The sequence below is a fragment of the Manis javanica genome, chromosome 7 (assembly GCF_040802235.1).
Source record: "Manis javanica isolate MJ-LG chromosome 7, MJ_LKY, whole genome shotgun sequence".
Lineage (NCBI taxonomy): Eukaryota > Metazoa > Chordata > Mammalia > Pholidota > Manidae > Manis > Manis javanica.
In genome coordinates this window covers 27,195,242-27,309,873 of record NC_133162.1, presented here as the reverse complement: position 1 = coordinate 27,309,873, position 114,632 = coordinate 27,195,242, and the positions used below count along the sequence as shown (strand labels likewise).

The 114,632-nt window shown below is 45.8% G+C and overlaps 1 protein-coding gene and 2 long non-coding RNA genes across 4 annotated transcripts; all 3 read left to right on the top strand.

The window, feature by feature from the left end:
• The first annotated feature begins 3,898 nt into the window (after positions 1-3,898).
• On the top strand, positions 3,899-17,548 carry HIF1AN (hypoxia inducible factor 1 subunit alpha inhibitor). The gene is made up of 8 exons (XM_017680255.3): positions 3,899-4,097; positions 4,351-4,601; positions 7,114-7,262; positions 9,243-9,388; positions 10,235-10,341; positions 10,760-10,823; positions 11,053-11,163; positions 11,996-17,548. Exons 1-8 carry the CDS (start codon positions 3,921-3,923, stop codon positions 12,038-12,040), a joined length of 1,050 nt encoding a protein of 349 aa, XP_017535744.2. The 5' UTR covers positions 3,899-3,920; the 3' UTR covers positions 12,041-17,548.
• A 22,977-nt stretch (positions 17,549-40,525) lies between these two features.
• On the top strand, positions 40,526-79,378 carry LOC108409572 (uncharacterized). Its single transcript, XR_001856264.3, has 4 exons — positions 40,526-41,370; positions 42,178-42,299; positions 78,479-78,524; positions 79,224-79,378. It is a non-coding gene; the product is annotated as an uncharacterized lncRNA (long non-coding RNA).
• A 2,747-nt stretch (positions 79,379-82,125) lies between these two features.
• Positions 82,126-87,602, top strand: LOC118968898 (uncharacterized). 2 transcript variants are annotated; one of them, XR_012133077.1, is made up of 4 exons: positions 82,126-84,003; positions 84,555-84,791; positions 86,161-86,249; positions 87,341-87,602. It is a non-coding gene; the product is annotated as an uncharacterized lncRNA (long non-coding RNA). The 2 variants fall into 2 exon arrangements; XR_005056758.2 differs by having other exon boundaries at positions 82,126-84,791.
• Positions 87,603-114,632: the final 27,030 nt, after the last annotated feature.

Here is a 114,632-nt window from a genome sequence, read left to right as displayed (position 1 = left end):
GAATTAGCTCCTCCTGTTCAATCCGCGTTTACATCTGAATGGCCCAGTCACCTCAGTCCAACAAATGTAGAACTGGTCCCAGCACCAGGAGCAGCTCTCTGGAGACTGCCCAACGCCTCAGATTTGCTAGGATTTGGATAAATATATTTCAAGCTGGGCTGTAATAAACACTAGCTTAGCAGAAGATTGGGGACATTGTTGTGTTTGCATACGAGTATTTTCACAAGAGGGATTTGCACAATTTATGTAATATATGCACAGATATCCATCAACTTTCAGGGTGCTCACTCTTTTGGAGCAGAACCTATCATTCTCGAATACATCCCAGAACAAAAAAAAAAATGATATACACTATTAAGTATATACGTTTTGGGGAAGACTAGTTCACAGCAACCTGCACTCTTGTAAATGAGTGTCACTAGTTGATATTCAGAATAACTGGGCAGTATCTGCATTCATTCAATAACAAGCCCTGATCTAGTTTCGGTTCAGAAACAGAGTTGTCTAATTTACTTCTTTTTATTAAGCTATAATTGACATACCATAAAATTCATCTGAAGTGGGCAATAAAGTGATTTTTGTATATTTACAAAGCTGCGCAGTTATCACCACTATTGAATTCTAAAACATTTTCATCACCCCCCCAAAAGACACCCCATAAGGGGATGGGGGTACAGGAGAAATAGGTGAAGGGGAGAAAGAGATACAAACTTCCAATTATAAAATAAATCAGTCACTGGGATGAAAAGTATGACATAGCGAATGTAGACAATAACATTGTAATATGGTGTAAAAATCTTTGTATGGTGACAGATGGTACCTACACTTACCATGGTGAACATTTTGTAATGTATATAATTGTCAAATCACTATATTATATAGGTGAAACCAATATAATATTGTATATAAACTATATTTCACTTAAAGAAAAGACACCATCTACCTATTAATGTATCCTCCCTACCCTTCAACCCCTGACAACAACTAATTTATTTTCTGCCTTCTAAGGGTTTGCCTATTCTGGACATTTCATATAAATGGAGTCACACAGCATGCGGCCATTTGGGTCTGCTGACTTATTTCACTTAGCATAATGTTTTCATGTCACAGGATATATCAGTTCTTCATTTCTTTTCATGGCCAAATAATATTCCGTTATATGGACATACAACATTTTGTTTATACATTCATCAGTTGATGGACATTTGGGTTATTTCTACTTTGGAGCTATTATGAATAATGCTGCTATGAACATTCTTATACAGGTTTTGTATGGACATATATTTTCATTTTTTTTGGTATACACCTCGTAAAAGAATTGCTGGTTCATAGGGTAACTTTAACTTTCTGCAGAACTACACATGTTTTGCAAAGAAGCTGCACCATTTTATATTCCCACTATCAGTGTATGAGGGGTCCAATGTCTCCAAATTCTCACCAACATTTGTTATTATCTGTCTTTTTTATTATAGCCACCCTACTGGGTGAAAATGGTATCTCATTGTGGTTTTGTTTTGCATTACCCTGATGACTAAAGATGTTGAGCATTTTTCACGAACTTGTTGGCCATGATATATCTTCTATGGAGAAATGGCTATTCAAATCCTTCATCTGTTTCTTAATAGAGTTGTCTTTTTATTGTTGAGTTGTAAGAACTCTATGTATTCTAGAAACAAGTCCCTTATCAGATATATGATTTGTAAATATTTTCTCCCATTCTGTGGGTTGTTTTTTCCCTTTCTTCCCTTTTTTGGTAATTTTCTCTGGGACCCCATTTTTATCCTGAAAGGTGTTGGAGTTGTTCAAAGCTTTCTCTGTATCTATTGAGATGATTATGTTGTTATTTTTTTCTCCTATTAATATGGTAAAATTTCAGATGTTGAACCAACCTTGTAGTCTTAGAATAAATTCTATTTGGTCATAGTGTATAATCCTTTTTATATAGCTCTGGATTTGGTTGGCTAGTATTTTGTTGAGGATTTTTGCATCTGTATTCATAAAGGATATTGGTCTGTACTTCATTTTTCTTGTGATGTCTTTATCTCACTTTGGTGTCAGGGTGATCTTGGCCTCATAGAATGAGTTGGGAAGTGTTCCCCCTTCTTCTGTGTTTTGGAAGATCTTGTGAAGGGTTGGTGTTAATACTTTTCTAAATGTTTCTTATGATACATCAGTGAATCCATTTGGTCCAGGGCTTTTCTTTGTGGAGTGGTTTTTGATTCCTAACTTAATCTCTTTACTCATTATGTCTATTCAGATTTTCTATTTCTTCTTAAATCAGTTATGATAGCTTGTCCCTTTCTAGGAATTTCTGCATTTCATCCAGGTTATCTAATTTTTTTGGCAGGCAATTGTGTATAGTATTCCCTTATACCCCTTTTTATTTTTTCAAAGTCAGTAATAATGTCCCTTCTTCCATTCCTAATTTTAGTAATGTGAATCTTTTTACTGTATTTTTAATTCCCAAGGGTTACATATTAATATATTCTTATAAAAATTCAAACATTGCAAATAAAACTAAAGGCCTGATTGCCTCCCCAATCCCCAAACCCTCTACAGAGGTAACCCCACTATCAGTTTGGTGCAGCATAGTTACTATGTAGCATAATTATACAGTTAAGCCAGTGTATTAATTATCTATTGCTGCATAACAAATTACCATAAACTTAGCAGCCCAAAACAACAACAATTAATTATCTCACATTTCCCATGAGTCATGAGTCCAGGCACAGGTTAGCTGGGTCTCAGCTCATGGTCTCATGAGGCTGAAATCAAGGTATTGGTTGGGGCTGCTGTCTCATTTGAGGCTCTGTGCCCTTTTCCAAGCTTAGTGATTGTTGGCAGAGTTCAGTTCCTTGCAGTTATAGGACTAAGATCCCTGCTTTCTTGATGGCTATCAATCAGGAGCCTCTCTCAGCTCCTATCCACCATTCTCTGTCATAGAAGGTTGCTCCTTCAAGGCCAACAGAACTTCTGTGGCTTACATCTTTTTGACTTCTGTCCCTGACCTTCTAGACCCATATTTAAAGTGCTAAAGTTATTATTTCAGACTCACCTAGGATAAATCTCCCTTTTGATTAACTCAGGTGAACTGATTAGGGACCTTAATTACATTTTCACCACATAACATAACTTCATCACAGGAATGATACCCTTTCATATTCATAAACCCTGCTGCTATTCAAAGGGAAAGATTTATATAGGGCATGTACATCATTAGATGAAAATCGTTGATCCATCTTAGAATTTGACCCCCCACAGCCTGCCATAAGAACTGTTAAAGTAAGCAATAGAGTTAATTGGGCCTTTTATAACCAATATAAGTTGTTTGGAAATGGGGAGTCTTATGGTTGGCCACTAATAACTTTGTTTCCATTGCAAAAATATCTTCAAGTAGGAGAGATGGTGACACAGGCAGAAAAATCAAATGATGCTAAACAAAAGTAAATCATCTTTGATTTTAAAAGAATTCAACTGTCATATATCTTTTGCTTAGACCTTCAGAGCAACGTGAAGCAAGCACCACACCTGTTAATCTGAAATCGTTTTTCCTTCTGATTTCCAGTGGTAGGTCAACAGTTTCCTTACCCTCCCATTCATGAGTGTAAAGTTCAATGCCTCACTTGCCTCCTTCTTTGCCTCTTATGTAGGTCTGAGCACACTGAAGCAGCAATAATATTTCATGGATGGGCTAACCAGGTGATCACCCCTATTCCGTGGAATTAAACGGCAGCCCCAGGTTTTCACGAGCCGAGCCCAGGGTATAGATCTGCATGTCACCATTAGGAGGCGCTCTCTCAGATCGAGTGCTTAGTGTCTCCGGTCCACTTTCTCTCGCTGCTCATCTCTATGGTTCCCGTTGTGTTTCTCCGACTAGGCGGAGCTTCCGGTTCCGGTAGGGGCCGTCCCTAGCGGCGGAGATGGCGGCGACAGCTGCGGAGGCTGCGGCCTCGGGGTCTGAAGAACCCCGGGAAGAGGCTGAAGCCCTTGGCCCTTCTTGGGATGAGTCCCAATTGCGCAGTTATAGCTTCCCGACTCGTCCCATCCCGCGTCTGAGTCAGAGCGACCCCCGGGCGGAGGAGCTTATAGAGAATGAGGTAGGGGGCGGTGCCGCGTTTGAAGGGGGAGGGGGAAGGAACCAGATTGGGAGAAGTCAAAGGCGAATGGCGGTAGAAGTGGGGGTACTGATGGGGCTCTGGAATAGGGCCTGAGAGATGGAGAAGGATGTGAGGAAGAATGGGACTCAAGGGGTATGTGCTGGTTCCCAGGAGGAATTATTATTAAGTTGGAAAGTAATTGGAATCCTTGGGATGACTTCATTTGTTTTTTTCACCTGGTGTTTTCGCTTAGGAGCCTGTGGTGCTGACCGATACAAATCTTGTGTATCCTGCCCTGAAATGGGATCTTGAATACCTGCAAGAGAATATTGGCAACGGAGACTTCTCTGTGTACAGTGCCAGCACCCACAAGTTCTTGTACTATGATGAGAAGAAGATGACTAATTTCCAGAACTTTAAGCCAAGGTCCAACAGGGAAGAAATGAAATTTCACGAGTTTGTTGAGAAACTGCAGAGTATACAGCAGCAAGGAGGAGAAGAGAGGTAAGTTCCCAGTCATGGTTTTCCATTGAATATGGGGCATCCATTTTCTTTTCCTGTGTTTATTTGAGACTATGGAGATAAGAGGATGATTAGACTTGAACTGTCACTGCTTAGTGCCTTATCGTTTTCATTAAGTGAGAGTTACAGTTGCCTACAAGGGTTAGGTAGGTAAACAAAATGAATGCAGTTGTGAAAAACTAGGATGAAGCTGTACGCATATGCCTTGTTCAAAGTGAGAAGTCATTACTTGACTCTTGTTTCCATTTTAGAGTGCAGTTTTCAGGATACTAGATCTGATTTTTGTTGAAGAGAAGCCAGAAATCACGATTTTTACTTAATCTTTTTGACTTTTAAATATGGGAAGTTAATTCAAGCTTTTAAAAATGCTGTGGAGGTTCGTATAAAAATCTGTCATTGGATTTAGCCCTGAGATTGCTAGTTTGCAGCCTCTGTCGTAAAATATCAGGCTGGCTGGGGACAGTTCAAGCTGAAAAGTTATTTAGACTATTATGATTCTGGGGTGAAGGATGTCAGGATTCTCTTGCTTAGGGAAGCTTAGATTTTGGGGAGTGGGAATGAAGATATTTCACGTTGTTCTGGTGATAGCAGACACAAGACACACGGGATTCTTATTTTCTGCTTTTATCCCTATTTATGGAGAACAGCCTCCTCTGTAGGTCCCAGACAGCATTCTGTCCCACATTGTAACATTGCCTCTGGGGAATTGCTTTCTTTGAGTACTTCATGGTGTATGACCACCTACATTTCACATTTGGTACCCAGCCCTGGGCTACTATCTCCTGCCTCAGTTTTCTTCATGACTTTCTTATAGCTGTATATGGTTGAGTGCATAGGTTTGAGATACATTTTTTTTTCGTCTTGACACTTAGCAGTCATAATTTCCTCATATTTAACATAGCATGCACATGGAAGTGCGCACAGACTCCCAACATTGAGACAGATCTATTTAATGGTGCTGGTTAAGTGTAATTCCACTGAGTTAACATATGTGTTGGAATGAGCGTGAAATAAGGCCCATGAATACTTTGGTTCCTCACTCTTAAGTTTCTTCCCATAATGAGAGCATTTTGCCTCACTAAGGAAGAGCTATGAATGTAGTCTGTACTTTATGGGTGATTCAAGGAAAATATCCTGTGTGCAAGTTTTGTCCTACCAGCTGACTTTAGCGCCAAGCAGCTTGTCTTTGTAATTACACGTGTTGTAATTCTGGGGTAAAGGATATCAAGATTCTCTTTGAGCTCTTTTGAACATAACAGGAATTGTTTAGATTCATGTTTGGTGAGTGTTCCTGCTTCTTTCAAAGTAAATTGCAAAATTTTTGTGTTAATGTGTATTATAATTTCTCAGTAGAGTCCAAAGGTTGCATTCAAGTTTTGAGGGTTCTCTGTCCCCAAAAAGATAGCTAGTGTGTCCAGTTGTCAAGATTTCTAGTTAATGGTGCCTTAAACATCATGATTCTGGGTACTGAGATGCCTGCCTTTGGGCCTTTTGAAGTAACTTCTCAGGACTGGACAGGGCTGTTTCTATGTCTTGCCTTCAGGTTTGGTCCTTTAAGAATATCTCTTGTAGGGCTTGATCAGGTGTGTTTGAGTTTTCATATCCTTTAAGTAACTTCTGACCTTCTTCGGGTATGTTAGGAGCCCTGAGCCTGCAGAAATCCAAATGAGGTATCTTCCTTCAACTGTAGAAGGTTGCTACAGAGAGGCAGCTGAATCAAGATAAACTAGGCTGAAGCCAGAGCTCAGCGACTTAAAACAACATAGATTTATTTTTCACTCATGCCACACATCCATCGCAGGCCATGTGGAGGCTCTGCTCTTACATCATTCTTTTCATGTTGGGACCCAGATTGCCCCAAAAGGACTCTCTGAAACTTTGCAGTTGCTGTGGTACAGGGAAAGTGATGTGGTGGTAGTGTGTACTTGTACTTAGAATTACAGTTTGGAAGCAACACAAGTTGTTCTGTGGACATTTCACTGTCTAAAGCAAGTTAAATAAGCCTGGCTTCAAGGGGTACAGAAGAATAATTCTCCCACAGGAAGGGAACTAACTCTTGGTGAACAATAATGCGATCTACCACAATGGCTGTAGAGGGCCTGAGGAGATGTGTCAGGCCCTAAGAGTCTGCTCTGAAGAAGGCTGCTTCATTCTAGGGTCTATGGCTGGGCATCAAGGAATCTCTGAAAATGTATGAAAGTTCTGTGTGGCTGTGCATTCTTATGAGGAACCTTCCTGTGTGTGATTCATGCTATGACCCAGAAAAGATTTAAGTATCCTCCTTTAAAAAGTTTCATGTTGAACAGAGCTCAGAGAAGGATAGGTAAGGATTCAGTTTTGTGAGAATCCATGTTCATTAAGATTCACATAACTTGAGCTGTTCTCTGTGGATGCTCCTGGTGTCAGTTTGGGTTTGAATTTCCAGATGTGGGGCGGCCATACCAAGGGACTATGTGTACATACACTAATGGGATTTTCTTCTTGGGAAACATAGGTTGTATCTGCAGCAAACACTCAATGACACCGTGGGCAGGAAGATTGTCATGGACTTCTTGGGTTTTAACTGGAACTGGATTAATAAGCAACAGGGAAAGCGTGGCTGGGGGCAGCTGACATCCAACCTGCTGCTCATCGGCATGGAAGGTAAAAAATCTCCTGGAGAGCAGCATAGCTTGGAACCGTACAAGCCTGATTTCTAATCCGTCTCCAGCACTTAATTCACTTCATGAGTTGGAAGAAGTCACTTAACTTTCTTAAGCCTCAGCTTCCTCGTCTGTAAAAGGAACGTGATAGTATCTTTCAAATAGCTATAAAGACAAATGAGAAGATGTATATTGTCTTTAAGCTAGTTTCATGCACTCTGAAAAGAAACTTAGTTCCCTTTTCTCTTCTTCAGTTGCCATGCAAGTGTGTATACTCAGATATTAGGAATCTCTGTGAAATACTGGTATTCTCTATTGGATGTCTGTATTCAGGAATTTTTATCCCAATAGAAAAAGGAAACTTATTTTTCTGGTATAAATCGAACCTTTTCTTTTGAGTACATAATAACATTCATGGAATTATATTCAAAGGGTATAGATAGGTATGTATTGATAAATCTCTCTTCCACTCCTATTTCCCAGTCTCCCAGTTTCCCTCCCTGGAGGCACTGCATATTGTTAATTGCTTTTGTATCTTGCTACAGGATTTTATGCATATACAGACAGATAAGGGAATATGTTCTTTTTTTTCCTTTTGAATAAAAGGAGAACTTTAAACTCCAATTGGGAAAGAGAGAGTTATTTACCAGCCAGGGTCATTGTCCATTCTTTTTTTTTTTTTTTTTTTTTTTGGTATCACTAATCTACAATTACATGAAGGACATTATGTTTACTAGGCTCCCCCCCTCACCATGTCCCCCTCATTGTCCATTCTTATTTTTACTTCCAGCACTAGCTCAGTGCCAGGCCCATAGTAGCTAAATAAATTGGGTTGAGCGAGGAAGCCGAGTAATTATTAATTGTCATTCATTATTGGGTTCTGAAGTCTCTTCTCCTTCGATTGTCCTTTCTTCAGACTGGGATATTTTGCTGCCAGCATTAATAAAGGTTTGCTACAATGTAGCTTATGGATTGACCCTTAACCTGCCCTTTGAAATCAACTCTTGGTTGACCTGCCAAGAGCCAGTTCTGGTTACTTGACTTTTTCTGTTGTCTTCCTATCCTGTAGTAGAGTACAGGGAAGCAGATGCCTTGGGCAGAAATGAGAAAGCAAGTCTCCTTTGACAATGCACATGGACTCTCAGCACTTAAGAAGGCAGCTGTCTCAGCCCACCCTGGCAGACCTGGCAAATGTTTTCTGAATTCCATGCCCTGCAGAGGGCCCTTCAGTTCTCAAGGATTATGCAAAGGATAAACACAGCCTGGCCCCAGTTATTTTAAAGAGTAGATGGAGCATACATACACAGGACAGAAGTAATTCAAGATAGCATTTTAAATAATTTGCTTCATTCAAATTACATAACGCTCTTCTGTTATCTGATATGCTCTCCCTACCTCCATGAGAATGAACAGCATCAGTGTTGCTCTAAGAAGTGTTGCATCCCACAAGTGTGTTGAAGTGGGAGCAAAGGTTGAGAATCTGAGCACCTGAAGAGCTACCCAAAGCAAATACACTTTCATACAACTTAAAATGACTGCCTGGTGAACTCTGCCAAAGTTTATCCATACATTATTGATACCAGTCATTACAGTTGTTTCTAACTCTTGTCTTGCTGCCCTTGAATTCTTGGCAGAGTCAAGACTAGTACAGCTGTATATAGTATATTACATTTGCCAGACTTGGAGCATTTTGATATGCTATTGCTTCCAGTAAAGGTGGCAGCCATTATTTAAGAAAGTCTACTTTGTCGTTTGATGGTGAATCCTTAGCCAGTGATGGTTGATAGACTTACTACCCATTAAAAGGGTAACACCTAATTTGCTGAAAGTTGTAATTGTAGTCACCCTGATTCTGCCTGAAATTTTGAATTGGAACCCATAGCTGAGAGGGCAGGCCGGGTTTTTCCAGCACTGGGCCATATGATCTAGCCTGTACAATAGAGCCCCTCCTCTGTTTAAGGAAATATCTTTCTTCCTACAGGAAATGTGACACCTGCTCACTATGATGAGCAGCAGAACTTCTTTGCCCAGATAAAAGGCTACAAGCGATGCATTTTATTCCCTCCGGATCAGTTTGAGTGCCTCTACCCATATCCTGTTCATCATCCATGTGACAGACAGAGCCAGGTGAGCTTGTGTGGCCTTAGGAGGGTATATAATTCCTTTGGGATCCAAGGTTGGCTTGTCTTTTTCCCTCCGCTGTGGTGGTATGCCAGGTTTGAACAAACTCAGAGGATAAGTTAACAGCGTAGCTTACATATTCCAGATTCATGTAGTGGTCCCCAGATGTTTATAAGCAACCCCACAGAGCTAATTCTGGAGGACGGACCCCATGTCTGTTGCTGGAAGACTCTGGTTACCCTGTTTGATTGGATTACAGGTTCATGGAACTAAGTGTGTATGTCTCCATTGGATTTAATAATTGTTTTCTTTTGTCGTGGGTGCCTCTTCTTTCTGATAGGAAGGGCAAATAAATATATCACTTAATGTTTTTTCCTGGACCTAAGTTATATATATGGTTGACTTGGTAGCCAACCAGAGAGGTGCTCTCTTTTCTTGGGGAGAGAGCTGCCTAGTCACCTCCTGTAGGAGTCTTTGCTGGTTAGAATATATGTGTGGGAGAAAAAGTTTCTGAAGGTTTGGGTGAAGGATGAGTTGTAATTCTTCATAATCTGTAGGCCACGAGCAGGTGTTCTGGCCTGCAAATTATGATGATTGGCTTCTGACCTCAGGAACACTGAGGCCTAGCTTTCTTTATCACTTAACATTCAAGCATGGCCTGTCTTACATTGTTCTCTGAGAGAGTGTGTATGTTTAATGTGTGTTGTGCCATCTTCCAGTAGACATAAATTCTAAGGACTTTTTTTGTAAGCCATCTTTTTTTTGACTATCAAAGTAACTGGTACATAGAAGCTACTGATAAAGATTTGGTGATTAACTGATTTTTTTTTTTCTGTCTCTTGAACCTCTCAGGTGGACTTTGACAATCCTGACTACGAGAGGTTCCCTAATTTCCAGAACGTGGTTGGTTACGAAACAGTGGTTGGCCCTGGTGATGTTCTTTACATCCCAATGTACTGGTGAGGAGAGGTCCAAAGTCCAAAAGAAGTCTTGGGAGCTTTCTTTCCCATTCCTGGGAAGCCTTACCTGTGTCCCTTCCGAGTTGTGGCAGGATTGGTCTTATGTGATCTACAGAAAGGTTGGTGTGTCCAGATGTGAGCACACTGAACATGTGGGAAATGACATCCCTATCTCTAGGACAAGATGAAAGTTTCTTAAGTCCAGAGAGATCACAGAGGCTTGAGGCTAGGAAAACTGTTCTGGGCTCTTTGGTATTTGGAGACTGAACACTACTGCCTCCAGTCCCGGGGTGTGTTTGAAAGGATGAGGGTAAACATACTGTCTTGGTTATTTACCTTAGCTGGACTTTACCTTTTTTTTCCATTCCTCTCTTTAGAAAGTATTGGTGGCAAACAGGAGCTGTTTGTTTTCTTGCAGGTGGCATCACATAGAGTCATTACTAAATGGGGGGATTACCATCACTGTGAACTTCTGGTATAAGGTGAATGTGGGTTTTTTTCCCCTAGATGGAACTTGGGTGGTAGATGTAATAAATTATTTGGGGGCAGAGTTGGGAGTGGTCTATGTCTGGAAGTGATTCTCAGGTCTCTGGGAAGATGAAGAGGGGTGGGATTGAACTGGGTTTCTTAGAAGAGAGGATGGTGCTAGGAACAGTGGGTGACAAAAGCCTGCTGCTAAAGGCATTTCCTGAGCTGCTGCTTCCTTTGCAGGGGGCCCCTACCCCAAAGAGAATTGAATATCCTCTTAAAGCCCATCAGAAAGTGGCCATAATGAGAAACATTGAGAAGATGCTTGGAGAGGCCTTGGGGAACCCACAAGAGGTATGTGGCTGCCCCAAGATGGCACTCCTATTGCTCAACCGGCATAGTGACCTTGGAGAGGCAGGATCGGTGTCACATTTTCCATTCCTCCTGTTTCAGTATCTAGTGTCCTCTCTTTCCAAAGAGGTTATGGGTATGTTCAGAAAATCCTTGTTTTCTGGTGAGAGCTGGGCTTAACTGGCAGATCACTTATATAGTCTGTTCCATGCTAGTGGTAATGTTCCCCGTGGGGCTTGTGTGCCAGCTGGGGACCCCTAAGGGGATTCTGGAGTGGGAAGTGAGCAGTAAAGCATCTCCTCACACTCTCCCAGCTGTGCTAAGGCCACTCTAGGTAATGTTGAGATCTGCTTCTGGTCAGGTGTGCCAGTGGCTCATTGGGTACACAGGGGGATTTGTATTTGTAATACTCTTGCCTCCTTCCTGTGGATAGCTTCAATATCCAAAGGACTAGTGGGATTGGGAGATGGCACCAGCCCCAGTTACAGGTGACCTTTTCAGGATATGGAGGTATTTAACATTCTTCAGGCACATTTAGGAAACATGCAGAGACTCTGGGGTGTTAGAGGATTTTTAGCTCTCCCGACCTCTCTGGTGCTGCTTGTAGTAGAGGGTACTGTAAGAGGGAAGATAATAGAAGATGGACCCAGAGGAGAGGCCATACCCCAGAATTCAGGTTGACCTCCAGGAAGGGAGATGGCCAGAGGGTTTACAAGATTGAATGAAAGCCTTGTTCCCTCCCTCGGCTGGACATTGAATGTCTCCACACATAAGATGTCTGGCTCCAGGGTTAAGGGATAGGCACTTCTGACCGGCTCCTCATGTCTCTTCACAGGTGGGGCCCTTGTTGAACACAATGATCAAGGGCCGATACAACTAGCCTGCCAGGAGTCGAGGCCTCCTGCCAGGCGACTGCTAGCCCGTCCACACCGCTTCATTGATGAGGACAGGAGACTCCAAGCGCTAGTACTGCACGCTGCACTTAATGGACTGGACTCTTGCCATGGCCCTGGAGGCAGGTGTTTGGGGCAAGGCACAGTGGTTGGCACTCTGCTCCCATTTGGAGGGACTTCTTCCCCTTGCCTCTGTGCCCCAGCACCTTCCTCCCCTGCCCTCCCTAAAGTCCTGCATTCAGTGTGTGGAGTCCCAGCTTCTGGTTGTCATCACGTCTGTGTGTGTCAAGTCTGTCAGCCTCGGGATGTGTGTGCGTGTGTGTTCAGGCACATGCATATATGTACCAGTTCCTTGCTCCCTCTTCCTGGGTCAGGATGCCGTGCCTGGCTCCCAGTCCTGTCTCCTGCACCCTCAGTGCCTCAGCCTGAGAGAGGGGAGATGCTCTTGGATGCCCATTCTATCTGGGCTGCAGGGCCAGAGCTACACTGACCATTAGGTCAGTCTGCTTCCTCCCAGTTTTCACAGAGTTAGGCTCTAGGGGGGAATGGCTACTGGGACTCCAGTATGAGGAGTGAGAGGGAGGTTTGCCTTTTAGAGCTCAGATAGCCTTCCTGTGAGAGAGCGTTAAACAGGGTTCCAACTTGGACCTGCAAGCTCAAGCCATATACAGAAAGGAGCCTTGGGACATACAAACCAAGGGTTGTGCATAAGTTCCAAATTACAGACACAGCTTCTCTCTTTCATCACCAGCTCTTGCTCCCTGTGCTGGGTACTAAGGTGAGTCCTAGCAGTGGCTCTCCTAGGTTCTAGGGGTACAAGCTCCTGTGATTGTGTGTGTGCATACGTGTGTATGTGTCCACACTGGCCTGCCTCTCTACTTAAGTTTCTTTACTGCTTGACCTTGTCCAGTGGGACATAACAGTGGGAGCCCCAGGGAAGTACTGCCTGACCTTCCCTGAAGCTTTTAAACTCCATTTTAGCTACTGGGTAACAGGTCTCCCTGCCATCTGCCTGAGGCTGACTGGCTAGAGCCTCCAGGTCCTATGACTCTCCCTGCCCAGGCCACATCCTCTACTTCTACAGAATTTCCTGGCTGAGTAGATGAAATGGGGTCAAGCTTAGGCAGCTAACTCACCACCTGCCATCCACCTCAGGGCAAGGGCAAAAATGTATCCTTGCCTCCTAAAGCCAGCGCCTCTACCAGACCCCACTGTAATATTCCACAACCACCCTCAAAAGTCAGGACAACTGATGGAGCGTGGAAGAGGAATTTGCTTTTTTGTTCATAGCTACTCATGGGAAACCCTCTCAGGGCTGCAGCTTACAGCTGGGCAGCTGTGCACTGCACAACTTGAAGGGCTGTTACATTTGTTCAGTGGAAGGGCCCCTGGAATTGGGTAGTGTGGTGGCCCTGTGTCTTCTCACCTCCACTCCCGTCTCCATGCCCCTTCTCTCTTGATGGAAAAAGGAGTTAGAAGTCTCTAATTTTTTTTTTTTGGCCAAAGGTTTACTTCCAGTGTCTGAGGTATGGCTCTTAACCCCCGAAGCTCAGTTTACAGTTAAGCGTACTGATGGACTGGGGAGATGTGTATGTATGTATGTGCACCTGTGTGTGTTGTCGGGAGGGGTGTTTGTTTACCCTATTCTGGGGTTCTCTGATGCAGTGTGGGTGTGCAAACATGGTACCTTCTCAAGTGTAGATCTTTCAAATATAGCCAATGCTGGAAAATGTGATTGCAGTAATCTCCATCCCTCCACCCCTTTTGGGAAAGAGGAGCACAGCAAAGAAAACAAGGCAGACTGCTGATAGCAATCACACTTCGGAAGATAGCAGATTATTTTCATTCTCAGCAGGTCTGCTGCATTCCCCATTCAGTCCTCAAACCTGTGGGTGTTGTGCGACAGGGAGGCATGTGCCACTCAGCTGGTCTTTGCTGGGTGCTGTGCTGACATAGGTCAGACCTAGGGTGACTGAGGGGGAGGGACTTTCAAAGAATTGGTCCCGATCCTTGGGTAATGTAATAGTGACCCCTGATTATGAGACACCTAATATATGTGCCTATTGCTTTTATCTTTGCTCCTTACTACCCTGCAAGGTAGGTATTCTCATTTTACAGCTGAAGAAATGGACTCAGAGAGGTTTAATGGATTAGAGGCAGACAGGATTCTAACGTTGTGCTGCTTGGTTGCAACCCTCCTGTTGTTCCTTTCCCACCAAACTATGTTGATTCTCCTCCCTTACCTTCTCCCTTGTACTACAGGCCATCCTCATCTCACCCCACTGGGCAATGTCTGGTGCAGGCAAACTTAGCCCAGGAGGGTGCAGAAGATACAGCTCAGGTGAAAGCTCTTCTGGGCTCCAACTAAAGAAATCTTGAGAAAATTGCCAGGAGCCATATTCAGAGTTAAGATGGCTGAAAAGAGCTGCGGGGAAACAGTTCTAGATCCCATTGCATTACTCTTGTGTTAAATGGGTCCTATAACTTCTCCCAGCACACTTGAATCTCTAGAATTGAAGATCTAGGCCTAGATGATCACTTAGAACCTCAACTCGTGTTCTGCCTCCTTTTCTCCCAAAGAAGAGATTGAGCCACTTCCCTTAGCTTACCTAGGTTAGAGCTGTTCATGCTCAGACTCTGCATGGCGGAGGAAACTTTATGATCTTTTGCTTACCCCTTTCCTAACAGGCAGTGTGGTGGCAGACACACCAAGGGAAGGTGGGATTTTGGGTCTCTGTAGAGGTTAGCCATATTACAAAATACCATTTGACACCAGCAGGTACAGAGGAAATCCCTTTTTTGTGAAGTCAAATATTTGTTGGGGGGTTGAACTTTGGGGGATGGAGGAGGGGCTGTTCTGGGCATCAGTTGAGCAGATGCCCAGGATGCCTGGGGGAGACCAGCTTCCCCTACAAATCAGAGCTCTAAATTACAAGGTTTTTACCAACGTGAACAGTTGGGGGAAGTCGTCTGCTCTCATTTGCGTAATGGTTTCTGTCACTGGTGATTAGACACAGGATGAAGGAAAAGAAATTTGACAATTAGGAATGAGCGGTCATTAATCTGAATCTGTTAGGCGACAGAGAGGGGAAGGATCCTTATCAATGCACCAGCCTGGTGAGGGAAGACCCTCCCTCTGGCCCTGCACAGAGACTCTTGGACCAGTACCCTTTCATTGTTCCCATGGGCTTAGCTGGTATTTTTTAACAAAGGTTAGGTGGGTGCAGTTCCTAGCCTGAGGTGGGTACAGTATCTACAGGCATGAGCCAAGGGAGAGAGATGGGTGTCAAGTACAAGCGATAGGGCACAGAATAGTTTGATGTGTTTACTGTTTGTGGAAAAATTTTTGTAATCACTTAAGATACCGCACCTGTAACAATTTGTAAGTATTTGTTACATTCCAACACTACAGGGTGTGGAGAAAACCTAGTCTTTACCCTCCAGGAACCTGTGCGTTGTTACAGAGGAAACCAAACCAGGTTGCGAAGGTGTGTGTAATCTGAGGACAGAACTAGAGACCGTTGAGGAAGATCAGTGGGGCAAAGCTCAACTTCCAGGCTCCTCCAGGCCCCTGGGCTCCCCAGGGAAGGACTCTTCACTCTCGGCCTTCCAGCAACGTTTATTTTCCCCCATGTCAGTGCACCTGTTATGTGGAGGACACAGGCCCCTGCCCAGATGTGTGAGCAGGTGATGAGATTAACTAACAGGCTGAATCTTAAAGGTGTGGAGAATCCCAACTTGGATTGTCCCATCTCTGTGTTAACTCACCTCTCATCTCTCCTCTTCAGACCTCAAAGATAGTATTTATACCTGTTGGTGTTGGTTCCTCAGTTTGGTGACTTGTATGTGGTGGGTTCCTTAGATCAGAGGCTCCCTCAAGGATTGGGGGCTGGGGTGGCGGTGTGGTGATACTTTGCCTCCTCTCAGAATATGAGCTGCTCACAGAGGTGTGTCTCTCCTTGGTGAATTTCCCTACCTCTGGGTTTTCTAGCCTTCAGAACACCTGGGGCAGAGTTCAGTAGGACTGCAAGGAGTATCCCTCTGACCAGTTCCACCAAACAGGGTGGATACTGGGATGCACCTAGAAGTGGCTTGTGGGGTTCCAGAGGCCCTGGCCTTTCAGACCATGTCCTTTCCCTTTCTCTGGGCCCTCCAGTGCTGTCCTCCAGTCCCTGCCTACTTCTCGATATCTTCCCCAAATTGCCTGCTCTAAAGAGATGCTTCAGTTTCCCTTTCCAGAGCTCCCCCATTGCCTCTGCTCGGCCTCCCCCTGCACACACTCCAGTAGCCCTTCACCAAGGGCCTTTTTCCTAAACAGTTGCCCTTTCCTTAGAAGCTCTGTAGCTGCAAGTGTTTGGATAGACTTTCTTCAGGCTCCCTCTCCCTGGGGTCATCCCTGTTTATTTTTGAGACATCCTTTTCTGACTTGGGATAGAATGTGTGTCTACCAAGGTTAATCCAGTTCTGTGCTCTGTTGTCTTGCCATTCTTTTGTCAATTCTGTTCATCCTGGTTTGGTTTTTCTAATACTGGAGGCCCTTTCCGCTAGTTTTCAGCCAACCCTGTTTAAACCTCATACATCTTGGGATCCTCAGTGGAACCCTGCTGATCACTTTTGATGCATTTCTGGGGGCACAAAGCCTTAGACACTGGTAGCCTTGAGACCCAGGAGCCTATGACTCATGAGGCCTCCAGAGATGGGTGAAGGGTGGGTACCTAGAAAGTTGTGGACAGTGGAGAACCAGTAAAGGGGAATTGGGCAGGAAACTTCTAGGAGTGGGGCCAGGCAAGCCAGGGTGGAAAAACAAGTTTGTGTTTCCATCTAAATGCGTCTGTGTGCCTTTAAGGTCCAACACTTCAGGTCAGGTAGGCATTTTATGAATGCCTCCTAATTTCTCTCAGGTGCCTCTGATGATGCTCCAAATCACCAAGTTTGGCTGACCCCTGTTTCAGCAATTGCTGGAAGGGAAACAGCATATTGAATAGTCAGGTCAGGAGTGGAAGTCTTAGAAAGGACCTAGAATTTGGGTTGGAAAGGGAGAGGGACCCAGTGGTCAGCTTATACCTCGACTTGGCCTCACTTCTTCCAGTGTTTAAGTACAACAGCTGATTAAAGAAGTCTTAATGGTTTCACCTTCCCCACCTGTAATCTGCGCCTTCAGGTAATATTTTGGGAAGGATCCTTTAGGATCCTTTGGGAAGGATACAATAGTTTGTATCCTTTAACTTCCAGTGAGAATCCAGCATAGTATTTTAAAAGCATGGGTTTTGGAGTCAGATGTCTTTGATTCAGATTTCTAGCTTTGCTACTTACTAGTTGGGTTTGATCTTGTTGATTGACTTAACCTCTCTGAGCCACAGTTTCCTCAACTCTATATGTGTCAGGGGGAAGGAGGGTTGAAAATATCTACCTCAGGGTTGTTGGATTAACTGAAACACTGTTTGTAAAGCTTTAGCACAGTGCCTGGCAAGCACTTAATAAATGGTTGTCGTGGTGGTGGTGGTTACATTTATTATGTGAATTATTCAGAAACTTGATTTCAGTGATTTTTTAAACATTTCAGCGATTCCTCTGTAGAAAAGCATAGGGAGGAACCAGAAAAATACCCTGGAGAAACCCATATTGAGTTGGGGGCAGAAGAGCCTTGGTACCTAAACCTGCTCTAGAGAGAGGGAAATGGGAAGAGTCTGATGTCTTCTGCCTGGAGAGCCAGAGTTTACCACTTTCTATACCAGCCCAGGGCTGCAGTGAGAAGCTTTCAGGTATGAGCTCTCCTTACACTGTAAGGGGTGAGGACAGCTGAATGGAGTCCTCAATGACTGAGTGAATAGGTTTTAAGCAAACTGGATAAAACACAGCAAAATATTCTGGGGCCAAAGGGAAGGCTCAGAGAAGCTGTCAGCAACCTCACACTGAGACACTGGCAGTCAAATCAGGCCCCCTCAGTTCAGTTTTATTCCATGCCCTTCAATGGGTTTCAGTTATATGTGTGTTAAGATTGTTTCAAGACAGAGGGGCATTCAGAAAATAGAAGATGGATTCATTTGTGGAGTGCCCTGGAGCATTTCTGTTCCAGACCTGTGCTAGTCCCCATGCATGTGCTGTCAGTTCTGTTTGGATGACAAGCAGGCAACAGCATTATCGGGTACACAGAGGAGAAGCTTGGGCATTCATAGTGGGCTTCCTGTAGGAATTACCATAGTCTGAACTGGTATCTGGAACACACCCAGGGTTGGGGAGCAGAAAAAGGCGTAAGTTTCTCTGGCTTCTCTCCCAGTCCCCAAACAAATACTCTGCTCCTGCATGTTTAAGGGTTTTGTCAATCACTAATAGGAAGAGTCAGGCAGTGGACCCCCAAAAGAAGAAAACCCTTTAGTCAGCCACCAAAATCTTTGAAGATCATTTTGGTTGCTGGCCAGATTTGCCTGGGAATGCAGATGGGCTGTACTTGCTCATTTGTAACCCCTCCATTGTCTTCTTCCTCAGAAGACTTGGCTGCATTCTAGCCTCTGGAGCCAACATGCTGCCCTGTTTGGAAGAGATGCTGGATTCAGTGAATCAGACATCAGCCCTGAGACACAATCTGGCTGCCTGGAATTCTCAGCCCCTCCACACCAATATGGCACTGATCTCAGGTTTTGCTCCCGCCCACAGCCACTCCCCACTATGAGCCAGACCTCTGCAGTTCCACTCTAGCCACTCACACCTCTTGCTCCTGATGCTGGTTCCCGGCTCCATGGGTGAGGAAGACCCCTCTAGTTTGTGCCAAGCCGTCCCTGGACTGCAGGCCATTCTGTAGTTACCTTGCTTTACCTTTTCGTTCCTAGATTTCTTTGGCACTGGGCCTTGGAAGCCTTCTTTTTGGCCCCAGAATATTTTGCTGTGTTTTACTCAGTTTGCTTAAAACCTATTCACTCAGTCATTGAGGTCAAACCTGCCCCTCAGGGAAGCTCTGCTTCTTAACCCCAAATCTAAGGTACACCTGGACTAGATTTTTATTACATTTTGAATATATAGTGTACAGTGCAATATAGGGTAATGGTTGAGAATGAAGGCTTTGCATACCTGGCTTTGGATCCTAGATCTGTCATTCTGTGTGACCTTGGGCAAAGGACAAACTGCCCCAAACTCAACTGCTTCATGTGTGTGGGGATAACTTACCTACCTGGTCAGGACTATGTGAAATAAGGTATGTGAAGAAAGGCTTGGCAGTGACTTCATAGGAAGGGCACAGTCATAACTGGCTTCCAGCAGTGCCCACACTTACCTCTTTTAAAGCCTTTCTTTCATGACCACGGTTCTGCTTCTAGTCTTGATGAATCTGATTGACAAGAGCAGAGCCGAGGTACAAACAGAAACTTCACTGCTCGTGTTACCAGGCCCCGCCCTTAGTGGCCTCCAATTCACAAGGACCCGTTACACCGCAGTGGCTGGGGAATGATCTTCCAAAGTTTTTCCTCTATAATATTAAAAATACCTGAAATACATTGTCAGTGAAAATGGAAGACATTGGGCCAGCAGCCACCCAAGGGGAAACTGGCACTGAAGGCATGTGGGAGCTGGCAGCACAGTGGGCATGAAGGAGACAGGCAGGGGCCCAGGAGATGAGACTTGGCACAGAGGCTCCCACGCTAGTCTAGAGCAGCATGCACATGGCCTTGACACCATTCCCTCCGGTGAGTTCTTCACTATGTTTGAGCAAAGCCCACCCACTTCACAACCAGTGTGGTCATGGTTCTCCCAGGGGTTTGTGTGATGTCTGGATAAGAACACAGGTGCTGGGTGTGACTCCTGGGTATGAATCCCTATTTGCTGCTTCCTGACTCTAACCTCAGGTAAGTTAAGGTCTCTGTGTCTGGGCCACTTCACCTGTGAAGGATGAGAAATAGCACATTGCAGCATTTTCATGAGGCTTTGTGATAATGTTTTTTAAAACACCAGTTTAGTGTACACCTGAGAAAACAAGTTTATTATGAAAACCAAGTGTTTGTGAACAGTAGTTAGTGCTTGGAGAGAAAGTTACAGAAGCAGGGCTTTCCTGATCCTATTCTGACTCAAGATACAATGCTTAAAGTGGAATCAGAGGAGATGACATAGGGTGGGGAGAAGCAAGATAGAAAACAAAGTTGTAGAGGAGACTGAGTCCGGAGAGGCAGGGCTGGGGGGAAAGACAGTTTTGCTAGGGTGGGGCCTTGAACAAAAGCAGAGACCTAGGCTCCAGGCAACTACCCATTCCTCAGAAGAACAAAGAGTGAGGCAGGAGGGTATCTGTGGAGGAGGCACTGGGGCTAAGTGGGAAGAACACAAGTCTTGGGGGCAGTGAACCTGTGTGTGAATCATGAGATGCCCCTTTCACAGGCTGGGTGACAGGCTTATTTGTTTCTAAGCTCCAGTCCCTTGGTCTTCAAAGTTAGTAATACTGCCCTGCTTACAAGCTTGATGGGACAATACATGTGAAAATGCTGTCTAAACTGAGTGCTGTATGTTAGTTGCTGGGTTGTTGGGGTGAGGGTGTAGGAGAGCTTTTCCAGAGTGAGTGGGTCACAGAATTGCAGGAGTTCACAGATTAGAGCCTCCCACATTTCCAGCAGGAAATAGTAAAGCATTTCCCACCAAAACACTATTTTTTCACTCTTCCAACATTTGACTAGTAATGATTTTGTTTTGACTTAAGAAGGAATAGCAGTGTGGTGAAAGGGGGCATACGTTTTGGAGTTACATGGAGTAGGTTGATTCACTATTCCCAACATGGAGATGGTCAGATTACTTACCATCTCTGAGCTTTGATTTCTTAACAGGTCCCCTGTTAATTTGACTATTGGGAATAAGACACCTCAAGTGAAATAGCTCAGTGCCTAGTGCCTACCTGGCAAGTGCCCAGTAGATGTTACTTCCCTTTATTTCACTTATTTTCCCCTTAGGAAGCACCCAGTTTACCTAGAATAATTGGTACCCAGTTGTTTGTGCCTTGATGTGCACAAGTAATAGCAGATTTCCCGTCTCTTCTGAGTGAGATCAGTTGACCTAAAGGAGTGTGAGTGGGGGGCAGGGAGCAGAACCTGACAGTACTGGAGATGGAATAGGGGTCTTTTGGTCAACTAGTCGGCACGGGGATGGGCAAAGCAAGGGTGGTGCTGAGACGTGAGAGCTCCAAGAAGAAAGTGGGTGCCGAGTGCTATAGGGAAAGCCAGTCAAGGAGGGGCAGTGTGGAGTGTGAGGCAGGACAGTGAACTAAGGGAGAGCAGACCAGAGGTCTGCCAGAGGAACCTTAGGAATTGTGACTACAGGTCAAAGTTATGAAAGTTTTGCATCCAACCAGCTGTCCTCTTAATTCCTGTAAGAGGTGTGGTCCTCCCAGGAAGGAAAAACAAATCATCAAGATGGAAAGACTTTTTAAGTATTTTCATAGTCAAAAGAAATACACCACCAGTCAAGGTATATAGCAGCCTAAGTGGGGTTTCACACTTCTGTGAGAAAACACAAATATGTATTGAAGAGCATCAAGCCCAGGGATTTGAGCCTGGTGACCACTGCTTTAAGTAATGGAGATCCTATAGGACTTTCCGAGGCTACAAATAGGACTTTCAGGATCCCTTAGAAAACATTCATTGGTCCCACCAATGTTTCTTGTTTTACAACTTCAGCCATCTGAGAAGGCAGCCTCCACAATACATGGGGCAGCATCAATCGTTTCCTTGTTAGGTAAGCATCTTTTAAAGCTAGAAGCCTTAGAATGAAGGATAGACATGTTTAGAACATCAAACCCACAGCATTACTGTTTGCTCTAAGGAGTCTATGCAGTTTGTATTTTAAATCCTTGACATGTGGAAAGAGAATCTACCTCTCAGTTTAACCAGTTTACCTTGTACCAACAAAAGAGTGTTGAGTAATTTATTTAGACTTGAATTTTAAGCTGAAATCTTGCTATGTTTCTGTGTAATTTTGGAACATTTTAAATGACGTAAGATTTGCCCTTTTTATAAATTAATTTATTGGAGATAGTGAAGTTCTTGGGAAGGTTTGTTTAGTCAGATAAGTGAAATACTTAAGGAAATCAAATATATTAACCTTACATTAAATCAGACTCCTTTGTTTTATAAGCAAAATAGTAAGGTTTGTAAGCCGAACTTGAAAACTTATACCTACGAATTAGGATTTTGAATATGTACCCTTGAGAAATGAATATAACTTTTAAAGCCAATGTAACTTCTGGATAATTATTGCTGTGTACAAAAAAGTTACCCCTCATGGATATCAAGAAATGGAAGCCGTGGATGTGCTGTGAGCACAAACCCAAGTCACTTAGCCTCTCCAAGTACCAGGCAACTTGCAGCAGGTAAGACGGCTGCTGTGGGTCAAATCAGAGCTATAGACATGGTCTTGAAAGTTTTTAGAAATTAGTTGTCAGCGTCTAAGATAAATTTCTATCTAAAAAGCCATATTTTGGCTTCTCTAAAAAACTGGAAGATCTGGTAACAAAATCACATTTCCCATGTAGCAACTGGCTGGAGCTGAATAGCTACCCCTCCTTTGGGCATGTTCCTTCCAATTTGCCAGCATTTAGTGCCTTACATCTGATTTATCTCACTTCTGTGACCTGTCTGGCCCACATAGATTTTTGAGTGTGAGACCCCTGAACTAGAGGTTCTCTGAAGTTCCTAACGTGATGCATCATGGTCTGGGCTAAAGGCTCAGGAAAAATGCTGGCCTCACCCTCCTCTGTTCTCATGGTCCCCACTGTAGCTGACCTGGTCCCAGAACTGGTTTCAGCCCCTGCAGGAAATATGTTAAGAAGTGCCCAGGCTTAGACTTCTCCATGCTTGCTGCTCTTGTCTGTGACCACACCACTCCAGGTCTTCTCTTGCCCAATTTGTGTAGCCTCTAACACCATGTCTCGTTCCTGTGAATTTCCCCATCACCTTCATAATTTGACCACCGCCTCATTTTGGTGTGTGAGGGCTCCCAGGCTCTCTGCTTTATGAAGCTCTCATACCTGCTCTCTCATGCTTTGTCGTGAATCTTCCGACTCAGACTTGCAAACCCTGACCCATCTCCATCATACTGCTCACTGTCTGTGGTTACTCAGCTGAGGAATGGAAGATGGCTCAAGTGTTAGAAGACGGAGATGAGGTTGCAAATGTTTGGATTTTCCAAAGAAGGATGGAGACAGAAGCAACCACAGTTAAGGCAGCAAGTAGGCTTTTTAGATGAGGGAGGCTACTGCACATGTTGTAAGCAGAGGAGGAGGCACTAGGGGACAGAAGGTAAGTGAGAATCAGGTCATGGGGTGATAGGATAGGAAATGGTAGTAATTAGTTACACCCAGGGAGATCCTGAGGCTCAGAAACATCTTAGCACCTTGAGAGATGCAGGAGAGGGCACTAATGGAAGTCTGTAATCTCCTAAAGTTTATGGTTAAATGATTCTAGAGGCTTGGAGAGAAAAAAGATGGCATGACCATGACGTTGGGCCACAGCCCGGGGCAGGAAAAATTTCCAGCAATGCAGCCCATTGCCTCTCACAGTATCTGTAGACACAGAATAAACATCTGAACCAAATGGTCATGAAGCTTGGTGAAGAGCCAGACCCAGTGAGGGTTGATTAATGGATCCATCCATGTCAACCTAGACTAGAGGGAAGTCTCCAGCACCATGCCTTAGGGCTCAGTCTGGGCCTGTGTCCTGTCTTGACATTTTTATTGACAACTGACTGAGGCAGCAGGCTCATCAAGTTTGCCGGTGATAGAGCTAGGAGGGGCAGCTAATACTTTGCATGAAAGAGTCAGGATTCAAAACGATTTCAACAGGCTGGGACACTGGGCTGGAACCAACAAGATTAAATTTAACAGGGATAAATGTAGAGTCCTGCACTTAGGTTGAAACAAAATCAATGACATAAGTACCAGGTGGGGGGCAGGTCCAGCTTGACAGCAGTTCATGAAGAAAAGACCTGGGGGTTTAGTTGACTGCAAGCTCAATATGAGTCAACCATGTGATGTAACTGCTAAGACCTCTAATACAATCATAAATTGCATTAACCAAAAAGGAGCAGCCAGATCAAGGGAGGCGCTTACGCCACTGCTTTCTGAGACTGTTGGGCCATCTCTGGAATACTGGGTCCAAATTTGAGGTCTTTTTTTTTTTTTTTTTTTTAAGGAGTTCACTAACAAGTGAGAATATTTTGGACAAGCAGCCAGCATGGCAATGGGCTTGAGTACTGCCAGAAACTTGCCAGAAATTCTGTTGAGCTGAGGTTCTGGAATGAAGGGCAGGGGTGTATAGTTTGACCTCGGCAAATACAGTTCTATCTAGACCACTTGGATGGGGTTTGGGGTAAATATGGGGGTCCGTTTTTCCTCATTTCCTGTGGATGCCCAGAAGCATTGGCCTGTGAATCTTACTGAAGCTGTGGGACTAGGGATAACTTACCAGGAGTCTAGGATAAGATCTAGCGTGGGCATGGGTAGGAAACCGGGCAGTGAAGTAGGAAGGAACCGACAAATTTGGACCTCAAGCACCACCTTTCCGGCTCTCTACCTGCAGACGTGCAGTCCCCACTTTGGTCACAGCGTGGCGATCTCGCTCCACACGGGAATCCTGAGCCAATGGTGGAGCGGAGTGGCCAGCAAAAGTCGCAGCCACGCTTCCCTCACCCACCACGGCGGGGAGCCCACCTGGCCGCTCGGCGTAGGCGCGGCTGGCCCGGGACTCTGGCGTGGCAAGAAAATGACCGCGGTGTGGAAAAGCTCCGCCGGTGGCAAACACAGGGAATCCACCTGTGGCTCCTGTTAGGGTCATCCATACTCCACACGTGGTCTCTGCGTGCCCTGGCACGGAGCGCCGATCACATGGTGCAGAGGGTTGCTCCCGTGGCAGAAGGATTCGCGGGCACCAAGGCCTCTATCGCTTCGTGGTGGGGTCAGGAATCTCCTGCTACTGACTGGTTGTGTGGCTGTCACCAACTCACCTAAGCCTCATATGTCTTGGGATCTTCAAGAGGTAGAAAAACACTGCCAAGTTCATGGAGTTGTAAGGACTAAGTCAGGCACTTAGGACAAAAATTCTAAACTTAGAATCACTAGAGGAGTTTGTTGAAAATGCAGACTTCTGGGCCCACCACCAGTTACTTAGTAGTTCTGGATGGAGCTCAGGAACCTGTCTTTTTAACCACCTCCACAGGTGATTCTGATGTCCATGGTCTTCTGAGCACATTTTGAGAAACTGTCCACAGGACAAGGATGCATAGTGTGTTTTAGTTCGCTCTCAAAGCCTGTAGGAGGGACAGTGTGGTGACCATGGGGAGGGCTGACAGGAGTGCACATGCTTGCTCCCCGGATGACTGTAGCCAAAACCATGGGAGGAAGGGGATGGGTCTGGAGAGGGGGACAGTATTTAAGCTCAAAAGGTATATTTGAGACCTGGGGAGATTGGATGTACTGAGGGCCATAGAGGAGCCAGGGTGCTGGTGCCAGGCACGGGGGAACACTTGGTGGTGGGTGATGAGTTGTGTCGGCCGATCAGAGTGTGGAGTATGATGTGCTGTGAAGGAAATAGAGTCAGAGTGTGCAGGGAAGGGAAGGAGTGGAGCGGGTGGGGTGTAGTCCATTGGCATATTCTTGGGGACAGGAGATAGACATTTGTTATGATGGAGCCAAGAAGACAGTGATGGAGACTGTGATGCTCAGTGAAGCCCCACGGGGGCAGCCATGCTTTGTGATTTGTGGTGAGGCTTTGCGCCCAGGCTTCTGACTTTTTTGGAGTAAGAGGGGAGGGGGATGTTCCTTAAGAGCTCCTGAGGGAACTTTCCTGCCCCCAAGGGATATAGGTGAAGTGTGTGTGTGTGTGTGTAGAGAAACATTAGCTCAAGCAGTGAGATTTTCAAAAGTCTCTTTCTGGATTTCCTGATTGACTTAAGGAGAGGAAGTCAGTCTCCAGTCACCCTTTCCCCTGCCTCTGCAAACAGAATAACCTTTCACCTGCTTGGTTTTTCTTGGAGCTCAACACCCAAGAAAGGGGACACTCTTATTGGTGGCTCGTGAATATGTGGATGTCTGCTAACTGAAAGCAGTTACTTAGTAGTTCTGGATGGAGCTCAGGAACCTGTCTCAGACTATAGGTACCTTCAAGAAACTATGAAGACCCTCCCAGAGGAACATTCTAGAAATTCCAAATCCTTGAACACTGGAGATGGAAGAGAACTTAGATACCATCTGATGCAGCCTCCCTCAACTTGGTCCTGGGAAATAGATACTCACTTGTGTGGTCACCCTACTTCCTAAGCCCCTGGGGATCCTAGAGCCTTGTGTAGAAGAAAACACATTGCCTAGAGAAAAGGGAGACTCAATAGAGTCAGGTAGTGGGTTGTAGATTCTTCTGGAAACACCTAGGAGGTGGGTAAGCCTATAGAGAAGGCTCCCTAGAGCAGGACAGCTGCACCTGAAAATGGGTAGGATTTACTTTTGTTTATTTTTTTTTTACTTCGGTTTTACTAAAAATATTGGAATGAGAGGGTAAGGCATGTTGGTGTGAACAGGGAAACAAAGCTGCAGGAACCTGAGTCCATCTGAGGTTTGGAGAACAGTAAAGAGGCCAGCTTGGTTAGAGGGCTGGGACCACTGTTGGGGTGGGGAGGTCTGGCTGCAGCAGGAGGTACAAGGCCGGAAGCCAGAGGAAAGAGACTCTTGGTAGGGACAGTGAAGACTGAGGCTAGAGAAGCAGATGGGAGCGTCTAAGGAGACAGAGAAGAAAAGAAGGCTTCAGGGACAGACGTGAACCTACCACAGGAGCACTTTCCAGGCAAGAAAGAGTGGAACCAAGGGAGTGGAGCCATTGAGCTGGAGGGAGACACAGGTGGGGTGGTCACAGGCTTAAAATCTGAAGAGCTAGATGGAAGAGGTGCAGTGAAGGTCATTAGAATTGGTAATTAAGAGGTCAGCAGAAGGTTAGGGGTTAAAGAGTGAGTGAGTGGAGAAGCAATGGGGGCAGCAAGTGTGGAGAACTGTAGATATCCTTCAAGAAATCTGCAGAGGACTAGAGACAGGTCAATATCTTGAAACATAAGCTGCAGCAAAGATTTGTTAATCTAGGGTAGAGGAGCAAATTTTTGGATGGAGTACAGACAGGGAACCACTGGAGAGGAAGAAACTGAAGCTACTAGAAAGGGCAGACACCAAGAAGGGCCAAGTTCTAGAAGGGAAAGGAAGGACAGGGAGCCAGGCTCAGGAAGAGGTCAAAGCCTCAAAAGGAAGACAGGGCTGAAGTCATGGGGCTCTAATTGGACCCAGGCTTTGATCTCCTAAAAGGAGTCAAGGTTGAGGCTGGCCCCTTCAAGTAAGGGTGGCCAAGGTGGGGCTGAGCTGGAAGGGCGCTGAGGAAGGGTGAAATCAAGGGAGCAGTCTGAACAACTGATGCATTGCCCAGTGGGGACGGGTCGCAGTGGGGTGGGGCTGGGGTTGGTCTTGAACCGGGTATGATGCTCTGCTTCGGGGTGCAGGATGGAGCAGATTACAGTCTCCGGGGCCTAGAAGCAAGGACACTCTGACAGCAGTGAGGGGCTTTGCTGGGAGAAGGGCGGGAACAGCTGACAGAGCCTGGTCTGCATGGCCTTGTTGGAGTAGTGTGGCCAGCCATGCAGTGTGGGGTCAAGAGCCTGAGTTTAAATGTGAGGCATTATCATTTTGACTATTTTTAAGTATCTGAGATGGGCTGTGAGTGGAGAGAACATAAGGAGATGCAGAAAAAGAGCATTACTTTGTGCCAAGCTCTGTTCTATATTAACTAGTTTAATCCTCACAAAAGTCCCCCAAATTTGGTGTTATTATTATTATTTTACAAATGAGAAAATTGAGGTTCAGAAAGGGGAAGCAACTTGGCTGAGGTCACACAGCCAGTTGGTGGCAGAGCGGGGATTTGGACAGTTTTTCTGACTCCAAAGTCTATGCTTTCTGCTATGCCTTTTTGTCAGTACTTACTACGCAAGTGACCTTGAGCAAGTTGCTTAATTTCTCCCTCTCTTTCCTCAGCTGAAAAGTGGGGATAGTAGTAATACCATATCAGAGATTTTTTTGTGAGGATTAAATGAATTAATATATGTAAAGGACTTAAAACAATGTCTAATACATAGTACTACTTAAAGGAGGCCATTACTATTATTGGTATCATTGTTGTTATTATCCTTACTCCTCACAGCCTCCAGCCAGACGTTCTGAAAGTTAAGGATTTTGAGGAAAGTGAAAGAAGGTTCTGGAGCATATTGGCAAATTAGAGATTGTCAGGTAGTCAGGGGAAAGAGGGGTAGGTGAGAGAACAGCCTCCAGTTAGTGGTTGTCAACCAGGGTCCCCTTCCTTGTCACAGTGGTCTGGAACAGCTACTGGGCTTTGGCAGACAGGAGCATTAACAGTGGTCAGTGACATCTCAGCTGGGAATGTGCAGGGCAAACTCAGCTGGAAAGAAGGCTTGGGATTTAACTGTCCAGGAGAGTAGTAGTTCCAGAGTTTGGAGCAGCTCGAGCAAGGGTCGGCTATTTGGAATGAGCCTGGCGTTTTACAGGGGCTGGGAAGACCAAGGCCCTACGGGAGGCAAGACTCCCTGGAGGAGAGGGAGGGCTGCCAAGGAAGGCTGGGGCCAGACCCTAGGAGCAGGCTGAGGGGTGTGGACACTGAGCAGGAGAGACAGAGAGCCGTGCGTTGTGGATGAGGGGCATGGTATACTTAGGAAGATCACTTGTGCAGCCAGGGAGGAGGTTGGGTAAGAGGGGGAGAACGTGGGGACCCATTAGAGGAGCGGGGCCAAACCCTGGAAGGAAAGGCCCGTGAGCCAGGCTGGGCTTGGGGGTGGGAAGGTACAGATAAGTGGGAACACAGGGACATTTAAAGGACAACTCCCAGTGTGAAGATGCACGCAGGGAGAGCGGATCTGATAGGCCCATGACCTGGGAGGTAATTCTGGGATTGGTGGGCTGGTTTGGGACCCACAGTGATCACAATGAATTTTAAGGTGATGCTGCAGAATCTGGGAGGAGATGTCTGGTGAGGAACTGGAGATGCCAGGTGGAAGTCAGGACTGAAGTACCGATTTGGGACATTAATTCATGCCTATTAAGCACCCCTTATGCTCAATACACATATAAAACAGGGCCCCTTTGAAGGTCATTCCTGTGGGGTTGCTAGTTGAACTTGAAGTCCTCCTTGTAGATGAGTTGGTCATGGGAGAGAACATGCAGGGATAAGCACTGAAAACCTTCAGACTGAGTCTGGGCTCCTTCTGCAGAAAAGGCTGCTGGGAGAGAATCAGAGAGGTGGGAGAACTAGGAGAGGGCATAGCACTTCCCAGAGGGCACCACCAGTGCCAGGTACTGGAGAGAAGAGAGCCAGGGATGTCAAGACAGCATCAGGTAAGGCAGAAGACCGGCAGCAGAGCGCTGCAGGATGGAGGCGGTGGGTGGACAGGACTGGCAGGCTGGACACATTTGGGGACTGGGGCGTGATGCGCAGACCTATGGTTCTGAAGGCAGGTTGAAGGGGGCATGTATGAGAAAGAGGAAACAATGAGGCTGATGGAGAGGAAGAAGCAGAAAGGAGATTCTTCTCTGAGTGAAGGGATTCCCAAGGAGCACCCCCACCTTAGTATAAAGTGATGGCATTCTCCAAACTCGATTCCAGGCCCTTCTCTGCCCCACACCCTCACTGAACTGCCCGCTTAGGTTCTTTTCTCTGCCTGGCTTCGGGAGCACAGGAAAAAACAGATAATCTATGTCCTGTAACTATCTTGATGTATCTGGCTCTCCTATGCTGCCCTCCAGCCTGTGAATCCAACCTCTCTGCCTTCAGCTTCCCTTCCCCAGGATAAAGATCTGTCCCCGGAGGTGACATGTCCGGAGTTTTTCCTGTTTGCCATCCTCAGTGCATGTGGGCTTTCCAGAAAGCTTGTGGATCACCCTGCGCTCCCCTCGTCCTCATCCCACCATCGTATCTTGCTCCTCCATTCAGGCTGGCCTTGCCTTTCCTGGGCCCTTGCTTTGAACACAGTCCCTCCTGGAAAGTGGTGTCCTGATCCCTCCCTCACCAGCTCCCTGGTTTCCTTGAGTCTGTCGCCAAAGTCAGGAATCAGCAGAGGATGCTGAATCCTTCTGTAGTTGGGCTCATTGAAATCTTATTGCTCCTTCGTCTGCCAATTCTGCAGATGGGGGTCCACTTAGATAACTTCGCAGATAAAGAGCAGTATGTGCTTTAGTATCTAACTGTTTTGGAGCCATTTTGCTTCTGTTGCATTGTAATATTCTGGAAGGGAACTTGAGATTACCTAGTCCAGAGATTTCCCATATTTAGACTTTAGAACCTTCTATTCAATTTTAAAAGACAGATAAAAACAGAGATATTGTGGCTGAAGCTTTCTCACCCTTGCTCCAACCCTTGCCCATAGCAGCCTTGGATGCTTCCGAGAACCCTTAGGGCTCTGCGGATCATGTTCTGAAAGTCTGATGCCTTCATTTACAGGTGAGAAAACTGAGGCCCAGAGAGGTAAAGGGTCTTGCCCAAGGTCACAAAGCAAGAGCAAAAACTCAGGATTTCCCCAAATTCCTCCCAGTTCTAGCACTTTAGGATATATTAACTTCCAGCTTAAGTGTCCCTCTGGAGTCCTTTTGTGTTCTTTGTGTTTGCCATTCATTTACTTAGCAGATGTATATTGAGCACCTGCTATTCGCGGGGCACCCAATAGGCCCTCAGACTGTAGGTACCAGTCCTGGGACTCAATAGAAGCAAAATCAGGCTCTGTCTGCCCTTGTGGGGCTTTTATTCTAGTGGTGGGGGCAGGAAAATGACATCCATGAGAAATGCCATGAAGGAGATCAACAGTGTGATAAGGAGGGCTTGTAAATGGGTATCAGTCCCTTTGGGCTGCTACAACAAAAATACCACAACAGAAATTTATTTCTCACTGTTCTGGAGGCTGGGAAGTTCAACATCAAGTCACTGGTAGATTTGGTGTCTGGTGAAGGCCTGCTTCCTGGTTTATAGATGATGTCTTCACATGGTGGAAGGAGTGAGGGAACTCTCTGGAGTCCCTTTTATAAGGGCATGAATCCCATTTATGAGGGCTCTGCCCTCATGACCTAATCACTTCCCAAAGACCTCACCTCTAAATACTATCACAGTAGGGATTAGGTTTCCACATGTGAGTTCTGAGGGGATGCAAACATGCAGCATATAGCATGGGGGATTTAACCCAGGAAGTGACATGGAGCCTAGAGTTAAAGGTAAACTAGGAGAATAGAGGAGAGAAAAGTGTTCCAGATGGAGGAAACAGCATGTGCAAAGCCCTGTGGCAGGAGGGAGTGAGGTGAGATGAGGGAATGAGGAGGCCGAGGTGTGCAGGAGTAAGGGAGGTGCGGAGCACTGGCCAGACAGGCGGGCAAGGGCCATATACCAGGCAGGGCTGCCCAGACTGCTACAGTGTGCTGGGGCTTTATTCTAGAATTAGATTTGTGTTTTGAAAAGATGCCTCCAGTTGCAAAAGGTAACTGTATATCCTTTCCCCAACCATGTTTCTGCTGGGTTCCTTTCAATCCATCTCCTTCTTCTGTCTGCTTTCTGACTTCAGTCACATCATCTTGGGGTGTTCTTAGCAGGGCTTGTTTACACTTTTTGTGGTATATGCTTTTTGGCACTAAGGTATATGTGTGCATTGTGTGTGAATGTGTTGCTATTATATCATTTATTCAGTCAATAAAAAGTTATTAAGCATCACTATGAGCCAGATATTGTTTGGATATTGTTGTGGGCAAGCAGCATGATAGGTGATAGTGAGTCTTAGGTGTAATGTTGGTGCACTGTGTCATTAGGCGTGAGCACTTGTGTGTAAATGTTTTGACCATGTGCTCTAAGTGACAGCCACTGTGCATACTATTATCATATGGCTGTTGGTGTAAGCTTTCTCTGGGCATCATTATGTATGGCTGTCACTGTGGGTGTTGTGTCAAACTTGGTGTAACACCTGTGAGTGTGGCTGATGTTGTGGGTAGTGGTGTGTGTTGCTGTGCAGTGTAAATGTAGGACTGTCTGTGTGGCATGTGTGTCCCTCCTGGGTGAGGCTCAGTTGATGTCATGTGTCTGTGTGTCTGTGGGGGACACAAGAGAACGAGCTTCCCGAGACTGCTGGAGGCGCTCTCTACAGCCACTGGGATGATGGGTGCAGGGAGTGGAGCCTCGGCCTGGCGCCTGTCTAGGCCCTGGGATGTTGGGGAGCGAGGGCCTCCCCGACTGGTGCTGGAGGGGAGAGGGGAGAAGGGTGGGTCAGGGCTGGCAGCCGGGCCAGATTCATGAAGAGGGGCCTGGGGGAGGGAGGGCAGCGCTGGTAGCTTTAGCAGGAGGCGGCTGAGATGAAAGTGGCCTGACTGGCGGGCAGGCAGGTGGCCTCTCCCCTGCCCTGTCAGCACATTTTAATGTCCCCTTGGTTAGAATGTGTGGGAGGAGTGGGCGAGGGAAGCTGGAGCTCACCTTTCCCAGGCCCTGGAGGAGGGGGGCTGGGGCAGCCTCAAGGAGAGGCTGGAAGGGAGGAATGCGGCTCGAGGTGTAACTGAGCTGCGGAGTGGCTCATGCACCCTCTCTGTTTACTAAAAATTACCTTTGCTCTATCTGTCCAGGGGAGGCAGGACTAGGAAGCAACTGGGAAACAGAAAGCAGAAGGGGAGGTAGAAGGGATGAGTGTGTGTGAGGTCGTGTGTGTGCTGCACGCAGGGCGCTGTCGGGGGTGTGAAGGGAACCTGTGCAAACAAATGAGCAAGAGGCTGAGCTCATGAGAATGCGTGAGCAAGACCATGTGTGTTTGTGTTTGCTCAGCGCTCTGCGTGTAGGAATTTAAATTTCAAAACGGGGCTTCCGTGCTGGCGTGGCCTATTGCTGGTGTACCTTTGGGCAGGTCATTTAGCCCCCCGGAGCTTTGTTGCTTCATCTATGAAGTAGGGATAAGGGTATCTGTTTCACAGAATGGTTGTGGGGCTTAAATAGACTGAAATAAATGCTCAACTGTAAATCTCCCGATAAACGCACGGTATCATTGTTAATAACTGCACATGGGGCGTGTTGGGTGACTGTGTGTGATGGTGTGGGTGTGTCTGGGGCCTGAGTGTCTTTGTGTATCAGTCAGAGTGGGTGTCTGGGGGAGAGAACAAGTAGGTTAGTAAGTGTGAACTCCATTCATGATGAGTTTGTCATAGGAGTGAGTATACCGGTGTTAGATGTGTTTGGTAGTTGTAGTAAAATGTATGAATTTCTGTGAATCCAAGAGCAGTGAGTGTGTCTCTGTGTGGCCGTGGATGTGTGTATTTGTGGGTGCCCATGCCATGGTATGTATCTGTTCACAATAGGTGCTTTTGTGTCTCGGGGTGTGTCTGAGTGTCCCCAGCACCTGAGGCAGACGTGGTCACCTCAGAGTGTGCACTGGCCGTGTGGGGAGGTGTTCGGTGTATCTGTGTGTCTCGGGGTGTGTGCCCCAGTGAGTGTGGGTGAATGTGCCTTTGTCTCGGTCGTGTGAGTGTGATGGCGGTATGCAGTGCCTCAGTGTGGCTGTGTGTGACAGTGTGTGTGTGTGCATGCGTGCGTGCGAGCGTGTTTGGTGAGCGGCTCTGCTGCCTTAAGCACCTTTCGAATACATTGGCCACAGCTCATTGAATCCTTTAACAATCTCACTCTGCTCTTCCTTCCCCGTTTTTTCTAATTCAGTTCCTCTTATTACAAAAATAAAAAATAAAGCGCTGCCCCTTTCCAGTGGCTGGCCCCGCGGAGCCCCTGCCTCGGGACCAGCCTCGTTTCACTCCATTTCGGAGAAAACGGGAAGTCAGTAATTTTAAAAAATATTTTCTACTTTATTTGGGATTTAATGTTCTTACAGAATCCTGCTGCCTTCCTCTGTTCCCCCTCCCCATTCACCCCCAACCTCACATGCAAGAGACGTAATGGCCCGTTCAGCATATTAGGGGAGCTAAGCGTGTGCGCGTGTGCATGCGCGCGCGCGCGTGTGTGTGTGTGTGTGTGTGTGCGTGTGTGTGAGGGAAAGAGAGAGAGTGAATGTGTGTAAAAAACACAGAGACCCAGAGCAGACACACACAGGAATACACCACAGGTCAAACACATCCTCAGCCATGCACTTAAACACGCCTTAATGCTGAAACACCGTACAAGGACAGAGACCCATCTCTGGAGAAGCAGTTCCCCTCTGAAGGGAACCCAAACTGGGAGCACTGTCAGGGGAGCCCCGCCAGAGACAGGAAGGGAGCCATTCAGGCAGAGAGGGGAGGAAGGAGAGACTGTTCCCGGCAGAGACAGACTGGAAGCAACTTTTACACTGTAAAGGAATTTGAATAGAGTAGTTCAAGGAAATGAGAGGGGGTTGATCATCGCTGGGCCAGGTGCTGCCCCTTCATACAAGAGGACCCTGCGTGGTTGGGGAGTGGTAACTCGAGGTGATGCAGGGAGTCAAAACTAGATGCGAAACAGAAGGAAGAATCCTGTGCCACTTTCTTGTGCCCTGCTCTTGGGTTCCAGGATAGTAAACTGTATAACATGTACACGTGTGTGTGTGTGTGTGTCAGATGTGCTTTTAAACAGCACTAACTTAAGTACAATACATGTATTAGGCTCAACAAATGCTTGCAGAAGCTGTCAGAGCCTAAGTGTGGCTGTTTATGCCTGGAAACATATGTCTGAGAACCTGTGTGTGCACACATGGGAGCATCCATCATGGTGTATAAGCCTGTGTCCATGTGCCTATGAGTGGACATGTCTATGCATAGCCTGTAAACCCCACGGGCAGGAATCATGTATCCCCTCTGTTTCCCCATTTACCTAAGAAAGGGCTTGGCACATAGTAAATACTCAATAAATATTCATTTGTGAACAAAATCAGTCTAGGAGCTCACAGAGCTTAGGGAGGGCCTGACCGCTGCTGGCAGAGCAGCCCAGCCTCGGGGCCAGACCTGAGAAGGAGATGGTACCCTATGGGCTGGGCTGGCCATCTTTCCCTGATGCCACCCCTCTTGCTAGGAGATGTGGGCCCTGTGGTCTGTGCTTTGTCCAGAGTAATGAGTTTCAAGAGTTATTTCAGACTATTCTGTGGTGAAAAAAGGAAATGAGCTAGCCATTTGTTAAATATGTGATAGGCGAGAGAAGGGCAGTAGTAGACAGAAACTCAAGATGAATGAATGGACAGAGGCAGATAGATATACTGACTAAACACACAAACTGATGAAGAGATATATAGACAGACCAGAAGACAAATAGAGACACAAATAAATAGACATACAGATAGACACACAGACTGACATGAATAGTCAGGCAGGCAGACAATCTCCAGGCATGACTGACAGACCAACAGACAAGCAGACCAATCAATACACAGATAGATAAATGGACAGCTGACTGCACAGAGAAGATGGATGTATAGTCCAGCATACCAAATGAGTCTACCCAGCAGCCATGCCCCATGTCCCATCCTCCTTCCTTGCCAATGGAACCCATTCTTTTGTTTGGTGTTTGGAGATCAAGTGCTTTCAGTTGAACCTCTCTCTTGCCCCAGAGGTTAATCTTAGCTGGTCCAGAAAAATGATGATTCCATTCCCCTTGTTGGGCTTTGATTTAGGAATGGGCATATGATACATTTCTGGCCACTGAAATGTGGGAGGAAGTCTGTTAAGGAGACTTTGGGGAAAATATACCTCTTATGTATAAAAGGACCCATGGAAGAGATGTGTCCCCTTCCCTCCTTCTGGATTTTGGACTTTGCTGTATGACGATGTAATGCGCTGAGCTGTCACAGCCTTTTTGAAACCCCAAAGTTCCTCCTGAATCAAGTGCTGACATGCCAAAGATGCCAGGGGAGAGATGTGAAAATAATCTGGATGCTGAATGATGCCACTGGGTCACATTAACCAATTTGGGAATCTCCCTATCCTCAAACTTCTTGTATGTGAGATAATATTTTTCTTACCATCTAAGCCAGTTCTGGTAGGGTCATCTGTTACTTGCAGCCAAAAGCATCCTAACTGCTACACAAATCAGCTAGCAAATTGGCAGATAAACAATGGAGACTTGGAGAGATATACGAGTGGGGAAACCAACCAATGGACAGAAAGACATACAGATAGCTGACCAAAAGACCAACAGTTAGACAATAAACAGATTCTTCAACTGGCAAAGAGATAGGCAGATGGTTTGGAGATGGATGCTAGGTAGATGGACACAGGTGCGTTAGACAAGTGGGGTATGGATGGGAGCATGGAGGCATAAATGGAAAGGCTGGCAGATAGAGGACATATGCAAACAAACAGGCCACTGACACCTTCTCTGCAGAAACCTTCCCTGACCCCAGTCTGCGATAGATTCTTTTTCTCAGTGTTCCCATGGCCACCTGTACAGGACACCACATCAGCCCTCATCCACCGAGTGGCAAAAGTTGGTTTCCTTACCACTCTTCATCAAGGTAAGTTCCAGGTCACAGGTTCCTTGAAGATAGGAATCACATCTTATCCACCTTTTTTTGTGTATGTGATATGAGTCTTTTTTTTTTTTATTAAAGTATCACTGATATACAATCTTATGATGGTTTCACATAAACCACACAATGGTTTCAACATTTCCCCATATTATCAAGTCCTCACCCCCTCTATTGCGGTTAGTGTCTATCAGTGTATTAAGATGTTATAGAGTCATTAATCTTCTCTGTACTGTACTGCCTTCCCCATGACCTACCTATATTGTGATTGCAAATTATAGTGCCCCTTAATCCCCTTCTCCCTGCGCATCCACCCTCCCCAACCCCTCCCCTTTGGTAACCACTTGTCCCTTCTCAGTGTCTTGTGAGTCTACTGCTTTTTTGTTCTCTCTGTTTTGCTTATTTATTTATTTATTTATTTACTCATTAATACAATCTTAGGAAGTTTTCACATGAGCAACATTGTGGTTTCAACATTCACCCATATTATCAAGTCTCCCCCACACCTGACTGAAGCCACTATACATCAGCATAGTAAGATGCTATAGAGTCATTACTTGTCTTCTCTGTGCTATACTGCATTCCCTGTGATCTACCTATATTATGTGTGCTAATCATAATGCCTCTTAATTCCCTTCTCCCTCCCTTCCTACCTACCCTCCCCAACCCTTTCCCTTTGGTAACTACTAGTCCCTTCTTGGAGTCTGTCAGTCTGCTACTGTTTTGTTCCTTCAGTTTTGCTTTGTTGTTATACTCCACAAATGAGTGAAATCATTTGGTACTTGTCTTTCTCCACCTGGCTTATTTCACTGAGCATAATTCCCTCTAGCTCCATCCATGTTGTTGCAAATGGTAGGATTTATTTTCTTTTTATGGCTGAATAGTATTCCATTGTGCATATGTACCACATCTTCTTGATCTATTCATCTACTGATGGACCCTTAGGTTGCTTCCATTTCTTGGCTATTGTAAATAGTGCTGCAATAAACATAGGGGTGCATATGTCTCTTCAAATCAGGGATCTTGTTTTCTTTAGGTAAATTCCTAGGAGTGGATTTCCTTCCTGGGTCAAATGGTATTTCTATTTTCAGTTTTTTGAGGAACCTCCATATTGGTTTCCACAATGGCTGAACCAATTTACATTCCCACCAACAGTGTAGGAGGCATCTTACCCACTTTTAATATCCCCAGACTAGCACAGAACTGAGCACAAAGGAAGTGCTCAATAAATACTTATTTATCAAATGACTGAATGAACAACCGTAGATGGATGATGGATGGAAGGAAGGAAGGAAAAATTGGAAGACAGACAAAAAGTTGTGCAGGTAGGTGGAAACGTACAGACCATTTGGCCAGTAGGTTGACAGACAAACCATCAGGGAGACAGACAGATAATATGTTCATGTATATACCAAGAGCAGACAGACAGACAGAAACAGAATGCTCAGTAAATGGACAAATGGATGTGTATGTGTGTGAAACAGAAAAAATGTGGAGGGGAGGGGAGGAAGGAGGAAGAGGTAAGTATGGATGAGTAGATCACTAACAGATAGGCAGGTATATTATGGATGAATGGTCATCCAGATGGTTCGATAGATCAAAAACATGTATAAAAACAAATAAATGAGCAGGTGGACAAAGACCAACAGACAAGGAATCAGACCTGGGACGTGTACATATCTGGCTAGTTAGACAAATTAAAAAGCAGAAAGAGAAATGGTTACATGAATGGGCAGGTAGAGAGATGGACAGAGATATAAACAGATAAACTGGGGAGCAGACAGTTGGAAAGGCAATCAAACTCAGGGCCCCAATGTTTATGTTATCACCTGTTAGATACTTGTTTCCATCAACTATGCAATTTTCTTGTTTGGGAAGAAAAGTTCTGTCTCTCTTGTCACCCCCATCTTCCCTCTTCCTCTCCATCCTCCATCCCTGCTCCATACTCTATCCTACCTCCTCTCTCTCTCTCTCTCTATCTGTTTCCCTCTTTCCTCTCTCCTCCTTCTCTCACAGTCTTCCTCACCTGCTTCTGTCTTTGAGTCCTGGTACTCACAGCTGGCTCTCTGCATCCATAATAAGACATATCACCTGTGTGAGAGGGAATGCCTCTGAGCAGACCTGGATATGGGATAGGGAGGGAGTGTGGGAACCACGGAAAGGCAGAGAACCTCCTCTCACCCCAGCCCTGATCCTTGGCAACCTCAGGCAGTCTTTCTCCAAAATCCAGCAACCAAGTCCTGGCCTAAGGTTCTTTTCTGACCACCTCTCTCCTCATCTTCCAGGCCAAGCAATCCATGAACCTGGGGTTAGGTCTTTGAGGCCTTCTATGAGATCTGTTTACTTTTCAGGCTTGAGGGAAGGGAGCAGACTCAGACTGGCTTTTTTGTTAAGGGGCAAATCTAGATGGCAGGAAGGGAAGGGAGGTCTACCAAGCTCTTCGACCCAAAACCTGGGTTCTCTCCATATTTTGTATCCATATCAGTTATTGGTCACTTCCTGAGTCTCCTCTGCATCTCTCAATTCAAAAAATAATTCTTCAGCTCCTATAGTGTATGAGGTACTATCTGGTGACAATGGAGACAAATGGGAAGGAAGACAAACCCCTCTCCCAGAGGCCTCTTCTCTTTTCTTCTTCCCTTTGTGTGTATCTCTTTGGGCATCTCTGTCTTTCTCTGAGTCAATGGATCAAGGATTAGTCATAAAGCATCCACTGTAGGCCATGCCTTTGGTCTCTCTCTCCTCTGTAGCTCTGCCCTCTTTACATACCACTCCCCACCCCACAGTTTCCAGTTCCCACTTAGGCTGCAGCAAGCATGGCAGGCTCTTTCCAAGAGCAGAAACCCCAGGGGATTCAGGACTCTGGGGAGGTCCCCTTCTCCTTTCCCTCAGGATAAGCAGTCTGTCAGAGGACCAGGGATGTGGAGGGATGCCTTCACAAGGACATAGGCGTGGGTGGCCCCAGGGTAGTCCTCCTGGTGGTTAGAGACCCTCCTCCTCATCCTGCCCTTCCTCTCCTGCTGCCTGCTTATTCTTCCTGAAGCACAACTCCCAGCAAGTGTCCCATTGACAAAGATGACTCAGCATGGCACTCAGAGGTCTCCACCCAGGCCCCAGCTTACTCCCCCACCCACCCACTCCTACCCCCCACAGAACCTTCAGGACTGGCCACCTTCCTTGACAGGCCTGCAGTTTCATGCTTCTCCACTAATCAAATTCCACATCTTTTAAAGCCACACTCAGATGTCACCTGCTCCAGGACACCTTCCCTGATCCCCCTTACAAGAGTCTCCATCTCAGACCCACTGGCACCAAATACACCCTATATACATGCACGATGACCTCCAACTACTAATGTTGACACCAACACCAAGAAGTTCACCATCATCAAGGCTTGTGCTTTCTAGGCAGCTCTGGCCAGAGTACAGGCTCCTCCAGACTTCTGGACAGCTCATCCCCAAGACCTTTCATATTCTTGGTTACCACCTCTCCAAGCAGGCCCTGGTATGTCCACTGGGTCATCCCTCTTGACCTCTTCCATCCACCTTCCTCATTACAGTGACCTTTCCTTCCTCCCCATCACTGCCCTCCTCTCTCTCTTCCTCCTCAATATCGATAAGCTTCCTTGAGAGCCTACTGTGTGCAGAGTGTGCCTCTCCCACCCTCAGGGTACAGATCTGGAGCCAGACTGCCTGTGTTCTAATTCTGGCTCTACTTCCTCCTAGTTGTGTGACCTCAGGCAAATTACTTAATTTCTCTGTGCCTATTTCCTCATCTGCAAGATGAAGTTAATCGTGGTACCTACCTCCCAGAACTGTTGAGAGGATTGAGTTGGTAGAAGTATGGTGTTAGGACAGTGCCTGGCACATAGTCAGTCCTATAGAAATGAGAGTTATTCTATCATGCTTCTGGCCCTGGGGATTCAGGACTCTCAAGTTTAGAGGAAGAGAACTATCAGGTACCAAGTGGCCCCTGTGTGCTCAGAGTCTTGCTTGTTGTGTCTTGATTAAAAACAAACAAACAAACAAAACAAAAAATGCTCTTGTGAGAGGGGATTGTCACCATATTTGTTTCATGGATAAGGAAATGAGGCTTTAAGTAGCCAAAGGGACTTGCCCAAGGTCTCACAACCAACACAGAGAAGATACAAGAATTGAACTCAGATTTACTTGACCCCAACGCTGTGCCTTCCCCAAGACACCATGCTGTTCCTTTGACTTGAGGATCAGGAATATAGGATTTGGAGTTTGTAATTCCAGGATGTGAGGTCTGAGAGTGCTGGTGCTTTGAGAGTCCACATTGTCTTGGCTGGGAGCAGTCTGAGTGAGTAACTTGTTTTCAGAGTGGTTACAGTGTTGACAGGGATTGCAACCTCAGTGTCATACACCCCCATTTTCTGCCTTCTGAAATCAGTGCTCTAGCCTCACAGTATGATTTTTGGGGTTTCCAGGAGTGGGGTCTGGTGAGTACTGGAGGACAGCAAGAGTCATCACATTAATGACCCACTGAAAGTCAGGAAATCCAGGATCACCTAGAGATGAACTTCCTGGTTAGGAAGCCATGACCAGGTGGACCAATGGAGACAGAGGCTTTTGCCAGTTAGGGCCCCGTATGTAAAGAGCTGTACCCCTGGGGCTGGGTCTCATGGGGACTGCTTCCTTTTTTGCAGGAGTGTTCCAGGACTGGATCACTGGCTCTTCAAGGAGCTCAGAGCTGCTCTGGGGAGACCTAAATATTTGGGGACTTACCCAGGATGCAGATATATAAAGGATCAACCACGACACAGCAGTAGAAGTAGAAAAGAAGAGACCCGTTCAAGAGCTTTTAAGAGGTAAAATTCACAGGACTTAGTGATCGCTTGGGTGAGAGAGGTGATGAAAAAGATGGCACTGCCAATGACTCCCAGGTCTCTGGTTTGGATGACTAGTTCTGGGAACCCACAAATGTATTTGGTGCAGGGGGAAGTAATAAATTCATTGTGGATGCATCGGAATTGAGCTTTTTGAGGAATCAGCTGGAGTACTAGTCAGTTCAGAGCTGAGCTCTAAGAAAGGCTGGATGGAAAGAAAAAGTGTGGGGATTGTTTGTGTAAAGGTGATCAGTGGAGCTGTGGGCCCAGATGATGTCACCTCACCGCAGTGAGTGTGGACAGGGAAGAGTGTGGGCTGCAGACGAAATGGTGGTGGATGCCATAATCAAGGACAGCTTGAGAGGGAGGTGGAAGAGACCCCAGCAAAGCAGGAGGGAATGAGGAGATACTGCCATCACGGAAACCAGGCAAGGAGACCCACAAAGGCACCAGCCAGCACAGCTCAGGGTCACAGTGAGAGCAACAAAAATAAAAGTGGCAGTCTGTTAAAGGAGGCAAGGGGTTCCTGGTGGTTGACCTCAAGGAGGGAATTTCATCAAAGTGGTGAGTGGAAGGCAAGTTGTGATGGTTTGAAGATTAAGATGAAGCTGAGGGTTGTACATCTCTGAATGGACAGACATTTGGAAAGAGAGATTCCAGGGGTCAGTGCTGAGCCAGTCCAAATGCACTTTCCAGATGACCTTTGCTTCCATTTCTTCTGTCATGTTCCCCATCACAGACTGCATGTATCTGTCATAATTATTGCTGTCTGCCCTCTTCCTCTGCCAGACTGTAAGCTCCTTCAAGGTGAGCTCCTCATCCACATTCGGGTCCTTCTCTGTACCAGAGACGGTGCTGACCAGATCTGCTGGTGACCAGGAGCTGCTTGTGGAGTGAATGAAAGATTCAAGGTGAGCCCGTGAAGCAAGTTTCCTGGTCTGTGGACTGCTCAGGCAGCGGAGTAGGGAGACTGTGCTCTAGACGAAGGTGGGTGATGGGGAGATTGAAGGCTGAGAATATGGGGAGGTGGGAATCAAGGCACTTAGGGAAGAAGAAATACAGCTGACCTTTCAGCAGAAGTTATTACCCTTTTTAGATTCTGGACTCCTTGGAGATTGCCGGTGTAAATAATGAATACTTCCTCCAGCAGAAAACATATCACACACTCCTATCCAATCTGCATATGCTTTAAGGGCTTCATAGACTCCTGAGGCCCGCCTATGGACCTGCCCAGTAACCCATAGGTTCCAAGTCAAAGGTGCTTCTAAATGGACTATTTACCAGTCTTGTGACTGGTAAAATAGGCATATCACTTACTCACTCTGGACCTCAGTTTCTTTATCTGTAAGATGAGGGATTATGAGGTAGAGGTGGAGAACATAAAGAAATGAACAACTTTGTGAGTCATCTGGTGCGGGTATTTTATATAACAGATATTCCACCCTGTTAACGGGTAGAATTATCCTCATGGAATTAAGGACATGGAGACTCAGTTCAAGAAGCCTGACCAGACATGTATATGAGTAAGTGAAGGAGTTAGAGTCCACCTGGGTCTGTCGGACTCTAAATTCTGGGCTGTCTCTGTAGATAATGCTACATACCACTATGTAATATTATCAAAGTCTGTGCATCCCTGGCATGGTTAACGTACTAATATTCTTGAAAATGCAAACATAAGGCACCACATTGGTATCAGCACTTGAAGTCCCTTCCTTGACATCTGTTCCTCCCCATGAATTCAGGCTGCTTCGTCCTTGCTTCTGTCACCTGCTCCTCCTTTTATTCTTGTCTCTTGATAGTAGGTTTTCTCTAGTCTCCACCTCTTGCTTTCTGTTCTCCCACCTCTTGTTTTCTGTTCTCTCCTCTTTAAATCCTCTCATCCAATAACTTCAGCTATGACCTCCAAGCAGGTGACTCTCAAAGCTATACTCCAGTCCTGAGCCTTATTTCAACCACCTGCTGGGAGTTTATCACCTTAAACCAATGGTCTCAGACTTTGGTGTGCATCAGAATTACCTGGAGCATTTGTGAAGACACAAGTTGCTAGGCTCCACCCCAGCCTTGGGCATCCTTTAACCTACTTGTATCACTATAGGTTAGTTTCCATTTCTAGCTTTTAACATAAATGGAATCATAAAATATGTCCTGTTTATTTTGTTTCTTACTTATTTCACTCAGTATAATTATTTTGAGATTCATCCATGTTGTTGCATGTAGCAATGGCTAATTCCTTTTTATTACTGAGTAGTAATCCATTGCATGAATACAGTTGTTCGTTTCCCCTCTCACCAGCTGATGGACATTTGGGTTTCCATTTTGAAGCTATTACAAATAAAGCTGCCAAGAACATTTGTATAAAAATCTTTATGTTTTTAAATGACAACAACAACACAAAGCCCCAACTTCTGTGGGATGCAGCGAAAGCAGTCTTAAGAGGAAGGTATATAGCGATCCAGGCACACTTGAAGAAGGAAGAACAATCCCAAATGAATAGTCTAACATCACAATTATCAAAACTGGAAAAAGAAGAACAAATGAGGCCTAAAGTCAGCAGAAGGAGGGACATAATAAAGATCAGAGAAGAAATAAACAAAATTGAGAAGAATAAAACAATAGCAAAAATCAACGAAACCAAGAGCTGGTTCTTTGAGAAAATAAACAAAATAGATAAGCCTCTAGCCAAACTTATTAAGAGAAAAAGATAATCAACACAAATCAACAGAATCAGAAATGAGAATGGAAAAATCACGAAAGACTCCACAGAAATACAAAGAATTATTAAAGACTACTATGAAAACCTATATGCCAACAAGCTGGAAAACCTAGAAGAAATGGACAAGTTCCTAGAAAAGTACAACCTCCCAAGACTGACCAAGGAAGAAACACAAAAGTTAAACAAACCAATTACGAGCAAAGAAATTGAAACGGTAATCAAAAAACTACCCAAGAACAAAACCCCTGGGCTGGATGGATTTACCTCAGAATTTTATCAGACACACAGAGAAGACATAATACCCATTCTCCTTAAAGTTTTCCAAAAAATAGAAGAGGAGGGAATACTCCCAAACTCATTCTATGAAGCCAACATCACCCTAATACCAAAACCAGGCAAAGACCCCACCAAAAAAGAAAATTACAGACCAATATCCCTGATGAATGTAGATGCAAAAATACTCAATAAAATATTAGCAAACAGAATTCAACAGCATATCAAAAGGATCATACACCATGACCAAGTGGGATTCATCCCAGGGAAGCAAGGATGGTACAACATTCGAAAATCCATCAACATCATCCACCACATCAACAAAAAGAAAGACAAAAACCACATGATCATCTCCATAGATGCTGAAAAAGCATTTGACAAAATTCAACATCCATTCATGATAAAAACTCTCAGCAAAATGGGAATAGAGGGCAAGTACCTCAACATAATAAAGGCCATATATGACAAACCCACAGCCAACATTATACTGAACAGTGAGAGGCTGAAAGCTTTTCCTTTGAGATAGGGAACTAGACAGGGATGCCCACTCTCCCCACTGTTATTTAACATAGTACTAGAGGTCCTAGCCACGGCAATCAGACAAAACAAAGAAATACAAGGAATCCAGATTGGTAAAGAAGAAGTTAAACTGTCACTATTTGCAGATGATATGATATTGTACATAAAAAACCCTAAAGACTCCACTCCAAAACTACTAAAACTGATAACAGAATACAGCAAAGTTGCAGGATACAAAATTAACACTCAGAAATCTGTAGCTTTCCTATACACTAACAATGAACCAATAGAAAGAGAAATCAGGAAAACAATTCCATTCACAATTGCATCAAAAAGAATAAAATACCTAGGAATAAACCTAACCAAAGAAGTGAAAGACCTATACCCTGAAAACTACAAGTCACTCTTAAGAGAAATTAAAGGGGACACTAACAAATGGAAACTCATCCTATGCTCATGGCTAGGAAGAATTAATATCATCAAAATGGCCATTCTGTCCAAAACAATATACAGATTTGATGCAATCCCTATCAAATTACCAGCAACATTCTTCAATGAACTGGAACAAATAATTCAAAAATTCATATGGAAACACCAAAGACCCCAAATAGCCAAAGCAATCCTGAGAAAGAAGAATAAAGTAGGGGGGATCTCACTCCCCAACTTCAAGCTCTACTACAAAGCCATAGTAATCAAGACAATTTGGTACTGGCACAAGAACAGAGCCACAGACCAGTGGAACAGATTAGAGACTCCAGACATTAACCTAAACATTAACCTAAACATATATGGTCAATTAATATTTGATAAAGGAGCCATGGACATACAATGGCGAAATGACAGTCTCTTCAACAGATGGTGCTGGCAAAACTGGACAGCTACATGTAGGAGAATGAAACTGGACCATTGTCTAACCCCATACACAAAAGTAAATTCAAAATGGATCAAAGACCTGAATGTCAGTCATGAAACCATAAAACTCTTAGAAAAAAACATAGGCAAAAACCTTTTAGACATAAACATGAGTGACCTCTTCTTGAACATATCTCCCCAGGCAAGGAAAACAACAGCAAAAATGAACACGTGGGACTATATTAAGCCAAAAAGCTTCTGTACAGAAAAAGACACCATCAATAGAACAAAAAGGAACCCTACAGTATGGGAGAATTATTTGTAAATGACAGATCCGATAAAGGCTTGATGTCCAAAATATATATATAAAGAGCTCACACGCCTCAACAAACAAAAAACAAATAATACAATTAAAAAATGGGCAGAGGAACTGAACAGACAGTTCTCCAAAAAAGAAATACAGATGGCCAACAGACACATGAAAAGATGCTCCACATCGCTAATTATCAGAGAAACGCAAATTAAAACTACAATGAGATATCACCTCACACCAGTGTAGATGGCTGCCATCGAAAAGACAAACAACAACAAATGTTGGCGAGGTTGTGGAGAAAGGGGAACCCTCCTACACTGCTGGTGGGAATGTAAATTAGTTCAACCATTGTGGAAAGCAGTATGGAGGTTCATCAAAATGCTCAAAACAGACCTACCATTTGACCCAGGAATTCCACTCCTAGGAATTTATCCTAAGAACGCAGCAATCAAGTTTGAGAAAGACAGATGCACCCCTATGTTTATTGCAGTACTATTTACAATAGCCAAGAATTGGAAGCAACCTAAATGTCCATTGGTAGATGAATGGATAAAGAAGATGTGGTACATATACACAATGGAATACTACTCAGCCATAAGAAGGGGGAAAATCCTACCATTTGCAGCAACATGGATGGAGCTGGAGGGTATTATGCTCAGTGAAATAAGCCAAGCGGAGAAAGAGAAATACCAAATGATTTCACTCATCTGTGGAGTATAAGCACAAAGGAAAAACTGAAGGAACAAAACAGCAGTGGAATTACAGAACCCAAAAATGGACTAACAGGTACCAAAGGGAAAGGGACTGGGGAGGATGGGTGGGTAGGGAGGGATAAGTGGGGGGAAGAAGAAAGGGGGTATTAAGATTAGCATGCATAGGGGGGAGGGAGAAAGGGGAGGGTTGTACAACACAGAGAAGACAAGTAGTGATTCTACAACATTTTGCTATGTTGATGGACAGTGACTGTAAAGTGGTTTATAGGGGGGACCTGGTATAGGGGAGAGCCTAGTAAACATAATATTCTTCATGTAAGTGTAGATTAAAGATAAAAAAAAAGCAGTTCCTGCGCAGTGACCTCCAATGAGTTCTACACAATGGTATAAAGGGCATATCAAAGTGTGGGCAAAGGGTCTGTTTGTGTTTATACAGAGGATCAAAGCCTAATTTGGCTACCCAGAAAATGAACTAAGATATGATATGAAGAAGAATTTCCAACATCAGCACTCTCTGGAAGAGTCATACCAGAAGATGATCATCAAAAAACCTCAACAAAGATCCAGGCGATGCTGCAGTTGTAGCTGCATCCATCCCACCGGTTCCTGGACTTGCCATTGGAATGAAGAAGGAGATATCTAAGCTGGCCTGTGCTTTCAGTAAAACAACAAATTTGACTGGATCTATACTGTTGGAACTCAACCAAGAATTAGGAGAAGTGCAAGTTGTAGTGCTCCAAAATCTTACAACTACAGACTATCTACTGTTAAAAGAATATATGGGATGTGAACAGTTCCCAGGAATGGGTTGTTTTAATTTGTCTGATTTCTCTCAGACTGTTCAAGTACAGTTGGACAATATCCATCATATCATAGACAAATTTTCACAAATGCCTAGGGTGCCTAACTGGTTTTCTTGGCTTCACTGGAGATGGCTGGTAATTATAGATCTGCTTTGGTTATGTAACTGTATTCCTATTATGTTAATGTGTGTGCACAATTTAATTAGTAGTTTAAAACCTATACATGCTTAAGTTACTCTACAAGAAGATATGTCAAAGAAATAATCAATCCTCCCATGTTTTCTTCCATCTGCTACCTCTATAGCTTTTCTTCTTCCTTCCTAATTACAACCCTTAAATAGAATTCGTGCCTCATATCGAATTTACCGAGTATCATAATTCCTCCAAGTGGTAAAGATACCTCAAGGCAAATGCTGGGCATAGAAGCCACAGGGCATAAATCTGCAAAGAAGTAAAAATCTAACCTTTTCAAACAATATGGCTTCTCTCTCACTTACCAACTTTACATCTCTCTGTATGGCCCCGGAAGATGACTGGTTAGCCAGAGACGGGTAAGATTCCTCAAGGGAGGAACAACCTAAGACAGGCACAGTCGCAGGGGGGCCATCAGGTGAGAAATTGGGGATCAACAGTGGTGAGGCTTAGAACCTCACCCGCCCTGTTTTGAGAGAAATCTTCTGCATCCGTGGATGTTTTAATGCCCTTGTCTAGCTTGGATTAACACATAGTCTACAGGCACACACCTGATCATCTACATATGCTCTCTTACAACACTAAAGTATGTTTTCTACCTTTATCTTGCATCTACCTACCACTTCAGCATTTTATTAAAAATAAAAAAAATAATAATAATAAAGGGAGAAATGTGGGATCCACATATAAATCAAGTATAAAAATCAAACGAATATTCATATTTGACCTGATTGTTTATAGTTCATAATGCGTGATCAAAACTGAAAGTTTCTGTGATGACTGCCCTTGTACTGTTCACCATGTAAGAACTTATTCACTATGTAAGAATTTGTTTACCATGTAAGAACTTGTTCGTTATGCTTCAGAAGATTGGAGACTGACGAGAATTAGGCTTGTGATGGAATAATAATTGTGCATTGAGCATGAGCATGGATTCCCCTATACAGAATTTTATTGTTGTTAAAAAAAAATCTTTATGTTTTTATTTCTCTTGGAAGTGCAATGGCTGGGTCATATGGTAAGTGTATGTTTAACTTTTAAAGGAATTTTTTAAGGAGCTGAGAGACTGTTTTTCAAATTGCTTACACCATGTTACATAGCCACCAGCAATATATGACCCAGTTTGCTCCACATCTTTGCCAGTATCTGGTACAATCCATCTTTGCATCTTAGCCATTCCAGTGGGCCTGTAGTGGTATCTCAGTGGTTTTAATTAATGATGTTTAGCAGCTTTTCAGCTGCTTATTTGCCATCCATACATCTTCTTGGGTTAAGTGTCTGTTCAAATCTTTGCTTATTTTAAAATTGGATTATTGTCTTCTTACTTTTTAACTGTGAGTGTCCTTCATGTATTCTGGAGCACACCTGCTTTGTTGGATATATGTTTTGCAAAGAAGTATATGGCTTATTATTTCACTTTTTAAAAACAGTACCTTTTGAAGAGCAAACATTTTTAATTTGATAAAGTCCGATTTATTGATTTTTTAATAGTTTGCATTTTTTGAGGGTCATATTTAAGAAATCTTTGCCAAATCCAAGGTTAATAAGATTTTCTGCTGTGTTTTTTCATAGAATTTTTATGGTTCTAGCTCTTCTATTAGGCCTGCAATCCTTTAAAAGTTAACTTTTGTGTGTGGTGTGAGGTAAGGGTTGAGGTCCATTTATTTTTGCATAGGGCTATCCAATTATTTCAGCATCATTTGTTGAAAAGATTCTTCTTTCCCCATTGAATTGGCTTGGTACTTATGTCAAAAATCAATTGACCATTTATGTGTAGGTTTATTTCTGGACTCTAGTATGCTCCATTGATCTGTTTGTCTATCTTTATAATAGTACCACACTGTATTGTTGTATCTTTATACGTCTTGAAACCAGGTAGTATAGACCTTCCAACTTTGTTCTTCTTCAAAGTTATTTTAGCTATTTCCATATGCCTCTGTATTTCCGTATGCATTTTAGAATCCCTTTGCCAATGTCTACAAATAAAAAGTTTGCTGGAATTTTGAGATTGCATTGAATCTATAGATTTGTGGTGTATTGACTTCTTAACAATATTGAGTCTTCCAATGCATTGATACAATATTTCTCCCTTTATTTGGGTTTTCCTTAATTTCTCTCTGCATTGTTTTGTTGTTTTCAGAGTACAGGTCTTGCATATCTTTGGTCAAAATAATGCCTCAATATTTAATATTTTTTATGTTATTTATATGGTATGTTTAAAAATTTTCTATTTCCTATTGTTTATTGCTAGTACATAGAAATATAATATGTATTTGTTAAAACAGATTGTTGGCCCCAACCCAACAGTTCTTTATTCAGTAGGTGTGGCATGTAGTCCCAGAATTTGCATTTCTAACAAGGTCCCAGGTACTGCTGATGCTGTTTGGGGGCCACACTTTGAGAACCATTGACATAAGTGTTTTGCCTGAATCTCCTGTTCCAAACCAAATCACCTGGCCCCAATTAAACTCTTCTTCCGATTTTTCTCTTTCCAGAGGAGGCCCAATTATCCAATTCCACGTCTATTGGTCAACTGAGTTTCCTATTGCAAAACCAATCTGTGGTTTATTTTAACAACCTCAAATCAGTTACCAAACTAATAATACACTCTTGAAATATGTCTGTCCTCTGTCCCCTTCACCTTCCATCTCTTACCTTCATCACTTTCTTCCTTGACCAAGGAAATCACCTCCTAACTGATCTCTCTGTTCCTAGTCTCTGTCTACGACAATCTGTTCTCCACACTCCTAGACTAATCTTTCTAGTGAGCAACTTGGATTGTGCCAGTCTCCTGCTAAGCAATCCCCCACAGGGTTCCCACTGCCAGATGAATTAAGTCTAAACCCCTTACTCTGCCTAGCTGGTATCCATTCCCCTTTCATCTTTAGTAATAGAATTCATGTCTAATCCAAGCTTAGAGTTTTAAAAATTATATTTTTGGTATCCCTTGCAGATAAATGGCCATGTGACTAAGTTCTGGCCAATAAGATATAAGTAAATACAAGTTTCTGGGTGCCACTTCCTGGAAGGTTCCATAAAAGTTCCATAAAGAGGCAGATAGCTGGACACATTACCGTGTTCCCTTTCCTTTTTCTCCATGTCTGGAACGCTGGGGCTCAAGCAGCCATCTTGGACTCTGAGATAACTTTAAAGATGGAAGCACTCGTTGAGGATATAAGGAGCCTGGATCCCTGTTGATCACCAGGACCAATCCCAGGCCACCAAACTAAAGTTATTTTACTTAACAGAAAAAGAAACCTTTATGTGTTTAAGCTGCTGTCATTTGGCTGCTTGCAGTCAACCCTAATCCTGATACACCTGATATAGAAAGCTGTCCAAATATTAATCCCAACATACTTTCCAGTAATCTCTGATTTTACCCTTCCTACAAAGCTTGAACACACCATGTTCTAGCCAAACCATATTATTTTCTGTTTTCTAAGGACAATTTGTGGCCCCTTTCTCTTTTTCTTAGCTCATCTCTTGCTCTTCCTCCATATCTCCCTATTGAACTCATGCTCCGATGGACCTTCTTCCATGAATCCTTCCCTGATTCTTTTATCTAAATGTGATTTCTTTCTGTTCTGAATTCTCAGGGTATTCTAATTATGTCCTTCTTGGCACTCAGAGTCTGCCCTGAATTATCATTATTTAAATGCCTATCCTTCTAGATTATAAATTCCCTGCATGGTGCCAAGCACAGTGTTACAGTTCAACAAAGATTTGCTGAAAGAATTCATGAATAAATGAAGGAATGAAAACAAATAGTAAACATCTGCTCCCTTCTCATCCTGTGCAACATCCATCCTAACCCCTTCAAAGGGACTGAATGAGGTTGGAAATGTTCCCGCAATTGATAAGAGAAAGAGACAATGGGTACAAGGCCAAAAGACCTCCTCTCTCTGGAGAGAACAAGGCTAAGGGAGAATTATTATGCTGGGCCCAGCCTACCTTGTAACAACAACAGCTGCTACTACTACTATTACTTCTACTATGTACTAAGCACTTGCTATGTGTTGGCCCCATGCAAAGTGATTTACATGTACTATTTGTATAAGCCACTAGAAGCCTATGAGATTGGAATTAATCTTTCCCCTATTTTACAAGTGAGGAGACTGAGGGTCAGAGAGGTTAACTCCCTTATCCAGGGTCCCAGAGCATAGAAGAGATAAAACTGGATTTGGGACTCAGTCTTATCTGATTCCAAGCCATTTTCTTAACCATGTGCCAGACTATATAAAATATGGCTATCTGTCCCACTAAGTGGTGAGGTCCTAGCATACAGGAGCTGTATATTATACCTACCCTACAGTGCCTACACAGTGCCTGCTATGTCCTGAAGGCTCAGCAAATTGATTGATATCAAAATGATCAAGAAGAGGTTTCTATCCTAAGAAAATAGAATAGACATTCTTTTGCCTATTCCTCCCATTAAGTATAACTAAAATCCCTGGACATCATACATAAAGCAAATATCAGAAGACTCTGAAAGGTGGAGAGAGGAAGGCAGACCAGCCAGGGACCTTGGAACCCAAGGAACAACATGGTGGTGAGTTCCCTGAGTTTTCTTTTTGTCTTACCTCATGTATCTCAGCCCTGGAGCTGAAGAAGCCAGAAACCCAGAAACAATAAATGCAGACAAAAAAAAAAGAGTCTTATTGAAAGGCTCTCTCTCTAGGCAAAGAACTAGGAAATGGGCAGACTTAGCAAGATAGGTTTTAGACAATAACGGCTCTACTCCAGTCAAATACCACAGAAAAACTTGGGGCCCCATTCCCACCCATGCCAGTACAGGCTAGCATTGAGCCTAGATTTCAACCCACACCAGGCATAACAGGGCATCTCGACCCCCTGCAAGATAGTGGTCAAAGAAGGCAGAGTAGGGAGGCTGGATGTTTGTCCTGCCATTGGTAACAAGCCCCCCGACCCTAACCCACAGTGTCAGTGGAGACCACATGGGGAGCCTGGACTTCCACCCCCACCCAACACTAATGAGGCATCCCTTCTCCTACACGTTGGAATGGTATCAAAGGAGGCTTATTGGAGAGTAAGGACTTTCATCCCCACCCCTCCCCCCAACAATGTCAATGGAAGCTATGTGGGTAGCAGTAACAAAGCACTCCTACCCCCTTGCAGCCAGGGAGGCACCAGAGAAGGCTGAGTAGAGAACTGGCACTTTTACCTCCATCCAGCAGGAATGAGGAGAGAGGCCAAATGGGGTAGCTGAACTTTGACCCCACCTTGTAGTAGCAAAGCAGTCCTCTCCCTATTTCTCTGCTAGAGGAATGTCAGAGGAAGCCAGCTAAAACAGATGTTTTAAATGAAATCAACAGTCATATAATACCCAAAATGTCCAAGTTTCAACAACAACAAAATACTCATCATACCAAAAACCAGGAAGATCTCAAACTGAATGAAAGAAAAATACAATAAATAAGTGCCAACACTGAGATGACCAAAATGTTACAAATTATCTGACAGATTGTATAGCAACCATCAACAAAAATACCTCAACAAACAATTATGAGCCTACCTGAAACAAATGAAAAAATAGAAAGCCTCAGCAAAGATATGAAAGTCTTAGCCAATAAGTAGGAAATACAAAGAAGAACCAAATGGAAATTTTAGAATTCAAAAATACAATAAAAGAACTAAAAGCATCAATGGGCAGGCTCAAAAGCAGAATGGAAAGAACAGAGAAAAAAAATCAATGACCTGGAAGATAGAACAGTAGAAATTATGCAATCTGAGTAAGGAGAAAAAAACACTGAAAATAGACTGCAGGTCTATAACAAAAGACCTAACGTTTTTGTCACTAGAGTCCCACAAGGAGAAGAGAAAGAGAGCAGGGCTGAAAAAGTACTCCAAAATGGCAGAAACTGCCCCAAACTGGCAAAAGATATAAACCTAGAGATTCAAGAAGTTGAGTCATTCCCAAACTGGATAAACCCAAAGAAATCCACATCTGGATACATCATAGTGAAATTTCTAAGCCATTAAGACAAAACAAAGTAGTGAGAGAGAAATGACACCTATAGGAAAAAATCAATTTGAAAATGCAGTGGATTTCTCCTTGAAAACCATAAAGGCAGGAAGGAAGTAGCACGTTTTTCAGGTGCTGTAAGAAAAGAACTATCAACCCAGAGTGCACAGTGAAAATATCCTTCATAAATGGAGGGAAAAATCGAGACATTTTTGGATGAAGGAGAATTAAGGATGTGTCACTAGCAGACCTACCCTAAAAGAATGGCTGAAGGAAATTCTCAAAGAGAAAGCAATTAATAAAAGAAGGAACCCTGGAACATCAGGAAGGAAGGAAGAACATGGTAAGCAAAAATATGTGTAAATACGATAGACTTACCCTCTCCATTTGAGTTTTCTAAATTATGTTTGACGATTGAAGCAAAAATTATAACACTGATGATGTAAAGGAAATATTTGAGACAATTATATTATAAATGAATTGTAGTGAAAATACCAAATACTGGCAAGGGTGCAGTAAAATGATCACTAATACATTGCTGGTAGGAATGTATAGTCACTCTGGAAAATAGTTTGGCAGTTTCTTTTAGAAAATTAAATATATTCTTCTCTTATGACCCAGCAATTGTACTCCTAGGCATTTATCCCAGAGAAACTATAACTTATGTCCACAAAACCTGTACACAATTGTCCATAGTAGCTTTATTCATAATAACTAAAAACTGGAAATAACTCAGTTGTCCTTCAGTGGGGGAATGTTCTTCAAAAAGAACTGTGAGGAAATAAATTGTGTACACCCATTCCATAGAATACTACTCAGCAGTAAAAAAAGGAATGGACTATTGATACAAATCACAACTTGGATGACTCTCCAGAGAATTATAAAGTGTTTTTTTAAAATGTGCCAATCCTCAAGGGTTATATACTGTACGATTCCATTAATATAATATTCTTGAAATGACAAATTTTAAAATTGGAGAACATATTAGTGGTTGCCAGGAGTTAAGGAGGGAATGGGAGCTGGAGGGAAGTGGGTATGGCTATAAAAGGGTCATAAGAGATCCTTGTGGTGATGGGAATGCTCTGTACCTTGCCTGTATCAATGTCAATATCCTGGTTGTGATATTGTGATATTGTGCTATAGTTTTATAAGATAGTAGCCCTGGGTAAAACTGGGTAAAGAATAGTATATGTGAATTACCCAAAAATAAGTTTCATTTTTAAAAATCATCAAAGAAAATTTGTACTGCTTTATACAAGTCCTTCATAGACCCCACCCTGGGAAATGGGGCACAGCTGAAAATATATATGCAGAATCACAGAAGGTCTAAGTAAATACATGTATGATAGGTCTCTAAGGTATTCTGTAGTTTGGGGGCTCCCCCTTAAAGTCAGGGAGGGCAGCCATGTCCCCTCTAACAGTCTTTGGGATTTTGTCAATACTGGGACCTGAAGTTAAGGAAATGATACAACAAAGCTGGAGGGCACGTTTCAGGTTTTCATGTTGCAGGAAGATATGCAAGGAAAGGGGCAGATGTAAGGGAGGCCGGAGCCAGCTCAGGAGCCACGTTCTCCCAGAATCCTCTGCACAGTTACTCAAGTTAAGTATCTCCCCCCCTGTACTTCATTTACTTGTACTGCAATCTACTGTGATCAGTAACTTGCTTTTATATCTCTCTCTCTAGACTATACATTTCTTGAGGGCTGGGATTACCTCTCAGTTTGTGTCTGCATACCTTAAATGTTTTATTTTTGGGGTGAAACAAATACAAGACTATTAACTCTCCAGTGTTAAGATGCAGGACCAAGACCTTTCTTTGTGTATGGGAGTACTGGTTGGCATTCCACCATTGTCTTTCTTGCATGAGCTACATCCAGAATGCATTGACTACCATTTTCAGTTTTGATTTCTTTAACATGGGTTGAAAACTGAAAAGCATTTGAGAAACAATCTGAATGAGGAATCCCAGATTTGTTATGATTTTTCCCTTCTTTTTCAGTTTCTCCAATACATAATTTGATAACAAGTTTTTTTTAGCATTTGCTGTTATGGAATTTTTCCAAACAGCAACATAGTTTTGCACTCATATTTTATTGGTTTATATAACATTTAGTTAAATTATATAATAAGAATAATATGCACAGCTGGCATAAACAGGCTGAGTTAAAAACAAACGACTCTTGGTAAGCATGCAATTCAACCAAATGGGCAAGCGCAAGTGCACAACATCCTAGCCATGAAGGTTTGATGAGCCATGAGTGTAAGTTGGAATGTTTTACAAAAGAATTGATGGTGTCACTGAAGCCAGTGAGCCAGATAAGAGCAGGTTGCTTAAAGGTCTATTTTAATAATATCAGTAATAATAACTAACACTTACTGAGTGTTTTGCGCCAGGCAACATGTTAAATGCTTCCTATACATATCTTAATCATTATCAGAAGAAAGTATTATCATCCCCATTTTATAGATAAGGAAACTGAAGCTCAGTGAAGTTCAGTAATTCTCCCAAGTTCTCATAGCTGTTAGGTGGCAGAGCTGAATTTCTGCCCAATTCCAAAATCTGTGCTTTTATGCACTACACTGTAACTTACAGTATTTGTCCTGTGGATGATTGAATGAATGAAGGCAAGTATACAGTGGATAGAGAAAGGCTGCAGATTGGGAGACATTTTCCTTAGTCAGGGAAGTGTCCCTTAAAGACCAACTGGCTCATCCTTGGCAGCTTCCTGGGGTGGAAGGGGTTCTCAAGGAGGGGGTTGGATGTTCTTAGAGGGGCTGGGAATTGGGGAGGCCCACTGAAAGTGATGGAGGAAGCCCACACCTGGTACTAGAACATTTTGGTCCTGTCTCCTTTACCTATCCCAGACTTCTGACCACCATCAGCTTTGGCCTCCCTTTAGTTCAATCCTGACTTCTTTTATTAATGGTTATTTAACACATTTATCATTAAAGTATAGTTGACATATATAATATTATATTGTTTTTGGGTATACAACATAGAGATTCAACAATTATGCACATTACCAAATGCTCACCAAGATAAGTGTAGTTACTGTGTCATCATACAAAGATATTACATATTACTATTTTCCCTATGCTGTACTTTCATCCCTGTGACTATTTTACAATTGGAAATTTGTGCCTCTTTATCCCTTTTATCCCTTTCACCTATTTCTCCCATCCTCCACACTGCTCCCCTATGGCAACCACTAGTCTGTTCTCTGTGTTTATATGTCTATTTCTGTTTGTTTGTTCATTTGTTTTATTTTCTTAGAGTCCACATGTAAGTGAAATCATATGGTATTTGTCTTTCTCTATCTCACTTATTTCACTTACTATAATACCTTCTAGGTCCATTCATGTTATTGCAAATGGCAAGATTTCATTCTTTTTTATGGCTGAGTAAAATTCCATTACATATATGTACCACATCTTGTTTATCCATTCATCTATTGATGGAAAGTTAGGTTGCTTCCATTATAAATAATGCTGTAATAAACACAGGAGTACATACATTTTTTTTGCAGTGGTTTTGTTTTCTTCAGATATATTCCCCAACATAGAATTACTAGGTTGTATGGTATTTCTATTTTTAGTTTTTTGAGAAACCTCCATACTGTTTTCCATAGCTACACCAATTTACATTTCCACCAACAGTATAGGAGGGTTCCCTTTTCTCCACATGCTCACCAACATTTGTTGTTTTTGTCTTTTGGATAGTTCTTTCTTGTGTTTTGGCCATTCTGACTGATGTGAGGTGGTATCTCATTGTGGTTTTGATTTGCATTTCCCTGATGATTAGTCATGTTGAGCTGAATATCTTTTCATGTGTCTGTTGGCCATCTGTACGTCTTCTTTGGAGAAATGTCTATTGAGGTCTTCTGCCCATTTTTTAATTAGATTATTTTAGAGGGGGTTGTGGGGCATTTGTTTTTGTTTTTTTGGTGTTGAGTTGTATGAGGCTATATATATATATATATATATATATGATATTAGTCCCTTATTGGATATATCATTTACAAATTTCTTCTCCCACTCATAGGATGCCTTTTCATTTTGTTGATAGTTTCCTTTACTGTGAAGAAGCTTTTTAGTTGATGTAGTCTTACTTGTTTATTTTTGCTTTTAATTTCCCTTGCCTGGGGAGATATATCTAGAAAAAATGACTAATGACTAATGTTGATGTTCAAGAGTTTACTGCACTTTTATCTTTTAGGTGTAGAAAGTGAATCTGGTTGGTATTTTACATTTTTTAACTACAAAATAAAAGGGAAACAACAAAGCCATACTCTCAGTCTGGACCCAAACATACAAGCAACTGAATCACAGACCAGCTTGGCTGCCAAGCCTTCCTAACACCTTCCCATATTAATTTCTCACTTCAGCCCCGGGTGGATCAATAATAATGGATTCAGGCTGGCACTGTGGCTGGACCTGTGGGGCCTCAGTTCTTCCCTAGATCTTTTCCTTAGCTTCCCTCTGAGCATCTGTCCTCTGGCCAGTTGGATACCTCTGCACCTCAGAGCTGACCAACCCTGGTATACAGGGGTCCTGGCATCCTAGTGAGGAAGAACAGCCAAGATCTGGCTCATCCTATGTTGGATTTCAGTCCCTCTCCCCGCACCCTCTCATCTGTCCCCATTTCTCCTGCTGCCTGGGTGACTCTTATCCTTAGAGGAAGAGGTCCTGCTCTCACTTTCGGGCCCATTTCTTCCTGCCCTGTTACAGGCTGTTATCTGGAGCACACCTCCTGGCTGAGATTTAAGCCAGTTTTCTTCCTTACTCAGGTTCTTGGCTGGCCTTTGGGTCTGGTCTGTCCTCTGCCTTGTGCATTGGAGACGGTACTATGCTCCTGGCACCTCAGTGTCTCCTCCTGGATCCCTCCCATGGCCTAGAGCATCAAATCCTTACCTCCTGAAAATTGTTTCTTCTGCTTGAAATGCCCTTCCCTCCTTTCTTACCTGGCTACTTTTTTTAAAAGGATCATTGATATACAATCTTATGAAGGTTTCACATAGACAACACAGTGGTTCAACAGTCATCCATATTATCAAGACCTCACCCCCTCCATTGCGGTCACTGTCTATCAATTTAGTAAGATGTTATAGAGTCATTAATTGTATTCTCCGTGCTGTACTACTGTCCCAGTGACCTACCTATGTGGTGATTGCAAATTACAGTGCCCCTTAATCCCCTTATCCCTCCTCACCCGCCCTCCCCACCCCCTCCTCTTTGGTAATCACTAGTCCCTTCTTGGTGTCTATGAATCTACTGCTTTTTTGATCCTTTTGTTTTGCTTTGTTTTTATACTCCACAAATGAGTGAAATCATTTGGTACTTGTCTTTCTCTGCCTGACTTTTTTCACTGAGCATAATACCCTCTAGCTCCATCCATGTTGTTGCAAATGGTAGGATTTCTTTTCTTTTTATGGATGAATAATATTCCATTGTGCATATGTACCACATCTTCTTTATCCATTCATCTACTGATGGACATTTAGGTTGCTTCCATATCTTGGTTATTGTAAATAGTGCAGCAATAAACATAGGAGTGCACATATCTTTTCAAATCAGGGATCTTGTTTTCTTCAGGTAAATCCTAGGAGTGGAATTCCTGGGTTGAATGGTATTTCTATTTTAGTTTTTTGAGGAACCTCCATATTGCTTTCCACAATGGGTGAACCAAATTACATTCCCACCAACAGTGTAGGAGGTTTCCCTTTTCTCTGCATCTTCACCAGCATTTATTATTTATCCTGGCTACTTTTTAATTATCTTCTCAATCACAACTCAGATGTCACCTCCTCCAAGAAGCTCCTCCAATCCCACACTTGTCTTTTCTCTGCTTTAGGTGCCTTTTGTAGTTCTTGAACACCATACTGAAATTGACTCATTACTTGTATGTCTCCCTCTCTGGGCTCTGAACCCTGAGAACCTATGTTTTGTTCACTAGAGTGTCCCAGCACCTGACAGTGTTTGTCATGTGGTAGGTGCTGAATGAGTGTTGTTTATTTAATGTATTAATCAGTGATTGAACCCCTTCTGATTTGAAAGTCTAACCTACTACCTATCTACTTTCAATTATTGTATAAGGATGGTTCTGTCTTCCCGGCCAGGTGTGGAGCAGAATGACTCTCACCCCTTGACCCTCGTAAATGGGCAAGTGTAGTCACCCAGCCACCCACCTCCTCAATGAACTCATTCTTCATAGCTTCCCAAAACCTTCTGGCTTCCTATTTCTAGGGACTTTCCAATATAAAAAATACTGTATTTGGACAATGTATTAACTAAGGTAGACTTGGTTATGTAGCTGTAACAACCCCCGGCCCTACTGGTTTAAAACAAAGAAGGTTCATTTCTCACTCACCCCATGTGTGTACCATGATCGGGCTGAGGACTCTGCTTTGTACTGTTATCTCTCAGGGATGCAATCATGGCTCTAAGAAATCCTGTAGTTAAAAAAAATGTCAAGATCCTGTTCATGTTTGTTTAACCTTCTGATTCCCAAATTGTTTGACTAATAAATGCATTTTCTTACATAACATCTATTTCTATCCTATGGGCCTCATGCTCAGAAATGCCAGTCTAAAGGGATTATAGAATAACAATAGGTATTGTGGCATATCTAATAGATGATAAAATATGAGTAAAGCAGTCTCTGCTCACATTTAATGATTTTTTTAATGTGTTCAACAAATACCTTCTGAGATCTAACTTCATGCCAGGTGCTAGGGACTAAAATATATATGATCCTTGCTCTCATCAAGCTCGCCTTCCAATGTAGGAGACACATATTAAACCACAAACATCCACCCTCACTATGCATACAAAGTAAATAGATTCCACAGGCACAGGGTATGTTATGACAGTGTGTGATGGGGTGACCTTACCTAACCATGTAAGACTGCCCTAAGGAAATGAATCTGCTCTTTAAAAGATATGCAGTTATTCAAGCAAAATGGGCATAGAGAGTAGAGGGTGCAGATAGAGGTGGGAAATGGTCCAAGCAGAGAAAACAGCATGTGCAAAGGCCCTGAGGTAGGAACAGAGGGGCCAGTAAAGTTGGAACACATTGAGAAGGGGGCAGTGAGCAAAAGACCATATCATGCAGGCCCCACAGGTCAGGTTGGCATTTTGAGTGTTATTCTAAGAGCAGTGGGAGCCAATGAAAGGGCTCCCAGGCCAACAGGGAAAATGCAGACACATTCAGCTAACTAGCTACATGGATTTTTATAAAATATTTTATTGGCATAACACTTTTACTTTGTGTATTTATCCTATCTCTTCACAAAATATTTTATATAATTATCTTATCTCTCCTACAGCAGCCCTCTAAGAGAGATGGTCCAAGTATTAGTATAGATGGGGAATATAAGGCTCAGAGAGGTGAATAGCTCACTGAAGGACACACAATCACCTAGACAGGGAACAGACTTCCACATTTCACTTCTTAGGCCAGACATGTAGACAAAGCACTGGCTCAGTAAGAGTCTGCCTTGCAACCATGTCCTTACAGGCAGAGAAACCCCCTTATTGAAGGACTGTATGGAATAGTTGTTAAGTGCTCAGGCCAAACAGAAGTTCAAATCCTAGCTCAGAAACTATTTATTATCTGGGTGACCTCTAGCCAGCTGCTTAACCTCTCTGATCCTCACACTCCTTTTTTGTATAATGGGTATAACTATAGTAACCTCATAGGGTTGCTGTAAAACATAAAAGAGATAATTCATATGAAAGTGTCTGACACGTAGTAGGAGCTCAACAAATATCATTTTTTATCTTTTGTAGCAATAGCTGGCTCTTTCTTTTATTTTGGAATCTTGAGATATACTGAATGTAAAAGTTAAATGAGGCCCAAATCCCTTCATACCAGGGTTCATTGTATATGAAATGGGTTGAATCCTTGTGTGATTTGCAGACATTCAAGATAGTACAGAGGAGGAACAAGTGCTGGGGCCTTTCTTGATAACCATGCTGAGCTCCAAGTAGTCTTTAGCACTGACACTTCTACTTTTTAGACTGGGAAGGGGAGTTCTTCAGATGATAATTTCCCTGAGAGCTGAGTGCAGAGGAGTAATTTCCTAGGCATTTTCCCAGGTATATATTACATGTTGGCTTTGAGAGCCACTTCAAGGGGCTGTCTAGGGGTCTAGATCCTTGAGAAGCAGCATTTAAGTGTCTCAAAGTCCTGTTAACTATCAGCTGAAAGGCCTGCCCAGAGAGCTCATAGAGGTTTTGGGGTGACATATAGGGGTGTGAAACAAAGGGAATATTTGTAATTCACAGGACTCACTGGGTATCCTTGACTACTTGTGAGATTTCCAATCCAGGGCAGTGTGGACCTTGGTGGAACCGGAAATCCTCCCTGGGGCATGAGGTCATACACTTAAGAATTTCATACAGAAAACATAGACCTTGAGTTTTCCTGGCTTTGCAATTAACCTTTGCTCTTGAAGACTGGCCTACTAGAAGTGAGTGGTAGGTTAAGTGGGGCCTCAGGGAAAAGTCTAATCAGTGACTCCCAAATATTTCACCCTGACTTCCAGCCTAAAGTACATTTTACATGGTGACCCAGCATACACACCCACAGACACCCCTAAAACAGTTTCAGTAAGCAGTACCTATACTTACATATGGGATGCACCTTATTATTTTATTTTCTATTTTATTCTATTTCATTAAATTTATTTCATGACCTGTTAATGGATTTCAACCTGCACTTTGAGAACATCGGTCTAATAGATGATGACTTGTCCTTGAAGGTGATTGAGGAAGGTGTTGTTCATGAATAATGTAATTCAGATGAGCAATGCCAAAGTCTGAACAGACGGACTGTATACTTTAAATACTCACAGCAGATTTAGAATCTGGTTTTATGTCACCTCTGAACATTGAGGTTGAAGATAGTAAAAATAATAACAATAAGAAAAATAACAACAACATGTACTGAGAACCTACTCAGTACAGAGAACTGGGCTAGGTACTTGAGCAGGCTAAAAACATAAATAGTAAATACTCTCAGCCCTTAAAAGAGTTCATAACCTAATAGAAGAGATAGATTAGATCATAAGCACAAGACTATAAGGGGATTTCAGGTCAATGTGGTAGACTGAGCTGATGTAGGAAAATATTCCTCACTAAAAACACAGACTTTATAATTATATATATGGTAAATTAAAATATATATAAAATATAACAATTGAAAAGTATATAATCACATTTTAAAGCAATAAATGGGAGTCCCTAAGTGCCAGGAATATAAAGAAAACTCAGAGCTATTTGTTTTCTTTTCCATTGTGTCTTATTCTTTGGCCAGTCGTTGCTCACAGTAGTTACTGGCCTAAGAGGCAGTAACATGTCATAACAGCTAGAATTTAATACTAATGTGGATAGACAAGTGAGCCCTAGTCCTTTGCATTTTGGGGAGCTGTAACTGAGCTTCCTTCCTAAAGTTAGGAGCCATGAAGCATTACTTATCCATGTAACAGGAACCAGAAAACTCCACTCACTGATGAGGATTCAGTAGAGAAGCTTGCCATCTATCTGGGACTGAAGATGGAAAAAGAGTTGTCTGTGAGAAATTAGAACCCCAAGCCTGTGCCAGACATGGATGTGTGGCACAAATTTGCACTACCCAGAAGGTGTGGGAAATTCAATTCAAGAAAATAATAATCTGGCCCAGACATGGTGAAATCTGTAGAATCCCCGCAGAGTCAAAACTGCTTGACATGATGCCTTCTCCATGGCCAAGGACATGTAATCCTCCCAGAGAAACCAAGTCCTCCTGGAGGTGAGTTCACAGTAAAAAACTACAAACTACAAGAACAAATGAACCACTACAAGAAAGAGAATCAGCAAAGACAATACATTGGAAAATTCAAATAACTATATAGGTAACAAAATAATATGGAAAATACTTCAAAGTATATTTATTTAAATTTTACCCCCAAAAAAGAAAGAATAAAATCCAAAAGGCAAGAATAAAACACAATGGAAAAGAAAAATAGAGCTGAAAAAGAACTAAACAGAATTTCTAGAAATAAAATAATATTTAAATAAAACAACTCAGTGGAGGGGTTAAAGAGTTGATAACACTGCTGAAGAGAGAATTAGTGAACTGGAAGACAAATTGGAAAGTACCCAAAATGCAGCTCACCAAGTTACAGTCATGGAAAATATAAAGGCAAAGTTAAGAGACATGACGAATGAAATGAGGTTAGAAATTCCAGAAGAGGAGAACAGAGAGAAAAGGGAGAGAAGCAATATATGAAGATACAATGGTAGGAAATTGACCAGTATTGAATGCAAAAATGAATTCTCAGTAAGACGGAACACAGCTGGATTGCTGAGCAGAATTTAAAAAAAAAAACAACTTTACACCTAACACATTGTAATAATACTGCGGAACATCAAAGACAAAAGTCTTAAAAGCTACCAGCATAATGACAATCAGGCAGCAAGATTCTCATTAGGAGCAGTAGAAACCAGAAGATAAATAATTGCAGCCTCAAAGTGCTGAAGGAAAACTACTGTCAATTTAGAATAGTATAACTCAGATAATCATCATTCAATGTAAGAAAGGGTGAAATACAGACAATTTCAGATACAGGTGAAAGAGTTTACTCTTTACTCCTCACAAATCTTTGCTAATGGAATTTCTAAAAGACTTCAGAGAGAAGGCAGTTGAATCCAAAAGAAAGAACTAGGCTAGTAGAAGTAATAGTGAGCAAAGAAATTGGTAAATACATAGATAATAATAATGATGATGATTGTTTTGAAAAAGTATAAAAATATGATGGAACTAAAATACTTATCAGTGAATGACATGAAAAATGGAAGAGGTTGGTTTGCATTCTAGGATCTTCTGTTGTTTAAGAGGAGAACAGGATATAGATTAATTTTAGTCTTTGTTAAGTAAAATATACATGTTAAAAAATTATGAGTATGTCTCCTTAAAGTCTTCCAAAAAATAGAAGAGGAGGGAATACTTCCAAACTCATTCTATGAAGCCAGCATCTCTCTAATACCAAAACAAGGCAAGGACACCACAAGAAAAGAAAACTATAGGCCAATATCCCTGATGAACATAGATGTAAAAATACTCAACAAAATATTAGCAAACAGAATTCAACAGCATATCAAAAGGATCATACACCATGATAAAGTGGGATTCATCTCAGGGATGCAAGGATGGTACAACATTCGAAAATCCATCAACATCATTCACCACATCAACAAAAAGAAGGACAAAAACCACATAATCATCTCCACAGATGCTGAAAAGCATTTGATAAAATTCAACATCCATTCATGATAAAAACTCTCAACAAAATGGGTATAGACGGCAAGTACCTCAACATAATAAAGGCCATATATGACAAACCCACAGCCAACATCATACTGAACAGCGAGAAGCTGAAAGCTTTCCCTTTAAGATCAGGAACAAGACAAGGATGCCCACTCTCCCCACTTTTATTCAACATAGTTCTGGAGGTCCTAGCCATGGCAATCAGACAACACAAAGAAATAAAAGGCATCCGGATTAGCAAGGAAGAAGTCAAACTGTCCCTGTTTGCAGATGACATGATATTGTACATAAAAAAACCCTAAAGAATCCACTCCAAAACTACTAGAACTGATATCGGAATTCAGTAAAGTTGCAGGATACAAAATTAATACACAGAAATCTGTGGCATTCCTATACACTAATGATTAACTAGCAGAAAGAGAAATCAGGAAAATAATTCCATTCACAATTGCATCAAAAAGAATAAAATACCTAGGAATAAACCTAACCAAGGAAGTGAAAGACCTATACCCTGAAAACTACAAGACACTCTTAAGAGAAATTAAAGAGGACACTAATAAATGGAAATTCATCCCATGCTCTTGGGTAGGAAGAATTAATATTGTCAGAATGGCCATCCTGCCTAAAGCGATCTACAGATTCAATGCAATCTGTATCAAAATACTGACAGCATTCTTCAACAAACTGGAACAAATAGTTCTAAAATTCATATGGAACCACAAAAGACCCCAAATAGCCAAAGCAATCCTGAGAAGAAAGAATAGAGTAGGGGGGGATCTTGCTTCCCAACTTCAAGCTCTACTACAAAGCTACAGTAATCAAGACAATTTGGTACTGGCACAAGAACAGACCCATAAATCAGTGGAACAGAATAGAGAGTCTGGATATTAACCTAAGCATGTATGGTCAATTAATATATGATAAAGGAGCCATGGATATACAATGGGGAAATGACAGCCTCTTCAACAACTGGTGTTGGCAAAACTGGACAGCTACATGTAAGAGAATGAAACTGGATTACTGTTGAACTCCATACACAAAAATAAACTCAAAATGGATCAAAGAACTGAATGTAAGTCATGAAACCATAAAACTCTTAGAAGAAAACATAGGCAAAACTCTCTTGAATATAAACATGAACAACTTCTTCATCAGCATATCTTCACAGGCAAGGGAAACAAAAGCAAAAATGAACAAGTGGGACCATATCAAACTAAAAAGCTTCTGTACAGCAAAGGACACCATCAGTAGAACAAAAAGGCATCCAACAGTATGACTATATTCATAAATGGCATATCCGATAAGGGGTTGACATCTAAAATATATGAAGAGCTCATGCACCTCAACAAACAAAAAACAAATAATCCAATTAAAAAATGGGCAGAGGATCTGAACAGACACTTCTCCAATGAAGAAATTCAGATGACCAACAGGTATATGAAAAGATGATCCACATCGCTAATCATCAGAGAAATGCAAATTAAAACCACAATGAGATATCTCCTTACACCAGTTAGGATAGCCACCCTCCAAAAGATAAACAACAACAAATGTCGGTGAGGATGTGGAGAAAGGGGAACCTTCCTACACTGCTGGTGGGAATGTCAGTCAGTTCAACCATTGTGGAAAGCATTATGGAGGTTCCTCAAAAAACTAAAATTAGAAATACCATTTGACCCAGGAATTCCACTCCTAAGAATTTACCCTAAGAATGCAGGATCCTAGATTCAAAAATACATAGGCACCCATATGTTTATCACAGCACTATTTAGAATAGCCAAGAAATGGAAGCAACCTAAGTGTCCATTAGTAGATGAATGGATAAAGAAGATGTGGTACATATACACAATGGAATATTATTCAGCCATAAGAAGAAAATAAATCCTACCATTTGCAACAACATGGTTGGAGCTAGAGGGTATTATGCTCAGTGAAATAAGCCAGATGGAGAAAGACAAATATCAAATGATTTCACTCATCTGTGGAGTAGAAGAACAAAGAAAACTGAAGGAACAAAACAGCAGCAGACTTACAGAACCCAAGAATGGACTAACAGTTACCAAACAGAAAGGGACTGGGGAGGATGGGTGGGAAGGGAGGGATAAGGGGGAAAGGGGACATTACGATTAGCACACATAATGTAGGAGGGGACACGGGGAAGGCAGTACAACACAGAGAAGACAAGTAGTGATTCTGCAGCATCTTGCTATGCTGATGGACAGTGACTGTAATGGGGTATGTGGTGGTGACTTGATAATGGGGGGAATCTAGTAACCATAATGTTGCTCATGTAATTGTGTATTAATGATACCACATTAATTAAAAAATAAAAAATAAATAAAATTATGAGTAATTCTGTTTGTCTAGAAATAGAATGTATAACTTACAAACCAGTAGAAAAGGAAATAAAAGACAGAAAGTAAATAAAACTTTATTGATGTTATGGAAGATAAGAAAGAGGGATAAGCAAAGATGGAGAAGAGGAAAGCAAAGAAAAATCATGGAAAATAGGAAACACAAAGTAAGATGATAGAATTAAGTCCAAATGCATCAATCATAATTAAAGTAGATGTATCAAATTTCCCCATTAAAAGAGACTTTCAATTTGAATTTTTTAAAAATCTAGACATAGGCTGTTCACAAAAGGCTTGACTAAAACATAAAGTCACAGAAAGACTAAAAATGAAAATATAGAACAAGATAGGCTAAGCAAATATTAACCAAAAGGAAGCTGGGCTAGCAATATGGATATCTGACAATAATTTAAGAGCAAAAGCAGTAGTAGGGTGAAACAGTAAAACAGGATGTTACTTAGTGATAGAGGGAACAATCCAACAAGACTTGCTTGTTATCGGGCTGGGGAGGTCCTGCCTGAGCAGCTGGAATCAACTTCCGCGGGCCCCTCTGCTGTGGCTGGGAGCTGAGCGACAGCTCCCTGCTCTGACTACATTTACTTTGACTTGCACCTGCCTAGGCTAGGGGGACAGGGTACTTCTGGGAACATGCTCTTTTCTCAGGTATAGCTTATAGTTGTTGCATGATTTAGTTACTTGCAGATTATAAACTTTAAGTGTTTGGATTTTCCAAAGTCTAGGAGTAAGAAGAAATCACTAGTTAGAATTTGTCCGAAGTGGGCAGGGGTAACAACCCAGGCAAGGAAAGAACTGACTCCTCCATGAGGCTAAAAAATGCCAAATACCACTGACGTGTCCTTGGTGTTTCTCTCAGGCTCACTTCTGTGAGTGGGAGGAACCTAAGAGGCTCTAGGATCTGAGACCAAAGTAGAGGGTTTGGTGTACAGCTTTTAGTGGATCAGGTGACAGGAAAGCAAGGTGGCAGGAAGCTGGATGAGGCTCACCATCTGGAGACCCAGAGTCTGTCCCTACTTCTGAAGCTGTATCAGCATCTGGGGTTCCAGCCTCAACCTGACCAGACATCTACAGACACTCAGAACCACACCTTCTGGACATTACTCCCCTCATATACCATGTCCCCCCAGACCTATTACAGTGTTATTGGGACTTGGCACTGCAGCCTTATTGACTCCATCTTGCAACCCTGGCCAGCACAAACTAGGGACAAGGTCTTGTCCTTTATGATTGAGTTATTCTCCTCAGGAGTTTGTATTTGCCCATCCTTTGGAGAGTTCATGTGTTTATTTCTGTGATATACTTCTGAAAGTATCTTCCCAGCATCTTTAGGAACTACTCTCTCCACCCCAGGGTGGATTCCTAGGAGCCACATCTGGCCACAGTTCACTGAGGAAAGGTCAGATGTCTCACACAGAGTAAACCAGTCATTCCTGCTCTTGGGAGTTGGGAATTTATGATGGAACCAGAGTCTGCGATGCTTACAAGGAGAGTCACAGTAATGGCAGTAGGAAGGAGGCCAATGGGCTTCAACTTCCAGGACACAGAGCTGCTTTGGCGTCTGCCCTTCCCAAGCCAGTATGTGTAATATTCCTGGATATTCACAGCAAACATCTCTTTGTGCTTAAGCTAGATCAGGTTTCTTTCTGCCATTTGCAGGCTTTTAAATTTTGTTTTGTTTTGTTTTTATTGTCATTTGCAGCCTGATTAACATGGCTTAAAGAAGGGACTTCCTCTTCAGTAGGAAGGGTCTTCTCCTAGCAGTTCATACAACTGCCAGTTCAGAAGCTCTGGCTCATTATGGCCTAAAGGCTCTAAGACGGTGGCAGGTGAGCCCTCTCCAGAACAGGTCCTGGGTCTGCCTTTCATCCATTGAGTAGGACTGTTTTGTTTCATTCCACAAGCAAAGCTGGAAGGCTCTGACCTGGGTTTTCCCTGCCCAGCAGGCAGCTTGGCCTTCCACTACACCAGAGGCTGTAGGTACACCAAAGTGTCCCATTTAACAGCATTGGGACAAGCAACCAATAAACTACTCAAGGATTAAAAGTGTATTGAAAGAACCAAGCAGGGAATCAGGGCAAGAAACCATAACAGTTATTGTGCATTCTGGAGCTGCATCCGAGGGCAGGGTTCTTTACGACACTGGCTATATACTTAATCCTATGCAGTGGTGTTCCTTATAAACTTTTGGTGTACATGACCCTGCATTCTACCTGTATCCTCTACATACCATGGCTTACCTGTTCCTGTATGTGATTTTCTCAGAGACCATTGATATATGTGATCCTGCGGGTAGTTTTCCAGAGACCATGGCTGTGTCTGGTTGTTATGCGGTGGGGTCCCTTATAGAGCATAAGGATACCTGGTCCTATGGGAAGGTGTCCCTCAGCCACAGGTATCCCCAGGCTGTTGGTTAATGGCGCTTCTGCGGGCATGTTATCTCCAGAGACCGTGATCATACCTGGCCCTGACCAGCACAACTTCCCTATTTTTAACAAGACTTCCTACGTGGGAACAGCCTCCCTTATTAAAAATAAACACCACTATAGAAGAGTGCCAACTAACTAATAAAGGTAGAATGAATCATAGAATTAGAAACTTCACCATTTTGTAACCACTGTAGTCATAATTGATTCAGGCAAAATCATCAAGAAATGATGCTAAAATCACTAGATAAAAGATGCTTAGAGAACAGGATATTTCCAATCTTAAATCCTGAATGTCACACACAGATAATATATTATTCATAAAGAGCAAAGGGTACCTTTACAATGGAGAAATTTGGATGATGCCACCTAAAAATGATCAAACTTATCACTACCAATAATGGGAGAAACTGGTGTGTGCCTCCTGATATGATACACTGAGACGGAAACATCACCTATGTGGTATCCCTGCCCCAAATGTTTAGCCTGAATATAATCATGAACAAACAGTCCATTAAATTCTAGGGAGGAATATTCTGCTGCCAAACTGCCAAATTCATGTAAAACAAACAAACAAAAAGTTTCAGAATAAAGGAGATTAAAAAGACAAAATGGAAGACCTTGGATCGGAATGGGGGTGGGGGCAGTTATAAAGAACATCATTGGTACCACTAAGGGGTCTTGAATATGAACTCATATATTAGGCAAATTTTTAATTCCCTAGAAGTGATCATTGCACTGTGCAGTACAGATGAATGTCCTTGCTCTTAAAAGATAACTGCTGACATATTTAGGGGTGAAGTGTCAGTTATGTCAGCAACTAACATACAAGTGTTTCAGAACAAGAAAGGGGGAACAAAATGTAGGAAATAGATACAAATTGGTCGTCAGTGTCAGGGTATATGAGTGTTTATTGCCACAGTGAACTTTTCTGTAGGTTTAAAATTGTTCAAAATAAAAAGCTGGAGAAAAGAAACTAAGACAAATATAACTCCTAATGAAATAATAGATCTAGTCAATGATAGTAAATGGGTGTTAATACTATTAAGCATAAAGCTGATAGAGGGAAAAAAGCTGAAGGGGAGCTTTATAATGGATAGATATGGCTGTCAGCAACTGAACCCATTGATTAATCTTAATTTTATTTAAAAAAAGATGACGAGAAATTACATGGTCCTGATGTGATGCAATAGAAAGTTCTCACCATGTGTAAAGTATTCTTGCCAAGTCTATCCTGAAGCCAAGCAACTCTAGACTCTACTAATTTAAAGGGACAGAGAAACATGCTACATGATACCACACGGATGCTGTCAGCAAAATCCAGAATGAAGGCAGTTCCACAGGACAAGTGGCCCACAGTTTTTTCAATAAATAAATTGCAAGAGAAAAAAGGAAGAAAGTGCAACTTCTGGGATGAAAGAAATTAAAGAGCCACATCAACCACAAACAGTGTGTGGACTTGGATGAGAAACTGGTTCAGGGAAATTTCAATACTGAATGGATATTTGATGAGAGTAAGGAATTACAATTAATTTTTATTTAGGTGAGATAATGGTGTTGTAGTTATGTTAAAAGAGTCCTTAACTTTTAGAAATGCATATTAAAATATTTATGAGTGAACTGATTTATGTCTGTGATTTGCTTCCAAATAATCCTGGGGAAGGAAGTAAAGGTTATATAAGACCTAAGATTGGCTATGTGTTGATAGTTGTTGAAACTAGGTGATAGGTACATGGATTTTTTTTAAATGTATTTAAATCTCTAGAATAAGGTTTAACAAATAATTAAATCCAAACCACTCCAATATTTTCTCATTATAGGCTCTTCAGTGTTAGAAAAAAAAAGGTATCCCCTCACAAGTAGGGCACAGATATAGCCAGAGAGAGAAGTCCAAGCTTAAGACTCAGGGCGCTCCTGGGGGTCCACACCTTCTCTCAAATGGAGCACTGTTTACTCTGGGTGGCTCTGCCTTGTGTATTTTTAAAGCAGGCTGTTCCCTGTTGGGTGGGAGAAACAAAATATTACATCTGGGAAGCTCCCTGCCCCAACCTAGGCTAAGGAATGAGGTTTGCAAAGGCTAGTGGGTTGGACCCAGGGCAAAGGAAGGAGGTGAAATGAGATGTCTCTTTTTGTGAGCCTTTGTTGAGGTCTAAGATCAGAGGTCAGGGACAGGGCTGGAGGGCTGGAGGCATCCCTCAAGCAGGCGTGCTCTGCTGACACATATTCGGCCTCAAGAGCGGGCTCTCCTGGCCTCCTTCCCTCTCAGTGCTCCAGGTCTTGTCTGGGATGGAGACACAGGTCCTGAACACTCATCTCTCCCCACTCATCCCTTGGTCCGTCTCCGTCCCACCCATTCTTCTTTCCTTTCCATATAATTCTCAGGCCCATTTTCCTTCCCTCCCTCCTCAAGCCCCCTCCTCATCTCTGTTCTCCATTCCCTGTCCTCCACCCTACCAGATACCTCAGCTCAGGGTCCAAGAGAAGGACAGCTTTTATGTGGCTTGTAAAATTCTATTATATCTGTATTCAAAACCTAGCAGCTGAGAAACACTGGTAATAAGCATAATATTAAGCGTGTAAATACACTTCCACTCCAGGGCCTCCAAGGGGCAGGAGCCAGATTCTCAGCCTGGGTGTCTCCCCTGCATGTAAGTCTCTTCCCACCTGGCCCCACCCCAGGCTTGGCCTTCATACCAAGGCCTAAGCCTCCTCCAGTCTCCAACCACCAGCGTCCTGCAAAACCCAGACTCTTGGAGAAAGGGGGCGGAGGAGAGGACCGAAGAAAAAAAACATTAGGAAAAAAACTCCCACCCAGAGAGCATTCTTTCTGCAGCACTCAGGAAAAAGGATGTCTCACAGGGGACGGGAAGGCGAAATTTTTTCACATCCAAATGGATTGCAATTTCCCTCCATTTAGCACCTGAAGGTAATTAGCTCGAAGAGACTGCCGAGTGCGAAACACATTCACGGAACATTAACTCTCACACATTCTCCAGTTGCAGGGAATTAATAGGAAAGATTAAAGTTTAAAGAGAGCAAAATGCCATTACCTCGCCAGCCACCTCTCTCCGCGGCAGTATCCAGCCCCCGAAAACCTTCGGCCAGTGCTTGGGCCGGGGCTCAGGTCTCAGCCTCCAGTCCTACTGGCTGGGGCATCTGGGTGTGCCCCATGAAGAGAGCTAGCATGAGCTGCTGTGCACGCACGTGTGCAAAACAGGGCAGCTCTGACCCTTCACAAGGCCAAAGCAGCCCCCTTCCCATCACTGTGCAGTTTGGGATGGACAGGGACAGGTACGTTCTCTTGCAGGCTGACACCTGGCATTGGTGTGTGTCGAGGCCCTGGGTATGCGGGTAGGGGGCAAAGTAGGAAGGGTACTTAGCATGGGTGTGCCCTCCAGTTTGGGCCTACAGGGCAAGATCTACCATTTGGCTGGCAATAGAGAGATGGAGGGTATCCCTCCCTACCCTGGGTGTGTGTAGAGCCACGGGGGTGAGGTGATGGAGGGCGTTGTCTCCACTTGTGTGAGGCCGGTGGGACCCACAAACATACACACGCACACACAAAGTCTCCCACTGTCACACACAGCCAACACTTATCACTCTGTTTTTTTCAAAGTTTACATAGTCTTCAAATTCTAAAGCTTTTTGTGTTGCTTCAGTATTTTAGGAAAAGATGAAAGACAGAGAGAGGGAGACAGAGAAAGAGAGAGAGTGGGGGAGAGAGAGAGAGTGAGGGAGAGAGAGGGGCAGAGGCAGGCAGGAGAGAGAGAGAGCGAGATGAAATTGAGACATGGAAGAATTTATTGCCCAGAAAATTCCATTCTGCTATCTGATTCAAAAAGTCCAGTCCCCCCAGCTTCGGAAAATCTATTTTCCACATTTTAATACCCTGCAGAACAGTCCTCATAACTCATCCGAGTGTGTTAAGCACAGTTTTATTAGATCTGAAACAAATTTTGGTGGGGAGATACTATAGGTCATTAACCATGGAGTAATTTTATCCTTGTTTCCCTAATGATGCCATAATGGCGAGCGAATTTCTTAACTAAAGACCAAAGAACATTTTGAAGGTCAGTTTCATCTGTGAGCTCCTTCAAGCGCTTCTCAGAGAAGATTGGAAAACTCGCCGATTTTTTGAAGAGTCATTAATAATGTGAAAGCTGAAAGCACCCTCCATTTGCGTTCCTGCTTTTTACCTTTTAATTTTATATCGTCCCCGCTCAGAGCCCTGCTCCCACTCCCTCACCCTCCTCTGGACCTCCCGCCCATCTACCCACCCCACGCAGGGAACAAGGCTGCCCAGTTCCAGGTACCAGGCTAGCTGTGAGGGGCAACAGCGGCTGCAGTCGGGGAGGCCAAGGAGCTGGAGAGACCAGAGATGCCCCTGTAGCCAGGGCACCGCACTAAGATAAGGGGCCTTTCCTACAGACCCAGAGGGTGGTGCACTGTGTGAGGGTATTGTTATAGGCATGGTATACATGTGCGTGTGTGCATGTGTACAGATATGTGACATTGGGGACTAAGGTCTCTGGATTGCATGTTGGCTGTGCACACATGCTGGGGACCAATGGGGGCTTAGTAGTTTCTCCAAGAGGGTGCCCCTATTGGAAGTAGGCTGGGAAAGGGGACAGAAAACCAACACTGGGTCCAGTGGCCTGGCCAGTAGGTTAGTCAGGGGCTGGTGGTCAGTTGGCTGGGAGAGGGGCATCCCCCAGCAGAGATGGACAACGCGTGGAGTGCATGGGACAAATATAGCACTTTGTGAGTCCTGCCTGCATGTGTGTGAACATGAGCATGTATGTCCTGGGGGTGGTGAGGTCATCAAGGCAAGAGGCCCAAGGCCCCTCCTCACTAGTGTGTATCTAATCACTAGAGACTGACTGTTGTCTGCCCAGCCCTCACTCCCCAGTCCACTCACCCTCTCTTGTTCCCCAGGCCTGGAGCTCCTCACTTGTCCACTTTACTTGCCTCCCATTCCCCAACCCCTGAGAGCTCCTTGGACCCCCCTAATCCCAACCCTGCCCCCCTGAACTCCCACCCCCCACCTCCTGATGGCTGTTATTGCAGGGTGCCCGGCCAGGAGCCAAGGTGGGACAGCGTTTCCGTGTGTGTGCAGGTTTGGGGAGGAGGGGGCAGTGTGGTGACACTCCGTGCTCCCAGATGTGGTGGCAGCGATAATTCCAATTTTATGCCTTTGTTATGGCTTTAATCACTTTCTTTATGCGTTTTGTTCCAGCGATCAGGGAGAGACACCTGATAGGCAAAGAGGATACCAGGGGAACCATTTTTATTTGGAATGTGGTGAGAAGTCTAATTAGAATCTGAATTCTGCTGAGCCTTGAAATGGCCAGCACTTTATCCTGATCGCCTTAGATATTGTTTCGAGTCAATCATCTGTCATGGTGCGGCAGGAGAGCCTCTCCCTTCACACCACACTCCCTCCCACTGCAGGCCCAGGCAGGGCACACTGAGGGGAGGGGAGGCTCAGGGCTTCCACCCTCAAGGGGTGTGTGCCCCCTCCTTAGGGGGGCCCTCCCTTGGTGAGGTCTATTTTTGCTGGGATGTTGAGTTTTAGCTCTTGGGAGAATAGGAGCTGTGAAAAGAGGGTGCTGAGGGGCCTGAATTAGACTTAGGATATATTGGGGTGAAGCCAAGCTAGTCTGGGGCACCTCTAAGAGCTCCCTGCACACTGACCACCCCACCACCTCTCCATCAGTGGCCCACAAGGACTGCCAGCTCTTCATTGTCCCCTGGACGTGTTGTATCTTCCCACCTGCTCACAGTGCCTCACACTCCCATTGCTAACCCCTCCCTGACCCAGCCTTGGCCCTCATAGCTGCATTTCTCTGGACTCTCCTCCCCGCAGTCCTGCCACTGGAATGCTGCTCCTGTTTGTTTTTCCTGTTCAGGACTTCTGCTACCTGTCAGACCCCAGATTGGCTCCACCTCCTTCCAAAGCCTTCCCTGGCTACCTGAACCCATAGAGAGTGAGCCCCTGAGAGGTGGACAAATACAGCACGGGCCCCTCCTGCCATGGCCATGCTAACCATAGGTATTCATTCAGACCAGATCTCCTGTCCATTTATCCTTCTCCTGCCTTAAATGGTTTCCAATTGTCCTCTCTCTTTTTCTTTAACTTCTTTGGTCCCTGTGCTTGTGTGTGTGTGTGTGTCCTAAATCTGCTCAAACCCCTTTAAAGCAGGCAAAATTTAAGTAGAAATAAATATTATTCTTAATGACAATTTCATCTCCCCAACCACATGGTGAGCTCCCCAAAGTCTGACCACTTCCTCCCCATCTCCTGCCTCTTGTGCTGTGAGCACACAGGACCTGGCACAGAACGGGACACTGCCCATCACCTCCAGAAGTCAGACTCACTGAGCCTCCAGCTCCTGCTTCCCCTCCTGCCTCCCCCCGCACCCCTGCCTCCTGTGTGGTACATGTGGGCTTTGTTGGGGGGTGACTAGTATCCCAAGGAAGAACTGCTTTCTGGCAGGGAGGAGAATGTGCTCTGTAAGGAATGGCTCTGTGGGAGACAGCCTAGATGGTCGGTGACTCATTGGAGGGTCAGGGATCCACATGTGGTCGATGTGAGTCCTCTTCAGATGGATGGGGCACTTTGTGCCCCCCTGGCCAGTTAGTGTGCTCCATAAAGAAGAGTGTCTTCATTGATGGTCAGTGTCCCTGAGCCTCCTGGGTGGTTACTGCCCTCTAGACATTGTCCATGTGATGGGGATACCTTAAGGATGGTCCAAAGAGCAGTGTGGTCAGATGTCGCTATAAAAAGATACAGATGCAAATGATCCCCAGAATACCCTTCTCAATGTGCTCACCTCCCCATCCCTATCTGGACCTAACTTCAAAAGCAGTCCGGACCTCCTTTGTTTTGAATGGCCTCTTTCCCTGCCCGCACCTTGGATCTCCCCAGTCCCTGAGCTCTGGGCAGGGAGTGGGGACGTCACTAACCACAGTCCAGCAAATAGTGGGGCTTGTGGCCAGGAACTGGGGGGGACTCTCTGGAGCGCATTGCCAGCACTCCAGTCCTTTCTCCCTCCCAGGAGCCCTCAGGCAGAAGGCACAGCTGTATTGGTACCACACTGATGGATGGAGAGTGAAAAGATGTAGAGAGATGGCGGAAGAGGGTCCAGAACCAGGAGGGGTCCCTATTTACAGAAGAAGACAGGACAGTGGCTGGAGGGACTTAAGAGCAAACTTTCCACAGGGAAATTATAATCTGCTATTAACCTCTAGGGATAAGTTAGCATATCAGGTGGGGAGTGTGTGTGTTTGCAGGTGCACATGTACCTATGATGAGGCTCCGTGGGTGAGGGGCTCAGGCCCCTGCAGGGAAGCAGGACCCTGGCACTCTGGGTCTGCCCATGCAAAAGGGTGGCTCATTCTCCAGCTGCTGGTCCCCCAGCTACACGAGCTGGGGTAGATGGAGCTCTCAGCCCAGGGAGCACATGTGCTGGGTGGGGGTGGGGGGTGGGAGGACAGAGATGCCAGAGCTGGTAAAGGCCTGGCCTCTTCCCATCTCATACACCCTCAAGGCACTGTCCTCTCTCTACATCCCGAGCTTGGCTGCAGCGGGGGTAGATGAAAAGGAGGAGAAACTGTTGGATAAAAAGAAATCTGAAAAAAAAAGTAAGTGAAATATTCAAACTGGAAAGTGATATTATAGAAACTGCAGCCCACGGCTCAGTGCATTCAAATTTATTCAAACTCGGCGCCTGACAGTGATGGATGCGACAGCTTTTCCCACAATATGGAGAAGGCACGGGGGCATTTAGGACTGTGGGTCCCCTCTGGGAGGGTGGAGGCCCACACCACCTCCCCTGCCTTTCTCCTCCTAAATGGAAAGCAAGGTTCTGGGTCCTGCCCCCTCTGCTGTCCCAAGTCCCAGCCACTTCCTGTGTCCCACGGTTCTGGGGATCCTGGGGGGCCTGGGCATCACCAGCCCAAGAGCTTGGAATATGGCCCAGGACCGAGGAGCAGGCTGTGGACCAGGGAGCTCTCCAATGCTGAGGTAGAGGATGGCCAAGCCTGTCGGCCGGACGACCAGACAAAGGTGTCACCTACATCAGAGGGAGAAAAGCACAGTTGTATGGTTTGCAGGCAAATAATACAGCAGGAACCGAACAAGCCTTAAGTGTGTTGTCTGAGGGTCTCAGGGATCCCGAGTCAGCCTCATTGATTCCCCCTTCCCTCTCCACTGATTCCCACTTTTGCTCTATCTAGGAGTAGGACAAGAGGTCCTCTGGGGGAACCTCAAGTCTGGGAGCTGGTCTGAGCCATGGGTAGGCGATAGAGTGCCCCTGAATGCTATGTCCTGGAGTATTCCCTGCTCCCAGGAACACCTGCTCGCCTCCACTCCACCAACACCTCCCAAAAGGTTGCACAGGGCCTCCTGTCCAGCCTCCTGACCAACAGACCCCACTTCTGATTCTCAGGCCCCATCCCATGGAAACCTTTGGAATACTGGTCACTCCAGAAACTTCCCTGTCCATTGCACTTGTCTGCTTTACGCATGTCCCTAACACTCCTCTGTCTCTTTCACTTCCTGCATACTCCCCTAAATGCAACTACAAGCTTCAGCTCTTCATTATTCTTCCTTATTGTGTCTTAGGAGAGCTCAACCAACTGAGGAACTTCCAGCTCTCACCTCCCTGCAGGTAATGGACATGTTGAACTCTCTAATTCTAAGCTTCTCTTGAGATCCAAGCCCACTGTCCAGGCAGATCAAGGATGATTAGTAAAAAACAAGCTTGCATGTCTCTCCTAAAGTCAGCAATGTGTGACTCCCTCCTTTGTTAATAGATCTGTCACCCACACATTTACCCTCTAGTCCTTCTCCCACCCTCATCTCTACCTTCAATCTGTTTATAAAATCAGATACTTCCTGCTGTCTTTTGCACACCTTTGACTCATTTTCACCGCTGTCCCCAGGAAGGCCCTTATTACAGCTCTCCTGAGTCTCTTCAGACAAACTCTTATTGAGCACTGACCATGCACCAGTCACCAGGTGCGGCATCTTCCTCTGAGTGGGGCTTTCTGCCTTTAAGTTTCACATCTCCAATTGTTCTGCACTCTGCTGCCAGATTAATTTTCCTAAAGCACAGCTCTGATCATGTCACTCCCCTGCTCAAAAACCCTCAATGGTTCCCCATTGCCTACTAAATAAAGTACAAACTCCTTACTCTGATGTTCATGGCCCTTTGTGATCTGGCCCCTACCTACCCCTCTCTCCAAGCCTTCCCATTCCTCTCCTTCATGCTCACATTTGCCAAACAAATTGGATGCTCAGTGGTTCTCCTGCACACTCTCCACCTAACAATTTCCCACCTCTGTGTACTGTTGGTGCTCTTCCTCAGCTTGGATGCCATCCTCCTGGAGTGCCATCCTCCTGGAATGGCATCAGGTCTGCTGCGGCAACTCATCTCTGCCTATCCTCTGAAGACACCATTCAAGTAAAGCCATCTTCTGAATGGTCCCTGAAAAATGCTTAGCAAGGTGCCTCAGGCATGTCTAAGCACAGGGACGGGCACACTGGGCATGGGGATGGGCATACTGGGCACAGGGACGGGCATGCTGGACACGGGGTTGGGCATGCTGGGCATGGAGATAGACATGCTTGGGCACAGGGATGGGCATGCTGGACATGGGGTTGGGCATGCTTGGGCACAAGGATGGGCATGCTGGGTATGGGGATGGGCATGCTGGGCATGGGGATGGGCATGCTGATTGGGGGGGGTGAGCCCTTCCTCCAATAATTTTTATTATTATCATTATTCCCCACCACCACCTGCAGAAGTAGGTTCTCTTCCTTATGAACCTTTTAGTCCTCTCTACAGCTTTCCTGGCTCCTATCGTAGCTTTCCTGATTCTCTTCTTACTAGTATGCTTGCCCTACAGCTGTCCTGGACTATAAACTCTTTAAGAGTCAGGACTAAGTAATGTTCATTTGTGTCCCCCTAAGCCCCTAGCCCAGGAGACTCAGCAAACACTTGTTGAAGAAATGAATGAATGAGTGAATGAATGAACAAATGAACCAATACAGCAAAACTGGACATGACTGTGTGACAGAGATGTGGCTCTTCTGAGACTCCCGTTCTGGTTAGTGACCACCTAGGAATTTTTTGTCAGTACTCTTGACATGTGTCTGGGTGATCTGGGACATGTGTGTGCAGGATATATGACAGATGTGGCATCCCTCCAGAGTGAGGGGGGAGTGTGGTAGAGTTCGGCCCTCCCAACTCATCAGTCAAAGGGCACTTGCTGACAGCTCCTGAGAACCAGCTCTGGGCTCTCCTGGGGTTGGGGGTCAAGTGGGGGATGAGACCTGCTCTCTGGGGGTTCACAGTCTAGTTGCTCCTTCACTCCTCCTGTGACTCTCAGACCCAGGGAACTCCAAGGGCACCTTCAGACCAGGACTGCAGACCAGGAAGGGCACACTGATGGGTGGGGCAAGCCCTGTCCTCCAAGTTGCCCTGAAACACTACTTGATCCAGAAGTGGCCCTTTACGCTTTTGGTGTAGTGCTTAATGCTCCATCCAGAATGGAGCTACCCTGGGAGGTCCACTACCCTCTGCAGAATTCCAGGCTACACAGTCCAGAAAGCTTAAGGCTGCTGAGTGGATGGGTGGGTGGAGGCAGTGAATAGTTGATGAAATAAGCCAGTAAATGAGCAACTAACTAAACATATGGATGAACAAAGTGCTGGACAGATTGGCATAAATCATACTAGTCAGCATTTATTGAGCATCTACTGTGTACCAGGCCCTGTGCTAAATCCTTCACCTGCCCTGACTCATTAAATCTTCCCTCCAGCCCTGGGAGTTGGAACTGTTATGATACCACTGCAGGTCCTCAGGGGAACTAGTTGAGATCACCCAGTTTATCAGTGACAGCCTCGATTCCCTGGCCTAAACTCCCCGCTGTCCCTGAGCAGCCTGCTGCAGAGGTATCTCCTCCCCCAGCAAACACCAGCCCCCTGGGGATTGGGGGTAGGATAAGCGGACTCGTGGGGAGGAGGGTCACAGATGGGCGGGGCGAATTGCAAGTCCCTATCCCTTCACATGCACTGACGGGAGAACCTCTGGGCTCTGGGGTTTTCACTCCTTTTCTTTCAGTCCCCCTTGAGGACAAGAGGAAGTTCAGAAGAGGCACAGCTGAGGAACCTCTGTTTTCCAAAAGGAGTCTTCCCAGTCCCCATCCACTTCTCCCTTTGAGAAGGGAGTGACAGCCTCTCTGGAAGGGTCCCAGGGCTGGGGGGCGCCCGTCCCGCCCGCCCCGTGCCCCCTCCCGGCCGGATACAAACAAGCGCGCTAAACTCCGGGAGATTTACAGCGGGCGGCTGGGCGGCGCGGGCCCCCGGCCGCCGGTGAGATATCTCCAAACAGCGCACTAACCACTTTCCATTTTATACCTCACCAGCTTTATAGCATCTTAAGGATTTCTGTGCACGGCTGGCTTCCCGCCCAGGGAAAAAACCCAGCCTTGTAAATAAATACTAAATATATATGAACAGAGACGACAGCGAGAGACGCGGAGGAGGGGACGGGGTGGGGGTACCGCGGGGTGGGAGTGGGGAGCAGCCCAGCCCCGGCGACTGCAGGGGAGGAGGGCAGGGATATATCGGGGTGTCCGAGACAAAGGCGACAGGGGAAAAGCAGTTTACAGGCAAAGTGAGGGAAACTGAGACAGCACCAGAGATGGAGGCAGAGAGGCAGAGATGGAAGCTGGATGGAAATGGAAGGGAAGTGCCCCACCCAGGACGTGTGTGTGTGTGTGTGTGTGTGTGTGTGTGTGTGTGTGTGTGTGCAGGGAGAACTCCCTTAAAGTTTGGGGAGAAAGAGAAGCATTTTCCACCCCTACCTCCACTCCTCCTCATGATTTCTGGAGAACTGGGACCCAAGGATGGGCTACCCTTCTGTGTGCGCATGTGTGTGTGTTGTGGTCTGTTTGCTGGGTGTGTGTCACGGGTATGTCATGATGTGCTCCAAGGGAAGAGTTTGTGGGTGTGTGAAAGCATATGTGTGTGCAGGGGTGTGTTTAGGGTGTTGCTGTGGGTGGCACTGTGCCAGCTGAGTGCTGGGGTGTTGGTTGGCATTGGGCAGAATGTGTGTGGCGGGCCCAGGGTGTGTGTATGAAGTAGGATACATCGGGGGTGAGGAGGCAGGTGAGTTCTGAGAGCACATGCAGCTTTGGGATGGAGTTGTGGACGCTGAGCAAGGCATATGTGATCAGGTGTGTCTGGGTATGTTGGGTGGATGAGGGCCTGGGGGGAGATGAATAGGGGGCTGAGGTAGGCCAGGATGGGCCTTCAAAAGAACGTGTGCTGTATCTGAAAGCAAGTGTCTGTTTGTGTATTAGGGCCTGTCAGGGGTGGGTTTTGAGGTGCTACCAGGTGGTCACGCCACCTCTTCCCCATCCTCCTACCTTGAGTCTTTCTAGAAGCTCTGGGACCTCCCTGCCATGGCACTGGGGAGACGGTCCCCTGTGCTAACTGCAGCCCACATACCACCCAGGCCCCCAGCTCTGAGGGCTCCAGACAGAAGCTAGAGTCCAACCCGGGGGCAGGAGGGAGCATCCTCTCCCCTCTCAGGGCATCCAGGGATCCCTTTTTGTTCCCCCCTTGTCTTTGATATTAAGTATTCAAACCTCATTTACATCCTTATTTTTCAATTTGCTGCCACAGTAGTTTAATTTATTCGATATAATTTCTTTTTCTGAGGGGACATTAATCATTGCCCTGTGCTTTTGGGAGCCTGTGGGATTTCGGTGTGTATATATGTATGTGTGTGCATGCATCTGTGGGGGGGGGTGCTGTGCGTGTCTGTGAGTGTGCACTGTGCATACGCATGCTTGTGTCTGTATGTGAGGGAGGTGCAAGTTCATCAGGCATATGAGTGTGTGCATGAGAGAGAAAGAGGGTTCTCTGTGAGAGGCTTTATGAGTGTGAGAGAGCTGGTGGGGGAGCAGTTGTGGGACTGTGTGCTAAACTGATCAGGCCCTCTGCTTCAGAGCCCTCCTGGCCCTGCCCGGATGTCAACAAGGAGGAAAGTGGGCAGTGTAATTGGGAGATGGGATACCTGGGACATGCCAACTCTGGGCTTCCTTAAGCTGAATAGCTGGGTTCAAGGCCTCCCCCACCCCCACTGGGGGGCCCCTTCAAGGTGGGGTCCTTCCACTACCCCTTGCCAGTTTGCCTTTCTTGAGAGGGTGCCCTGATCAGTTGTAGCTAGAAATGTTCTAGAATCCGTGGTCTCTTAAGAAAGAGAGTGACCAAAGGAGGTGGGACAGACTCAGAGAAAGGCAGGTAGAGAAGAACACAGCAGGTCCCGGCTGGGGAGGATAAAAAGAGGGGGAAAGAAACATGGAGAATCCCGGGGAAAGGCACAGGAGAGAGGGAGAAGTGAGCAAGCCAGCAGCGTCTCAGCCCATAAAGCCCTTGGAATGGGAGGAAGGGGTGAAAGACTCCCGCCTCAGCCCTGCCCAGTCATGGCTCAGTGCAGAGTGATTGGGCGGGGGGAGTGGAGGCCGGTTTTTGTCCAGGAGCTGAGATGAGTGGAGTGACCTGGGGAGGCTTGGTTGGAGAGAAGAGGCAAGAGCAAGGTGTGAGGGGCTGAGAGAAAAGCCCTCCTGGGAATATAATTCAAGGGAATGACTCCAAGGAAAAGTTCTGAGGTTGTTCAAGGAACAAGAGGGAGGAAGCTCCTCAAGGACAGTTCACCTCCCCACTCGAGCACATCTGGGCAAATCCTTGATTTGCTGACACCCTCTTTTGGCCCCTAGCTCTAGAAGCCCGTTTTCCTTCTCTGGCACATTCTCCCAGTCTCTTCTTCTCACTGAAGGGACTTAGAGGGAACGGGCCAGGAGCTGAGGGCAAGGCCCCTGCACACAGGCACTGTGCTGGGGTCATGCCTGTGACATCCCATTTAATCTTCATACCAACTCCTTGAGGTAAGAATCATCTTTCTGCTTCAGAGAGGAGGGAAGGAGAGGTCAGGGCTTGCCCAAAGGCACGCGGACGCACACAGCCGGGATTTAAGTCACATCTGCTTGAAGCCAGGAGCTGAGACTGCCCCACTCCCCTCTGCTGCCTTCTAGGGTCACGTCCACCCCACCTCTCCTGTCCTTGCCGCTGCACAGGTACAATACACACTCCCACCCAAAACAAGATCTGGGACCCATGGCCAAAGTGGGGAGGAGTCAAGAGAATGAGGGTGACCTGCTGAAGCTGTTCTCCCGGCTACCCCCGGCCGTGAGGACATTGAGACCCAGGGCCTGAGTGTCCCCTAGGGTCCTTTGGACCTTGAGCTCCTCACCCAGGGCGTAGGGTTTGTTTAAGGACTCCTGGAGGATGGAGGCTGAACCCATTCAGGCTCAAGGGCAGGCTGGCTCTGCCCTGGGGCCCGCCTGGCTTCTGCTCCAAGGACCTGGATCAGTTTCAAGCCCAGTCTCAAACAGCTATGACCTGCGGGTTTTAGCCTCAACCAAATAGTAGCCTGAGGCCCAGGGTTTAAGGGGAAGGAGTTCTTTCTCTGAAATTCTGGAAAATAGACTGAAATTGATCATGGGAACGACCGCAGCGTCTGAGGCTCCAAACACCCGACTATCTTGAAGACTACAGATTTTAACATTCTAATACAAATACCTGTGAATCCGAATGTCCCCTGACATCCAAGCATTTGTGTGCATAGGTCACAGGACACCAAGGAGCTGATGGCTGAGTGTCGAGGGTTGGAAGTCTGGGATGGAAGGGAGCAGGCGCCAGTCCAGCAGGCCAGCATCAGCCCTTCCCAGCTCCCTCCTGAGTCCTTGCAGTCCTCCCCGCCCGGGGAGGCCGCCGCTCATCCCTCACCCTCCAGGAGCTTGGCCTGCTCATCGCACCCCGGCCCCCAACTCAGAGTCGTCACATAGAGACCGCCGCCCACTCGGTCAGTGGTAACTTGGTGGTGGAGACAGGAGGTCTCTGGGCATGTGGGGAGGGAACAAGGGGACAGGCCTGGGGCCGAGGAGAAGGTAGCGCGTTCATTTGAATAATGGGCAAAATCAAATTAATTCTACATTAAATAGTTGTGAATAAAGGGTTGAAGTCAGCAGTTTCAAACTTGTTTTCCTTAATTACTTTCCGTGTTTAATGTCATTAAGAAGATTAAAAATTCATTAACAAGAGTACTAAAGTGGCAAATCAGGAAAGTGATCACTCCAGGTTAGAAACTCCGCTGAGGCCGCACAGTGAGTCTTCTGCAGGGGGGCATGGGTGGGGGTGGAGCCTGAGAGGACTGGGGACAGACACACTCACACACTTGTACACTGATACGCAGCAACAACATAAACACACATCCTTAACGACAGTGGGCATCCACAGGGCCCACACATGCTCAGACATTTTCCACTCATCCATACCCAGCACTTTATGCGGAGACAGTGTATTCGGGTCTGTAGCTAATTGGGCTCCAACTTCAAAACCACCTCTTCTAAGAAAGAGAATCAAAGATCAAACTTTTGTGACAGGCAATATATGGCCACAGGAATCCGTGTCAGCCCGGTGGTCTCCAGAGCTCACTTTCCTGTCTGCTGGTCCCCTCTCTGTCTCTCCCTGTCTCCTCTCCCCTCGGCTCCCACACTAAAGGGCTCTCTCAGGGCAAACCCGATCAGTTTCCTGGGAGGAGCTGCTGTCTTTGAGGCTTAATTATCCTGGAAAAGGATCCCTTTTGTCTCCTTGGCTGGTTGGGGGTGGAGGAGGGGCTGAAGGGTGGGGAGGAGTCGTGTTTCCTCTGGGGGCAGGGAGACCAAGGGGAGCCTGGCCAGGGGGAGGTAGGGCAGAAACCCCTGGGGGAGCAGGGCCCAAGTGTCCGGTGTTCACACCAAACCCTGGCCCAGCCACCCACCCCTGACACCTCACCCTCTCACCACGCCTTAGTGGGCAGATCTCCTTCCTCACAAACCCCAAGCCTTCCCACCTTTCACCATGAAAGACCCTCCCTGAATCAGGTGGTTCTTCCCTATGGCTGTCACAGTCTCTCTGACTGCATTTCTATCTTTTTCTCCAGGCCCCAAGTTCAGTAACAGGTCCCTGAGGGGGGTTTAGGCCACTTGGGATGCATCTGTGCCGCTGTGTCTATGGTATGTGCCCCGGGGGGCTGTGTTGGAGATTGTGTGTATGAATGTGTGTGTCCCTGGCTGTGTGAAGAGAACCATAATCTCAGCTGGGAAGCACCACGTTAATCATAAACAAATGCAACTGGACAAGCCCTCAGAGTCCTTTAGAATGAATGAAATGAATTCCCTCTCATTTTATAGGTGGGAGAACCAAACTCTGAAAAGATAAAGTTCCACTCCTGGAAATAAACTCAAGAGCAATGAAGACATAGGCCCCCACACAAACATGGGTAAGCCACGATCACACCAGTATTATTCATAATGGCCCCAAAGTGGAAGTAACCCAAATGTCCATCACCTGGTGAAATCATAATAAAATGTGGTATATCCACACAACTGAATATTATTTGGCCATATAAAGGAACAAAGTACTGATTGATGTGACAACAGGGATGCATATTGAAACCACTGAGTTAAGTGAAAGAAACCAGTCACACAAAAGAGCGTGCAATCTTTGGGTCCCTTTATACAAAATGTCCAGTATAAGCAAAATGCAGAGAAACGAAATAGGTTCGAAGTTGCTTAGGTCTGAGGCAGGGGTGAGAGTGTTGAGGGAAAACAGGAGTGACGCTAATGGGTGTGGGGTTTGAGGGGAGATGACTTATATGTTTTATGGTGATGGTTATACACTTTAAATAGATGGATTGTGTGGTAAATGAAATATATCTTGAAAAAGCTGTTATTAAAAAAAAGGGACAAGACTCACTCAGAATCTCCCAGCAAGCAGGAGTTGGCGCTGCTCCTAGAACTTGGTCCCTTGACTCTAAGCTCAGTGCTCCTTCTACAGGCTCAAAATGCCTCAGAAATCTTACCATGAAGACTTCAAAGCCAAATGCTATGAGCATGTGGGTGTCCACACAGCATCCTGGCTTTTCTGAAGAGCTATTAAGTTTCTGTATGTGGAGGTGCCTGCTGTTATCTGTGTGTGCATATAGAATTGTAGTCTCACACTCTGTGTGTCTCTGCACATCTGAATCTAAGCTCATAAATCTCTGTATTGTGTCTTGTTTCTGCCTAGACACCTCTGCTCACTGGCTGGGCTCTGGGTGTTTGCATTGTAGGCATATGTGGGCAGGCCCATGTCTCACAATGTCAGTGCATGTGAGGCTGTGGGACTTCATGGAAGTGTGTGTTCATGTGTTGATGCGTGCCAGTGTTTCTGCCTGTGTGATGTGTCTTCGTGGGAGCCCATGGATTTCTTAATGTGTCAGCTAATAGGTCTGGGTTCATGTGCCTTCCCCTCTAGGTCTCTGCCTGTGGTATGCACTTGGGCGTCTCTGTACATGTCGGTCTGTATGTCAACACTCTGGTGTCCACACAGGTCTATCTATGAACAGTTGCATCTATGTAGCAGGGCCCATGGGCCTGTCCATCTGAATCTGGGTGTCTGGACCCCTCCTCCAGGCACCAGCCCCAGAAGGCGCCTGCCTCCCCACCCCCGCCTCTGACAGCCGTGGAGAGAGCGTCACAGTAAATTCATGGCCGCCTGGCTGGGAAACAGGCGGCTGCAATGGAAAGGAAGCATGGATTTGCATATTGAATTAAAATTAAGAGCTAATTATGCAAATAAATTATGACATTTGGCAGGAGAATTTGCTTCAAGATCATTTATTACGTTCTTTTTATAACAGTGTGAGCATTTAACGGTCAAAGACAATATTTTAAGGGAAAATTAACGCAAGATTATTAACCTAAAAACAATTCCACATTAATGAAATGGTGAGCTGGTCCCCCCCACACACACCTGGGCAGGTCTATGCCTGGACTGGGAAGGCCTTTTTCTCCTCCTCTTCTTCTTTCCCTGAGTCTCAGAGGGGTGGGCTGGGAAGAGGCCTGAGAAGGGAGAGGGAGCGTGGGGTTCACATCTTCTTGGATGGGAGGTCCTGCTGAGCTGAAGCTCCCACCTGCCATTATAGCCCTGGGCTGAGTTTAAGAGGCCACACAGAGGATGAGCTAAGCCCCACTCCCAGAGGCCCCTGGTCTGATTAAAAACATGGTCCCAACCTTGGGGAGCCCCTGTTCTAAGGAGAAAAACAGGCCCCACAGTAGAAATGACTCTGTAAATGCCAATTTGATGGACCTGGAAAGTAGGGTTTAAACAGCCTGGTTGTACCTCACCTCTAACAGCTTCCAGCCCCTCTTGCTTCCAGGCCACAGAGCCCCAGACTCCTTGGGGTCCCCTGGGAGGTCAGTGCTTCAAAGCTGTGAGCTCTACATTCTCTGGGTCCCCTTGCCTTGATTTTCCCTATGACCATAATCTGTCAGCCTCCCTTTCCTTTTGGGGGGGTTTTAATCTGGATGGGGAATAACCCCAAAGGAAGTGCATGATGTCCTCTGTGGGTCCTGTGTGTTGGGGGAGATTGGAGCTGACGGGTGGCATCTGCCCTACCTCTCCTCTGCTAGCACTGTGCTGTGCAGGCTCATTTAGGTCAGACCTTTGTCCGCAGGGTGGGCCCCAGGGGAAAGGAACCCAATGTCTTCCCATGGCCCCCTCTGCTGGATGAAAGCCTTGGGTTTCCAGAGGCTTGGATGTAAGCATGTTCCTTTGGAGGTGAGATGCTATTACCTGTCACCACTCAACGCCAGTTATTGGGTTCCTCCTGGAGTGGCCATAGGGAGGGATGTCATTCCTCCTGCTAAGTTACATCCCAGGCCCAGCATTTCACTTGAGTTGTGCAAAACTGCTGTGGGACAGGGGCCAGGTATCACTGGGGCAGAGCAGGGTGGCAGAAAAGGCTATGTATGGCTTTAGATCCTTTGACTCTGGGGTCCTGAGGTTATACCCTCTCTCTGCCATGTACTGGAAAGCTCCTTCCCCGCCATGCTGGGTGTCTGCCCTCCAAACCTCCTCCCACCCTTCTCCATTCTGCTCTGTGCCTGGGAAGCTGGCTCCTTGGGTTTGACCAACAGGCCACCAGCAAGAGATAAGAGGGGGTCAGGGCATTTACTTCCACGGCTCCCTCCCGTCTAGGTTGCTGCCAATTGGCTGCATCTCCCCACTGAAGGCCACAGCTCTCCACACAGATCTCCCTCCTGGTTCTGTCACTTTTCACTGTCCATCTTTGTTCCCTTTTAGCCCTGGGTTGGCCATGGCGTCCCACTGTCCCTAGCCCAGGGACTGCATCACCACTTCTACTTTCCCTAATCCTTGCCCATACCTTTGAAAAGAGTTGTTTTACTAAGCTCACCTCACGTGACCCAAGAGAATATGTCATATGTTTCGTGTCAGAACTCTGGCTGGTACATTCCCAGAGCACCTTGATTTCCTCACCTGTGAAACAGGGATGATAATATACAGGTGACAAGCTATTAGCACACATCCTGTGAGTACATGTGTATCAAGGTGCATTGTAATTTGTAGATCACAGATCCAAATGCACGTTTCCAGGTAGAAGCACAACCAGGAATTAGGCTGATGTCCAAACCATCTCTGCTATGCAGATTTTGTGTGACCTTGGATAAATCCCTTGCCCTAGATGAGCCAGGTTTCCCACTGATAATGTGCAAGGGATGCACTCCTACCTTTAAGGTCAGGTTGTAAAAAGTCGTGATTCTATGTTTATTTTGCTGTTGAGGAAAGAGAGGTCAGGTGACTTTCCCAAGGCAACCTGCCCCACATCAGGTTTTCAGCCACCTGCCTGAGAGTCTACCTGGGGCACAGGAGTCTCGGTGCAGCCACACTGTTGGACCTTGAGACCTGGTGGAGCAGACAGGCCTGGCCAGAGGTTCCCTGGGGGTGGGGGTCTGTCCCCAAGTCCGAGTGGCTCACTGCCTCCCAGGAGAGGCTGGACCATCCTCTAGAAAGAGGGTGGGATTATTAATAACAACACTAATAAGGAAGAGAAAACAAAGCCAGCAGGGCCTGAGCATTTTTTAAATAAAGAAATTTCCCTCATCTCGTGGTTAATTTAAAAGGTTTATTTCTTGAAATGAATCCTCTTCATCAAATCCCCGATCCTTGAAGATCGGAGGCGACTCCGAGCGCCGGTAATGAATTGATTTGTAACGTGAGCGACATGGCGCCCTCCCGCCTCTGCCCACTGTGGGCCCTTAGTCTGCGGTGTTTAAGGGGAAATGAGCTTCTCCATCTTTCGGCCTGAAACCCAGCACCAGGCTCAGGAACCAGCCAGCAAGGCCCAAGCCTGGGCACAGTGGAGGCCCCCACCCAGAAAGGTCTGTCCCGCAGACTGCCCACTCCCAGCACCTCTCTCCCTTCCTTTACAGGGGAGTCAGAAGAGCCCCTCAAACCAATACAACCACCAGCATGAGCCATCCAAGCCACACAGACCCTCAGTCATCTGAGCAGACATACCCTCAACCCACACACAGAGTCCCACTGACCTTGGTCAGACCATGGCTGCACTGAGCCGCACGATCCTACAATGTCACACAGACAGTCCCTTTCAGGCGTAAGATGCAGAGGCGTAATTGCAAAGATCCCTTATACTTATTAATGAAGGCATCCAGTCTTAGAAATACATGCAGGCTCAGACATCCAGTCGCACAGGAGCACATACCCTGGACATGAGACCCACATGTCTATAGGTATGACAATTAATTCATGAATATTTGACAATGTGCCGGTAGTGGCATGTCATGGTAGAAATTGCATGAGCTCTGAGCCACAGAGCGGGATCTGAATCTAAGTCTCATTGTTTCCAATCTGTTGGACCTTTCTCAGTCTCAATTTCCTCATCTGTGGAGCTGGAGCAACATCTCCTTCATGGAGTTCTTGGAAGGACAACATTAGATAACGTACGTAAAGCTCTTTTCAACCGTGAGCTTCATGAAGGCCAGGACCTTCGTGAATGGGGTAATGTGTGGGGAGTATTAAGTAGAGCTTTGACATAAAATAGGTGCTTAACAAATGCTGGATAATGTCATAAAAGTCATCCACTACTGTATCCTCAACACCTACCATAGTCCTTGACATATATTTTAAAGTAAATGTATGTTAAATTGTGCCTAGCATATAGTTGATATTAATGGAATGGTAATTATGAAAAAGAGAAGAACGAAAAAGAGAAACAATGACCACTTAGTGTTTACACTGTGCTAAATGATACAGTAGTTTATTGACTTCTCTCTGCAAACCTGTGAGATTGTTCTACTATATACCCATTTGCAATTGAGGAAACTGGGCACAGAGAGGTTAAGTGGCTTGCCCAAGATAACATAGTTGCTAAGTGGAGGAGAAGGGACTTGAACTCAGGTCATCAGATTCCAGAGTCTGGGGTGTGGGTAATGCTGAAGGGAAAAAAAAAGCAGAAACAGCCTGCCTCTTCAGGGGGAACCATGTATGCCTGGGGCAGAGCCAGTTACACCTTGAGGCCGCCTCCTTGAAAGTCAGCCTGAAGGCCTTACTAATCCCTTCAAAGTCGTAGGCCAGAGGCTTGGAGACATTTCTGGCGGCAGGTCTGTACGGAATACATGGGCAGTGCTAGCCCTGGGTTGCCCTCAGACCTGTCACTTGCCCCAGTGTTGGCAAAGTCTCCCAACCTGGCTGAGGCCTTTCCAGGCTTCCAACTTCCCCAGCTCATCAGCCTTTAACTGCTCTTTGGCACCACTCTGGACTTCTCTACTTTGAAATAGCCTTAAAGAGGATGGACCCAAACCCCAAGTGCTCCTGGACTTGTCACATGCACATGGCGAAGTACTGCCTCCTCCTCGCCACCTTCCTGCATTGGTCACTTGTCATTTTCGCTGCCACCACTTGAGGGGTAGAAGCACCACAGCCCTTCTCCTTATCTTCAGGGTCCCCTTCTCGCCAAGGGAGTGGGTCAGTTGAGACAGTGTCTTAGTAATAGGCTGGGTCTGGGATGGAGGAGCCACATTCAGCCCAAATGCTCTACATGGCCTCAAGGCCGGTCTTTGCCCAGGTCTGATTTTCCTGGGCTTCTGATGGGCTTATTTCCTCTTCCTCATGTCCACAGTCCCCTCCTTTTCCCAGCCATAGAGATAGTGAAGGGTCATGGACATTTCTGAATGGTGCTGTGGGCCTCAGTTCAGCCAGAGTCCCAAGGCAGCCCCTGAGAAGTGACACCCGTGTCCAACCCAGGAAGACTCTGGGGCACCTGGGGGCTTTCCATGCCAGTCCTGCTCTGCACTTCCACATCTTCCCTCACTCAGAGGGGCAGCGCCAAGTGGGCCCAAGGCAGGGGTGAGGGGTACACGCTCCCCTCCTGTAACTTCCTTTGAAGAAAATCGTCCTTTGTAACTGTTGCAATCCGGATAGAGCTGTCAAAGGTACATGAAACCAGCTACATGAATGGTAAACTATCCATCAGTCACAGGCCTATTTGTTCTGAGACAATATAAACCACACATTTTTCTTCAAGATAGAAAATAATTCTCACCCCATCACATCCAGGTGATTTGGCACCTACCCCAGAAAACAAGTTATTAGTCACACTGGTCTGTCCCCTTCTTGTCTCCCAAAGCTTTTTATTCGTTTGTCCACCAGTCCCACTTTCCTTGAGGCATCAACTCAGTTCTGCCTTTCAGCTTTCCCATTATCTGTTTAAAACCAGATTTACTACTACCACCCCCAAATTAATAAGTTTTAAGGAAAAACATGAAGGAAATCACTCTTAAAGATACAAACTGATTTGGATCCCAATGTACAGATACTGGTCTCTGGATGAGCACTGACGTAGACAGGTGTATGATCAGCTCCCAATTTGCCTTTGAGGAGTGTGATGAGGTGCCCCTGTGCCCATCTGGTACCTTGTCTGCCCATTGGTGGGGGTTGGTTAAGGGAATGAGAACCTTTTGGGTAAGACCTCTGCCCCCTACACACTTGTACAGGGCTTTGTCCCTCACAAGCACTCTAGACTCAAGGAACACATGAAAAGAACTCGGGTCTTTCATAGACCAATGGAACAGACTAAAGAGCCCTGATATAAACCCAACCATATATGGTCAATTAATATATGATAAAGGAGCCATGGACATGCAACGGGGAAATGACAGCCTCTTCAACAGCTGGTGTTGGCAAAACTGGACAGGTACATGCAAGATAATGAAACTGGATTATTGTCTAACCCCATACACAAAAGTAAACTCAAAATGGATTAAAGACTTGAATATAAGTCATGAAACCATAAAACTCTTACAAGACAACATAGGCAAACATCTCCTGAATATAAGCATGAGCAACTTCTTCCTGAATCCATCTCCTCGAGAAAGGGAAACAAAAGCAAAAATGAACTCATGGGACTACATCAAACTAAAAAGTTTTGTACGGCAAAGGACACCATCAACAAAACAAAAAGGTATCCTACAGTGTGGGAGAATATATTTGTAAATGACATATCTGACAAGGGGTTAACATTCAAAATATATAAAGAATTTACACACCTCAGCACCCAAAGAGCAAATAACCCTATTAACAAATGGGTAGAGGATATGAAGAGACAACTCTCCAAAGAAGAAATTCAGATGACCAACAGACACATGAAAAGATGCTTCACATCACTTATCATCAGGGAAATGCAAATTAAAACCACAATGAGATATCACCTCACACCAGTAAGGATGGCCAACATCGAAAAGACTAAGAACAACAAATGTTGGTGAGGATGCCAAGAAGGGGGAACCCTCCTACACTGCTGGTGGGAATGTAAGCTAGCTCAACCATTGTGGAAAGCAATATGGAGGTTCCTCAAAAAACTAAAAACAGAAATACCATTTGACCCCGGAATCCCACTCCTTGGACTATACCCAAAGAATACAGCTTCTCAGATTAAAAAAGACAGATGCACCCCTATGTTCATCACAGCACTTTTTACAATAGCCAAGATATGGAAGCAACCTAAGTGTCCATCTGTAGATGAATGGATAAAGAAGATGTGGTACATATATACAATGGAATACTATTCAGCCATAAGAAAGAAACAAATCCTACCATTTGCAACAACATGGATGGAGCTGGAGGACATTATGCTCAGTGAAATAAGCCAGGAGGAGAAAGACAAATGCCAAATGATTTCCCTCATTTGTGGAGCATAATAACAAAGCAAAACTGAAGGAACAAAATGGCAACAGACTCAGAAACTCCAAGAATGAACTAGTGGTTACCAAAGGGGAGGGGTGTGGGAGGGCGGGTGGGGAGAGAGGGAGAAGGGGACTGAGGGGTATTATGTTTAGTACACATGGTGTGGAGGATCACAGAGAAGGGACATAGTGAATCTGTGGCCTCTTGCTGCACTAATGGACAGTGACTGCATTGGGGTGTGGGCGGGGACTTGATAATATGGGTAAATGTAGTAACCACATTGTTTTTTCATGTGAAACCTTCATAAGAGTGTATATCAATCATACCTTAATAAAAATTTTTTTTTAAAAAGTACTCAGGTCTTTTTTGAGCCAGCTAAAATAGGGCCAGTGTGTAGAGGTGGGAGAGTTGTGGTTAGGAATACACTCAGGAGCCGGTTCAAACCCAAGCTTTGCCATTTACTAGTTATGTGATTTGGGGCAAGTTACTTAACCTCAGTTTTCCCATCTATAAGGTGAGGATCATAATGTTTCCTCCTTTATCAGATTATATGAAGGTTAAATGAATTAATGCTTATAAAGCACTTAAAACACTATGTGACACATAGTAAACAGTCTGTTTGATAAACACAAATAAATCTGACAACACTGTAAGCTAATACTTGTCTAGCTCCTAGAATTTGCAAAGTACTTCACATGTATAATCTTATTAGATCTTCTCAACAAACTCTCAGTTAGGATCATTATCATCTCCATTTATAGAAACTGAGGCTACAAGAGATGAGTGTTTGTATAAAGCCTGCCCTCAAGTGAGCAAGGGAGTGGTAGATAATTCAAGGCTCTTGGCTTTTAGTTCCAACTTGTTTATACTAAGCGACATATACCCTGAGTGCATGTGTAAGTATGTTTACCAAAGAGGCTTTCTCTGCCTTTTTATCAACCCTCCTTCACCCCTCCCATCTTCCCTTAGGAGTCTCCACCCCTAGGGAACGGCCCAAACCAGCAGTTCTCAAAGTGTGGTCTTGGACCTGCAGCACCAGCATCATCTCTAGCTGCCTTCAATAACTGAATCAGAAATGGTTGCAGGGTAGGGTGGGCTCAACAACAAGTGCTATGGAAGTTCAGGAAGATAAGGTGGGCTAGGGGGAAGCTTCTGGAAGAAGAGAGGTGAGACATGGGCCTTGAGTGATTAGAGGAGAGAACTGTGAAGAGGTTGGAATGAACACCATCTGGTGAGAAAGGGAGGAGCGTGGCTTGTTGAAGTGTGGGTTCCAGGTAGAGAATGTGTGGGAGCTGAGGCCAAAGCCATGTGCTGTGTGCCTTTTGGTCTTTCCTGGACACCGTACCCAGCTAAGTGCTTGACCTTCATTACCTGGCAAGCTGCTCTGTGGGTATTTATCCTCTGTAGACAAATCCCAATGGACCCTCTCCTGCAGGTCAGAGCGTTGCCAGACTTAGGGATGTCCTTCTCCCACTGTACACCCTCAGCCCTGAATGACCACAGGGGACCCCAGCCTCATTCCCATCAGTTTCCCAGAATCATAAAGTGAAGGGGTGTTTTACAAGGGGAATGGAGGGAAACTGTGGCCTTCCTCTCTCCACTCCTCCTCTGGAGGCTGAGCCAAGCCCAGCAGACTCTCAAGTGCTGTGCAGGCCCTGCCCAGCAAGGCGCTCCCTCCACACACACCCCATGTGTGCGCCTGAGGCTGAGACTCTGCGCTGGGGAGAGACCAGGGTGAGCTAGCCAGGGGCTCTAAGGCTAGAGAGGAGCAGGCTGAATCCCAGCCCCCTTCACAGCCCCCTGTGTCCTGCCCCGGGCTGCCACTAGGAGGCTAATGAAAAAGGAAGAGGCAGGCTGGGGTTTGGGCCAGCAGGAGACAGCAAGGGGACAATGTGAGGCAGGAGGGGGGCGGCCCTCAGGCAGGGACAGACAAAGTCCCCATATGGGAAGCAGACGGAGCCACCCCACCCTCCCTCCCCTCCCTTGGTCCTGGGGCCTCTGTGTCGACAAGCAGCACTCTCAGCTAAATGTCTAAACGTCTGGGCCTGGAGACTTTGTGTCTGCAGAGTTGCATCAGGAAAAGGAGCAGAAGAAGGAGACCTATCAGTTCAGCAAGTGCCTCGTGGAAGACTCCGCAGGAGGCCATGAAGCCAGGAGTGCACCCACACACTCACATGTACACAGTAACCACTTCTAGGTTTTTCAAAATATGTTAACATTATGCCATAATACATGCCCAAAGTAACAGAGTAAACAATACGGAAGCATGGAGAGTAAAACATGGAAATTCCCCTATAACCAGCAACCCCACCAACTTCCTTTTTCAGAAGCAATTATTTTGAATACTTGCTTTTAGGCAAAGGTCACTTTCTATTGTAAGTTCATGTGGATCTGCCACCTGTCACATTCTCATCAACGCCAGGCTTTCCTTGGAGGGGAGCCCTGTGGAGGATGGATGGGACAAAACTCACACAAAACTCCTCTGCCTGGGATCCGAGGTTGTAAAGCATCTGGAATGGTTCTGTTTCTACCCAACTTAACCTTCTTTAAGTAATTTTAAAATCTTCCATTTTTATCTGTGAATTCTAAGCCCTGTTTTGAGTTTCATAAATTTCTCCCTCTTTAAAATTTAGTTCAGCTTGTCTGTCTTTGGTCACAATTTACTAGTAAGTTATTTTTAGTAGTAACCAAAAGGTATGAATGAAATTTTTAGAATTCCCAGTAACATGAGGGTGGGAGCCTTCTGAGCATCAGGCCCCAGCCAGGCTATCCCCTTGTGGTCCAGATGTGAAAATCTGAAAGTTGAGTAGAGATTCTGTTCCCTCGGAACAGCCCAAAAGGACCCTCTCTGAACTCAGGATTACACCGGCCTTTTCCCTGGGGAAGGAAACTAGCAATTATTGGGCCCCTTACTATCTGTCAGACCCTTTATATGCTGTGTCAATCAGGACTTATTGGGTTGCAAGAGGCAGGAACCCAATTTTAACCAGTTTAGGGAGAGGAGGGAATATACTGGAAGGGATGTAGACATCTCAGGTAATCAAGTCAAGGAACAAAAAATCAAAGAGCAGGAAGGGCAGAGTTGGTACAGAGCTTCAGGAACGTCCAGAACAGGACCTACGTGGACACCAAGATGCTCTGTTGTTGGGGTTTCCCCTGTAGCTCCCACCACCAGGGAAGGATCAACTCTTCTCTCCATTCCAGTGTGAAGGATCCCAGAAAAGAACTCTGATTGGTCTCCACAGGCCAGGTGTTCAGTCTAGGCCCTGGTGACTCTGGCCAAGGGTGGGATGGGACAGGAGACTCTCTTCTGAGACTACATGTTGGTTTCCTAAAGAAGAGACCACCATTCCCAGTGGGGTGTGGCCAACAATAGCAGATATCTACTATAATATACCAGTGCTTCACAAGGCTGTGTAGTAAGGATTGTTATCGTCCCCATTTTAGAGGTGAGTAAACTAGACTCAGGATACAAACTAGTTGGCTAGAGCCTGGATCCGAAGCCAGGCCTGTTTGACCCCAAAGCCCATGCCCTTGACATAATATAATGCTGCCTTCCTTAAGGGAAGGAACACCAAGACAATGCGAAACGTATTTCTAGTAGACTAGTGGCGTGCCAGGCACTCTGCTAAACTGTGTGGGGCAGTCAGAGAAGGGCCAGACAGGGGTTACAGGCAGAGAGAAAGGAATCACAAATGGGTCTCATTAGATGATCAGCAAAAGGGGTAGCATTTGACCTGCTCCTTGAAGGGTGAGCGATATTTCATCAGATGGAGATATTGGGGTTCAGGGAGGTATTTCCAGCCAAAGGGACCAGTGTGAGCAAAGAGACAAGATAGGCTCAAGTGTGAGATAAATTTGAGGAGCAGCAAATAAACCGATTTGGCTAAAGCTGAGCATCTGAACAGGAAAGGAAGTGGGAATGAAGCTAAAATGATAGTTTTATGGTCTGTCTTGATTGGACACAAAATTGTCAGGAAGATTAAAGATATATGATCCTGGCAACTTATTTAGGCTCATTGTATCTCAGTTTCCTCATCTGTAGGATAGGGTGAAATGAAAACAGCTACTTTTTAGGAAGGTGGTGAAAATTGAGTGAAATAATATATGAAAGTAATGCTTTGAAGCGAGAAGTATTATCCTAATGTAAGTTAGATTTTAATACATATTGGGAGCCATTGAAGATTTCCAAGTGGGGCTGTGACATTGCATTCATTTCCCTGGGCTGCCATAACAAAGCACCACAAAATGGGTGGCTTCAAACAACAGAAGTGTATTCTCTTACAGTTCTGGCACCTCAAAGTCCAGAATCAGGGTATCAGCAGGGCTGTGCTTACTCTGAAGCCTCCTTCCTTGCCTCCTCCAGCGTCTGGCAGCCCCAGGTGTTCCTTGGCTTGTGGAAGCATAACTCAGATCTCCGCCTCCTTCTTCACCCATCTTCCCTCTGTGTCTCTGTGTCTCTGTATCTTTTGTCTTCACACGGAATTCTCTTCTTATAAGGAAACTAGCCGTATTGGACTCAGGGCCCACCCGACTCCAGGATGACTTCATCTTCACTTACTTCTAAATTACATCTGCAAAGGCTATTTCTAAATAAGGTCCCATTCACAGGTACCAGGGGTTAGGGCTTATTTGGACAAAACTTTTTTTTTTTTTTTGGTTTGGGGAGGTACAATTCAACCATAACAGACATGGTCAGAGCTATGCTTTGGATAGATTGATTGAGTAGAGGGGAATGGGACAAACTATCCCAGAGAGGGAGATGGCAAGGAGACTGCTCAGGAAGCAAGAAATGAGGTGACCTGATTTGGGCCAGTGGCAATGGGAATGAAGATTGTATGGGTCTTTTTGCTAGGATGGGGACAGGATGCTAGGATGGGGAAGGATGAGGAAGTAGGGAGAAGGGAGTGTCCAGATGATCCAGAGCCTTTACAATTGGAAGGATGGAGGCGTGAGGAAGGAGGTCAATAGGAGGAGGGCCTATTAGACCCTAGGCTCTTGGAGGGCAGGGGCTGGGTCCTTCACTTGGGAGCCTCAGTGCCTGGCACAGCATTTGAACATTGTAAGTGCTTGAAATCAAGCTTTGCTAAATGTTTGCTAAAGAAAAATAAACATGTTGTTTTGCACATGGTGAATTTGAAATGCCAGTTGAAACAAGCAGGTGGAAATTCAAGCCTGCCATTTGGTAGATGGAGTTTAGAGTTTGAAATCTCAATTGGATATTCATTTCCAGAGAGATTACAGTCAAGTTGGAATTGACAGAGCTTAAGAAAATGCAGTGAGGGGAGCGAAGAGGTTTGGGGGCAGAATCTTGGGGCACAGTTACATTTAGGGACTGCAAGAAAGCAGAGTAGCTGGTAGGAGACCAGAAAAGGAACTCAAGAGATGGAAGAGGGGGAAGTAAGAGGGTGCAATGTCATGGAAGTCAAGAACGAGACCGTCTCAAGGAGGAGGGGTGGAGCTGCTGCCAAATGCTGCAGAGGTCAGAGAGAAGAAATACGGAGAGGAGCCTGTGGATTTGCTAATTAGGAGACCAGCAGCAGTGTCCCCACCTGGTTAGGGCAGCAGGAGGTGAGGGGTGCCCACTTGGGGCAAAGAACCTAAGAAAAGGAGTATGTGTACATATGCCTGTGTGCATGTGTGCACACACCCTCTTGCACTCCACATCTGCGTGGACTGAGTCAGCCTATGAGGCACAGAGCAAAACCAAAAGCAAAAAACATGGTGGGGGTGTGTGTGCACATGTCAGGACTGGAGAGTCTATAAGCGGGGAGATGACTGGAAGTGGGGGGAGCAAAGAGACTGCTCAGGAAAAGGGAGAGTAATTCTCATTGCAAGAGGAATCTGGGAGGTAGAAGGTGGAGGGCAGCGAAGCCCCAGGCTGACGAGAAAACAGCACCCAGCCCCACCCTCAGATCCCTAGGTGGTAGGTCCAGTGGGGTTTCTGCAGTGCCCACCTGCCCCTCCGTGTGTGGGGAGGGGAGCAGGGCCTTGTGCCATCCCTTTAGTCTATATAGAGTCCCCAGTACCATTAGTCTTGTTTAGCACTGTGTCCCTGAGCCCCAAATCACAAAGATGATGCACGGTAAGTACTTGTGATTGGAAGTAACAGTGACAGCATCACCACCACCAAGATCAGTTAAGCACCCACTATATGCTGGGCACTTTACATTTATTTTTTCATCGAATACTCACAGCTCCACAAATACGTACTATTATTGTCCCCATTTGACAGATGAAGAAATAGGAGTTTTCGATGAGTTAGTACATTTCCAAAGGCCACTGAGCTAGGAAATGATAGCAGCAGGACTTGAACCCAGTTCTGAGTGACCTTGGGACTCTCAGTCTTGACCGCGGTCATCATACTGCAGGAATATATGAATCTGGGTTGGGGGAGCCTGTGTGTGTTCTGTGCTATTCTGTGCGTGTTTGTGGGTGTCCACAGGTGTGGATCCTTTGCATTTGTAGGGGTGTGTGTGTGTTCCTGTGTGAGGGGTGTGCCTGTGGTTTTGTGAGTACAGGTACGATTCCACATCCCACCCCCAGGTTTGTTACTGCTTGAGGCAGCGATGGTTGAATTCAGCTCTCAGGTGTGTTCAGAGCTCAGCCCTGAGCCCACCTCCCCCTCAGAGGGCCTAAGGAGGGGTCCCTCCCCGCCATGGTTCTGCCCATAATTCTCCTTCTGTTTAAACCAGTGGGTTTAATGATTAGTTACTGCCTTGTCGATATTCTCACCAGGGAGAGGGTGAGTGTCGTGGTGCTGCGCCTGCCCCTGGCACACACACATTCTGTGGCAGATTAAGGGGAAGTGAAGGGACCCTTCAGCAAGGGGCTTTGGGGGACCAAAGCTCTGCAGGGACCAGGAAGGGCCTTTCCTTATGGTTCTCTAATGGCTCTCACAAAAACGGTGGCCTGCAGGCAGAATGGGCCCCCTCCAACCACACCTTCCACCAAATCCTCTCCTCCCCAACGCCTCCAGGTTCTGGGAGACAGTGGGAAGACCCCCTGAAGAGGGAGGCCCTCCTCGATGGGGGAGGGCACGCCTGTCCAAGTTCTCATTGACATTACTTGGAAGTGCTCATGTTGGTGTTTCTATGCCTTTGTGAGTCTCTGTTTTCATGTGCTTTGGTGACTGACCACCCTGCATCCAAATGTGTAACACAGTCCATAAACATTTTGGGGTCCTCTGTCCCTCCATGATCGTATGTGGCTGTATACATCCACGCCTGTGTGTGTACTCACAAACACCCACGGGGGCACTTCCGTGTCTGAGTGCGTATGGGTGTGCAGATGCAGATGTGTGTGTCTGAGATCTGCTCTTGTACTTCCTTGTCCTTGTCCTTCACAGTTGTTAAGAGAGGTTCTCTTCCCATCCTACTCTGGGGCCTAAATGCCCTTCCTGCCATCCTGGGAAGGAGCTGGGCCCTCCTGATGAGGGGATAGTGAGTGAAGCTTTCATCCCCACCCCCACCTTTTCTTTGAACCTCAAAATGAGGTTGTGGTGACTCAGGCACCAGGTTGTGGATCCCTGGTGCCATCTCCAGTCTTTACTCACTGGGACCCTCCCTGCTGGGCTCCTGAGTCCTCATGGCCTTGAACCTGGGTCTCATTGTTATTCAGAAGGTGTGTCCACACAATCTGCAGTGGGTCCTCACTGCCTGTGCCCAGAACCTTTTAAGTTCTGCCCTCCGACCTCTGCTGCGTCTCCCCAGTCCCACTCAGATCAGAAGTCATTCCACATCCTTTGGTGACTTGCCCTGTGGCATAAATGTGTTTGGGGGGAAATTCCAAAGCACCCCCACACTTTACAGCTTCTAATCCCTAACCACCCTAACCATTAACCCCATAACTCTTGACCCTCTCCCCTTTGACTTAGAGCATTTGCTCCTCAACTAACTTCACTGGATTTAGTCCTGGAAGAAAGGAGAAGAAAAGGGGGACTGTGCAACCAGTTGTTCCTCTGAGTCAGGACTCAGAACTGACAGAGGGGAGGCTTGGGGACTGTGGCAGCTGAGGGGAGGGACAGGAAGGAGTAGGCAGGGAGGGGCTGAGCCTAGCAGAAAAGAAATGCTAGGACTCAGGGCCATCCTCCTGCAATCCCCCTGCCCCTGCCACACACACACTCACACACACACTCACCCTGTTGGAAGGTGACATTTGCTATTAACCTTATATTGGGCCATTTTGTAAATCAATGTCACTTACATTTAATAACAAGTGTAATCAAAGGAATTATGCAAATTTAATTTGATGCTTCTTGAATTATGCAAATCCGCCGTGCACATAATGTTCTCTGACATGTGCCTGTTGGAGAGAGAGAGAGAGAGCAAGGGAGAAAGTGGGGACGGGCTGCTGGAGGGAGGCTAGGACTGGGACTGAGGGAGGGAGAAAGATGGGGGTGGCCTGGGACTTGCGCCTGGGGAGAGGAAGGCAGGGTGTGGAAGGCAGCAGGGCAGCTGTGGTCCAGGAGCTCTCCATGGTGGGTGGGAGGAGGCAGACAGATCTAGGACATCCACCTTCTCCTTGTTCCCCTTTCTGGCTCCAGTGCTCCCTCTCCCCTGCTCACTTTGCACGACCTTGCTGCTCACCATCTTCAACGTCTCCTTCTGTGAAATGGGAGTGGCCAAAAAGTGCTATTCGCTTCTGGGACCGAGACTCCTGGCATAGCTTGGTCCTCTAAAAGGTTAGTTTCTCAGTCCCCTACCCCATGGCAAGGTGACCTATTGTGGCACTAGGCAATATGGTTGTCTTTTTTGTCTTAGTGGTGTTGAGGTCCTGGCAGAAGGAATTGCACCATCTACCATGTGACTATAAAAACCTGCTGACCCACTCCCAGGCACATAGTATGACAACCTTAATATGGTGGTGCTCATGCACTCATGCTGACACATGCATTGATGTGTGAGATGACATAGTCACAAACATATTGTTAAAATCCTGCAAATATACATGGTGATAACCAAACTTGGACCCAGTTATTCCCAGGAACTGGCAAAAAGGCTACGTAGGTGCAAACACTCAGATGCACACTCCAATACATTAATATTTAAAGTGTCACCCGGACACACCTAGGCCCAAGGGACATTGATTCAATGCGTGCTGATGCTCATGGCCAAACATACACCAGCCCTCACATGTGAGCAGACAAGGTGCGCTCCCTAGTGATGACACACCCTCACTGACTCCCGGAGTAAACTCAGTGGGCCAGGAAACCCCCAGCTGAAACAATGCCCCTCTTTACTGTCAGGCTCTGTCTGGTGTTTACTTAGCCTTGACCTCAGTGTTGTCTAGGGTAGGGCAAAGATCATAACACCCTAAACAGAAGTGCCACTACAGTGAGATGCACCAAAGTGAGGGGGAAAGACCACCCTGGCCATGAAATTGTTCCCCAAACTCTGGATGCTGGTGAGAGCCATGAAGGGACATTTCAGGATGTTCCATCTGGGTCTGGACCAGCTCCCCACAAATCCTCACCTCCTGCACAGTCCCCACCTACCACTCCGGCCATCACAGACTGGCCCAGGGCCCTGTCTGTGTGGGTGAGGCAGAGCAATGGTGGGCCCCTCTTCCCTGAGCAGTGGAAGTAGAGAAAAGGTCTGTCTGGGGTGGCAACATGAATCCTCAAGGGTTTTTGTGAAGCATTTGGGACAAGCACCCTGTACGTAATAGCCATCATCATCATGAAGCTTATTGTTTTCCGTTCCCATGTAAGTTCTGTCTTGGGCTTACAGACAATGTCTCATTCTCTAACTTTTTAAGCCCTGCCCTCAAGCCTAGAGTCTGAGGCCAGATCCTACCAAGACAGCCTCTGTACTGTTCTTTGGGTAGAGGGACCTGGGGTTTGATGGAGTGGAGAAAGTTAGGGATCAGGGTGTATTCAACAATGAGTGTGTGGCAGTGGCAGTGGCAGTGGCAGTGTACTTGTGTGTAGGTATTACTGTGTGTCTGTTATGAGTAGCATTATGTCTCTGAGTGTTTTTCCTTGTCATTCATCTGTCATTGTGTTATTTGCATGTCCATGGGTTATTTTTGTGTTAGCCATTTCAGTTTATCATTTCTGTATCAACACATCAGAATATTTAACAGTCTCTCTGTGTGTCATATTCTGTGAACATGCCTCACCCTCTCCTGTGAGTTACCATGTTTGAATTGTCACAGAATGTGTGTCCTTATGCTTAATTTCATAAAACAGGTGAATAAGTGAATCCTGGATATGTTACAATGTGAATACCATTGTGTTAGAATCTTTACAATGTGTTCTGTGTGTGTTACCATGTTTGAGCTGTCAGAATGTGTACTGGAGCTATCACAGTGTCTGAGCAGATATAATGTGTACCTACATCTGTCTTACCTTGTTCAAATATCCCCAATGTGTGTTGCCATGCTTGAATTGTCACAGAATGTGTGTCCTTATGCTCTATTTCATGTAACATGTGAATAAATGAACACTTGATATGTCACCATGTGAGTATCATGTTGGGATTTTCAGTGTTGAGTTGTCAAAATGTGGGTGTCGCCACACTGCAGGTATCATGGTGTCTGAGATTATATAAAGTGTGCCTAAATCTATTTCACTATGTTTGAATAGGCCTAGTGTGTGTTTCCATGCTTAAATTGTCATTCTGTGTTCTTGTGAGCAAACATATTTTAGCAGGCAGTCAATATATTTAAATTGTCATCACAAGTATATCATTGTATTTGAATTGTCACACTGTAAGGATGTGTGTGTGTTGCCAGCATTATCAGGGGGTATCATTGTATCCCCTGTATCACTGCATATAATCAGTTTGGGGTTGATATGTGTTAATTACATCACCTTTCCTTTAGTTGTCAAATTGTGAGGTATCACCAGGTTTGAATGATCACAGTGTATCTCTGCATGTGACTCAGAGTTTGAGTTGTTGCAGTTTATCTTTGCATGACAATGTATTTGCATGTTAACAACATGGTATGTATCTCTCTGTTTGAATTGGCACAATGTATATACCAGCATATTATCAAATGTCAATGTTATAATGTGTGTCTATTTGAATCATTGTGTTTCAGTTGTCACAGTGTCTGATTGTTTATCACCATCTATGAGTTATGCATCAGAATTTGTATCACGGTGTCATAATACGTGTCTATGAATATCATGATTAAGTTGTCACAATGTGTATTGCCATGTTTGAGGTGTTACAAAGCCTGTTTGTCACAATTGTTGAGTGTATTAACATGTTTAGGTTGTCAGAATGTATCTGTGTGTTACCTTATTGAGGCTTCACAGTATTTCAAGTTTGCTCACTTGTGTCTATGTGTATCTGAATATGTTTGAGGTGTTACAGTACCTGTGTTTCAGCATGTTTGAGGTGTCTTAAAATGTGTGTGCCAACCTGCTTCTCAGCGTGGATTCAAAAGTGAAAGACTGCAAATTGAAGGGAAAGAGGGGAAGCTGGAAGAAGAAGGAGGCTGAGCCATAATCAAGATGGGGTGGGATGGGGACTGGTGGGGGTTAGGGACAGAGTGAGCTCTAATTGGCCTGCGGTGAATTATTCACATGTATAATCCTTGCAGAATTTCAGCGCGGGCAGTGCCAGTAAATGCTGTGCATGTTTAAAAGTCATTTCCATAAGTAAGTGCAATTTCTCTACTGTTTGCCCCTGTTTAATGAAGTGAAATCTTGTTTGCATTCCTCCCAATTTCCCAACGAAAGGCGCCCAACCGTTTGCACCAAAATTACACCACCCAAATTAAAACTCAGGCTCTGAGGGAGGTGAGGGGACAGCAGCATTGGGCCCTTTGGGGAGGGCCTATGCAGGGGGTGGGGGAAGGCAGGAGCCGGGCCTGGGCTTTTCAGCTCATTGCTTTCCTGTAGTTCTTGCAATTTCAAGAGCTTCCCCCACTGTGTTCCCTATCCCACTTGCTCCCATCATGTTCTTGCACTCCTTTGCCTCCCCCTTCTTTAAATGAATCCCTGGGGTACAGGAACTGGGCATGATGTATTTGTTCATGTATATGTAAATGCACCTCTATATGCATTTACAATCATGGTCATGTGTATTTGTGAAATTGTGATATACAATTATGCATTGTGACAACTGAAGCACAATCATTCAAACAAACACACAGTGTAACAACAAAAACACAAATCAGTATGTTTGTTTACATGTAAACAATGCCTATATATGTATGTGGATTTGCATATGTATGCAGCTTTATGTGTTGGGTGTATCGTGTGTATCTAAGATGGATGGTTATATAGCGAATACAGATAGAGAGGACAGGAGAGGAGATGGTGGTATTTGTGTAGTTTCTCTAGTTGCTCAGAATGGACTACTTAGATCTATTGTTAAGCCCTACTCATTTCTGAAAGGTATACAGTCATCTACCCAAGAGCTGACTGCACTAGGACCACAAGCCCAGAGGAACTTCCTCCTTCCACTCCACATCTAATAGCCCTTTGGCCTTTGATGAGGCCAGTGAGGACCAGCTTCAGCTCCCATATGTCACCTGAACAAAGGTACTCCTGAGTGGACTGGCAGGCTCCACTCCATCAATGCTCCACCCCTTCCCAGTACCAAATGGCCACAGTCACTATGACATGGAGCCTGCAACAAATTGCAGATTACCCTTATTTGGCTCAACTAGAAGAGTGATGGGAATGGGGTGAAATGGGGTTGAGGAGAGAGCAGGAAAAGACGTTCCTATCCACAAGAGTCTCCTAGTGACCCCTGGAATCCCCACTAAGGGCTGAATTCTGAGACCGCAGGCTCTGGAGGTGAAAGAATGATACTATGTCCCTGTGTGAGGTTGTGTGTCTTCAGTCTGTGGATATAACCACCTTGACCAGTCTAAGCATCTTCTGCTGCCCACCTTCTTCCAGTTTACCACTCAGCCCGAATAGGACAGAACAAATAAGTCACATGACCATAATGACATGATCACCCTCATATTCACAGATATTAAGACCACCACCTTCTCCTGGACATTTCACTAAAGGAAACTGATGAAATGATTGGAAGAGGTTCAGGTTGTTTGCTGAAGGTCTGGTGGAGAATATCATTCAGCGGTGAAATCCTGAGGCAAAGGAATTCGGGAAGGTTGAGAGAGGGATCAACTGATTAGGAGCTGCCCTCCACGGAGAGGCCTTCTTCTCCCACACTCCTTTGATGTCCTTGGGGAGGTGGGACATCAGGCACAGGGACAAAGTGTCATTCTGGCTATGACCTCCCCACTTCTCTTTTCCCCTTATGCATCCTGCTATCAATGAAAGCAACCCAAAGCACAGTTCTGACTTTTGCTTCCACAGCTCAGAAAACATCCGTGGCTCCCTATTGCCCAAAGAATAAAGCCCATATTCCTTCTGTCATCAGGCAAAGCAAACCCTTCACAGTAGGTCACTCCCTTCCCCTTCAAACTGCTTTTCTAGCCTTGGCTCCCAGTGATGCTCCCCTATCTCCTCAATACACCTCCTAAGCACCATCTAGGCAAGTAAGGAAACTAGATATTTTCCCAACCTTTTCCATGTTTCCCTTCTTCTCCACTTTTGTCCGTGCTCTCCTTCTGCTTCAAATGCCAATTAGTCTCATTCTCATCTCAGTTTCTGACTGGTGGGATCCTGAGGATCATCAAGGCTAGATTTGCTCAATTTCTCCAAGCAAACTTTCATGCTATTCCTCGTCATGACTACAGTCAGTGATTTCTGGAGTATGGTCTCTCCGTCTCCGTGGTAATGGACTTCTTATCCTTTCTCCTTGCCTGCTGGGCACCAGATCTGCTGGACTACAGTCTCTTTGAGAGCCAGGCTTTGAACACCCCTGAGCAAGGGTAGGAAGCCCCTTACAAAGACTTTGTGGATGAGCTAACGGTTGACTACAGAGCATGTGTGGAGAGTTAGGGTGGGTCTGTGTGCATGTGTCAGAGGTAGAGGTCATGTTTGGAGCTCTTTGCCCTATTGCAACTCAGCAGAATTAGACCCCACCCAAGTTCTCCATGGTCTCCATCTTTATTCTGTTTTTCTTTCTTTGGCAGCAGGAACTGTCCACTCCCTGCCCTTGGTAAAGAGGCTGGGGGCTTTCTGCCAGCTGAGAAGTTCCCATTCCCAGGAGGGAGACCCTGGATGGAACTGACTCTCTTCCATGCTGCCATGGGAGAGGGGGAATCCTGCCCTCAGGGAGCCTGTCAGGCTGCTACTTTCATTAGTGAGGTCCTTCCTAAAAGATAGGGGAACACTGTAGTTAATGTGATGACAGCCCCACTTTTCTTCTCCTGGCCTGCCTTCCATATTAGCTTTCCATACCATTCCTCCCACCCGGGATTCCCCAAGCCCTGCACCAGCCCCACCACTGCATCCTTTTAACCCTCAACATCCTCTCCAGTGAAGGGTTCATTAACCATCCTGGCCCTTCTGTACCCCCTCCATTTAACTCCCTCTTTCTTTCACTGAAAAGCCACCACCAAATCTCTTCAACCCTTACCCCCTCTTCCCTCTAATTCTCTCAGGGAACCCCCTTCCCTCAGACCTTTTCCCCCCATCCCCACAGCCATCCCCCGGCCAGCACAGAGCACCATGTAGTCAAAATCCACAGGAAGAGGTCTCCAGCCCCATAGGTACACCTTCAGGCCCCGCTACCTTCCCAAGCAGACCTCGCTAGGTGCCTGGGGCAGGGGTTGGGGCTCGGGGTGGGTTCCAGACAGGAAGGAGGCGTGGACTTCAATCTGGAAGGTCTCTGTGGGCCCTTCCCCCCCGTCCCCTTAGCAAGTCTGGGAACTCAGCCCGAGCCTGGTCCTTGCTACCCCGCCCTCGCCTCTCCGTGCTTTCATCAGAATTCAATTTCCGCCGGTAAGTGACTCCGCGGGCCCCTGATCCTTCCCTTGATGAATGAGCCGCCTGGCCCGGCCCCGTCCGTCACCGTCACCCCGCCTCGGCCCGGGCCACTGGCGCCCCCAGCCTGGGCCCCTGCACCCCACGCCGGCTCCGACCCCCCACAGCTCCCACCCAGACCCCCCACCCCCACCGCCGCCTCCACCTTTCGGGTTCCTCCCCCACATCCAGCAGTCCGCCCCACCCTCACGCCCGCTTGGCTGTCTCGGTCCCGGTCTCTGTTTCTGTTACTCTGTCTCTCGGTCTCTGCGCGCGCTCTCTTTCCCTCCCTCTTCCCTCCTTCCTCCTCTCCCTCTCTCCCTCTAACACCTCTATTCATCTCTGGGAGCAACATCATTTATTTTGCACTTCCCAGATAATTTACTTTTTTTCCCTTCTACAGGAATTCTCCATTTCCCTATAAAATGAAAATTCATCTAGAATTACATCTTATGTCATCATTATGTTTATTAAGCGTGGATGATGTATATGAACAGGACGGGCTTGCTGCTGAGTGCTTAATGGTGCATAAGATTAAGCCGAGGCTCTCAGCTGCGCAGCGACTCCCCTCCGGTTCCCATGTTGTCGAGGCATGCTGGGAGTACAAGTTCCGAGCGCACGGCCAGGTGAACGCGCCGCCGCCGCGCGCCCCCCGACACCCCTCCCCCGGGTCCCGCCAGGCCCGGCCGGACCCGGCTGGGGGCGCCCGCGCGGCCTGCGCCTCCTGGAAGCTCAAACGCGCCCGCCGGGGGAGGGTGGCCTGGCCCTGGGACCATCCTCGTCCTCCCCGCCTAGCAGGGCTCGGCAGGATCGCACGCCCCCGGGAGCCCGTCCCCCTCCTGGGTCAGCCTCTCCGCCCTGGGAGCTGGGAGCACCTTCCCGCCTCTCAGTCCTTCCCGTCTCGCTGGGCTTCTGGCCCTGTTTCTCTTTGCAACCCTCCTCTCTATCTGCCGTATTTCTTGGGGCTCTTCTCTTTCTGTCTGTCACTGCATCTCCTTCTTTCTCGAGTCCTTCCCTGCCTCTCTCACTCTCCCCGCTTCCTTGTGTCCCTGTGTGTGCCCCTCCCTCTCTGGCTCTCCCCGGCTGCGTCTGTCTGTCCGTCCGTCTCTCGCGGTCCCCCTGGCTCCCCTGGCTCCCCCTCTCCCCTCTCCCTTCTCCCGGCGCTGGCGGCCACCGCACTGCAGCGCGGCACCAGCAGTCTATGACAAAAACATTATCCTTCTGCTGCTAAACAATCCAATAAACCTCTCCACAGGGAGAAAGTTAACCTCTTGTCTCTTCGGCTGATGCCTTCCCGCCCACGTGACTGCTGCCACAGTAAATTCAAATCATTAGTCTCCTCACCCCATCAAAAAACTTCTATTAGTAATGGAGACCTCGCCGGAGACCTTCCGCGGAGAGCGCTGCCTTCCCAATTCCCAGTGGAAAAATTCTGCGCGAAAAACTAATTCTACTTTTAATAATCTGTCATCAGGACCAGAGGCAGTCATAAATTATATGGGAGCGCGTGCGAGAGCGCGCCACAAGAGGGAAATCAGGGCGAAAAATCAAAGCCCAAGTTTGACAAACTTTCCTGAAGATAAATAATAACTTACAAACAGGATTAGTTGTAAAGTCACGCTCCGGCGCGCAGCCACGGCGGCAATCACGTCTGCCGAGGGCCGCCACCGCGAGGCACCTGTCACCGGCCGCCACCGCCTGAGCCTTCCTCCCCGTCCTCCTCCTCCCCCTTCCTCACCCTCTGAGCTTCCCCTTCCCTCCGCCTCACCTTCCTCCTGCTCTTTTTCACCCCACTCATCCTCGTCGTCCCACACCTTCCCTCCCCCCTCCTCCTTCTCCTCCCTGCTCCCAGCCGTCTCTCCCCTCCTCCCCCGGCCTGCGGTAGGGCCACGGTCCCTGCTTCCCACCCTCCCCCATCCCACCATGGAGGGTCCCCAGCTGCCAGGACCGAGGTCAGAGGAGTGAGAGGCCTTGAGGGAGCACCATGCATTGGGGCTGTGACCTACAGGCCGGGCTCGGTGTGCAAACCGGAGTGGGTGCTGAGGTCCTCACGTCTGTTCCTGCGGCCTCCCCTATCTCAAAGCCCCATCCTAAAGCCCCCTATTCCCCACCCCCACCAACCCGAGCGGTGGTAGACGGCGCGGGCCGCGTGAGGGTAGGGGTGCAGTCCGACCCCTTAGTTTGTGTTAGTGTAGGGTGGCAGCGGGTCGCTCGGCTGCCTAAGGGCCGCCCCTCGACCCAGGGTGCCCTCCCCTACCCCACCCCGCCTTCGCCCCGCACAATCTCGGCGCTGACAGCCGAGCGGGTGATAAATGCCGGCGACGCGGGGAAGGAATTGCACAAAATAAAGAAGCATGTTCCAACAAGTCCTGTCAGGATTGTATTGATTTAATCATCTGCAGAAATACACATTCTGGATTACTGTAGCGTGCCGGGCCGGGGGAAGGGGCGGGCCGGCCTGCGAGGGCCATGAAGGGCGGGGTGGAGCGTGGAGAGGGGCGGGCAGAGTCGGGATGGTTCCACCCCTCGGCCCAGGCCCCGCCCCTGTGGCCTCTGGACTAGGCCAGAAACTTCCCAGGGCTGGGGGGCTGGTTCTTATCCAGGAGGTTCCACTGGGGGTCGTTTTGCAGCACAGGGCACCTCCTTATGCATCAGCACTCCTAAGGTGGGCCTGCCATCTTCCGTCCCTGGGAACGGCTGCATTAGGCGGTCAAGGACTCCTGTAACTGGACATACCCCAGGACAGGGACTATGGGTGAGGGGTAAGAGGAGGTGAGGAGGGGAAAGGACAGTAAAGGTAGCGGATGGGGTCTCTCCTGCCTTGAGAATGTTTTAGGGTGGTTCCTTGCCCAGTCATTCTCTTACCGAGGCAAGGCCTCAGTTGCTAACTTTGGGGGTACATGGAGGGATGCAGGGCACTGCAGTACCACTTCCTCCCCAGGCAGGGGTAAATGAGAGCCTCTTCAGACAATACTCAGGGAGCTGAGCTCAACTTGGACGTCATAGGTGCTCATTACAGGTTTAAAATACCAACAAACATTATAGCTTCTGACTTCTGCTCTGTAATTAATCCAGGCTCAGAGCCCCGGGTGAGGGTTTGGGGCAGGACTGGATTTTTAGTTGGCCCTTTGGAAGGAACACACCCCGAATGGGGGCTGGGATGGCAAAGGAATGTAGAAATTGAGCAGCCCTTGTAAGTGAGGGGACCCAAAAGGAATGGAGGAGAAAAGAAAACCATCTATTTAATAACTAACTTTGCATATTTTATCTCAAAGAATCCATCTGACAATCTAAGGAGGTTATTATGACTAATGGCCACCATTTTGCAGATGAGAAAATCAAGGTTCCAGAGGTTAAGTGATTAATTCAAGGTCACAGGGTTGGTCTGTTGGGAAGCCTAACTTTGATGCCAGGGGTGTCATACTACAAACCTCTCCCATATTTGTGGGCCTTGGGGGAGACTGCTGTGGGTTCGAGAACTGGAGAGTGGTGGTGTGGAGACAGAAAAGGAAACAGACCTGGTGCTTGAAACTTCCCTAGGGGTTCAGACACTGTAGAGAAGGGACTATGTCCAGTGTATGTGAACATGTGGGGGACCACTAGAGAATAAACTCATCACGATGGTTTCTACAGGTGCTGCTATCAGTGCAGCTTGGAGGAGTGGAGACTTCAGGAGAAGGAGAAATGGGGGTGAAGAATGTAGCCCACTGAAAGAGGTAGAGCTTTATCTTCAGAAAATAAGCATTAAGTGCCAAGGGTGTGAGGGTGAGGTCACTCCGTGGCAGACAGACTTCATTAGCGCAACTTTATCAATGAGAAGTATAGCTCCTCCCTAAGTAAACCCTCACCCAATAGAAAGCAGAAGGGAATGAGCATAACTGAGGGCATAAGTATGACAGAAGATCCCATAAGACAGACACTTGGGTCCCAACGGACAACAGGCTGAACATGAAGATGATCTTTCTTGTGGGGGAGGGGGCGTGGAGGTCAGGAAAATGGGGTGATAGAAAGGAAAGATGAAGGGAGCAGGGGACCTCTCTTTGAGAGGGATGAGACATATGCCTCAAACCTATTGTGAGAAGGGTGCTAGCTCACCCATTCGTTTCTCCATCCGCATCCATTCTGTCTCCGCAAGAGCTTTCCCTTCCAGCCCTGTCCTCCACCCACATCAGCTCAGGAGAAATGGAAACACAAATTTATCTAATTAAGGAATGTTTTGTAGCACTTACTCTCCACGAGTCACTATTCCAAGCACTTTTTGCATCTTAACTCAGTCCTCCGTAACAAGTCTGTGAGATGGATAAACAGCATATCTCCATTTTACAAACAGGAAACTGAGGCACAGAGAGCTTAGTTAATTTGCTCAGGTCACACAGTTAACAGTGGTAAACCCATTGGATCCTTTAGTCCCTGCACTGGGAACCCCCACTGCCAACTAGGCACCTGGGCCTAGCTCCAGTGCTACCACCACCATGCGGTAAAACCTGGGCCAAGACCCTTCCCAGATCCGGGCCTCAGTTTCCACATCTGTAAAGTGAGAGCACTGGGCCAACACTCTCCTGAACCTCTTCCCCACCCAAAGCAGGACAATCTGTGATTCCTCCCCTACAGACCCCCAGCTCCCTGACCCCTCCCACACCCGCTCCACGTCCAACCCTCAGCCCCAGCCCAGCCCCACTCGGACCCTCGCGCTTGCTTACCGAGCCCGCTCCCCGCGGGCCCGCGCGTGACTTTAGCGCGCGCGGCTCGGCCCAGAAGGTCACCTCCTTCATCACGGATTCTATTTGCATCCGGAATCGCATGTACATGAAAAATGTGTCCGCGTGCGGCCCCGACTGCAGACGCAGATGAAATTCTGTGCCGAGCCTGATGCGCGGTAACCTTTGCAGATGGCGCCGCTATTGCTGAGAAATGGATTGCTTAATAAAGCGTATCATCCGGCATATTTGCTGCTTGGCTAGCCAAATAGAAGTTGTTTTTTGCACAAATTTCCTTGTCAAATTTGTCAATGTTCATGTCATTTTTGCTTTAGGTCACAGAGCAAGGTGCAAATTCCTGGCATCTTTACTAGTTGCAGCCAATTTCGGCGATTTCGGCGGTGACGGGGATTCTCGGAGGAGTCGCGTGCCCGCGCGCTCCCGCCTGTCAGCTCCAGCTAAGCGCGGCCCTGACACCACCTCCGGGAAGCCCGTGGGTCCGACTCTGGTTTGGGAGGAAAAGCTCAGGGGCAGAGGGCGGAGGGTATCTTTCTTTTCTCAGCACTCACACCCAGGAACCGCCCCTAGCCCACCACCGCTGCCTGGGAAGTTGGGGGGGGCTCAAGATCCAGTTCTCCCTGTATCACCCCCTCTCCCCAAGCAGAGGGTCTTTTACCTTGTTTTGCCTCCTCTGACCTCACAGCGGAAACTGGGGAGTATCTGGAAAGGGGAGCCTTCTTTTTGTCTTTTTAGAATAAACTCTGCCTCCCAGTGCCCCTAGACTCAACCCATGCCAGGTTCCCAAGCCAGCCTGACCTCTCCCCACCCTACTGAGACTCACTGAAAAGAGGAGAGTGGCTGGAGAGGAGTGTCCGCTTCCCTCCTCCTGCAACCTCCATACCCACTCTGAGAGAGGCTAAGGCTCTCCACTGCCCCCGGGAAACTGAGAATAAATAGGTGTATGTGGAACAGGTGAGGATACATATGGGCACGCCTTCTTGAGCTTCAACCCTTGGGGTTAGGCCAGGCCCACTCCAGGTTAATCTTATTAAAAAACAGATTACCCTAAAAGGTCACT

Excerpts from the sequence above, each read along its gene's own strand:
- HIF1AN (XM_017680255.3), top strand. The coding sequence starts at position 3,921 with ATGGCGGCGACAGCTGCGGAGGCTGCGGCCTCGGGGTCTGAAGAACCC. Across the intron at positions 9,389-10,234 it reads CATGTGACAGACAGAGCCAG|GTGGACTTTGACAATCCTGA; the intron begins GTGAGCTTGTGT and ends TGAACCTCTCAG. Across the intron at positions 10,824-11,052 it reads CTGTGAACTTCTGGTATAAG|GGGGCCCCTACCCCAAAGAG; the intron begins GTGAATGTGGGT and ends CTTCCTTTGCAG.